The following is a 144179-nucleotide window of genomic DNA, read 5'->3' as shown; positions in this document are numbered from 1 at the left end:
ATTCCTGTTAGGACCACCCCCCTGACGTTCACGTTCTCTCTCCTCAGTCCCCCTGGTTTGGTTTTCCTCACAGCGCACAAACTGTCGTAGTCCTCCTGTCACTGGAGCTCCCCCTGGGGACTAGAACTTTCTGGAACCCTCCCTCAGTATTTATATCTCTCCCAGTCCCCTGTCACTGTAAATTCGCCCCCCATGACCAACAGTTTCTAAAGCCCTAAGCTGATGTCAAGTCCTTTGCTCACACTCCTCCCTGCCATCTAATGGTCAACCCAAGGTACTGCATGTCCACTACACTTTCCTAGCTGTTTCCCCACTGTAGTAACTGACACCTGTCTAAACTGTGCAAACCTATCTTTCTCTATTTTGACACATTCGTCCGTCAGGTCACCTTCCCTACACTCCCCCTTCCTTTGTCTATTGTCATCCTCGACAATTCGTAATCCCTGCCTTCGTCATTCTGAAGCTTCACCTACACTGTTGTCGGACCAGCTGTTGGGCCAAACCCACTTCCTGCGGGGGCCGAACCATACTGGGAGCACCATGCTCTGAGCAGCCTACTGCTACTCAACAGCACGCACGCCACATGACAACATCTTTCAAATTGGGCTAGGTACACCCATATTCTCTCTATGGCGTGTACCTTCCCCTACTCTCCCCTTCTGTCACCTTCCACTAACCGGTACGCCATGATCGAGGCCTCACACCTACCAGATCATTGCCGGCGCCTGCCTTCCTTCTTCAGGGGTGTCCGTGGTGTCGGGGACCTGACCTAGGACGGCTGTCTTTCTCACGTCTTCCATCTGTTTTACCTTTCTTCCAGTTATATGTCATGGTCGGCGTCCCGGTCTCCCAGACCTTCTCCACACATAGACCCTTCTCGGATCTCACACTTCCCTTTGGTCCCTCAGACCTTCTCTTACCCGGACCTGTTGCATTTACTTGTGCATATTAACCCCTTCCTGACATCCGACGTACTATCCCGTCCACGGTACCCGGGCCCGTATGACCGTGGACGGGATAGTACGTCTACCGCGATCAGCGGCGCCCACGTGGTGAGCGCCGCTGATCGCGGCCGGGTGTCAGCTGATTATCACAGCTGACACCCGGCACTATGTGTCAGGGGCGGTCACGGACCGCCCCCGACACGTTAACCCCTTGCACACCGCGATCAAACATGATCGTGGTGTACCGGGAGTTAAAGGGAAGCATCGGCAGGGAGGGGGCTCCCTCCGTGCTTCCCTGAGCCCCCCACGGCAGCGCAATGTGCAGCGCTGCTGCGGGGGGCTCCTATCCTCCAGGCCCCCGAATCCAAGATGGCGACGGGGGCCTTCGGGGACCTGAGGAAGCTGGCTTCCTCAGTGCCTGCAAAGCGCAGGCAAGAGGAAGTCTTCTTCAATGCCTGTGACAGATCGCTGATCTGTCAGTGATCTGTGATGTGACAGATCAGCGATCTGTCACAGGACAGTGATGTCCCACCTGGGACTATGTAATAAAGTAAAAAAAAATTTAAAAAAAATGTAAAAATAAATTTAAAAAAATCGCCAAATAAATTAGAAAAAAAAAAAAAAATATTCCCTCAATAAATCCATTTTTTGGAAATAATAAAAAAAAAAACAATAAAAGTACACATATTAGGTATTGCCGCATCCATAATGACCCGCCCTATAAAACTGTCCCATTAGTTAACCCTTTTAGCGAACCCCTTAAAAAATAAAAATAAAAAACGAAGCAAAAAATAATGATTTATTATCATACCGCCAAACAAAAAGTGTAATAACGCGCGATCAAAAAGACGCATATAAATATCCATGGTACCGCTGAAAACGTCATCTTGTCCCGCAAAAAACGAGCCGCCACACAGCATCATCAGCGAAAAAATAAAAAAGTTATAGCTCACAGAATAAAGCGATGCAAAAATAATTATTTTTTATATAAAATAGTTTTCATTGCATAAAACCGACAAAAACATAAAAAAACGACCTAAATGAGGTATCGCTGTAACCGTACTGACCCGAAGAATAAAACCGCTTTATCAATTTTACCGCAAGCGGAACGGTGTAAACGCACCCCCCCAAAAGAAATTCATGAAACGCTGGTTTTTGTTCATTCTGCATCCCAAAAATAGGAATAAAAAGCGATCAAAAAATGTCACGTGCCCGAAAATGGTACCAATAAAAACGTCAACTCGTCCCGCAAAAAATAAGACCTCACATGACTCAGTGGGTCAAAATACGGAAAAATTATAGCTCTCAAAATGTGGTGATGCAAAAACTATTTTACAATAAAAAGCGTCTTTTAGCGTGTGACAGCTGCCAAACATAAAAACCGCCATAAATAGTAAGTCAAACCCCCCGTTATCACCCCCTTAGTTAGGGAAAAATAATAAAACTAAAAAAAAAGTATTTATCTCCATTTTCCCATTATTGGACAACAACTTTTGGGGTCCAATTTCTCCTGGTACCCTTGGGAAAATAAAAAAATGGTGACTAAAAGATCATGTTTGTGGAAAAAATACGAATTATTTATTTTCACGCCCGGGCATTATAAACTTCTGTGAAGCACTGGGGGGGTCAAAGTGCTCACCACACATCTAGATAAGTTCCTTAGGGGGTCTAGTTTCCAAAATGGTGTCATTTGTGGGGGGTTTCCACTGTTTTGGTACATCAGGAGTTTTCCAAACGCGACATGGTGTCCGATCTCAATTCCAGCCAAAAACGTCAAATGGCGCTGCTTCCCTTCCGAGCTCTGCCATGCGCCCAAATAGTAGTTTACCCCCACATGTGGGGTATCAGCGTACTCAGGACAAATTGCACAATAACTTTTACGGTCCTGTTACCCTTGGAAAAATAAGAATTGAGGGTGAAAAGATCATTTTTGTGGAAAAAATATGATTTTTTAATTGTATGGCTTTATGTTATAAACTTCTGTAAAGCCCTTGTGGGTTCAAAGTTCTCACCACATATCTAGATAAGTTCCTTGGGGGGTCTAGTTTCCAAAATGGGGTCACTTGTAGGGGGTTTCCACTGTTTAGGTACATCAGGGACTCTCCAAACGTGACATGGCGTCCGATCTGAATTCCAGCCAATTTTGCATTGAAAAAGTCAAATGGCGCTCCTTCCATTCTGAGCTCTGCCATGCGCCGAAACAGTCGTTCCCCCCCACAAATCAGGTATCAGCGTACTCAGGACAAATTGCACAATAACTTTTGCAGTCCAATTTCTCCTGTTACCCTTGGTAAAATAAAAAAAATTGAACCTGAAGTATTTTTTTTGTGAAAAAAAGTTAGATGTTCATTTCTTTTTAAATATTCAAAAAAATTCCTGTGACGCACCTAATGGGTTAATAAACTTCTTGAATGTGGTTTTGAGCACCTTAAGGGGTTCTGTTTTTTGAATGGTGTCACTTTTGGGTATTTTCTATCATATAGACCCCTCAAAGTGGTTTCAAATGTGATGTGGTCCTAAAAATAAAATGGTGTTGTAAAAATGAGAAATCGCTGGTCAACTTTTAACCCTTATAACTTCCTAACAAAAAAAAATTTTGGTTCCAAAATTGTGCTGATGTAAAGTAAACATGTGGGAAATGTTACTTATCAAGTTTTTTGTGTGCCGTATCTCTGTGATTTAAGGGCATAAAAATTCAAAGTTGGAAAATTGCGAAATTTTCAAAATTTTTGCCAAATTTCCATTTTTTTCACAAATAAACGCAAGTTATTTGAATGAAATTTTACCACTAACATGAAGTACAATATGTCACGAGAAAACAATGTCAGAATCACCGGGATCAATGGAAGCGTTCCAGAGTTATGACCTCATAAAGGTACAGTGGTCAGAATTGTAAAAACTGGCCCGGTCATGAACGTGCAAACCACCCTTGGGGGTGAAGGGGTTAAACAACAAAATAACTTTACAATATCACAAGTTCCTCATTTTTATATATTTTTTTCATTTTTCTTCGCTTTAAAACTCAACACACAACAGTATAACATCCCAAGCTCTCATCCCCCCTTCCTTGGACCTGGACACTCTCCCGCTTATTCGTACCCCCACTCTGTCAGGCAAACATTTTTTCACATTTTCCTTTTAAAAAGATAGAGGAGAGAAAGAGAGAGAAAAACAACATTACACATTAAACCAACAAAATTCTCTCTCTCCACGTCACTGTCCATAAGACCTGCACAACGGTGCGTCATACTCTTAACAGGTTTTTTTTTTTTTTTTTTCACTCTCAGTGGTCAGAGGTGAGGGCTCCACAGCCGTGGAACTCCTGGGGGAAACGAGAGTGTCCATGCCAGTCCTTTTCACGGGGGTCCGCTTTCCTCGGGCTCCGCCAGTACTGCCACCGCATAATACCCGCGGGGGCAGTATTCTTTATAATAGGAGACAAAGTCCCCTACTTCCAGGGCCCGGCCGTGGCGTATGGAGGCTACGTTTACGTACACCTTTTGGCCAGTCTGATCACGGATAAACCGTACCCCCTGTCCATGTTGGTGTACACCAGCCGTCCCCGGGATCTCTCCACCGCCATGCCAGCGTCCCCCTTTGAGTGAAGCAGGCTCGATACCTCCCGCTCCCGGACCTTCTTCTGTTTTATCACCTCCGCAACCCAAACGGAGGGTGTCGCGCCAGTCCCAGAGTCCGGTGGGCGGGACCTTGCCGAGAAAGGGCGTGGGTCAGAGGCGGCCGATGGTTTCTGCTGCCCAGCAGCCGCTGGGGCCGGGTGGCGGATAGGAGCAGCCGTGTTTCCGGAGGGCTGGTCCACAGGGCTTGTCAAACAGGCCGCAGCCGGTTCTAACGCTGGCATAACCGCGGCCGCAGGGTAGGCCACATCCAAACTTCCAGCAGAGCCGGAGTGACGGCCGGTTCTGGTGATGGAGCTTTTTCTTCTGCAAACGAGCACCGCCCTGGTGACTCCGGGCAGGATGGCTCAGGGACGGGGGCAGGGGCCTCGCTCAACTCCGCGTATACCATAGGGCCCTCTGCAGCCAGACCTTCCGGTACGCTGGAGACTGCGTGCTGTGGTAGAATGATAGGGGCCGCTTGTGAAGCCGCCGGCAGAGCCGAGGGAACTCTCATCTTCCCCGGCGCCGTGGCCTCCGTCACGTCACCACGCGGCTCCTCCCGCAGTCTCCGCTCTCCAACTCTGTGTTCAGCTGGCCTAGCCTCCAGGCTCAGGAGCTCCACGGGGAAGTTCTCCGCCGTTATCAATGGCGGCCGCTCCTTCTGGCTCCGCACGGGCTCCGCACCAGCCCCGCTTCTTGCCCAGGGACCCGATGATGACGTTTTCTGGCGCAGTTCATTCTCTCGCCGCCATTGCCACTCCAGCATCATCTCATACGGACCGGTGGGCAGCAATCAAATGGCACCAAACAGCCGCACCCCAGCTTTTCCTTGGTGTCACTCCCTCTGTGGGGTGGGACGTCAGCAGGCCTCTCTACCCACCTGTCGGGGTCCAATACATGGAAGCGTCGGTCTCTGGGCACAGACTGCTTCCCTTTGGGGTACGTTGGAGGGTGTCTCAGTCCATTCTGAACAACTGCAAACACCCGGACCTCTCCTCTGCGCTGAAGCAACACCGCCATACTGCACAGTACCTGGTATCGCCCCGGATCCTCTGCTGACCACGCAGATCCGTCACAGCGCTTCCAATCCATATTCCACAGGTCAGTTATTTGTAATCCACAGGTGTCTTTATTCCAAGCAGCACAGTCCAAGTTCCTTTCCATTATTTGAGGCAGGCCTGCCGCAGAAGATGGGGTATTAGTGACGGCGATCCTGCCGATTGCGCCAAATGTAGAGGTGCAGGCCGAGCTGGGGGGTGGTCCCTCATCATACCGCGCAGAGACGAACAGAGACAATTTAGAGGCCGTTTTCGGGTATAACAGGTCCAAGTTTATTCGCTCGCTGTCCGCCTGACAGCCTCACAGCACTCCGCAATTCCCTTCAAGGCTCAACGGTTACAATACTCCACAGAACACTGTACTCTCACCAGGGACGTGTATATACATCCCGTCCCTCCACTCTTGTTGACGCTTTTGACAGGTCCGTCACTGTGGCCGCCTTAGGCCTGTAAACCAACAGTAATTTCACTGGTCACAACGTCTTCCTTAAAACGGTATCCGTAACCTCTGTGCCTCATCAAAATAACTTCTGTGTCTCATCTATATTGCGGTATTCCTGTCAGGACCACCCCCTTGACGTTCTCTCTCCTCAGTCCCCATGGTTTGGTTTTCCTCACAGCGCACAAACTGTCGTCCTCCTGTCACTGGAGCTCCCCCTGGGGACTGGAACTCTCTGGAACCCTCCCTCAGTATTTATCTCTCCCGGTCCCCTGTCACTGTAACTCCGCCCCCCATGACCAACGGTTTCTAAAGCCCTAAGCTGATGTCAAGTCCTTTGCTCACACTCCTCCCTGCCATCTAATGGTCAACCCAAGGTACTGCACGTCTGTGGGGAGGAGGACCCCCATATAGTGATTGGGCCAGAACCAAGGGGACCGCCATCAGGGTTATTGAAGGAACCACATCAGGAGGATTACAAAGGGAGACATGCGACTGAAGTTGTCAGGGCAACAGGGGGCGGGGCTAGGGTAAAAGGAGCAGGGGGCGCGCTGCGGTGGCAGTTGGGAGAGAGCGAGAGAAAAGGCAGGAGGCAGGGTGACTTGCAGGGGCACCGAGAGGAGCCTGAGAGTAGAAAGCTGCCCTTTGACCAACGAGAGACGTGAGAGACTGTTACCAGAGACTGCTCCCCACCCCCATTCTGAGAGAATCATCCCCGCTGCCCCCCGCCTTGGTGGGAGAGGAAATTTAACTCAGGTTGTGGCCGTGAGTACACGTAACCAGGTCACAGAGGCCTGGACACTTCCCCCCCAGCCTTCCCCCATCACGCCGACCTGGCCGTCACCGGCCTGAAGATGCTCCACCTCGTCACAGGCGAGATAAAAGGCCCACTACCCCGGCTTTGGGAGAGACTCCTTGATAAAGGACGGCTACAGGTCATCTGGGGAACTGCGTCATCACCGCGCGCCACCATCATCGCTTTCTTCGGGGCCTGTCGCTTTCTTCAGGGCCTGTTGCGCCCCACCGGCATCGCTTTCTTCAGGGCCTGTTGCGCCCCAGCGGCATCGCTTTCTTCAGGGCCTCAGCGACCTCTATGCGGCCGTGCTCCCGAAACCAGCAGTCCCTGGAAGGCTAAGTGGCATTATAATCTTGTTAAGATTGTTGAGTCCCTGTGTGGACTGTTTGTTTTTGTCCTTAATTTATGTTTGTTCAGCCAAGCCCAGTGGCTACAGTTAGATAAAAGTTATTTCGCAAACCACCATCCGTCTAGTGTCTCGTCACTGCATCCTGCGAACCTGCTCAACCCTACACTTGGCGTAGTCGGCAGGATGCAGTCCCCGAGCACAGACAGTGGTGCCCCAGATCAGGGTAGAGTTGTAAACTCCACAAATGAGGAGGGTCCCCGTATCAGTATATCCTTGGGGGCCATGCTGAACAACCTACCTAGATTTTCCGGCTCCAATACTATCTTATGGAGCTGGACAGAGCGAATGCGGGGGCTCTTCCGGTTGCATCATATGACCCCTGATCTGGAGGCCGAGGTGGCACTGGATGGGGAGGCGCGGAGGTCTGTGATGATGAAACCTCCCGGGCACCGCAACACGTTTGAAAAAGTGTTACAGATAGTAGAACAGACCCATGTGGACCCTACCGATGTGGGGGAGTTAAGAACCCGTTTGTTTAGTCGGATGCAAGTAGAGGGGGAGACGATCAGAGTATATGAATGTTCTCCAAGAATTGCATATGGCTATAGAAAGGAAAGACGGAGTAGGGGTAGGACCTGTTGACATTACCCTACGTGATCTACTGGTGACTGGACTGCGAGATCCACTAATAAAGCAGGCATTACGGGAGCAGATCAGAATGAATCCTCAAATAGACTTTTCAGAAGTGGGAAGTCAGGCACGGGTACGAGAGCAAGAGCAAGGGATGGCGGTCCCCGTGGGGAAGGTCCGAGGTGTGGAGGCCTCCTCAAACGCAGGTGAGGAGCATCAGTGGGTGGAGCAGATGAAGAAAGAATTGAAGAATATTAAGGGCAAGTTGGCCGAAGTAAAGAGAAGAACCGAAACTGGGACTGGGCGACCTAGCTTTAATTCCGGCCCCTGGGGGCCACGTTCCCCGCGGGGGGGTCAGCCTATACCAGCTCGGTGTTATGAGTGTGGAGAACCAGGCCACTTCGCCCGTGAGTGTCCGCGGCGTGAGAGATACCCACCCCGGTGGCAATTAAACTAAAGGGCTCCGGGCTGGGGGGACGTCGCTCGGAGCCGAAAACCACAACTAGGGGTGGTGGAAGTCCCGAAGATTTGGTAGCAAAGTGTCCGGTAGTTTGGGCAGAAGTAGAGGGTCGGGCCATCCGGTGTCTGGTGGACACGGGGTCACAAGTAACCACTATGCCCGCAGCGTACTTTCAACAAAACTTTACGGAGGCAGCAAGGCCTCAGTGGGGGCCCATGATTAGACTAGTAGCCGCCAACCAACTGCCGGTCCCGGTTGCCGGGGTAGTGTGGGTGCAGGTGACGTTGTGCGGTAAACCCCTTGGCCGCAGAGGGGTGGTGCTGACTCAAGGAGAAGCTGATCAACGACACCCCGTCACTCTAGGCATGAATATTTTAAAAGTTTGGTAACCTGTTGCTTAATGATCCCACACAAAAGATACTGAAGCAGTGGGGTTCTCGCACAGCTCAGGGACAGGTATTCCAGCAGCTGGTGCGAGGTGCGTGGGTGCATCAGGACTGCCAGGAGGGTGAGGCTCTGGGCAAGGTCATCGCGTCAGCGGCACCCCTGCTTGTGCTACCTCCTGGACAGACAGTGGAGGCCCTGCCAATTCGGGCCCCGATACCTTTGGACGGCGTGGAGGTGCAGGTGGAGCCGTGTCACTCAGAGCACTTACCTCCTGGCATACTGGTGGCCCGTTCCCTCGCTACGGTGCAAAAAGGAACCGTCCTGGTACGCTGCGTTAACCTTGAAGACCGAGATACCATTCTGAAAGCACGGACTGTACTGGCCAACTACTAAAGCCTTTAGAAGAAGTGCTGCCCGCTCCAGCGGTTCAATTACGAGTACACCCCGAGGATCCTTGGGAGGTAACAATACGAACCTTACAGGCCCATGAAGTCTCGACACAAGAGAAGGGCCGAAATATTTTGGAGCAGATGCGGGCTGAGCTTTCTGGACTAACTGCAGCCCAACTTTCAAAAGTAAAAGCATTGCTGGGACAGTACCATGAAGTATTTGCTAGCCATGAGGACGACTTTGGATGTACCACCGCCATCACTCATGAGATCCCCACAGCAGGAGCGGCCCCTATCCAAGAACGATATCGACAGATTCCGCCACAACTCTATCAAGAGGTGAAAACTTTGCTGGCCCAAATGCTGCGAAAAGGGGTGATACGGGAAAGTCAAAGCCCCTGGGTGGCCCCAATCATGTTGGTCCAGAAGAAAGATGGTACACTACGATTCTGTGTGGATTATCGTAAATTGAATGCTTGCACTAATAAAGACTCATACCCACTGCCCCGCATAGAAGAATCCCTGTCTGCATTGGGCAAGGCAACATATTTTTCGACCCTGGACTTGGCCAGTTGGTACTGGCAGGTGCCCATGTCAGAAGAGGACAGAGCTAAGACGGCGTTCATAATGTCCATGGGACTGTTTGAGTTTAATCGGATGCCATTTGGGCTGGCCAACGCCCCCCGGGACCTTTCAGCGATTGATGGAGCGATGTCTAGGGGATCTCAATTTTGAGGCCACGTTGATCTACCTGGACGACATCATTGTCTATGCTGCCTGCTTCGAGGACCACCTGAAGCGGTTGGGACAGGTACTCAGCCGGCTGCAAAAGTACGGGTTGAAGGTGAAGCCTCAGAAATGCCACCTATTTCGCTCTCAGATTGAGTATCTGGGTCATGTCGTTTCGGCAGAGGGTGTGAGGCCATCCCGGGAGAAGATTGCTGCTATCCAGGAATGGCCTACCCCCGAGACGGTGAAAGACGTGCGGGCTTTTCTGGGGTTAGCTGGATATTACCGTGGTTTCGTAAAGAATTTTGCATGTCGAGCTCGAGCCCTGCATGACCTGCTGAAGGGGGCTCCCGCTGGGGCCAATGGGCGAAAAATCCAGTGGCAACACCCTCAGGAAGAGGCCTTCCGAAACCTCAAGGCTGCACTTTCGGATGCCCCAGTGTTGGCTTATGCGGATTTCTCTCAGCCGTTCATCCTGCACACTGACGGGAATCTTCACGGGCTGGGGGCTGTGTTACAAAAGAGGGGCCGAGAATGTTCATGCAGATGCCCTCTCCAGGATTCGACATACAACTCCCGGACAGAATCGAGACAAAGAATTAGGAGAGGAAATACCGTTCGCTCTTACCGCTGCCGTGCTCACCACTGTTGATTCAAAAGTATCTTCCTCAGAGGCCCACAGGGGCATCCTGGAACAATCTCGGGATAAGTGGATACAACAACAACAAGATGAAGAAGTTGGACTTCTCCGGATATGGGTCGCCGCTGGTCAATTACCCTCTGATACTCAACGGCAAACTTTGACCCAAGGCCTGTCGCTGATGCTGCGACAATGGGAGAGACTGATTATCCGAAAGGGACTACTGTACCGTAAAATCACTTTGCAAACAACCTCAACGACTGTGTGGCAGGTGGTTACGCCCGGAGCTCAACTACACGAACTGGCTCGAGAGGCTCACAAAAAGGGGCTCACTTTGGAGTCAAAAAGACTTTGCAATGGTTACAACAGAAAGTTTATCACCCACGCTTGTCGGCTGTTATGGACGAAGTTTGCCGTATCTGCCGCTTATGTGAATTGGCCAAACCGCCCGCTCAGAGAGCCGCAACACAGACTATTGTGACTTCAGCACCCCTTGAGCTTCTGACGGTGGATTACCTGACCATTGGCCCCGCATTCCAGGGATAGGAACACTGCCTCGTCATGGTGGATCATTTCACCAAGTTCGCTGTGGTCACCCCTACTCGAGACCAGACCGTGGAGTTGGCCGCCTCCGCAATTTGCAGAAATTTTATACAAGTGTACGGCTGTCCTCAGCGTATACATTCCGACCAGGGAGCATGTTTTTTGGGGAAAGTTATGGAGGAACTACCTCATCTTTATGGGATTGACAAATCCCGGACCACACCGTATCACCCTCAAGGGAATGGGGCTTGTGAACGATTTAATCGGACATTGATTCAGATGCTACGCACTCTGGAGAGTGACAAGAAAGCTCGTTGGCCTGAATATGTTTCTGAATTAGTATGGGTCTATAACAACTGGGTGCATCGAGTTACTGGCTATACCCCTTACTCCCTGCTGTTTGGACGAGAGGGTAAAGGGATCACGGAGGTAGAGTTGGACCCCGAAGAGCCTCGGCCCTGGACCGGAGTGTCTTCTTGGGTCCGAAATCATCGCCACAGGCTGCAAACTCTTCACCGAATTGTACATACCAAACTTCAAGACTGGGAACACCCAGGGAAGAATACAACTTCCCCTCCTCATCTCCAAAGCGGGGACCGTGTGCTTGTACTGGATCAGCGCCCCCAGAACAAACTGAAGTCACGTTGGGAAGAGAGTCCTTATCTGGTACTACGCCGTATCCATCCAGAAGGACCTGTGTATGAAATACGGCCCGAGCAGGATGAAACACTGCCCACCCGCATTGTGCATCGTAATATGTTACGCCTGTGTATTTCCACCGACCCGAAACAACTGGAACCCGTCCCGTTGACATCCGAACCGGAGTCCATATGCTGGGACTCGGACGACGAGGATTTCCCTCCAGACCCCAATGGCCCTCCACCCAATAATGAGCCAGTTGACACAATTAACCCACCTGCATCATGCAGCCCACCGACGTCCACCACCCCAGAAGATTCCACCCCAGTCGAACTTAGACGCTCCAAGCGGTCAACAGCCGGAAAACCCCCCGAACGGTATGAACAAGACCAGTTCGTATGGCAACGAATATTGACACCTTTACAGGCCAATCTCAATAGACTAACACCCTCGCCCGAGGACTGGCGAGCTTACAGGGTGGGGGAATGTGGGGAGGAGGACCCCCATATAGTGATTGGGCCAGAAACAAGGGGACCACCATCAGGGTTATTGAAGGAACCACATCAGGAGGATTACAAAGGGAGACATGCGACTGAAGTTGTCAGGGCAACAGGGGGGCGGGGCTAGGGTAAAAGGAGCAGGGGGCGCACTGTGGTGGCAGTTGGGAGAGAGCGAGAGAAAAGGCAGGAGGCAGGGTGACTTGCAGGGGCACTGAGAGGAGCCTGAGAGTAGAAAGCTGCGCTTTGACCGACAAGAGAGACGTGAGAGACTGTTACCAGAGACTGCTCCCCACCCCCGTTTTGAAAGAATCATCCCCGCTTCCCCCCGCCTTGGTGGGAAAGGAACTTTACCTCAGGTTGTGGCCATGAGTACACGTAACCAGGTCACAGAGGCCTGGACACTTCCCCCCAGTCTTCCCCCCCATCACGCCGACCTGGCCGTCACCGGCCTGAAGATACGCCACCTCGTCACAGGCGAGATAAAAGGCCCACTACCCTGGCTTTGGGAGAGACTCCTTGATAAAGGACGGCTACAGGTCATCTGGGGAACTGTGTCATCACCTCGCGCCACCATCATCGCTTTCTTCGGGGCCTGTCGCTTTCTTCAGGGCCTGTTGCGCCCCACCGGCATCGCTTTCTTCAGGGCCTGTTGTGCCCCACCGGCATCGCTTTCTTCAGGGCCTGTTACGCCCCAGCGGCATCGCTTTCTTCAGGGCCTGTTGCGCCCCACCGACATCGCTTTCTTCAGGGCCTGTTGAACCCCATTCCTTCCCGGAGTAGCGAGGCTTCAGGACAGCCACCTCAGTGACCTCTATGCGGCCGCGCTCACGAAACCAGCAGTCCCTGGAAGGCTAAGTGGCATTATAATCTTGTTAAGATTGTTGAGTCCCTGCGTGGACTGTTTGTTTTTGTCCTTAATTTATGTTTGTTCAGCCAAGCCCAGTGGCTACAGTTAGATAAAAGTTATTTCGCAAACCACCATCCGTCTAGTGTCTCGTCACTGCATCCTGCGAACCTGCTCAACCCTACACGTCCACTACACTTTCTCAGCTGTTTCCCCTCTGTAGTAACTGACACCTGTCTAAACTGTGCAAACCTATCTTTCTCTATTCTGACACGTCCATCCGTCCGTCAGGTCACCTTCCCTACACTATCTCTGTAGGTTTCCTGTTCCTATGGGCGGATCCCTCTCTCTCCAGTGGGTGCTGTCGTGGACTCATTAAATGAGCTTTACCGGTAAGTAATCCAGCTTTTTTGGTCCAAGGCCGCAGCCAGTTCATCAGACGACCCCCAAACTCTGCAGCCGCAGTCCACTCTGCAGACCGTGAAGCCTCATGAGATGGCCATGTTTCCCTTACTATGGGGCCGGACCTACAGTCATAGCCAAAAGTTTTGAGAATGACACAAATATTAATTTTTACAAAGTCTACTGCTTAATTTTTCTAATGGCAATTTGCATATACTCCAGAATGTTATAAAGAGTGATCAGCTTAACAGCAATTACTTGCAAAGTCAATATTTGCCTAGAAAATGAACTTTATCCCCCAAAGCACATTTCAACATCATTGCATCCCTGCCTTAAAAGGACCAGCTAACATCGTTTCAGTGATTGATCTCCAGCCCTGTCCTCATCAACACCCACACCTGTGTTAATGGAGCAATCTGTCATGATTAAGTAAGAATGACACCACTGGACACTTTAAAAGGAGGCTGGTGCTTGGCATCATTGTTTCTCTTCTGTTAACCATGGTTATCTCTAAAGAAACACGTGCAGTCATCATCGCTCTGCACAAAAATGGCCTAACAGGGAAGAGTATCGCAGCTAGAAAGATTGCACCTCAGTCAACAATCTATCGCATCTTCAAGAACTTCAAGGAGAGAGGTTCCCTTGTTGCCAAAAAGGCTCCAGGGCGCCCAAGAAAGACCAGCAAGCGCCAGGACCGTCTCTTAAAAGTGTTTCAGCTGCGGGATCGGGCTACCAGCAGTGCAGAGCTTGCCCAGGAATGGCAGCAGGCAGGTGTGAGTGCATCTGCACGCACTGTGAGGCGGAGACTCTTGGAGCAAGGCCTGGTCTCAAGGAGGGAAGCAAAGAAGCCACTTCTCTCCAGGAAAAACATCATGGACAGACTGATATTCTGCAAGAGGTACAGGGAGTGGACTGCTGAGGACTGGGGTAAAGTCATTTTCTCTGATGAATCCCCTTTTCGATTGTTTGGGACATCTGGAAAACGGCTTATTCGGAGAAGACCAGGTGAGCGCTACCACCAGTCTTGTCTCATGCCAACTGTCAAGCATCCTGAAACCATTCATGTGTGGGGTGGCTTCTCAGCCAAGGGAATGGGCTCTCTCTCAGTCTTGCCTAAAAACACAGCCATGAATAAAGAATGGTACCAGAATGTCCTCCAAGAGCAACTTCTCCCAATCGTCCAAGAGCAGTTTGGGGATCAACAATGCCTTTTTCAACATGATGGAGCACCTTGCCATAAAGCAAAGGTGATAACTAAATGGCTCAGGGAACAAAACATAGAGATTTTGGGACCATGGCCTGGAAACTCCCCAGATCTTAATCCCATTGAGAACTTGTGGTCAATCATCAAGAGACGGGTGGACAAACAAAAACCTTCAAATTCAGACAAAATAAAAGCATTGATTTTGCAAGAATGGACTGCTATCAGTCAGGATTTGATCCAGAAGTTGATTGAGAGCATGCCAGGGAGAATTGCTGAGGTCCTGAAGAAGAAGGGTCAACACTGCAAATATTGACTTGCTGCATTAACTCATTCTAACTGTCAATATAACCTTCTGTTACTCATAATATGATTGCAATTATATTTCTGTATGTGATAAAAACATCTAACAAACACACATAAAAACCAGAGGCCAGCAGATCATGTGAAAATACAATATTTGTGTCATTCTCAAAACTTTTGGCCATGACTGTACTTACCGCACACCAGGGATCATGGACCAGTCTACAGATATTACAAGACTGGAAGAGATCATGTCGCCTTACACTGAAGAGGATGTGTCCATGAAATGGGGATTCACCAAGACAACGACCCTAAACACACCAGTAAATGGTTCCAGTCCAACATAATTGAGGTTATGGAGCATCCGGCCCGATCCCCGGACCTTAATCTGATAGGACACTTGTGGGGCGACATTAAAAATGCCATTTCTGAGGAAAAGTCAACAAATGCCAAAAACTAGTGTGATTCCGTCCAAGCATCCTGGGCTGGAATAACAGGTGACAGCGGCCAGAAGTTGGAGACTCCATGACACATAGACGTGAAGAAGATCTAAAAAACTGTGGGTAACAACTAAACATCAGGTCAGTGATTCACAGGATAAATCCACAAAGAACACATAGTGTGAGTCTGTAAAGACAAATGCAGACGCTGCTGTTTATTAGGACGGACAATGGTCGGTATTTGTCATCTTCTGTGACGTCGTTATAAATCATCTACAGAACAGCGAGCGACGTTCCTGATGCTGGAAATCAGGACTAGGAGAGGGATTGGGTGATAACTCGCGTTCTCATCACACGGCTGCGATTCTGCTGTGGAATTTTCTGCTCAGATTTTGCTAAATCTGCAGGTAAAATGACCTGCGTTTTGCCTGCAGTTTTAGTGCAGTTTTTGTGCGGATTTCCCCTGCAGATTTCTATAATGGAGCAGGTGGAAAACTGCAGCAAAACCGCACAAAAGAAGTGACATGCTGCTTCTTTTATTCCACACCAAATCTGCGCGGAAAAATCTGCAGCATGTGCACAGCGTTTTTTGTATTACATAGCATTAAATGGTACTGTACATCTTGTGCAGTTCTGCAGGGCCAAATCTGCTGCAGAACTGCACAGAATCTGCACCGTGTGCACAGGGCCTGAGGAGTCTTTTAGGCCATCCAATGCGCTTCATGGAAGTTAAATGTGCAAATATCTGACACAAAGGGCACAATATCTGCTGCCACCTACTGGAAGTAGGAATCCTAACATGCGCCTTGTCACGTGGCTTGCCTAGCTACAGGGTGGGTAACGTGTGATCGGGCCCCCACTGAGCACAATGGCAGTGCCGGCTATGTAACTGGAGACTGTGTGTGAGTCCGCTGGGATAGTCACGTATGGGACTGGAGGAGATGTGGGACAGCGATATTCTATGCGAGATCCTCTAATTACAGACACTAGACACATGGAGGAGGTGGTGTAACGTCTCTGAGCCGACATCTTGGTCAGCGATAGCCTGTCCAGTCCTTCCCTCCGTTTCCTCAGGAGCTAACAATCTAAAGACCTCTATACACATTAGACTAAGTGGCGTTCCCACGGTCAGCCACCGGCAGTGATTTGGACGCAGTACATGTCCGCTCCGTCCAAAGCGCTGACGTCTTTTGAACGTATGTGTTCATTGAACCGTGCAGAATCACTGCGCCCTATACATTACACTGGTGATATACACTCACTGGCCACTTTATTAGGTACACCTGTCCAACTGTGTGTTAAGACTTAATTTCTAATCAGCCAATCACATGGCGGCAACTCAGTGCATTTAGGCATGTAGACATGGTCAAGACAATCTCCTGCAGTTCAAACCGAGCATCAGTATGGGGAAGAAAGGTGATTAGAGTGCCTTTGAACGTGGCATGATTGTTGGTGCCAGAAGGGCTGGTCTGAGTATTTCAGAAACTGCTGATCTACTGGGATTTTCACGCACAACCATCTCTAGGGTTTACAGAGAATGGTCCGAAAAAGAAAAAAAATCCAGTGAGCGGCAGTTCTGTGGCCGGAAATGCCTTGTTGATGCCAGAGGTCAGAGGAGAATGGGCAGACTGGTTCGAGCTGATAGAAAGGCAACAGTGACTCAAATTGCCACCCGTTACAACCAAGGTAGGCAGAAGAGCATCTCTGAACGCACAGTGCGTCGAACTTTGAGGCAGATGGGCTACAGCAGCAGAAGACCACACTGGGTACCACTCCTCTCAGCTAAGAACAGGAAACTGAGGCTACAATTTGCACAAGCTCATCGAAATTGGACAGTAGAAGATTGGAAAAACGTTGCCTGGTCTGATGAGTCTCGATTTCTGCTGCGACATTCGGATGGTAGGGTCAGAATTTGGCGTAAACAACATGAAAGCATGGATCCATCCAGCCTTGTATCAACGGTTCAGGCTGGTGGTGGTGGTGTCATGGTGTGGGGAATTTTTTCTTGGCACTCTTTGGGCCCCTTGGTACCAATTGAGCATCGTTGCAACGCCACAGCCTACCTGAGTATTGTTGCTGACCATGTCCATCCCTTTATGACCACAATGTACCCAACATCTGATGGCTACTTTCAGCAGGATAATGCGCCATGTCATAAAGCTCGAATCATCTCAGATTGGTTTCTTGAACATGACAATGAGTTCACTGTACTCAAATGGCCTCCTCAGTCACCAGATCTCAATCCAATAGAGCATCTTTGGGATGTGGTGGAACGGGAGATTCGCATCAGGGATGTGCAGCCGACAAATCTGCGCCAACTGTGTGATGCCATCATGTCAATATGGTCCAAAATCTCTGAGGAATGCTTCCAGCACCTTGTTGAATCTCTGCCACGAAGAATTGAGGCAGTTCTGAAGGCAAAAGGGGGTCCAACCCGTTACTAGCATGGTGTACCTAATAAAGTGGCCAGTGAGTGTATATCTCGTAGGGACTGAGCATCTGCACAAGATAAGTAGACATGCTATAGTCGGTAAAGACGCACCGCATGTCCGTCTACACAGGGAAGCCAGAGGCGTCACTGCACGCATAGTGGACATGGGATATCATGAAATCCCCTCCACTATGCTGTAACATCTGGACGCTGCGCATGTACGCAGCGTCCAACCTGCAGCGTTTACTGCCTGTGGGAACAGACCCTAATACCTCCTTAATCTACGAACAGTGATGGGTTCGGCTGTCACGGCTTGTCCGGGTGCCAGCTGATATAGCAGAGGGAGATATCGACTGATGACCAGTGCCAATAGTGTTCTCTGGGAGCTGAGCGGTCAGATGATGCCTGTGGCTTCCTCATAGCAGAATACGGGAGAGCTCGGCCAAGCCAGCTTTCCTGTGTATGGGAGTGTCTGCTAGTCACTCAACCGGACCATGGTTCCTACGTCAGTCGTCTATGGTTTGTGCTGGTCTAATTCTACAAGACGTGGCGTCACTGATTTAGGAAGCGTTTAGAAGAACTGGAGAACTGGGGAAAACACAAACTCCACACAGATGTTGGGTTTGATTGTGGTCCTTCAGGTAACCGGTGACCACTGCGCAGCGCTGCCTGCAATCAGATTGTTGGCGGTTTGGCTGAATGTTCTCGTTAACCATCCAGTCTGCCGTGTCCTGTGATACCGGCCTCTTGTGGACTCGTCTTTCTCCTTTTCACTAGGGCCATGTAGCATCTCCACGCTAGCTGCTTGTTTGTGTCTTGCACTTTCTTAAGAACAGTCATCATGTGGTCACTGGTGGGGAAAAACCACCAAAGAGTGTGAAGGAAGCCGTGCCGTCACCGCGTGTGGTCGATACGTCCTACGATTCCTTGCCAATGGAAGATAAGTGTTTGCCGTCAGTGAATAGAAAATGTTTATTGGTCATAATGCAGGACAAATCCTTGTGATCGGACAGATTCAGACCCCTGAAGTGATCAGCACCTGACAGTTATGCCTAAGACACAATGGCTCCTAACCACTGACAAGAAAGATCTTAAAGGGATCCCGTCACCTGGTTTATGCTGGTCAGACTTCGGCCCAGCAGGATGCATCAATCCTCAATGATTTAACAAAAAAAAAAGGCGGCGGAGCGCAAAATACTGAAACCTGACTGCTCCCAATCATGGCGGGAGGGATGAGGTATGGGGTGACCAATAAGCTGTAAGCTGCCATGATACCCTACCAGTATATGATCAGTGCCCCATACAAGCCTTGTCCGTGATCTACAGAATGTGTGTGTATAATGTCATGGGATAAATTTAAACTCTAGGAAGAGGAGAACTTACACTCAAACGCTTTAGAAGTAGAATTACACATGGAACATCTGGGATTAAATGGACCCGGTCAGGTTTCCCACACTCTGGGGCCACCAGCAGTTGTCTCCATAGGGCAGTACCCTGCCTAACTGTCCCTGTATTACATTGCACACAGATCTTTAGAAAAAGTATTTGTAAAATTTGTTTGGTATGTTGAGGGCTTTGCCCTTTCGATGGGGCGTTGAGGTCCCCAGGACGGTCGGCCCATTTAGATGTTATCACGCCCCTGTGGGGTGATAACTTACAAGCGCCGGTGTCATCGCCAGTGCTATACATACCTCACACATGCACGGCTTCTTTCCCTCACTGCATTGGTTCTTCTCAAAGGCGGGCTAGGCCGGGGGGCAGGGTGGTAAATGCCCCCCGGGGCCGGCACCTCAGCAGCTATTTAAGGCCACCCGACTGCTTGCTGCTTTAGTAGCAGTGCACCTCTATTTTGCAGCTCGGACGCTGACGCGTCCAATCAGGCAGCGGCTGATGAGGAGGATTCCCTGTTCCCTTCCTTGTAGCCAGGACATGTGCAGCATTTTGGTGCTAGCTCTGCCTCCTGTGCTGGCTCCACCTCCTGCTGTGCTGCCTTCAGGGCTTCTCCCCTCCTGCTGTGCTGCCTTCAAGGTTTCTCCCCTCCTGCTGTGCTGGCTCCACCTCCTGCTCTGCTGCCTTCAGGGCTTCTCCCCTCCTGCTGTGCTGCCTTCAAGGCTTCTCCCCTCCTGCTGTGCTGGCTCCACCTCCTGCTCTGCTGCCTTCAGGGCTTCTCCCCTCCTGCTGTGCTGCCTATATTAATTTTTGCCTCCAGCTGTGCTGCCTTCAGGTCTTCCCACCTCCTGCTCTGCTGCCTTCAGGGCTTCTCCCCTCCTGCTGTGCTGCTTTCAAGGCTTCTCCCCTCCTGCTGTGCTGGCTCCACCTCCTGCTCTGCTGCCTTCAGGGCTTCTCCCCTCCTGCTGTGCTGCCTATATTAATTTTTGCCTCCAGCTGTGCTGCCTTTAGAGCTTTTCTCCTCCTGCTGTGCTGCCTTCAGGGCTTCCCACCTCCTGCTCTGCTGCCTTCAGGGCTTCTCCCCTACTGTTGTGCTGCCTTCAGGACTTATCCCCTCCTGCTGTGCTGCCTTCAGGGCTTCTCCCCTCCTGCTGTGCTGCCTTTAGAGCTTTTCTCCTCCTGCTGTGCTGCCTTCAGGGCTTCCTGCCTCTGGCCGTGCTGCCTTCAGGGCTTCCCGCCTCCGGCCGTGCTGCTTTCAGGGCTTCCCGCCTCCTGCCGTGCTGCTTTCAGGGCTTCTCTCCTCCTGCTGCGCTGCCTTCAGGGCTTCTCACCTCCTGCTTTGCTACCTTCAGGGCTTCTTGCCTCCTGCTCTGCTACCTTCAGGGCTTCTCGCCTCCTGCTCTGCTACCTTCAGGGCTTCTCACTTCTGCCGTGCTGCCTTTAGAGCTTTTCTCCTCCTGCTGTGCTGCCTTCAGGGCTTCCCGCCTCCTGCCATGCTGCCTTCAGGGCTTCTCGCCTCCTGCCGTGCTACCTTCAGGGCTTCTCGCCTCCTGCCGTGCTGCCTTCAGGGCTTCCCGCCTCCTGCCGTGCTGCTTTCAGGGCTTCTCTCCTCCTGCTGCGCTGCCTTCAGGGCTTCTCACCTCCTGCTCTGCTACCTTCAGGGCTTCTTGCCTCCTGCTCTGCTACCTTCAGGGCTTCTCGCCTCCTGCTCTGCTACCTTCAGGGCTTCTCGCCTCCTGCTCTGCTACCTTCAGGGCTTCTCGCCTCCTGCTCTGCTACCTTCAGGGCTTCTCACTTCTGCCGTGCTGCCTTTAGAGCTTTTCTCCTCCTGCTGTGCTGCCTTCAGGGCTTCCCGCCTCCTGCCATGCTGCCTTCAGGGCTTCCCGCCTCCTGCCGTGCTGCTTTCAGGGCTTCTCACCTCCTGCTCTGCTACCTTCAGGGCTTCTCGCCTCCTGCTCTGCTACCTTTAGGGCTTCTCGCCTCCTGCTCTGCTACCTTCAGGGCTTCTCGCCTCCTGCTCTGCTACCTTCAGGGCTTCTCGCCTCCTGCTCTGCTACCTTCAGGGCTTCTCGCCTCCTGCCGTACTGCCTTTAGAGCTTTTCTCCTCTGCTGTGCTGCCTTCAGGGCATCCCACCTCCTGCCATGCTGCCTTCAGGGCTTCCCGCCTCCTGCCGTGCTGCTTTCAGGGCTTCTCTCCTCCTGCTGTGCTGCCTTCAGGGCTTCTCTCCTCCTGCTGTGCTGCCTTCAGGGCTTCTCTCCTCCTGCTGTGCTGCCTTCAGGGCTTCTCTCCTCCTGCTGTGCTGCCTTTCCGGCTGGGAAATGATGGTAAGATGCAAATAGCATCTAATAGTCTGTGTACAGTGAGGAAAGATGGTGTTACTGAGGTGTGACAGGTGTCAGTGTGCATTACTGTGTGCAGTGGGGAGGCTATAATAACATGTGTATTATGAGGTGATGGGTGTATATTACCCTGATGTTTTAACTCCTTTCTGCCAGATGACGTACTCTCCCGTCCATGTGCCCTGGGACTTAATTTCCATCGACGGAATAGTAAATCATATGCGATCAGCTGCGCTAACGGGGGGAGCGTGGCTCATCGCGGCTGGGTGTCAGCTGATTCTCCCAGCTGACACGTGGCACTAAGTGCCAGGGGCGGTCACAGACTGCCCCTGGCATTTTAACCCCCGAAACACTGCGATCAAACATGATCGGAGCAGGCAGAGAGGCTGTCAGCTGTGACAGCCCCTCTGCCATTGGATCGGAGACCCCGCGGCATGACACTGTGTCCTGGTTGCTGCCATGGAGACCCAATGTCGTCATGACAACATCCGGGTCTCCAGGCCAGAGAGACTTTGTGCAGTGATGGCCAGGAAGCCTCTGAGGTCAGCGTGCACAGAGTGCAGATCTGCGGCGATATAAGCGACCAGCCTGCACAACATCACTGTCCTATAGTGGGAAACAGGGTAAAAGTAAGAATGAAATCAATTTTTAAATAATTGTAAAAAAAAAAAATTATAAAAAAATCTACACAATAAAAGTGCACATTTAGTATCGCTGCGTCCGTGACGACCCGCCCTATAAAACTATCATACCGCCGAAGAAAAAGTAGAATAACGTGCGATCAAAAAGACGCATATAAATAACCATGGTACCGCTGAAAGCGTCATCTTGTTCCGCAAAAAACGAGCCGCCACACAGCGTCATCAGGGAAAAATAAAAAAGTTATAGCTCGCAGAATAGTGATTATTTTTTCTATAAAAGTTTATATTATATAAAAGCGCCAAAACATAAAAAACTACCGTATATACTCGAATATAAGCCGAGATTTTCAGCCCGTTTTTTTGGGCTGAAAGTCCCCCTCTCAGCTTATATTCGAGTCATATACACCGGGGGGTCGGAGGGGGAGGGGGGCGGGGGTGTCAGGTCATACTTACCCGTCCTGACGCTGTCGCTTGAGCCCCAGCTTCTCCGCGCTCTCTCTTCCTGCAATCAGCGGTCACGTGGTGCCGCTCATTAAAACTCATGAATATGCGCATATTAATGAACGGTATCACAAGACCGCTGAATGCAGGAAGAGAGAGCGCGGAGAAGCTGGGGACTCAAGCGACAGCGTCAGGACGGGTAAGTATAGCGATACTCACCTGTCCTGCGTCCATGGCTGCTTGCTGCTGTCTGTCATCGGTCAGTGACTTCAGACAGCAGAGGGCGCGGTGACGTGGTTAGTGCGCGCAGCGCCCCCTGCAGTCTGAACGTCACTGACTGATGACGAGCAGATAGCGGTGAGCAGCCATGGACGCAGGACAGGTGAGAATCTGACACCCAGCGACGGAGAGGTGAGTATGTCATTTTTTTTATTTTTACATGCAGCAGCAGCATATGGGGGAATAATCTAAGGAGCTTCTTATGGAGGCAGCATATGGGGGAACAATATGGAGCTTCTTATGGGGGCAGCATATGGGGGAACAATATGGAGCTTCTTATGGGGGCAGCATATGGGGGAACAATATGGAGCTTCTTATGGGGGCAGCATATGGGGGAACAATATGGAGCTTCTTATGGGGGCAGCATATGGGGGAACAATATGGAGCTTCTTATGGGGGCAGCATATGGGGGAACAATATGGAGCTTCTTATGGGGGCAGCATATGAGGGAACAATATGGAGCTTCTTATGGGGGCAGCATATGGGGGAACAATATGGAGCTTCTTATGGGGGCAGCATATGGGGGAACAATATGGAGCTTCTTATGGAGGCAGCATATGGGGGAACAATATGGAGCTTCTTATGGGGGCAGCATATGGGGGAACAATATGGAGCTTCTTATGGGGGCAGCATATGGGGGAACAATATGGAGCTTCTTATGGGGGCAGCATATGGGGGAACAATCAATGGAGCTTCTTATGGGGGCAGCATATGGGGGAATAATATGGAGCTTCTTATGGGGGCAGCATATGGGGGAATAATCTAAGGAGCTTCTTATGGAGGCAGCATATGAGGGAACAATATGGAGCTTCTTATGGGGGCAGCATATGGGGGAATAATATGGAGCTTCTTATGGGGGCAGCATATGGGGGAATAATATGGAGCTTCTTATGGGGGCAGCATATGGGGGAATAATATGGAGCTTCTTATGGGGGCAGCATATGGGGGAACAATATGGAGCTTCTTATGGGGGCAGCACATGGGGGAACAATATGGAGCTTCTTATGGGGGCAGCATATGGGGGAATAATATGGAGCTTCTTATGGGGGCAGCATATGGGGGAATAATATGGAGCTTCTTATGGGGGCAGCACATGGGGGAACAATATGGAGCTTCTTATGGGGGCAGCATATGGGGGAATAATATGGAGCTTCTTATGGGGGCAGCATATGGGGGAACAATATGGAGCTTCTTATGGGGGCAGCATATGGGGGAATAATATGGAGCTTCTTATGGGGGCAGCATATGGGGAATAATCTATGGAGCTTCTTATGGGGGCAGCATATGGGAGAACAATCTATGGAGCTTCTTATGGGGCAGCATATGGGGGAATAATCTATGGAGCTTCTTATGGGGGCAGTATATGGGGGGAACAATCTATGGAGCTTCTTCTGGGGACACCATATGGGGGAATAATCTCTGGAGCATTTCCCACCCTAGGCTTATACTCGAGTCAATAAGTTTTCCTAGTTTTTTGTGGCAAAATTAGGGGGGTCGGCTTATACTCGGGTCGGCTTATACTCAAGTATATACGGTATATACATGAGGTATCGCTGTAATCGTACTGACCCGAAGAATAAAAGCGCTTTATCAATTTTACCACATGCAGAACGGTGTACACGCACCCCCCCCAAAATAAATTCCTGAAACCCTGGTTTTTGTTCATTCTGCGTCACAAAAATCGGAATAAAAAGCGATCAAAAAATGTCACGTGCCCGAAAATGGTACCAGTAAAAACGTCAACTCGTCCCGCAAAAAATAAGACCTCACATGACTCGGTGGGTCAAAATACGGAAAAATTATAGCTCTCAATATGTGGTGATGCAAAAACTATTTTTACAATAAAAAGCGTCTTTTAGCGTGTGACAGCCGCCAAACATAAAAACCGCCATAAATAGTAAATCAAACCCCCCGTTATCACCCCCTTAGTTAGGGAAAAATAATAAAATGTATTTATTTCCATTTTCCCATTAGGGTTAGGGTTAGGGCTGAGATTAGGGTTGGGGTGTGTTGGGGTTCGGGTTGGAGTTAGAATTGGGGGTTTCCACTGTTTGGGCACATCAGGGGCTCTCCAAATGCAACTTGGCGTCTGATCTCAATTCCAGCCAATTCTGTATTAAAAAGTCAAACGTCGCTCCTTCCCTTCCAAGCCCTGCCATGCGCCCAAACAGTGGTTTACCCCCACATATGGGGTATCAGTGTACTCAGGACAAATTGTACAACAACTTTTAGGGTCCAATTTCTTCTGTTACCTTTGGGTAAATTAAAAATTGGGGGCGAAAAGATCAATTTTGTGAAAAAAATGATTTTTTTATTTTTACGGATCTACATTATAAACTTCTGTGAAGCCCTTGGGGGTTCAAAGTGCTCACCACACATCTAGATAAGTTCCTTAGGGAATCTAGTTTCCAAAATGGGGTCACTTGTGGGGGGTTTCGACTGTTTAGGTACATCATGGGCTCTGCAAATGCGACATGGCGTCCGATCTCAATTCCAGCCAACTTTGCATTGAAAAAGTCAAACGGTGCTCCTTCCCTTCCGACCTCTGCCGTGCACCCAAACAGTGGTTTACCTGCATATATGGGGTATCGGCGTGCTCAAGACAAATTGTACAACAACTTTTGGGGTCCAATTTCTCCTGTTACCCTTGGTAAAATGAAACAAATTGGATCTGAAGTAAATTTTTTGAGAAAAAAAGTTAAATGTTCATTTTGTTTTTTTAAACATTCCAAAAATTCCTGTGAAGCACCTGAAGGGTTAATGGACATCTTGAATAACCTTATAACTTCCTAACAAAAAAAATTTTGGTTCCAAAATGGTGCTGCTGTAAAGTAAACATGTGGGAAATGTTACTTATTAACTATTTCTCTGTTTCAACCTCTTACCTACATTGGACGTACTATTCCGTCCATGTGACCTGGGACCGAAGTCCCCAGGATGGGATAGTACGTCCAGCGTGATCAGCGGCGCTCACGGGGGGAGCGACGCTGATCGTGGCCGGGTGTCAGCTGATTATCACAGCTGACACCCGGCACAATGTGTCAGGGGCGGTCACAAACCGCCCCCGGCAAATTAAGCCCTGGCACACTGCGATCAAATATGATCGCAGTGTACCGGGGGCATAGGAGAGAAGTGCGCAGGGAGGCGGCTCTCTCCGTGCGTCCCTGCGTCCCCCGTAGGGACGCGATGTGCTGCGTCGCTCTGAGAGTCCTCCTCCCTGCAGGCCCCTGGATCCAATATGGCCATGGGGGCCTGCAGGGAGGCGGCTTCCACAGTGCCTGCTGATCTGTCACAGCGCTGTGTGATGTGTCAGATCGGCGATCTGACACCTTATAGTGATGTCCCCCCCTGGGACAATATAATAAAGTAAAAAAAAAGTGTAAAAATAATTTCTAAAAAATCCCCAAATAAATAAATTAAAAAAAAAAAAAATCCCCAATTATTTTTTTTTTGTAAATAATAAAAAAAAAATAAAAATGAACATATCTAGTATCGCCGCGTCCGTAACGACCCGCCCTATACTACTGTCCCATTAGTTAACCACCTTAACAAACCCCTTAAAAAATAAAAATAAAAACGAAGCAAAAAACAATGCTTTATCATCATACTGCCGAACAAAAAGTGCAATAACGCGCAATCAAAAAGACGCATATAAATATCCATGGTACCGCTGAAAACGTCATCTTGTCCCGCAAAAAACGAGCTGTCACACAGCATCATCAGCGAAAAAATAAAAAAGTTATAGCTCGCTGAATAAAGCGATGCAAAAATAATCATTTTTTATATAAAATAGTTTTCATTGCATAAAACCAACAAAACATAAAAAACGACCTAAATGAGGTATTGCTGTAACCGTACTGACCCGAAGAATAAAACCGCTTTATCAATTTTACCGCACGCAGAACGGTGTAAACGCACCCCCCAAAAGAAATTCATGAAACCCTGGTTTTTGTTCATTCTGCGTCACAAAAATTGGAATAAAAAGTGATCAAAAAATGTCACGTGCCCAAAAATGGTACTAATAAAAACGTCAACTCGTCCCGCAAAAAATAAGACCTCACATGACTCGGTGGGTCAAAATACGGAAAAATTATAGCTCTCAATATGTGGTGATGCAAAAACTATTTTTACAATAAAAAGCGTCTTTTAGCGTGCGACAGCCGCCAAACATAAAAACCGCCATAAATAGTAAATCAAACCCCCCGTTATCACCCCCTTAGTTAGGGAAAAATAATAAAATGTATTTATTTCCATTTTCCCATTAGGGTTAGGGTTAGGGCTGAGATTAGGGTTGGGGTGTGTTGGGGTTCGGGTTGGAGTTAGAATTGGGGGTTTCCACTGTTTGGGCACATCAGGGGCTCTCCAAATGCAACATGGCGTCTGATCTCAATTCCAGCCAATTCTGTATTAAAAAGTCAAACGTCGCTCCTTCCCTTCCAAGCCCTGCCATGCGCCCAAACAGTGGTTTACCCCCACATATGGGGTATCAGTGTACTCAGGACAAATTGTACAACAACTTTTAGGGTCCAATTTCTTCTGTTACCTTTGGGTAAATTAAAAATTGGGGGCGAAAAGATCAATTTTGTGAAAAAAATGATTTTTTTATTTTTACGGATCTACATTATAAACTTCTGTGAAGCCCTTGGGGGTTCAAAGTGCTCACCACACATCTAGATAAGTTCCTTAGGGAATCTAGTTTCCAAAATGGGGTCACTTGTGGGGGGTTTCGACTGTTTAGGTACATCATGGGCTCTGCAAATGCGACATGGCGTCCGATCTCAATTCCAGCCAACTTTGCATTGAAAAAGTCAAACGGTGCTCCTTCCCTTCCGACCTCTGCCGTGCACCCAAACAGTGGTTTACCTGCATATATGGGGTATCGGCGTGCTCAAGACAAATTGTACAACAACTTTTGGGGTCCAATTTCTCCTGTTACCCTTGGTAAAATGAAACAAATTGGATCTGAAGTAAATTTTTTGAGAAAAAAAGTTAAATGTTCATTTTGTTTTTTTAAACATTCCAAAAATTCCTGTGAAGCACCTGAAGGGTTAATGGACATCTTGAATAACCTTATAACTTCCTAACAAAAAAAATTTTGGTTCCAAAATGGTGCTGCTGTAAAGTAAACATGTGGGAAATGTTACTTATTAACTATTTCTCTGTTTCAACCTCTTACCTACATTGGACGTACTATTCCGTCCATGTGACCTGGGACCGAAGTCCCCAGGATGGGATAGTACGTCCAGCGTGATCAGCGGCGCTCACGGGGGGAGCGACGCTGATCGTGGCCGGGTGTCAGCTGATTATCACAGCTGACACCCGGCACAATGTGTCAGGGGCGGTCACAAACCGCCCCCGGCAAATTAAGCCCTGGCACACTGCGATCAAATATGATCGCAGTGTACCGGGGGCATAGGAGAGAAGTGCGCAGGGAGGCGGCTCTCTCCGTGCGTCCCTGCGTCCCCCGTAGGGACGCGATGTGCTGCGTCGCTCTGAGAGTCCTCCTCCCTGCAGGCCCCTGGATCCAATATGGCCATGGGGGCCTGCAGGGAGGCGGCTTCCACAGTGCCTGCTGATCTGTCACAGCGCTGTGTGATGTGTCAGATCGGCGATCTGACACCTTATAGTGATGTCCCCCCCTGGGACAATATAATAAAGTAAAAAAAAAGTGTAAAAATAATTTCTAAAAAATCCCCAAATAAATAAATTAAAAAAAAAAAAAATCCCCAATTATTTTTTTTTTGTAAATAATAAAAAAAAAATAAAAATGAACATATCTAGTATCGCCGCGTCCGTAACGACCCGCCCTATACTACTGTCCCATTAGTTAACCACCTTAACAAACCCCTTAAAAAATAAAAATAAAAACGAAGCAAAAAACAATGCTTTATCATCATACTGCCGAACAAAAAGTGCAATAACGCGCAATCAAAAAGACGCATATAAATATCCATGGTACCACTGAAAACGTCATCTTGTCCCGCAAAAAACGAGCTGTCACACAGCATCATCAGCGAAAAAATAAAAAAGTTATAGCTCGCTGAATAAAGCGATGCAAAAATAATCATTTTTTATATAAAATAGTTTTCATTGCATAAAACCAACAAAACATAAAAAAAGACATAAATGAGGTATTGCTGTAACCGTACTGACCCGAAGAATAAAACCGCTTTATCAATTTTACCGCACGCAGAACGGTGTAAACGCACCCCCCAAAAGAAATTCATGAAACCCTGGTTTTTGTTCATTCTGCGTCACAAAAATTGGAATAAAAAGTGATCAAAAAATGTCATGTGCCCAAAAATGGTACTAATAAAAACGTCAACTCGTCCCGCAAAAAATAAGACCTCACATGACTCGGTGGGTCAAAATACGGAAAAATTATAGCTCTCAATATGTGGTGATGCAAAAACTATTTTTACAATAAAAATCGTCTTTTAGTGTGTGACAGCCGCCAAACATAAAAACCGCCATAAATAGTAAATCAAACCCCCCGTCATCACCCCCTTAGTTAGGGAAAAATAATAAAATAAAAAAAATGTATTTATTTCCATTTTCCCATTAGGGTAAGGCTGTGTGCACATGATGCGGATTCTGCTGCAGATTTTTCTGCGCAGATTTGGCTAAATCCGCAGGTCAAATGACCTGCGTTTTACATGCGGATTTAGTGCGGATTAACCTGCAGTTTTCCCCTTCGTTTTGACACCTGGTAATGGAGCAGGTGTCAAACCGCTGCGGATTCCGCACAAAGAAGTGACATGTTGCAGATTTAAAACTGCCTCAAATCCGCGCGGAAAAATCTGCAGCATGTGCACTGCGTTTTTCATTTGCCATTGAATATAAGGGTGTGTGCACACGCTGCGGATTCTGCGCGGTTTTGTACAGTACCATTATAATCAATGGAAAATGAAATCCGCAGTGCACACGGTGCAGAACTTTCTGCGCGGATTTGCTGCGGTTTCAGATCCGCAGCATGTCAATTCTTTATGCGGATTCCACTGCGGTTTGGCACCTGCTCCATGACAGGTGTCAAACCACAAGGGAAACCCGCAGGCTAAACCGCAGAAAATCTGCAGATAAACCACAAATCTGCATGGAAAATTCGGCAGCACAATCTGCAGCGTATGCACACACCCTCAAGATACTGTGCAACACAGCAGAAACTGCTGTGGATCCACAGGGCCAAATCCGCTGCGGATCCGCAGCAGAATCTGCAACGTGTCCACACACCCTTAGGGCTAGGGTTAGGGCTGAGATTAGGGTTGGGGTGTGTTGGGGTTCGGGTTGGAGTTAGAATTGGGGGTTTCCACTGTTTGGGCACATCAGGGGCTCTCCAAATGCAACATGGCGTCTGATCTCAATTCCAGCCAATTCTGCATTCAAAAAGTCAAACAGCGCTGCTTCCCTTCCGAGCTCTGACATGCGCCCAAACAGTGTTTTACCCCCACATATGGGGTATCAGCCTACTCAGGACAAATTGCAAAACAAATTTTGGGGTCCAATTTCTCCTGTTACCCTTAGGAAAATAAAAAATTGGGGGCAAAAATATCATTTTTGTGGATAAAAATGAATTTTTATGGCTCTACATTATAAACCTCTGTGAAGCACTTGGGGGTTCAAAGTGCTCACCACACATCTAGATAAGTTCCTTAGGGGGTCTATTTTCCAAAATGGGGTCATTTGTGGGGGTTTCCACTGTTTAGGTACATTAGGGGCTCTCCGAAGGCAACATGACACCTGCAGACCATTCCATCAAAGTCTGCATTCCAAAACGTCACTACTTCCCTTCTGAGCCCCGACATGTGCCCATACAGTAGTTTTCTCCCACATATGGGGTGTCAGCGTACTCAGGACAAATTGGACAACAACTTTTGGGGTCCAATTTCTCCTGTTACCCTTGGGAAAATAAAAAAATTGGTGACTAAAAGATTATGTTTGTGGAAAAAATTATTTTTTTATTTTCACGCCCGGGCGTTATAAACTTCTGTGAAGCACTTGGGGGCTCAAAGTACTCACCGCACATCTAGATAAGGTCCTTGGGGGGTCTAGTTTCCAAAATGGTGTCATTTGTGGGGGGTTTCCACTGTTTTGGTACATCAGGGGCTTTCCGATCTCAACTCCAGCCAAAAAAGACAATTGGCGCTGCTTCCCTTCCGAGCTCTGCCATGCGCCCAAATAGTGGTTTACCCCCACATGTGGGGTATCAGCGTACTCAGGACAAATTACACAATAACTTTTAGGGTCCTGTTACCCTTGGGAAAATAAAAAATTGGGGGTGAAAAAAACATTTTTGTGGAAAAAATATGATTTTTTAATTGTACGGCTGTATGTTATAAACTTCTGAGAAGCCCCTGGGGGTTCAAAGTTCTCACCACATATCTAGATAAGTTCCTTGGGGGGTTTAGTTTCCAAAATGAGGTCACTTGTGGGGGGTTTCCACTGTTTAGGTACATCAGGGGATCTCCAAACCTGACATGGCGTCCGATCTGAATTCCAGCAAATTTTGCATTGAAAAAGTCAAACGGCGCTCCTTCCCTTCTGAGCTCTGCCATGCTCCGAAACAGTGGTTCCCCCCCACGTATCAGGTATCAGTGTACTCAGGACAAACTGCACAATAACTTTTGCAGTCCAATTTCTCCTGTTACCCTTGGTAAAATAAAAAAAAAAATTGGACCTGAAGTAATTTTTTTGTGAAAAAAGTTAAATGTTCATTTTTTTTTTTTATTCTGCAGTGGCCACTGTGGGATAAATGTGCAGGTTTCAATCACCAGATCCCCGTCGATCAGTGATCTTTTTTTTTTTTTTAAATATTGTGTGCACAAAGCAGAAAAGGAGCTTGGTTAACGGGGTATTTCGAAAATCAAAACGTATGACCAGTCAAAACTGTTCCTTATATTTTGAATTGATCGACAGTGCACATGCTTAACCCCAGCGCCATTGAAACGGGGGACACTGGACTCCTGAACTTCTGATTACGGGACACCAGCGACGACCGGATATCTAGGAGTGATTCCCAGTTTGTTGTGACTCACACAACTATAGCAGCGGAGTCTAACTGGGGATTTCATTGCGGTTTCTTAATAGACAATACACCCTATGTGCGCTTCCTATTTTTGTTCATTTTTTTTTTTTAAACATTCCAAAAATCCCTGTGAAGCACCTGAAGGGTTAATAATCTTCTTGAATGTGGTGTTGAGCACCTTGAGGGGTGCAGTTTTTAGAATGGTGTCACTTTTGGGTATTTTCTATCATATAGACTCCTCAAAGTGACTTCAAATGTGATGTGGTCCCTAAAAAAAATGGTGTAAAAATGAGAAATCGCTGGTCAACTTTTAAGCCTTACAACTTCCTAACAAAAAAAAAATTTTGGTTCCCAAATTGTGCTGATGTAAAGTAAACATGTGGGAAATGTTACTTATTACGTTTTTTGTGTGTCATATCTGTGATTTAAGGGCATAAAAATTCAAAGTTGGAAAATTGTGAAATTTTCAAAATTTTCGCCAAATTTCCATTTTTTTCACAAATAAACACAAGTTATATGAATGAAATTTTACCACTAACATGAAGGACAATATAAATAAATAATTAAAATTTGCACTTAATAATGAAAATAATGAACCCCTTTAGCTTCTAGTGAACTAAAAAATACACACAAATGAATTGGATTGCTCCAAGTTAAGTAGTTATTACCTTAGGTGTAATCTGAGTGGATGTCTGGACTCCAGAGAACCAGTAAAGAGCGCTGTATATCTTGATGTGAAGTCAGATTGAATGATATTTGCCAGATAAATGTGGGTTAATACCACGGCTCTTCAGAAGTGCTGTCCCGGCCGGTGACAGACACTCCACGTGCCCCTCTTCCAGCTGCGCGCCAGCGTGCAGTGTGCACAATGTGAAGCAGTGGTGTGAGATGAGCCAACAGGAGATTTGGAAAAAACACGGTTTCCTTCATGGATCGATGGCCTATGGAGGATCGAAGATGACGTCCTGGAGGACATGGAAGGATGGCCTATGGAGGATCGAGGATGACATCCTGGAGGACATGGATGGATGGCCTATGGAGGATCGAAGATGACGTCCTGGAGGACATGGAAGGATGGCCCATGGAGGATTGAGGATGACGTCCTGGAGGACATGGAAGGATGGCCCATGGAGGATTGAGGATGACGTCCTGAAGGACATGGATGGATGGCCTATGGAGGATCGAAGATGATATCCTGGAGGACATGGAAGGATGGCCTATGGAGGATCGAGGATGACGTCCTGGAGGACATGGATGGATGGCCTATGGAGGATCGAGGATGACGTCCCGGAGGACATGGAAGGATGGCCTATGGAGAATCGAGGATGACGTCCTGGAGGACATGGAAGGATGGCCAATGGAGGATTGAAGATGACGTCCTGGAGGACATGGATGGCTGGCCTATGGAGGATCGGCTGCCGGCTGAGCTGGACACACGTGTTACTGCTGAGGGATTTGTCGTCTGGATTTCAGGAACTCTCTTATGGATTGTTGGTCCAGGACACATGGAGGTCTGTTGTGATATTTGTCGTCCAGGAGTGTCGCTTGGTACAGGGAAAGTGGGTCTACCGGCCCCGGGAGGGATCTTGTGGACTGGGAGCATTGTATGTCAGCCATCGATTGGAGTTGTGGTAAAACCATGGTTGTCTTTTTTACCTGCTTATTACGTGTGGGCCCCTTTTTTTTTTTTTTTTTGCAATTTTTGCCCTTATTATTTTACTGTTGGCAGCATAATACATATATATTTCTGCCACTAATTATTATATTTATTTACTTCCATTGTGTATAAATGTGGTTGTTGCCATAATCCCCCACTTTTTGCTAGTCCCTTGTGTATTGGGCCCTTTTTTTCCTGAGTACTTGCTCGCACCTGTACCTTCTTTTTATGTCTGTTAATTAAGAAAATTTGTTTTTTACCGTAATTTGGGTTTTAAACTGTTTTTCTCTGTTTATGTAAGGAATAATACAGAGTTGCATCGTTAACCTGCAGAGGTGATTATTACAGCCACAACCGCAGATGCGCACAAGAGTGAACAAAAATAATTGGACATATATTTCAGCTCTGTAATGGCTGCGGGGGCAATTCCCTTGTTAATCCATCATTAACCCCTTTCCGACATGGGGCGTAATAGTACGCTGATGTCAGACACCCTCCCTTTGATGTGGGCTCTGGCGTCCATCCAGGCAGGCGCCCACCACCGGGGCTTCCCGGAGACCGGCCAGCCCTCATGCAGCCCATTCCTCCTCTATGTGCAGCAGGCAGCACTCTACTGTATGGTCTGATCTGTCAGCCCCTATCCTGACCACTTACCCCTCAAGAAAGGCAGCAATGTCGTAACTAGCCGGGACTGACTACCTCCGACAACAAGTGATCTCATGGGCCCACCCATAGCTCTACATATACCATAGCGGTGACTGATGAAGGGCCATTATCAGGACCGACATGTTTCTGCTACTACTTTGTGGATACCAGTAAGGCTGTGTGCCCACGTTGCGTTTTTTAAGCGTTTCCGTGGTGATTTTAAACTCGCGATTCTGCTGCGGAAACGCTTAAAAAAAAGCATCCCATACATTAAAATGGAAAACGCATATGTTGTGCTAATGTTGCGATTTTTTACCGCTGCGGTATCGCTAAGCGGTAAAAATCGCAGCATGTTCATTAATTTGCGGAATCGCATGCAATTCCGCCTACATAGAGTTGTAGTGAAACGCTTGAAAATCGCAAATGTAACAAACATTTGCGGTTTTTCAAGCGTCTCAAACGGCACACTACAGGAAGTGACATCGGCCCATCCCATAATCCAGGAAGACAAGAAAAAAATCCCATAATTCCTGTCTTCCTGGATCATGGCTGCCGGCATGGAGTGGTACCGCAGGATGGACCTGGATGTGGGCCTCCTCATCAGTGTGGTAAGAGTCGGTGTGTGGTGTATATGTGATGTCTGTGCTGTCTGGCATACAGTTGTGGCCAAAAGTATTGACACCCCTGCAATTCTGTCAGATAATACTCAGTTTCTTCCTGAAAATGATTGCAAACACAAATTCTTTGGTTTTATTATTTTCATTTAATTTGTCTTAAATGAAAAAACACAAAAGAGAATGAAGCAAAAAGCAAAACATTGATCATGTCACACAAAACTCCAAAAATGGGCCCGACAAAAGTATTGGCACCCTCAGCCTAATACTTGGTTGCACAACCTTTAGCCAAAATAACTGCGACCAACCGCTTCCGGTAACCATCAATGAGTTTCTTACAATGCTCTGCTGGAATTTTAGACCATTCTTCTTTGGCAAATTGCTCCAGGTCCCTGATATTAGAAGGGTGCCTTCTCCAAACTGCCATTTTTAGATCTCTCCACAGGTGTTCTATGGGATTCAGGTCTGGACTCATTGCTGGCCACCTTAGAAGTCTCCAGTGCTTTCTCTCAAACCATTTTCTAGTGCTTTTTGAAGTGTGTTTTGGGTCATTGTCCTGCTGGAAGACCCATGACCTCTGAGGGAGACCCAGCTTTCTCACACTGGGCCCTACATTATGCTGCAAAATTTGTTGGTAGTCTTCAGACTTCATAATGCCATGCACACGGTCAAGCAGTCCAGTGCCAGAGGCAGCAAAGCAACCCCAAAACATCAGGGAACCTCCGCCATGTTTGACTGTAGGGACCGTCTTTTTTTTCTTTGAATGCCTCTTTTTTTCTCCTGTAAACTCTATGTTGATGCCTTTGCCCAAAAAGCTCTACTTTTGTCTCATCTGACCAGAGAACATTCTTCCAAAACGGTTTAGGCTTTTTCAGGTAAGTTTTGGCAAACTCCAGCCTGGCTTTTTTATGTCTCGGGGTAAGAAGTGGGGTCTTCCTGGGTCTCCTACCATACAGTCCCTTTTCATTCAGACGCCGACGGATAGTGCGGGTTGACACTGTTGTACCCTCGGACTGCAGGGCAGCTTGAACTTGTTTGGATGTTAGTCGAGGTTCTTTATCCAACATCCGCACAATCTTGCGTTGAAATCTCTTGTCAATTTTTCTTTTCCGTCCACATCTCGGGAGGTTAGCCACAGTGCCATGGGCTTTACACTTCTTGGTGACACTGCGCACGGTAGACACAGGAACATTCAGGTCTTTGGAGATGGACTTGTAGCCTTGAGATTGTTCATGCTTCCTCACAATTTGGTTTCTCAAGTCCTCAGACAGTTCTTTGGTCTTCTTTCTTTTCTCCGTGCTCAATGTGGTACACACAAGGACACAGGACAGAGGTTGAGTCAACTTTAATCCATGTCAGCTGGCTGCAAGTGTGATTTAGTTATTGCCAACACCTGTTAGGTGCCACAGGTAAGTTACAGGTGCTGCTAATTACACAAATTAGAGAAGCATCACATGATTTTTCGAACAGTGCCAATACTTTTGTCCACCCTCTTTTTTATGTTTGGTGTGGAATTATATCCAATTTGGCTTTAGGACAATTCTTTTTGTGTTTTTTCATTTAAGACAAATTAAATGAAGATAATAATAACAAAGAATTTGTGTTTGCAATCATTTTCAGGAAGAAACTGACAGAATTGCAGGGGTGTCAATACTTTTGGCCACAACTGTAGGCCTATAGGACTACTCCTCCCATCGGCCTATGTCTGTTCCCCTACACATGAGTGGCAGCAGGCTCAGCACGAAGGGAGCAGTGTTTCCCATCGAGCTGTTCCTTCTGTAAATAAAAAAAAACACTTTTTTTCTTTTTTTTGTGGGGTGTGAGAGGATATGGCCCACGCAATCACTGACGTGACACCACACTCCCAAACCTGAGAGGCCCCTTTCATCTACACAAGCTAAACAGAGCGCTGCCCGCCTGGTAGGACTGCCACCAGGTTCTCATTAGATATAAGCCCGATCCGTTAACAGGATTATATTGAGCCAGAAACCAGCCACGGTAGCAGGGAAAGGTAAACCAATAAACGGGTGTATGGATTCATTGATCGAGCTAAAAAAGCAGCTCAAGGTTACATTAAGTGCACACTAGACAATACGCTATATTGGTCAGATACAGATAGTGGTAGGAGAAAAGATATAAGCAGCATATATACCTGATAATGAAAGTCCTGGTTTTGGGGAAGGGGCTGCCACATGGGAGGCTTGTGGACCCCTCTGTGCCTTGTTTTCCTCACACAATGTCTTCGAGACCTCCCCCAGAGAAAGCAATAGGCCATGCTTTACACAAGCATTTAACCCCTCTAGCTTACTATCCTCCTGCCCTCTGGGCTGAAGCTAAACCCCCTTCACTTGCCTCAGGTTTGGGAGTATTTAGCTGCCAAACACGAGTTATAGTTCACTAATAGACGGTCCTAGGAAGGCAGTTTTGGCACCACTGGATCCGATCAAGCTGCTGTTAGGCATTAAGACAAACAGCTTTGCTATCTGGATTCTACTGGCTATTCTATGTATCTACATACCACTGGGTGCTAGAAAGGGTCAAGACCCAGCTAGGTGTTTGCCATGTCCTGGGGATCACGGAAATAGACAATGTACAGATAGAACATATACTTTCTCTATAACTTCCTTTGGAATCATAGCGGACTCAACAAAGCAGTTTAGACTGCATGCTGTCCAGATGGCAAGCAAGCCTCTTGTGCTGCTCTGAGCTGACTCGATGTGTAAGATATGTCACTCATAGCCTTTGAGGCTTGACCCCCTGCTGAGCCAGCTGCACCCTGAAGGGAGTCTAGGTGTTCTTTACAGCTGGGGACCTGCATAGAATACCGGCGTAAAACATTCCCAAAAGAGACTAAAGTTGCACATATCAATAAAAATGTTGAATTTTACTACACAATTTATACAAAATACAAAATTATTTTTCTGACAAAATGAGTCTATATCCAAGGTGTATACTGTTGTATACTGACTTCTGCATTAGCTGTTAAAGTGTGTCTTTTATATATTAGCATTTGATTAATAGATGGGGGTAAAACCCTCTGTGCCTGTATACATTTATGTCTTTTCACTCTCTGGTCCAACTATCATACTATGGGGTCAATGCTCCATTTGATTTGCTAAGACACATTCTCGATTAGTTTAATCACATGGGGGCTTTTCCATTGACTTCACGCATGCGCATTAGTGACCTGTCGCGCCGCTACCGTCCTCCTCACGGTTTCGCTGTGTGTACGCAGTCATGGCAACATCCACTGCACTGACGCACACCGCTTTCCGGGATGACCGGTAGTGACGTGACGGGACCAATGAGAGCTTCTGCACATGCGCGACTTTTTAAAGATGGCGCGCGCCATCTTCATTTGTTCATCCCCCTATATAAGGATGCAGGTGGCTTTGTAATAGCACCCACACAGCCCCCCGAAGCCCAGCAGGGCGAAACGCGTCAGGCAGCAGAGAGGCTTTCTAGGACCCCACATGGGTAAGGTCACGCATTACATGGCACTATTAGTGGCACTTTAGCGACCCTCTGGTTATGGACGATAGGAGGGCAGCACTATGCAATGGAAATGCAGTCATAGAATAACTAATATCTTCACCTTCCACCTTGACTGCGGTGGGAGTTACTCCGGGGTTTTCAGAGCCCCACTTGGGAACTAATAGTCACTGAATCCCTGAGTAGCCCCCAAGATGAATCGGAAGGAGGGTGGTTTTAATAAGATGCCTTGACAAATGCCTGCTTCCACTTACACTCCTTATATTTCAATCATTGTGACAAACCATTTCTTTAGGGGAGTACCATGTTTTTGTCTTATTTATATTTGAAATGCCTTTTTGATGTGTCTTCACCTTGGATATAGACTCATTTTGTCAGAAAAATATTTTTGTATTTTGTATAAATTGTGTAATAAAATTCAACATTTTTATTGATATGTGTGACTTTAATTAGTCTCTATTGGGAATTTTTTCCTCCGGTATTCTATGTAGGTCTCTATGATATCTGGAGTTGCCCATTAATTTTGATGTTTTGAAAATATAATTATAGCAGGTATGATTTTATCTGTTCTATTATGTGCTCTTTATAGCTGCACACTGTAGGGGGAGTTATAATCCCATGCCACATAGCATACAAACTATTGGCATTAAATTATATCTCCAATATTCTTCACACCTCCCCCTTAGAGGGTTAGGGGTGCAGCACTTTCCGGGGTTCCTCCGTGGACCAGTCCACATCCTCCCCTTGTCAAAATAACCCATCAACATTACTGTCCTCACGGCCCTTCTTGTGGCAAATGACAAAGTGATACTGATGGAGCACACAGCTCCAGTGTAGCAACCTCTGATTTGTCCCGAATACGGTGTGTAACCAGTTGAGGCGGTTGTGGCCGTTTCCACTGTGAATTGGAATCCTCACAACTATGGCTGCAGACTGTGCAGGGCCCACACAATTACCAGACATTCATTTTCCATTGTGGATGGGCCACCTCCCTCAGCAGGAGTTTCCGACTCAGATACACAACGGGGTGTTCTTGGCCCGTACAGTCAACCTGGCAGAGCACAAAGGCCAAAGTCACTGGCGTCGGTCTGTACTACAAATGGCCATGTAAACATGGTCATTTGTAGAACTGGGAAGCTGGAAAGGGTGGTCTCCAGCGCCTGGAAGGCCATCTCACAGTTGTCTTATCAACTGTGAAAGGATGCTTCTTCTTTATGAGGTCTGTCAGAGGCTTCGCCAAGCTACTATAGTGAGGGACGAACCTCCTCTAGTACCTGGCAGTGCCCTGGAAGCATATCGCCTGTTTTTTGGTCCAGCAGGTGGGCCTAGATGTCCAGCCATTGGAATCTCGTGTGCAATACGCAACAACTCCACCTTGAACGGGATAGGGTAGGGTACCACCGTCAGTCCCTGGGCCACACCTTGCTGGACATTTACCAGGTACAGCAGTCTTTGGTACCAGACCACTTTCCCAGGCTCTGGCTTTAGAGCCCCCTCGCCTATCCGGTGTCCCAGGATGTGGACCTCGCTCATATTCAGATGGCACTTTTCCTGCTTAATTGTCAAGCCTGCCCGGCAGATCCACCCGAGTACCTGTGCCAGCTGCTCTAGCTGATCCTCCCAGGTGAGACTGAAAATGGCAATGTCATCCAGGTACGCAGCAGTGTACCCTTCAAGTCCTTTGAGCAACATGTTAACCATCCACTGAAAAGTGGCAGGGGCATTCTTCATGCTGAATAGCATAACTGTGGACTCGTGCAGTCCGAATGGGTTGATAAAGGCAGAGAGTTCTGACAAAATGCCTGGCTCAGATCCATGATGGTCAGGAATTTGGCTCCAACCAACTGATCAAATTGGTCATTGATGCACAGCCTTGGGTACGCATCAGTGACCGAGACAGCATTGAGGCCCTTGTAGTCCACACAGAACAGAGTTATCCGGTCTTTCTTTGGGAGGAATACTACAAGCGAGGCCCAAGCACTGCTGGATGGTTGGATGACCCCCAGCTTCAGCATCTTGCCAATGTCCTGGTGCATGTGCTGCTGTACCTCCAGAGAGACCAGACATGGTGAACACCGGAGTGGTAGGTGATCCTCAGTGTCCACGTGATGGACGGCCGACTCGGTCTTTCCAGGCTTGTTGTTAAACAAACACCAGAAGGGATAAAGGGTTGCCCACAGATGAGACCGTTGGTCAGACAAGAGTTGGTTGCAACCATCCACAATGGTCCCAATCTACCTAGCCTTGGCAAGCATATCCAGGAGGGTCTTTGCCTCTCTCTCTTCTGAAAGGTTGCTTATGGGGACAGCGCAGGCCTACCTCCTTTCCCCGGCATGGTCCAGGATGACCAGGTACATTACATTATTGAGCTGCTGGTGCACAAGATACAGACCCTCCCAGGTCTCCTGAAGCTTGCCCTGGGATACATGGATCAGTACCCACACCTTTTGACCCACCTGAGTAGGTCCTCTCACAAGCATTCTGGTCGTACTATTACTTTTGGTCGGCCCGTGTTCAAGTCATATTATCATGCATCAATGGTGCCAAGGCCTGCATCTTGTTACGGAAGCACACAACATACTCAATGACTGAAAATCCAAGGGTGGCCGAGTGTGGCCAAGTCTCTTTCCTAACCCTCTTTCACCGGAGCTAGAGACCCCCCCGAACACATCACTCGTACAGGAACTCAAAAGGGTGAGGACCCTGTTCAGGCCTGTGTTACCTCCCATTAGACAAACAGCAGGTGTGGGAGGTACCACTTCCAGCCGTGCCTGTAGGAATCAACCAACATCTAAAGTATCTGCTTCATGGTGTCATTGAACAGTTCACACAAGCCATTAGTCTGTGGGTGGTACGGACTAGTCACCAGATGTTGCACCTGTATGTGCTTACAGAGAGACTCCATTAGCTGTGACATGAACTGGGTCCCCCGATTGGTAAGCATTTCCAGGGGAAAACCCACTTGGCAAGAAATCTCCAGGAGGGCGGTGGTTACCTTGTCGGGCCAAAAGGACAAGGCTAGTTTCTGGGTGGCATGGTCTTCCACAGTCAGTACGTAGCGTTTCCAGGAAATGCTGGGAATGGCTATTAGTCCAACCAAATCCACAGCCGCCCTCCTGAAAGTCTCTTCAATAATGGGCAGTTACCAGTGGGACACTGTCCCGCCTTCCCCACCCTCTGATTGGTATCGCACCAATAGCAGTAGGCAACCACATCTGCCCCCTTCTTTGGCCAATAGAAATGCTGGGCTAGCCTGATCTTTGTCTTAGTGATCCCTAGCTGTCCAGCCATCAGAATCTCATGTGCAATCTTGATTTGCAACTTGGGTACCACCATCTGTCCCTGGACCACACCTGGCAGCAGTCCTTGGTCCCAGACCACCCACTCGAGGTCGGAGCCTGAGGGAGGCTGTGCCGCCTGCTCCTTAAGAGCTGTTGTCGATTTCCAGCGCTTCCTGAAACCCAACTGGACGTGGCTAGAATAGACAAGACCACATCCTCTGTCAGTTCCCCGGGATCCGTCTCCTGGCCTCCATCTGCCCTGGCAGCCACTTGGTTGAAAGGGGGGAATCAGTCAGACCCCCAGCGTTACAACTATGCATGGGAGCAGCCATGGCAACAATGGGTAGTGCTTGCTTCTCCTCGGTTTCCAAACAAGTCACGGGTCCAGACTGACTAACCTGGCACTGACATCCTGGTTGTGGAGGAACCCTGCAATGGAGGCCTTACCTGGGAGCCCCATCTCTCCTGAGAGAGCCCTACCTCTCTTGGGCAGCCCTGCCCTCAATTGCATGATCCCCATCTGCAACTGTCTGTGACAACCTCATTGGACAACTGGTTCCAGCATACTGGCTGACCACACTCTAAGGCATTATTACAGCTTGTTTGATACCCCCCACCCCATCGAGGGGAGAGGGACACCGTACATCACCCACTCCCACCAGAAGGCATGTTAATCACACTGACATCAACAGGGGTGGACATTACGTTGTCACGAGGATCAGTGGCCACATACTGGGACACTAGCTGCCCCAAAACACCTGTGGGAATATTCGAGGTTACCGCCACCTCCCGCCCTCCCCTCCCTGTGCCCCAGTCCAAATACACCTTCGCGACGGGCAGCGCCGGCTTGATGCCTTCAATTCCGGAGACAAGGGTTTTCCTGGCTACCAAGTCCTGTGGTGACAGCAGCTCAGGCCACACAAGGGGTCATTTTAGCGCTGGTGTCCTATAGTCATATGGCCATGGGCTGAAGGTTATCAAGGGACCTCCCACCACTCCAACCCACACACAAAACAGTGGACAGTGTCTGGGATGGGCCCTTCTGACGCTAGGGACACATGCCTTTATAGTATCCCAGCTGTTTGCAGAGATGACAGTCAGAGTTCCCCCGACATGGAGAGAGAAGTATGGGAAGATGCTTCCTTGGGCTTGGGGGCAGTGAAGGCAGAAACCACGTTAGTTTTACTTCCTCTCCAGCCGGCAGGTTTCTTGGCTTCTGGAGTCCTGTTGTTGGAGTACTCGTTGGCAAGTGTCGCTGTTGCAGAGCCCCCTTTTGGCTTCTGGTCACGGACATACTGCTGGAGGTCCTCCGGTTAATTCCAAAAAAACTGCTCAGTCGCAATGGGCTCCTTCAGCTGTTGGACGGTCGTAAGCTCCAATCCCGTGATCCATTGATCGACTGCTCTCAGTAGGGCGCGCATGTGATAATAATAATACATTTTATTTCTATAGCGCTGACATATTCCGCAGCACTTTACATTTCAGAGGGGATTTGTACAGACAATATACATTACAGCATAACAATAATCACATAGATCATAACAGATACCAAGAGGAATGAGGGCCCTGCTCACAAGCTTACAATCTATGAGGAAAAAAGGGGAGACACGAAAGGTGGGTGGTAACAGTTGCCCTGATTGTATGGACCAGCCATAATGTTAAGTGTGCAACAGTACGGATGCAGAGGGCTAATGGATGCATAAAGCATGTGGGAACATGATGCGGGGAACCTGGTTATGGTAAAAAACTTTTAGCTGTGCCACACAGGGATAGATGAGGTTAATGTGTTGAGGCGATAGGCCAGTCTGAATAAATGCGTTTTCAGGGCACGCTTAAAATTGTGGGGATTGGGGACTAATCGTATTGACCTGGGAAGTGCATTCCAAAGAATTGGCGCAGCACGTGTATAGTCTTGAAGACGGGAGTGGGAGGTTCCGATTATTGAGGATGCTAACCTCAGGTCATCAGCAGAACGGAGGGCGCGGGTAGGATGGTATACTGAAACAAGGGAGATGTAGGGTGGTGCTGAGCCATGGAGTGTTTTGTGGGTGAGGGTAATAAGTTTGTACTGGATTCTGGAGTGGATGGGTAGCCAGTGTAATGACTGGCACAAGGTAGAGGCATCGGTGTAACGATTGATGAGGAATATGATCCTGGCTGCAGCATTCAAGACAGATTGGAGGGGGGAGAGTTTGGTAAGAGGGAGACCGGTTAGAAGGGAGTTACAATAGTCGAGACGAGATTGAATAAGAGAAACAGTCAGAGATTTTGCAGAGTCAAAAGTAAGAAAAGGTCGAATTCTAGAAATGTTTTTGAGGTGCAGATAACAAGAGCGAGCCAGTGATCGGATGTGGGGGGCAAAGGAAAGCTCGGAATCAAGTATGACCCCAAGACAGCGGGCATGTTGCTGGGGAGTAATAGTAGAACCACACACGGAAATGGCAATGTCTGGTATAGGTACATTAGTAGCGGGAGGAAACACAAGGAGTTCAGACTTTGACAGGTTCAGTTTCAGATATAGTGAGGACATGATGTTAGACACAGCGTTTAGACAACTGCCGGTGTTTTCTAGAAAGGCTGACGTGATGTCAGGAGAAGAAGCGTATAATTGGGTGTCGTCAGCATAGAGATGGTACTGGAAACCAAATCTTCTGATTGTTTGACAAATAGGGGCAGTGTACAAAGAGAAGAGGAGGGGGCCTAGAACCGATCCTTGAGGGACCCCAACAGTAAGGGGAAGGTGAGAGGAGGAACCGGCGAAAGATACAGTAAAGGAGCGGTCAGAGAGATAGGAGAACCAGGAGAGAACGGTGTCCTTGAGGCCAATGGAACGGAGCATAGTGAGGAGGAGCTGATGATCCACAGTGTCGAATGCTGCAGAGAGATCCAAGAGAATAAGCATGGAGTAAGGACCATTTGATTTAGCTGTTAGTAGATCATTAGAGACTTTAGTGAGGGCAGTTTCAGTAGAATGTAAAGAGCGGAAACAGGATTGGAGAGGGTCGAGAAGAGAGTTATCAAAGAGATAGCGGGTAAGATGGGAGTGGACCAGGCGTTCCAGGAGTTTAGAGATGAAGGGAAGATTAGAGATAGGTCTATAGTTAGCGGCACAGTTTTGGTCGAGGGATTTTTTTTTAAGTAGTGGATGTATGATGGCATGCTTAAATGAGGAGGGAAAGATACCAGAAGAGAGAGAGGTTAAATATTTTAGTTAGGTGAGGGGTGACAGCAGGGGAAAGGGTCTGGAGTAGATGTGACAGAAATGGGTACCTGGTGCAAGTGGTTGGGCGAGAAGATGCAAGGAGCCTGCTTACTTCTTCTGTGACTGGTTCAAAATCAGAGAGTGAGCTAGATGCAGTGGGGGAGGCAGGACAGTGCATGGTATGAGGTGACTGGGAGATAATTTCCTGTCGGATCTGGTCAATCTTTTCTTTGAAGTAATTGGCCAGATCGTCAGCTCGAAGCTCCGTGGTTGGGGCCTACACTCTTGGGTTGAGTAGAGAATGAAAAGTGTCAAAGACGTTTCGGGTTATTGGACAGTGAGGTGATGAGGGTGGTGAAATAGGTTTGTTTGGAGAGGTGAAGGGCAGTGTTGTATGTTCGAAGCATAAACTTATAATGGATGAAATCTTCGGGTAGGTTGGATTTTCTCCACAGACGTTCAGCGCACCTGGAGCACCGCTGCAGGAAACGTGTTTGCAGGGTGTGCCAGGGTTGTCACCGTCTGTGTTGTGGTGTTCTATTTATAGGGGGTGCAAATTCATCCAGGGCAGTTTGAAGTGTTTCATTGTAATGCTTCAATGCAGAATCAGGACATGAGAGGGAGGAGATAGGGGCCAGTGAAGACAGCAAGTTCTTCATAAGTTTCTGGGTGTTAATGGCCTGTATGTTTCTATAAGTATGGACAGTGGGGGTGACCTGAGCAGCCTGGCAGTTCTTGATAGAGAATGAAAGAAGGTTGTGGTCAGAGAGCGGGAGAGGGGAGTTTACAAAATCATCCACTGCACAAAGCCGAGAGAAGACCAAGTCGAGGGAGTTCCCATCTTCATGTGTTGGAGAATTAGTAAGCTGCAAAAGGCCAAACGAGGTTAGAGATAAAAGGTGAGTAGCAGATGGGGAGAGGGGAAGAGCAATGGGGATGTTGAAATCGCCCAAGATGAGGGTAGGGATGTCACAGGAGAGAAAATGTAGAAGCCAAGTGGCAAAATGATCCAGGAACTGATGGGGAGGGGCCGGGAGGACGATACACCACCGCCACTCGCATGGAGAAGGGGGTGTAGAGTCTGACGGCATGGACCTCAAAAGAAGGAAAGACAAGTGAGGGTACTTGAGGGATAACCTGAAAGGTACATTTTGATGATAGGAGCAGACCAACGCCTCCACCTGCTCTATTGTCTGATCTTGGGGTATGAGAGAAGTGTAGCCCCCCATATGAAAGAGCAGCAGCAGCGGTAGTGTCTGACTGCTGGATCCAGGTTTCAGTAAGAGCCAGGAGGTTAAGAGAATTAGAAAGGAAGAAGTCATGAGTGAAGGAGTTTGTTACACACTGAGCGAGAATTCCAAAGGGCACAATTAAGAGAGACAGGAGGCATGCAGGGAATATTAATAAGATTAGAGGGGTTTCTGAGTGTAGCAGTTGGGGGGCTTGACTTCCTATAACATGAGGGATTTTTTTTTTTTTTTTTTTTGCTCCTGGGCTGGTGGGAGGAAAATGTCGTTTTTGGTGAGCAGGTTGATGTGGCGGAGGACAAAATAGTGCTATGGCTCCGCTACATCGACGACGTATTTGTTATTTGGAGAGGTAATGAGAACAGTTTTAGAACCTTTGTGAAAGATCTTAATATAAATGATATTGGTCTTAGCTTCACGTGTGAGGCTAGTGCGAATAGACTACCCTTTCTGGACATAGTCATTAAGAGGGGAGAAAATGGCCGTATAATAACTGAAACATACAGGAAACCTACCTCTACGAACTCCCTTTTAAGATGGGAATCCAGTCACCCAGTCCCCTTGAAAAAAGGTATTCCTAAAGGCCAGTACCTACGCATGAAAAGGAATTGTACTGATCAGAGAGACTTTAAGAGACAAGCAGATGACCTTAGATCCCGTTTTCATGAACGAGGATACCCAGATGACATTCTTAAAGGGGCTTATAAATCTACGGTAGAGAAGGAAAGAAAAGAACTACTTACACCTAAACAGCAAACCAATGAAGACAATATCATAAGGTTCATCACCACCTTTTCCAATGGGGCAAATGAGCTAAGAGCCATTTTGAACCGACATTGGCCAATACTATGTATGGACAAAGATCTTGGAGGCTTGATCTCGGACAATCCACAAATTACATTTAGGAGAGGCCGCTCCTTGAGGGATAGGTTGGTCCGCAGCCATTATACCCAGAAAACCTCATACAGCCCAACATGGCTAGGTACACAGCCGAAAGGCTGTTACAGATGTGGTAGCTGTAAATATTGTAACTCTATTCAACAGAGTAAAGAATTTCAGAGCAATGTCACAGGAAAGATCTACCCTATTGGTCAATTCATTAACTGCAGATCAATAGGAGTGGTATATAGAATCACCTGTAGCTGTGGCCTTGAATACATTGGCAAGACCAAGAGGGAGTTGAGGGTGAGGGTAGGTGAACACCATAGAGATATAATTCTTAAACGAGATACACCAGTAGCCACCCATGTCAACCAAAGACATAAGGGTGACGTGAAGGCGGTCAGTTTCATGGGCATAGAAAAGGTCCCCCAAAATCCAAGAGGAGGTGATTGGGATAAACGCATACTCCAAAGAGAAACATATTGGATTTTCTCATTACAATCTGTATATCCCAAAGGACTGAATGAGACACTTTCCTTTTCTTCCTTCTTGTAGGGAGTTTTGATAGGGCTTTCTAGTTCAGGGAGAGCCGACGACGAGTGGGGGCGCCATTTGCGCAGGAATTTAGGGTGCCAACCTCCGCGTGAGGTAGGGAACAGCTAGTTAGGGACATATAGGGCCAGATCTAGTGGGCACCCTTTCTATAATTCCTACAGATACATGGAGGTTGGTGGTATCCCCTTTGTATGCATGCAACGAAAATAATTGAATAATTTCCACATTATACATAATTTGTAGTTGGTATCCTGACTCTTCTTTTTTTCTGTTTCTTTTCCTATGATGGGGTGTAAAGAATTTGTGGTTATTCACAAGATAATCCCTGACAATGTCCATAATATGGGTGTTGGCGTTCTGTACTGATTCATAACGCCTATGCAATCATAAAATAATAATTCGGATCCCGTATAAATAATGATAAGGGGACGCATTTAACATTTATGATTGAGTAAATGAAGCCGCACTATTAGATTGTTGCAACAAAATAAAGTGAGTGGCTCCTAATGATACGTGATGGTCAGGTGACTGCTTAGACCAATCACGCAATATTTTGATATGCAGACCGACAGGCCCGGTTACGCCCAGGAAGTGGGGCAAGGTATGGTCGGTTCTTGTCTCAACATGACGCGCGGCGCCTGTTTAGGAAAACCCAGGAAGTGGGGCAAGTTGCCTGAGCAGATGCCGGCGTCATGCGCAAACCGGAAGTACTGAACGGGGCAACCGGAAACGGCAATAAGCCGCGGTATGCCGCGAATTATAAAAGGCAGCTATTTCACAACGGGCGTGCTATGCGCCAGAAGAAGATGTCATAATACCCCTGATGAGTCAGACATTGATGAAACGCGTTGGGTGACTATTCTGGAGATCGGGTCACGATCTTGAGGTTTTCAGATGGACCTTACCTGATCATCCGTTCGTTATAGAAGCGTTTAAAGATAAGTACAGCGGTCTCAGTTTCCATAGTGGTATTATAAATGGATACAATTTGCTGATGAGGTGATTTTATGCCTATGCATTTGACGGATGCTGTACATTTGTTGTGCTATTTGTATACGGGCTGGATACATGTCTTTTAAGTAATAATTCTGATGACATAAAGGCCGGTTGGCACAGAATCACGCATATATAAGGCCCATATGGTCGGAGAGTCCAGTTTTTAAAATACCTGGACAAGAAATACGATTATGTTAAGGGCTATATGGTACCTCATAAAGTACAAAACGGTTTGTTTTTAATAGAGCACTGCACAATTGCACTTTAGCACATGTTTGTTTAGATTTGATGTAGGTTTTTAAAGAATCATTAAAGGTTATGTTTTATTGTTTATGATATACCAATTTGCTACCTCTAAATATCTGACATTGGTTTGAGACACCCCCGCTATATAATTTGTATTGGTTGGACATGGCAGGATTCCTTGTTACAGGAATAGACACCAATCAGTGGATTAATGAAGCGAAAGACGTATTTTCAGATGGTACCTTTACACAAAAAAAGTATATACCCTCTTTCAGTGCTGCTTTTAAAGAGTTGACCAAGGTTTATAAAGAACAAGTTACTTCATGGTGGGAGGTACAGAGCTTGGAAAGTTATATAAAAGCAGGAATAGTTCCCCGCCATCTTAGAATATCAATTAACTTTGGTTATAGATATAAGAATACAACACTTTTGGCCAAATTAAAGAAGCAACTGATAGTTCATTGAAACTTATGAAAATACTTCTTGAGGAGGAGAAGTGTATGTTAAATAATAATAACGAACGTCTGAGAGATCAGATAGAGGTCACGAAGAAATTTTCTGCAGAGGCCGAGTTTACGGTGAAAGAATCTAGTCTACAAAACATTATAGAAAAATTTCAATATCATCTTAAAGAAAGGAAACATAAATATTTCATTCGGGATTTACAAGAATTCAGGGATAATAAAGCATATTCAGTATATTACGGAAAAACTAATAGACCGCAGGAGACAGATATATCATCTTCAGAGGCTGAGTTTTCTGATTCAGAAACGAGATACAAACCCGGAAGAGGGAGAGTAAGGGGAAGGGGGGGTCTACGTGCGGGGAGAGGATCAGGTCGAGGTTCCCCACAGAGGGATCATTTTTTAGACACAAGCTACCCATTAAGAAACAGGTTCAACGGCAGGAACCCCGTATAGACAATCATATAATTAACCTTTCCTCGAAATCCCTCAGTAAAGAACAGATGGCGGTTCTTAGTAAGGGGATGTCTTTTGTCCCAACATCGGATCTTGAATGTTTTGAAACGATTAAGGATTTACAGCTCTTCATCCGTAAACTTAAGTGGAAAAAACATTATATAAATATGGATAAAAAAAGCTGCACTGAATTGGGTATAGAGGGAGACCTACTTAATGATGTGAGATTTTTGTTCAATTTGGGGGATATGAATCCCAATGATTTGGGTGAGGGACCATTCACACAATTAAAAAATAAGAGTAAACAAATGCCACCTATAAGTATTGATATAGGGGCCCTTGATATATTTGCCAACTTGGTATCTAGAGATATCAAGGAATTGGATAATGGGAAAAAAAGACGATTCCATAACCTTACCAAGTCTGAGATGGATGGGCTTCTGGAGCTGGAGAGAGACAATACTATAATAGTGAAACCCGCAGATAAAGGGGGGAATATAGTATTGATGGATGTAGCACAATATAAAACTATGTGCTACTCATTATTAGATAGATCTATGGGGTATGAAAGAATGGAACATAACCCCACAAACACTTTTTTGAATGATCTTAAGAAGTTGGTGAATGGGGCCCTTCAGGCAAAACTCATTGATAAAAATGAGAAAGATTTTTTGATTCCACAACACCCGACGGTGGCAACATTCTATGCTCTGCCTAAAATTCATAAAGGCCTTTCGCCCTTGAAAGGCCGACCGATTATATCGGGTATAGGAAGTCTAACCCAAAATCTGGGTATATATGTAGACAAAATTTTAAGACCATTTGTTACATCACTTAGTTCCTATACAAGGGATACCACTGACCTTTTATTGAAACTCGACCACATCGAATTGGACACCGATATGATATTGGGTTCAATAGATGTAGAAGCCTTGTACTCATCCATTCCCCATGATAAAGGTCTAATGGCTGCGGACTATTTCCTAAAGACAAGGGGCGTCCAATGTACGAGACATAACTTGTTTGTTATGCAAGCCTTGGAATTCTGTCTCACGAAAAATTTTTTTCTTTTTGATGGCAGGTTCTTCCATCAGCTCAGGGGCACTGCGATGGGCAATCCCTGTGCGCCATCGTACGCAAATTTGCTCCTGGGCTGGTGGGAGGAAAATGTCGTTTTTGGTGAGCAGGTTGATGTGGCGGAGGACAAAATAGTGCTATGGCTCCGCTACATCGACGACGTATTTGTTATTTGGAGAGGTAATGAGAACAGTTTTAGAACCTTTGTGAAAGATCTTAATATAAATGATATTGGTCTTAGCTTCACGTGTGAGGCTAGTGCGAATAGACTACCCTTTCTGGACATAGTCATTAAGAGGGGAGAAAATGGCCGTATAATAACTGAAACATACAGGAAACCTACCTCTACGAACTCCCTTTTAAGATGGGAATCCAGTCACCCAGTCCCCTTGAAAAAAGGTATTCCTAAAGGCCAGTACCTACGCATGAAAAGGAATTGTACTGATCAGAGAGACTTTAAGAGACAAGCAGATGACCTTAGATCCCGTTTTCATGAACGAGGATACCCAGATGACATTCTTAAAGGGGCTTATAAATCTACGGTAGAGAAGGAAAGAAAAGAACTACTTATACCTAAACAGCAAACCAATGAAGACAATATCATAAGGTTCATCACCACCTTTTCCAATGGGGCAAATGAGCTAAGAGCCATTTTGAACCGACATTGGCCAATACTATGTATGGACAAAGATCTTGGAGGCTTGATCTCGGACAATCCACAAATTACATTTAGGAGAGGCCGCTCCTTGAGGGATAGGTTGGTCCGCAGCCATTATACCCAGAAAACCTCATACAGCCCAACATGGCTAGGTACACAGCCGAAAGGCTGTTACAGATGTGGTAGCTGTAAATATTGTAACTCTATTCAACAGAGTAAAGAATTTCAGAGCAATGTCACAGGAAAGATCTACCGTATTGGTCAATTCATTAACTGCAGATCAATAGGAGTGGTATATAAAATCACCTGTAGCTGTGGCCTTGAATACATTGGCAAGACCAAGAGGGAGTTGAGGGTGAGGGTAGGTGAACACCATAGAGATATAATTCTTAAACGAGATACACCGGTAGCCACCCATGTCAACCAAAGACATAAGGGTGACGTGAAGGCGGTCAGTTTCATGGGCATAGAAAAGGTCCCCCAAAATCCAAGAGGAGGTGATTGGGATAAACGCATACTCCAAAGAGAAACATATTGGATTTTCTCATTACAATCTGTATATCCCAAAGGACTGAATGAGACACTTTCCTTTTCTTCCTTCTTGTAGGGAGTTTTGATAGGGCTTTCTAGTTCAGGGAGAGCCGACGACGAGTGGGGGCGCCATTTGCGCAGGAATTTAGGGTGCCAACCTCCGCGTGAGGTAGGGAACAGCTAGTTAGGGACATATAGGGCCAGATCTAGTGGGCACCCTTTCTATAATTCCTACAGATACATGGAGGTTGGTGGTATCCCCTTTGTATGCATGCAACGAAAATAATTGAATAATTTCCACATTATACATAATTTGTAGTTGGTATCCTGACTCTTCTTCTTTTTTTCTGTTTCTTTTCCTATGATGGGGTGTAAAGAATTTGTGGTTATTCACAAGATAATCCCTGACAATGTCCATAATATGGGTGTTGGCGTTCTGTACTGATTCATAACGCCTATGCAATCATAAAATAATAATTCGGATCCCGTATAAATAATGATAAGGGGACGCATTTAACATTTATGATTGAGTAAATGAAGCCGCACTATTAGATTGTTGCAACAAAATAAAGTGAGTGGCTCCTAATGATACGTGATGGTCAGGTGACTGCTTAGACCAATCACGCAATATTTTGATATGCAGACCGACAGGCCCGGTTACGCCCAGGAAGTGGGGCAAGGTATGGTCGGTTCTTGTCTCAACATGACGCGCGGCGCCTGTTTAGGAAAACCCAGGAAGTGGGGCAAGTTGCCTGAGCAGATGCCGGCGTCATGCGCAAACCGGAAGTACTGAACGGGGCAACCGGAAACGGCAATAAGCCGCGGTATGCCGCGAATTATAAAAGGCAGCTATTTCACAACGGGCGTGCTATGCGCCAGAAGAAGATGTCATAATACCCCTGATGAGTCAGACATTGATGAAACGCGTTGGGTGACTATTCTGGAGATCGGGTCACGATCTTGAGGTTTTCAGATGGACCTTACCTGATCATCCGTTCGTTATAGAAGCGTTTAAAGATAAGTACAGCGGTCTCAGTTTCCATAGTGGTATTATAAATGGATACAATTTGCTGATGAGGTGATTTTATGCCTATGCATTTGACGGATGCTGTACATTTGTTGTGCTATTTGTATACGGGCTGGATACATGTCTTTTAAGTAATAATTCTGATGACATAAAGGCCGGTTGGCACAGAATCACGCATATATAAGGCCCATATGGTCGGAGAGTCCAGTTTTTAAAATACCTGGACAAGAAATACGATTATGTTAAGGGCTATATGGTACCTCATAAAGTACAAAACGGTTTGTTTTTAATAGAGCACTGCACAATTGCACTTTAGCACATGTTTGTTTAGATTTGATGTAGGTTTTTAAAGAATCATTAAAGGTTATGTTTTATTGTTTATGATATACCAATTTGCTACCTCTATAACATGAGGGACCAGGGTTGGGAGCAATGTCTCCTGCGACTAGGAGAAGGATAGAAAGAGTGAGCAGATGGTTAAGTGATTTGTGGGAGCGTCTCTGATGTTGAATGGTGGGACTGAATGGATCTGTGCAATTTAGCAAAGCGAAAAGAGCGTGAGTGCTATACATAGGAGAGGAAAGAAGTGAGGGGCCAATATGGATGGAGTGTAGAGAGTTAATGCCAGGGCGGTGAATGTGTATAAATGCAGCAGCCAGGATATAAATTATACAAATGCATATGGTAAATATTTGGGGTTGCCCAAATGTACAGGGAAGAGATTTATTTATGTCTTACCTGTCTCCTGCCCTGTCTAACTGCCATGTTATAACTGCCAGCGTACTTAGATACATGTACTTTGATTACATGTACATAAATGCCACCCCTGCATAAATGCTTTCCCCAGGCTAGCTCTGAATTTATAGAAGGCCACTTCTAAGATCTTCCTTTTTTTTTTCCTCTCTCCTTACTCGTTAGCAATCAATCAAACTAAGTTAGGACAGCAGGACACAATAAATGTATTTAGCAGATAAACAAGTGTCCAGGCCTACATGGATCATGAACCACTTTGAAAAGTTACTTGACCTCAATAGCATAAGGGGACAAGCAGGGTGAGTTGAAATAAGTATATACCATTATATATGCTGCAAAGATGAATGATAGAGGTTGAACACATGCAGGATTCAGTGAAGTTGCTTGAAAGAGTTAAGTACCATAATATATGCTGCAAATGAATGATAGAGGTTGATCGGCCCACCTGTCTGCAGGACCCTGCTGCATGCTCTGGCGCTTCTTCCGGTACATCTCTGCTTGACCAGAGCCTGCTTTTTGTCCTCATAGCTCAGGGTGGTCTCGCTGGGCAGGTACCCAAAGATTTCCAGAACCCTACCTTGGCAAGGGGTTAAGAACTGGACTCATTGGTCCTCAGGCAGATGGACACTTGATGGCAAGTTTTTTTCAAATGCTATCAATACCAAGTCCCCTCCTTTGTCCAGCAGGGGGAAGTCCTCCGCCTGTAGCTTTGGGACCTGGATCCCAGACTTGTGACTGGCTGGGGTCTGCAGCTGAAGCACGTGTTACTAGTGCTTGCACTCCCGCTGCCTCGCGACATTCTGCTGCTAGGAGGGTCTCGTTGGAGGCCTTGTCTCCTTCCTCGAGTCTGGTCAGGGCAGCTTGCAGGAGTGTACCCGACCCTGTCTGACTAGAGGAACGGCCAGGTGGTGAGTGATCCACTGCAGGACTGACCGCCAGTAACTGGCTCCTAGGGGAGCCTGGGCTGGACTCGCTATGATTGAGCAACATAGTCTTTCACTTCCTCCCCACCGTCTGTAGCATTGTGCATCTCTGGCTCGGCCCCTGGCCAACCTTGCATTGTTTGGTCACTGACACAGACTTGATGCACCCACACCTTACAGAATTTGTACTAGGACTATCTAAAGGCCCCGTCACACATAACGATGTCCCAGCGATACCACCAACGATCCGACATGATGGGATCGTTGGGACATTAGGCTGATTGCTGGTGAGCTGTCACAAGACAGCCCTTCCAGCAATCAGGACCAGCGACGCTGGTTTCTAATGTAAACATTGGGTATCCAGGAGCCGCGCGGCTCCTGGATACCCGCTGTTTACCTTAGAAACCGGCGTACACGTTGGTTTCCAAGGTAAATATTGGGTATCTAAGAGCCGCGCGACTCCTGGATACCCGCTGTTTACATTAGAAACCAGCGTCCGGCATCGCTGATCTCTCGCTGCCACATGCAGCGATGCATGCTGGCCAGTGGGAGACCAGCGATTGAAAAACGGCCCAGGCCGATCGAGCACGATCAGCGATAACCGGCAGGGGGCCGGGTCACTGATCCCATCACACACAGCGATCTCACTGTGGCGTCACAAAATCAGCGATCTCACTAGCGAGATCGCTGTGTGACGGGGCCTTAATCCTGAGCTGTTAAGACCTCAGAGGGAAAAAGCTGCTGCTGGTAGTCTTTAGGGTCTGGGAGTATGTGCCCCACACTCACAATTATCTTGACCCCATTGCGCTGCCACCACTTTGAAGGATGATACACGAGAGATCACGCAGAATCCCACTGCTACCACCATTTGTGAAGGATGACACCGGAGAGATCACTCAGAAACCTACCAATGTCACCACATGTGACGAACCCGCATCTTACCACCTGCCTGATGTCATTATGTCAGACCGATCATGTAATGCGGTCTCCCCACTATCACCAGCGTGACGCTCCGAACCCTCACGCAAGGTCAGCTTGGTACAGTTTTACACAGACAACCTCCCATCTACACAGGCCCAAGGAGTGAGAGGATGTTCCTCATTGGACAACTGGAGTGAGACCAGTTCCTCATTAGATACAAGCCCAGTCTGTTAATGAGATTATATCGGGTCAGAAACCAGCCACGGCAGCTTAAACCGAGAAACGGACGTGTGGATTCATGGAGCGAGATAAATGAGCGACCCAAGGTTAAATTATATTTTTAAATCGCCTTAAACACACACTAGACAAACTATATATACGATGGGTAGACTTATACAATGGTCAGATATGCAAATACAGACAGTGGGAGGATAAAAGATAGTTAGGTCCATATATATTTGGACAGAGACCGCATTTTTCTAATTTTGGTTCTAGACATTACCACAATGAATTTTAACAAAACAATTCAGATACAGTTGAAGTTCAGACTTTCAGCTTTCATTGGAGGGTCTCCACATTAACATTGGATGAAGGGTTTAGGAGTTTCAGCTCCTTAACATGTGCCACCCTGTTTTTAAAGGGACCAAAAGTAATTGGACAATGGACTCCAAGGCTATTTCATGGACAGGTGTGGGTAATCCCTTCGTTATGTCATTCTCAATTAAGCAGATAAAAGGCCTGGAGTTGATCTGAGGTGTGGTGCTTGCATTTGGAAGGTTTTGCTGTGAAGGAAACATGTGGTCAAAGGAGCTCTCCATGCAGGTGAAACAAGCCATCCTTAAGCTGCAAAAACAGAAAAAACCCATCCGAGAAATTGCTACAACATTAGGAGTGGCAAAATCTACAGTTTGGTACATCCTGAGAAAGAAGGAAAGCACTGGTGAACTCATCAATGCAAAAAGACCTGGGCGCCCATGGAAGACAATAGTGGTGGATGATCGCAGAATAATCTCCATGGTGAAGAGAAACCCCTTCACAACAGCCAACCAAGTGAACAACACTCTCCAGGAGGTAGGCTTATCAATATCCAAATCTACCATAAAGCAAATTTATGGACTTCCATGCACTGCTTGACAAAATACAGGATTCCAATTATGGTGAAAGATTAATCATTTATTCCCAACGTGTTTCGAAGTAAGAACTACTTCCTCAGGGGATGACAGGGGATATCATGACTGTGGAGACCTGTGTCTTGTCCTAAGCAGTGCCTTCACCCCCCCTTCCCACCAATCCCGTAAAGAATACACAGTCAGACCTAGATGGGTTGAACAGGTCGGTCACAGTTTATTAATTATCTAAGCAAAGAAGGGCAATTACATTTCGCAACAGGAGGCTCATGGCTGAGATCCTGTCCGCGATTGACAGATTTGGCCAATGAGCGGTCACGAACCTTTGCCCTCCTCTACTTCTTCCGCCACGGAGGATCCTGTGTATGACCTACACAGGACTCTAACCCCCACCCATCAACATCAGGGCCTGTTCAACTCCATCTTGCAAACCGGACAAAAATATATGGAGGCCAATGTCCGTAAGGTGAACGTCGTCCGATCTTAATAATCCCGTGTTGCTTCCTTCCAGCTGGTGATGACGAACCACAATACCACATTTTTCCCCTCACAAATTTGGCCATCCGCGCATTGAACTTTTTTCTTACTCGCTCTATGGCTTTTTCATCTCTTGCACCCCGCCAGACGGCTCGTGGCATCATTTGTGACCACACCAATACCATATTCGTGAATAAACAGGTAAAACATTCGATGTCTGTTGTCATCCATTTGTAAAGATCAGCGATTTTACACTTGCCAAGATCATTGCCCCCAACGTGTTAACACCATTATCACCGGGCGCTTCACCCTCCTGGAGATGACAACCATCTCTTGGAACACATGTTGCTATTGGAGGCCTCTTATTCCTCTCCAGTTGACTTCTAGACCCGGGAAGCCCAGACTCTTTCCACCAGGCCGTAGCTCGGCCCTCTTTGCTGCCCAATAGACATATGAATGTCCCAAAACCCAAACTTCCACTTCTGTAAGAGATAAAATGTGTTATTTCAACAAATCAGGTCTTATGTATCTAGCAAAGCATGCCGAATTCCATCGGCCCATTCTCTGCACCTCGGCCTCCGATACTCCCTGCCCTAGCTGCTTCTGTGGCTGCCCCGATTTGGAAAGAATGCGTCCCTTATTTCTTTGGATTAGCGCCGGATTTTTCTAAGCATAACGTGAAAATTGCCTGAAATTAATATTTGCTAAGAGGGGACCCATCTGTATGAGAGAAAAAATCTGCTTTGTGCAGAGTGTCGCTGCATAGGACTATGTCCTCGTTAATTAAACCGCCTTCTGATGCGCTATTTCATCAAGGTAACAATTCGCTAATGTGCAGTGCACCGAAAAAGGCGATGGCAAAGGCTGCTGATATGAGGACCACCTCGTACTGCGATTTGCAGACTGATGGGGCTCTTAAAATAATGTCATGCAATAAACTCAGTAAAATGGGGCGGCAACATTCTTGGCTTGGTTGAAGCCCTTTCCACCCTTTGATGGCTTGCTTGATGAAAGAGTTTTGTTACATCGGCCCACCCCAATAGTTGAAAGAACGCTAATCCCGATAATTTCCATTGCGCCGCCGTACCCGACGCGCCTTCCATTAGCTGAACCAAAAATTCCGTCGTCACTTTACTTCTTGCTCGTTCGCATTTGTCTGCTGGCCTACCCTGAATTAATGAGCACCATTCTTCCCAAGCCTTACCATAGACCTGCCAGGTAGCCGGTGAAATTGAGGCGCAGATTAAGGGCATCAGTGATTGGCCACTGTGTCCCATAGGGATGGCGGACACTGAATGCCCGAAGGTTACGCCTTGGGAAGCTGGATTCTGAAGGCCTGCCAATCGGAAGATAAAAGTGGGTCAATGAGATTATCATCTATCTCCGCCACTACTGTGGCTCGGCCCCAGATATTGTTTTCCAAGCATAGCAGTGCTAACCGGCATAAAAGATCAAGTATGGGCAAAGATGCAGATGACATATGGTTCAAGCTCTTAGCGGTTGTCATATTTTTTGTTTGAAAGCGAATGTTCGAGTTTCTCAACTGCTTGGCCCATATCTCAACAGATGCAACTATTGAGAAAATTTCCAACAGGCTGGATGGTGCCCCCAGCTTGTTGTGGTCCATAACTCTGGCCAGTTGCTTTTTCACCATTGGTCATTGTAGATTGATGCAAAACCGTGTTTTTTCCTCCATCCTATTGCGAGCCCTACGTCTTTGCTTGACGTTTCGTTAGCCATGACACGTGTGATTGCAGGAAAGTTTTCCACACAACCAAGTCTGCTTTTAAAGAGCGAGTGAGCTTAATTCCATGGCCAGGCTGGGAAAAGCCCTTTGTTGGTAAAGATAATCTGCGAGAGAATGCTCCACCGACCGGCATTACGCGGCAGGCGAATGTCAGTAGGCCCAGCAAGGCCTGCATCTGCTGGAGGGTGACTTTAAGACCATCGCATTGGTGTCTATTTCGATGCCCAAGAAAGGCAGTACATTACATGGTTCGACTGTTTTTTCAGGTGATAACGGGACACCGAAATGACGTGCTATAAATTTAAATTTGGCTAGTAGGAAGGAGCAGAGTTTAGAATTTTTGGGACCGACGAACAAAAAATCGTTGCGGTAGTGAATCAGATAATTGCTGCCTGTCTCATAACGGACTACCCAATCTAGGAACGTACGGAGTAACTCGAAATAGTGACACGAAATGGAGCATCCCATCGGCAGATACATATCAAAATAATAGTACTGGTCCACCTTGCATACTAATAGGTGGTAACATCCAAGATGTACTCGTAAAAGGCGGAATGCTGAGTCGATGTCTGATTTTGCTAGCAGGGCGCCGGGCCCGGACTAATTCTACAGCCCTGTCAAAAGACGCATATGTTACCTAGCTAAAGATTTCTGGACCTAAGTGCATAGAGCTGCTCCCTTTTCTAGGCATAATAATCATCACCTGAGAATCGTAAAGTGCCCATAGACTTGGGTGACCGGTAACAATGAGCAGCGGCCTGGATTCTGTATATTATCATTTATATCGGTGTAGCCTATACTCAAGATCTGCTGGAGAAGCAGCTTCACGTCAGCTGAGGATTAGAAGCCAGTGTCTCTTGATGGGATATTAAGAACTCGACCATTTTCTCCAAAAATTATCATTTCTTTAAAGGGAATCTGTCACCCTATTTTTCGCCTGCCAGCACAGACATCAGGGGCTTCTCTACAGCATTCTGTAATGCATTCTGTAATGCTGTAGATAAGCCCCCGATGTTCCCTAAAAGATAAGAAAAAAAAGAGTTAAGGCCCCGTCACACACAGTGATCTCGCTAGCGAGATCGCTGTATGTGACGGGGATCAACGACCGGCCACCCTGCCGGATATCGCTGATCGTGCAGCATCGGCCTGGGCCGTTTTTCGATCGCTGGTCTCGCGCTAGCCAGCACGCATCGCTGCGTGTGGCAGCGAGAGACCAGAGATCAGGGATGCTGGTTTCTAATGTAAACATCGGGTATCCAGGCTCTTAGATACCCGACATTTACATTAGAAACCAGCGTCCAGCGTCGGTGATCCTGATCGCTGGGGCTGTCTGCGCCAGCTCACCACCGATCAGCCTAACGATGTCCCAGCGATCCCATCATGTCGGATCGTTGGTGGGATCACTGGGACATCGTTATGTGTAATGGGGGGTTTATATTATACTCACCGGGGCGGCGATCCGGCGCCTCCCTTCTTCTAACGGTGACGTCTTCTTCTTTGCTGCCTGTCGTGGCTCCTGCGCAGGCGCACTATCCTGTTGAGGGCAGAGCAGAATACTGCAGTGCGCAGGCGCCAGACCTCTCCCGGCACCTGCGCAGTGCAGGACTCTGCTCTGCCCTCAATAGGATAGTGCGCCTGCGCCGGAGCCACGGCAGGCAGCAAAGAAGAAGACGTCACCGTTAGAAGGGAGGCGCCGGACCGTGACACCCATTGGACCAAAACCGGACCTGGGACCTCCCCTGGGTGAGTATAATCCAACTATTTTTTCTTCTCTTTCAGGGTACATCGGGGGCTTATCTGCAGCATTACAGAATGCATTACAGAATGCTGGAGAGAAGCCCCTGATGTCAGTGCCGGCAGCTGATAGGAAAAAAAATAGGGTGACAGATTCCCTTTAAGTCACAGATTGGATTTTGCAGCAGGATTAGAAATGCTTTTCAATCACTCTGAGGTTGGAATGGGCTTTACCAGACGTTGTCCAGCTGACCCGTCACCAGCACGAGTATGAGAAGTGTCTGGAGGTCTCTCCCACACAGCATGGACACCAGAGGGTCCATGTACAGCCCCCCGAGCCGGGGCAGCCAACCAATACACAGACCCTCCCCAGCGAGCGACTAACACATCGCACACAAACCAGATGCGCACTAACCATATATGTAACTGCCATAGTGTATCATGTATATAGTGCTAGGGACATACATCATATATACAGCCATCACATTGTACACAGTGTATATAGCCACTGTAGTGCAGAGGACATACATCATATACAGTGCACAGAATATACATTATATATACAGCCATCACATTGTACACAGTGTATATAGCCACTGTAGTGCAGAGGACATACATCATATACAGTGCACAGAATATACATTATATATACAGCCATCATAGCGCACAGGATATACATTATATATACAGCCATCATAGCGCACAGAATATACATTATCTATACAGCCATCATAGCGCACAGGATATACATTATATATACAGCCATCATAGCGCACAGGATATACATTATATATACAGCCATCATAGCGCACAGGATATACATTATATATACAGCCATCATAGTGCACAGGATATACATTATATATACAGCCATCATAGTGCACAGGATATACATCATACATAGTGCTCCTTAGTGCAGAGGATATACATCATATATACAGCCAACATAGTTCCAGGGATATACATCATATATACAGCTGCCATAGTGCACAGGATACACAAGCAGCACTTCAGGAGCAGCCTGGGTAGTGAGGGATCACCTGCTTCCTCACCTCCAGCTGTGATCCTTTCCTCCGTCAGGACAGTGCGAGTAACAGAAAGGTTCAGTCTGAGAACAATGAGTCCCCTACATGAAGATGAACACTTCCAGCCACCATCACAAGCCCCTGTCTACTGTGGTCAACGCATTAGATCATGCCCAAAGGAGACAGAGCCACATGTTTTAAATAGAGTCTCTCCCCATCTAGGTAACGGGCCGGTAAAGCTTCTGCCTCATTTGAGTTTCTTTCATCGCAGGTCCCGCTTCACTAACCAGTGACCTTGCAGCACCATTTGGTTCATCTATAGTGTAGATCACACCACACAAGCCATGTGTGTACCCTTGTAGGCCACAGCCCCCAGTCTGCATCCCTCCACTTGTAAGTCACATCACAATAGTCAGTGATCCTCCTGTGCCTCGTGTCACCCCCTAGTGTAGATCACACTGTAAGAGCCACATCTCTACTCTTGTAGGTAACCCAACACTGGTCCACTTCTCGTGTGGGTGACACCACATCTGGTCAGTGACACTCCTGTGCCATTTGTGTACCCCCTTGTGTAGGTCACACCCTACCACACTGGTCTACGTCTGGTCAGTGACCCTCTTGTGCAGGTCTCACCCTACCGCACCGGTCCACATCTGGTCACTCACTCTCCTATGCTATCGGTGTCCCCTCTTGCGTAGGTCACACCCCTCACACCGGTCCATATCTGGTCAGTGACCCGTCTTGTGCCATCTGTGTCCCCTCTTGTGTAGGTCCCACCCCACAACAGTCCACATCTAGTCATTGACTCTTATGCTATCGGTGTCCCCCCTTGCCTAGGTCACACCCCACCACACCGGTCCACATCTGGTCAGTGACCCTTCTTGTGCAGGTCTCACCCCACTAGTCCGAGTCTCTCACCGTATAGTTCAGACTATGTCAATTATGTCCTCCTCAGAAAGGTCACAGTAGGGCAATTGTGTCCCTTCTCATGTAGGACACACCACTACACCACACTGGTCTGTATCCCTACTCCCGCAGGACACTCGTGAATTGTCTTCCCCGATTTGGGCTTCATAAATGGTTACAAGTCTTGTACAACTTGCGCCTCTATGTTTTCGGTTCTTCCTCATAGAGTCAGAGCCTTACATGTGGCTACGTGTTATAATCTAATCTTCAAATCTCGAGTGAGGTTACAGACGTTTTGGATGAAATTTTTGGAGATGCCCTGCTGTATGGGCAGCTCTCTTCCAGTGTGATAGGTCATGGGGCGACAGGATGGAGCACTCGACAGCTGGAGTGCAGCCTCTCCCCAGTGTGAATCCTCTGGTGACGTACAAGGTTGTGCTTCTTGTAGAAGCTTCCACCGCACACCGAGCATGTAAAAGGCCTCTGCCCGCTGTGGATGTTCTTATGCCGCTCCAGGTTGGGCTTCTGGGTAAAGCTATCGCCACACACATTGCACCGAAATGGGCGCTTGCCAGTGTGAATCTTCTGGTGCCGACTCAGGTATTTTCTACTATTGAAGCCTTTCCCACAGTCTGTACATTTGAACGGCCGCTCGCCCGGGACAGCGCTGTGACTTTTCTTATGTGCCTGCAGGTGAGGCTGAGCTATGAAGTTTCTTCGGCACTGATCGCAGGAGAATGGCTTTTCTCCATTTCCACAGCCACCATTCTGATGGGCGCGCTGATGCATGAGGAGATGCGAACGGCAAGCAAACCCTTTCCCGCAGTCCGGACAGCTGTGTGGTCTCTCTGCAGAGTGAACCAGTTCCTGATGCCGCAGAAGAGCCTTCCGATGGGCAAACCTCAGATGACACTGGTCACAAGAGAATGGGGTTTCGCCCGTGTGTCTGCGCCTGTGGGTCACCAGGTGCTGTTTACGACTAAAGCTCTTATCACAATCAGAACATGCAAAAGGCCTTTCTCCTGTGTGGATCCGGCAGTGCGTGATCAGGTCAGCCTTGCGGTTAAAGCTTTTGCCACAAAGGTCACAGGAGAAGGGCCTCTCTCCCGTGTGCAGCCGCTGATGAGTCTGATAGTTTCCTTTATGGTTAAACCCGATCCCACAATATTCACAGGAGAACAGCTTCTCCCCGGTGTGGATGCGTTTGTGTCCTACTAGATGGTGGCGGTAGTGGAAACGCTTGCCACATATCTCGCAGGGGTATGGGCGATCTCCTCGATGTGTGCGCTGGTGGCTGGTCAAGTGCGACTTCCGAATGAAGCTACGGTGGCAATCTGAACAGGGGTAGGGCCGATCCACAGACGTGCGATCGTTCTGCTGAAGAACCAGGCCATTCAGGTCTAGCCTCGGGACATGGGTATCGAATGGGAGACCGGGAGCCACCTGAAAATCATTACCTAGCACAGAGAAGATGGAGATATGTTACTAGCTCACAAAAGCGTAGAAGAAACCAAACAGAGATGAGAAACTGAGGGCCAACAGCCTAAAGACATCAGCTGCAGATAAGCTTCTTGGGTTACAAGGACAGATTCCTAAAGACTGGGACTTGCAGAATAAACCAGACTAGAAGGTATTGGCTACAGCAAGTAGTGGACACCTGGGGTAGGAGGATACAGAGTATCTGAAGGTCAGCTGCCTAAATGGAAAACTTGGATGAGCAAAAGCTCTGCAGCAAGTACACAGTATTATATACTACTGCAGGAGGGGGGACAACGCACTACCAGATCAGTAAAGTGGGAGCACCACAGTACCAGATCAGTAAAGGGGGAGCAGCACACTACCAGATCAGTAAATGGGGAGCAGCACACTACCAGATCAGTAAAGTGGGAGCACCACACTACCAGATGAGTAAAGTGGGAGCACCACACTACCAGATCAGTAAAGGGGGATCACCACTCTACCAGATCAGTAAATGGGGAGCAGCACACTACCAGATCAGTAAAGGGGGAGCAGCACACTACCAGATCAGTAAAGGGGGAGCACCACTCTACCAGATCAGTAAATGGGGAGCACCACACTACCAGATCAGTAAAGGGGGAGCACCACACTACCAGATCAGTAAATCGGGAGCACCACTCTACCAGGTCAGTAAATGGGGAGCACCACACTACCAGATCAGTAAATGGGGAGCACCACACTACCAGATCAGTAAATAGGGAGTGGGGGGAGCTACTCTACATTCTGCAGTGGTAACTCACCAGTGGAGCTGTAGCCCTTCACGTCACGCTCCGTGGGGGGTAGGGGGTCCACATCTTCTTCCTTTATAACAATGTTCAACCTTGGCCTGCCTGAGTGAAAATTGGATATATAATCACTGGGCCAGCTACCCAAATTCCCTGTGCTAGTCATAACGCAACTAAAGTACCCCATCCACTAAGAAAAGACTCAGGAACCTCAGCACTGTCTCCAAATTCAGTGACTGCTGCCTCAATCACCCCTCCATGTGCGGGTCAGCATCAATCATCACCCTCATTCACCCAACTTACTCATGTCAACGGTGTCCATTTTTTTCTGACCCCTCTTGAGAGGGCGATTCCTGGCGGCGGCCGCCCCTCCTATCTCCAGCCATCAGTGCTGCAGCCCCTCACGCTAAACGTCATCCATCCCCGACACTCAATCCCATCTTCCAGCCATGGATGTCTCCAACTCATCTCGCCATCAGCCACCACCTCCTTTATCCTTTCCTCCAGCATATGACAGCTGCGTCACCCCTCTCACCATCACGTGACTTTGGGGGTCTCCCTCTTCGTTTCCACACTTTGCTTTTCTTTCCAGATTCCAGGTCGGGCCTATTAACTCTGCTACTTAGGAGACCTGAGATGAAAAAGAAAAATGATAATTACTTACCGGTAATTTGATTTTCCAGAGCCATGACAGCACCGCAGACATGAGAGAAGGTATCCGCCCCCAGGAAACAGGAAACCTGTAGCACAGACATAAGAAGGGCGCGGCACCTCTCTCCCCAGTTAGTTTCAGAGTATGCAAAGGTAACCGCCTTATTAGTTTACATGCATGTTATATAACAGTGTCACTAATATTTACCTACTTTTTCCATATATATATATATATATATATATATATATATATATCCACTTTTTTCACATTTAATTTGAGTGCTGCCTATTTTTTTTCCTTTTGTCATTTTGGCTGTTTGGACACCGCTGAATAGGTTTTGCACCTGCTGTATTATTTTGGTAGTGCTGCCCTTTTTTCTTGAGATAGATAGAGATATATATATCTCTATCACACACACATATACATACACATTTCCAGATATAACTTTAAATTTTCTAGTGCACCACACAACCATCACCAAGATAGGGCGGGAACGATGCGGTGCTGTCATGGCTCTGGAAAATCAAATTACCGGTAAGTAATTATCATTTTTTCCCTTCGCCATGACAGCACCGTAGACATGAGAGGATAGAATAGACTCCTAGGGTGGGAAACAGCAAACAACACTTTTCTCCCAAAGGCCAGATTAGAGGGCCCTAGGTCTAGCCTATAGTGTCGGAAGAAAGTGGATAGTGAGGACCATACTGCTGCCTTACAGATCTGCTCAACCGAAGTATTTGCCCTTTCAGCCCAGGACGTGGCTATGGCTCTCGTAGAGTGAGCCGTTACACCCAGTGGGGGAGTCAGATCCGAAGAAGAGTAAGCCAGTGCAATACCCATACGTAGCCAACGTGCAATCGTTGACTTTGAAGCTTTTTTACCCGTTTGTCCCCTGAAAGGAGACAAAAAGGACTGAAGACTGTCGCCATGATTTTGAGGCTTCTATATATTGAAGCACGCAACGTCTGACATTTAAGCAATGGAAGGTTTTCTCTCCCTGGGATTTGGGGTTTGGACAAAACGAGGGCAAAATTATCTCCTGCTCCATGTGGAATTTACCTTCGGTAGGAAGGCTGGATCAGTTTTTATGATCACGCTATCATCCAAAAAGGTGGTATATGGTGAACTTACAGATATTGCCTGCAGCTCTCAGACACAAGCTGAGGTTAGGGCCACCAGGAGCACTGTTTTTAGCGTCAGCGCCTTTATCAAGATGGAAGCAATAGGCTCAAATGGAGACGCTGTCAGTGCCCTTAATACTAAATTTAGATCCCAGGGAGCTACCTTAGATGTTAATTTTGTGGGCCTGGATGTAAAGGAAGCCCGAATGAATCTATAGACCCATGGGTGATCAGCCAGTTTTTGATCACACAATGCACCCAGGGCCGATACCTCCACTTTCAAGGTGCTTGTGGACAGTCCTTTTTCCAGTCCTTTCTGGAGGAACTCTAGGATTTCTTTTATTGGTATTTCCTGGGCTGTCCCAGTCAATTGTCGGCCCGTGAACTCCAAGAATTTTCCCAAATTTTTTGGTATTTGCGTGAAGTTACCTCCTTTCTGCTAGCGAGCAGGGTGGTTACTAACGGGACTGAGAACCCTTTTGCTAGAAGGAGTCCCCTCTCAAGTTCCACGCAGTGAGGTGCAGCCTGTGAACCCTGGGGTGTTCTACTGGGCCCTGGTATAGCAGATTCGGGGTATCTGGGAGGATCCATGGGTCCGAGACAGACATGCGTCTGAGCCATGTGAACCATGCCCTTTTCGGCCAGAAGGGCGCAATCAAGATTATTCGAGCTTTCTCTTGTCGGATCTTTTTCAAGACTACTGGAATCAATGGAAACGGGGGGAACGCATAGGCCAGACGAAATTTCCACCAGTGTAGTAGCGAGTCCACCCCCTATGGCAGCTCTCTTGGATTTAGGGAGTAGAACCTGTCCACTTTCCTATTTTCCCTGGTGGCAAACAGGTCTATTTCTGGTGTGCCCCAGGCAGCGCAGATTTCCCCAAATATTTTTTGACTTAGGGACCATTCTCCCTGGTGAAGTACATGATGGCTTAAATAATCGGCCAGATAATTGTCTGCCCCCTTTAAATGTGTACCCGATAAGGACAGAAGATTGTTTTCCGCCCATGCAAATAATTCCCTGGCCTCTGCCATAAGGGTTGCCGAGCTTCTACCCCCTTGTCTGTTTATATACGCTATGACCGTGTTGTTGTCGGATAATATGGTGACATGTCTCCCTTGTACTTCTCGCTTTACCAGGGGAAGGGCTCGCCTTACAGCCGCCAGTTTAGATTTGAGGATGCATTCTTCATTCCGGGTTCCCACTGGCCCTGTAGGGTTCGTTTCTCTATGTGTGCCCCCCAACCACTCGGACTTGCGTCCGTGGTCAATACCGAGTTTTAAGTAATCCAGGGCACTGATCTGGTTAAATTTTCGGTACTCAGCCACCATTTTAGCGACTCCTGCACTTGAGAGGAGAGAATGATCTCCCGGTTTAAATTGGAAGGACCCTTCTCCTGCTCGGATATGATTTGCCACTGTAGCTCTCTCGTATGGGCTTGTGCCCACCGGACCGCTGGGATTGTTGCTGTTAACGTGCCCAGGAGCGACATTGCCTCTCTTACTGATATGGCTCGACCGGATTGTATCCGTTGTATTTTTTGTTGGATAGCCCCAACTTTCCTTTCTGGAAGAATGCACTGCTGTTTTAATGAGTCCAATTGAATTCCAAGGAATTCTTGTGACTGCACTGGAGTTAATTTGGATTTTCTCAGATTGATCATCCAGCCTAACCTGGTTAATATTTCCAGGACCCTTGTAACTGCATCTTCGCAATTTTGCTTGTCGTTTGCTATGACCAGGAAATCGTCTAGATAGGGTACTAACAGGATATTCTCCCTTCTTATAAAGGACGCTACTTCCCCGATGATTTTTGTAAATATACGAGGGGCTACTGATACCCCGAAGGGTAGGCACTGGTACTATAGATGAGTGGGAATTTGAGCAATCTCTACTACCAGTCTCAGATATTGTTGGTGTTCCCCCCATATTGGGACATGGTAATAGGCGTCGGTAAGATCTATTACTGTCATGTAGCAACCTGGGTCGAGTAGTTTCACTGCTGACCCCAAGGTCTCCATTTTGAAATTCTCTGTTCTGATATATTGGTTCAGGGCTTTGAGATTGAATATTGTTCTTAGTGACCCATCTGGTTTTGGCGTGAGGAACAGAGTGCTGTAATACCCTTGATGAGACGGGACTTTTATAAGTACCTCTTTTTGAGTGAGGAGCTGGATCTCCTTTTCTAGCGTAGCCTGATTCTTTTTGGCTACCCGGGTCACTTTTAGTCTTTGGGGTGGAAGGCTTAGAAAACTTAGTCGTAGGCCCCCGGCTAACAGGTCGGTTACCCACTTTGAGGTGGGCAATGCTACCCACTGATGGACAAAGAACCGAAGCCTTCCCCAGACCGCCCTGGCGTCATTGCTTAGTATCGGGTCTCGGGTGGTTTTACTAAAGAGGAATCCTTTCTCTTTTCCCCTCCAGGGTCTGCCCCGCGTGGTTCTATTGTCTGGTCGCCCTCGGCTCCCTCTGTTCCCTGCTCCACGAAAGGACAAGCGAGCTTCAGTCCACTGACGCCTAGGGAAGGGGGTGGAAACCGTTTTTTCTTATCTGACGCCTTTTCTAAAATTTCGTCCAATGCTTTCCCAAACAAGCTTTAGTAACTTCCCAATGTCCTCAGATAGGAAATATGGACGACCCTCGTCCGAGGAGTCCAGGTCCGAGGCCCCTATCTCCCCTTGCTCTTCCTCAGACTCTATATCAGTAGTTATCTCTTTGGGAGGCAGTGGGGGCAGGGGTGAGGCAGGTGTTATATCATAGCTTTAATGGTTTGGAGCAGGGATGGTGACTCTTCGGCCACTGTCTTTTTAATGCATGAGCGACAGAGTCGCTTCTCATACGTTTTAGCTAGGGCCTTTTTACATAATGCACATTCCTTGTTCTTTTGTTTGGATGTGGCCTTTCCCTACAGAAGACACACAGTGGGGAAAAAAAGTATTTAGTCAGTCAGCAATAGTGCAAGTTCCACCACTTAAAAAGATGAGAGGCGTCTGTAATTTACATCATAGGTAGACCTCAACTATGGGAGACAAACTGAGAAAAAAAAATCCAGAAAATCACATTGTCTGTTTTTTTTTTCATTTTATTTGCATATTATGGTGGAAAATAAGTATTTGGTCAGAAACAAAATTTCATCTCAATACTTTGTGATATATCCTTTGTTGGCAATGACAGAGGTCAAACGTTTTCTGTAAGTCTTCACAAGGTTGCCACACACTGTTGTTGGTATGTTGGCCCATTCCTCCATGCAGATCTCCTCTAGAGCAGTGATGTTTTTGGCTTTTCGCTTGGCAACACGGACTTTCAACTCCCTCCAAAGGTTTTCTATAGGGTTGAGATCTGGAGACTGGCTAGGCCACTCCAGGACCTTGAAATGCTTCTTACGAAGCCACTCCTTCGTTGCCCTGGCGGTGTGCTTTGGATCATTGTCATGTTGAAAGACCCAGCCACGTTTCATCTTCAATGCCCTTGCTGATGGAAGGAGGTTTGCACTCAAAATCTCACGATACATGGCCCCATTCATTCTTTCATGTACCCGGATCAGTCGTCCTGGCCCCTTTGCAGAGAAACAGCCCCAAAGCATGATGTTTCCACCACCATGCTTTACAGTAGGTATGGTGTTTGATGGATGCAACTCAGTATTCTTTTTCCTCCAAACACGACAATTTGTGTTTCTACCAAACAGTTCCAGTTTGGTTTCATCAGACCATAGGACATTCTCCCAAAACTCCTCTGGATCATCCAAATGCTCTCTAGCAAACTTCAGACGGGCCCGGACATGTACAGGCTTAAGCAGTGGGACACGTCTGGCACTGCAGGATCTGAGTCCATGGTGGCGTAGTGTGTTACTTATGGTAGGCCTTGTTACATTGGTCCCAGCTCTCTGCAGTTCATTCACTAGGTCCCCCCGCGTGGTTCTGGGATTTTTGCTCACCGTTCTTGTGATCATTCTGACCCCACGGGGTGGGATTTTGCGTGGAGCACCAGATCGAGGGAGATTATCAGTGGTCTTGTATGTCTTCCATTTTCTAATTATTGCTCCCACAGTTGATTTCTTCACTCCAAGATGGTTGGCTATTGCAGATTCAGTCTTCCCTGCCTTGTGCAGGGCTACAATTTTGTTTCTGGTGTCCTTTGACAGCTCTTTGGTCTTCACCATAGTGGAGTTTGGAGTCAGACTGTTTGAGGGTGTGCACAGGTGTCTTTTTATACTGATAACAAGTTTAAACAGGTGCCATTACTACAGGTAATGAGTGGAGGAAAGAGGAGACTCTTAAAGAAGAAGTTACAGGTCTGTGAGAGCCAGAAATCTTGATTGCTTGTTTCTGACCAAATACTTATTTTCCACCATAATATGCAAATAAAATGAAAAAAAAACAGACAATGTGATTTTCTGGATTTTTTTTTCTCAGTTTGTCTCCCATAGTTGAGGTCTACTTATGATGTAAATTACAGACGCCTCTCATCTTTTTAAGTGGTGGAACTTGCACTATTGCTGACTGACTAAATACTTTTTTTCCCCACTGTATATAGGGCAATTGTTAATATATTGTGCTGCCTTACAAAGGCACTCACCCGGCCCCTTTCCTGGGTACCCCGGTAGCCGGTGGCTCTTCCTCCTGCGCGTTCCTCTCGCCTTCAGGATCCATCTGCGCTCCGCTGCTGATCTGGCTCTACAATCCGGAGCCTGTGTGCAGCCTCTCAGGGACCAGTGGCGCCTGCCTCGTCTTCCTTTTTATGGAGGAGCGGTGCGCGCTTCTGGGACTGCTCCCGCCCGGAAGTGCCCAGTACACCGCTCCCCCGGCGTGTGATGTCACTTCCGGTGCGACCCCGGAAGCCGTCGCCACTCAGTCGGCGCCAGTGTCGTGGTGGCCATGCCTCCCCCCGACCCTGCCTCCCACTGGAGCGGCCACCAGGGAGTCACACGAGGAGGACACCGCTCACAGCGTCCACCGAGCTGGGCTGACAGGCGCGCGCGACCACGCCCCGCTGCCATCCTCTCCCCGTGGACCTCGGCCTCCTGACCGGACATCATCAGAGGGGGATCCCTCCGGAGGTACAGCTCTGCCCCAAGCATCCGCCTGCAGGAAACAGGAAACCAAACTGGGGAGAGAGGTGCCGCCCCCTTCTTATGTCTCTGCCACAGGTTTCCTGTTTCCTGGGGGCGGATACCTTCTCTCATGTCTGCGGTGCTGTCATGGGGAAGGGAAAAATATGGTTTCTGGTTCAAAAGAAAATGAAGCAATTAACAGAAAACCCCAGAGAGGACTCACCCACGGAGGTCACCATCTCAAAGGTCTCCATCATGACCTCCCGATACAACTGCCGCTGCCGAGCGTCCAGCCGTTCCCACTCATCCTCTGTGAAGTAAATGGCAACCTCATCGAACGTCACCGGGATGACGGCCTGAACGACACAAGAGAGAACGATGTCACCCACTTGAAACGGAAACTTCCGCGTGATACCAACAACATACAATATAGAGTCCCCCCGTGTGATAGACATCACTAACACCAACACACAGAGCCCGTGTGATACCAACACCACAGACATGCAATACAGACGTCACTAACCCTACCGAGACCCACAGGGCAATGCAGACATACGTTACACAATACATACAGTGTATCACGTGTGTAATGCAGAAATACAGACCCCCCCAGCCCCCGTGTATCACCCATGGACCAGACCTTCCCCTGCGTAGTATCCCGCGTGCAATACATACGCTCCCCCACAAAAAACCCGCGTGTAATACAGACCCTCCCCCGCAAAAAACCCGCGTGTAATACAGACCCTCCCCCACAAAAAACCCACATGTAATACAGACCCTCCCCCATAAAAGATTCGTGTGTAATACATACGCTCCCCCCACAAAAAACCCACGTGTAATACAGACCCTCCCCCATAAAAGATTCATGTGTAATACATACGCTCCCCCACAAAAAACCCACGTGTAATACAGACCCTCCCCCATAAAAGATTCATGTGTAATACATACGCTCCCCCACAAAAAACCCACGTGTAATACAGACCCTCCCCCATAAAAGACCCGTGTGTAATACAGACCCTCCCCCATAAAAGACCCGTGTGTAATACAGACCCTACCCCACAAAAAACCCGTGTGTAATACAGACCCTCCCCCATAAAAGACCCACGTGTAATACAGACCCTACCCCACAAAAAACCCGTGTGTAATACAGACCCTCCCCCATAAAAGACCCACGTGTAATACAGACCCTCCCCCACAAAAAACCCACGTGTAATACAGACCCTCCCCCACAAAAGACCCGTGTGTAATACAGACCCTTCCCCACAAAAAATCCAGAACAGTTAATAATTTCAGAAAGAATAGAGGTACAGAGAGATACATAAAGTGCATGTACACTAATGCCAGAAGCCTCGCCAACAAGATGGAGGAATTGGAGTTAATGTTGTTGGAGCATAATGATGACATGGTGGAGATATCTGAGACATGGCCGGACGAGAGCCGTGACCGGGGGATAATTTACAGGGCTATAGTCTGTTCAGAAATGACCAAATAAGCGAGGGGGAGGGGGGTGTTTATATGTAAAATCATCCTTACAACCCATCCTTCATGATAATAAATATGAATCTAATGAGAATGTAGAGTCCCTGTGGGTAGAGATAAGGGGAGGGGGGGGGGGGAATAATAAATTACTGATAGGGGTTTGTTATAAGTCTCCAAAAATAATGGAAGCAACAGAGAATATCCTCATAAAGCAAATAGATGAAGCTGCGACTCAAGGAGAAGTAATTATCATGGGGGACTTCAACTACCCCGAAATACATTGGGGAACCGAAACCTGCAGTTCAGCAAAGGTAATAGGTGTCTGACAACTATGAGAGACAATCACCTTTCACCACTGGTCCAGGACCAACAAGAGGGGGGGCACTGCTAGACCTAATATTACCCCACAGGCCGGACCGCAGATCAGATATAAGGGTTGGGGGTCACTGGGGGGATAGTGGTCACAGGATAAGTTTTCATGTGTCCTGTAATAAGATGTGTAGTTGAGGGGTTACAACAGGGGTGGGCAACTAATTTTGCCATGGGGCCGCATTAGAAATTGGGATGGTGTCAGAGGGCCGGACTAATATAATTAACTCCGTTGTACCCAATACTATATATGTCTATAGTATACACATGCTATCTTCTCATAAACAAACAGTATGGTAAATAGTGTTGAGCATTCCGATACCGCAAGTATCGGGTATCGGCCGATATCAGCGGTATCGGAATTCCGATACTTAATTCCGATACTTTTTTCATATCGGATTCCGGGATCGGAATCGGAATAGGAAGTTCCCATCATGCTATGAGCCTGCTTGCTTTGATTAAGCCAATGGGAATCCTCCGAAGTGTGGGCACATCCTGTTAGGCATGTAGGCATGTTAACTATTGGCATGGCTGTGATTGGCTGCCGAAATGATGTCATGATGCACTATAAAAGCCACCGCAGCCGCCATTTCTGGTCACTCTGCTGTGAATTCAGTTAGGGACAGGCTGCTGTAGAAGACTGTGAGGGACAGTTAGAAATAGCGATTCTAAAAACAATATTGTGCTTTATCCAGGCTACATAAACCACCACTGTAGCTTGCTTTTCCCTAGCAGCGCTGTTTTCACAGCTGTCTGCAAGGGCTGTGTGAGTGCAGCTCACGCTGTGGAGTGGGTCCTGCAGCCACGTCAGGCTGTAGGCCACCCAGTGTGATCACTGCTGCCTCATACATCTTTTATTTTTTGAGCTGCATTTTTTAAATAATTTCAATCTAGTGTGCTTCCATCCGTATCCATATACGTTGGTTGCAAACACTAGTAGTAGACAGCGGAGCCTTTCTGCAGCCTTTCAGTGCTAGTGTCCACTTTGCTGCACTGTTCACGGCTGTCTGAGAGGTCTCTGACTGTGTGTGAGTGCAGCTCATGCTGAGTAGTGTGTCCTGCAGCTACGTCTGGCTGTAGGACGCTCAGCGTGCGTCACTGCCTCACACATATTTTTATTTGAGTGCAGCTCATTTTTTCTTCTATTAGTGTGCATCCATCCGTCTCCATCTACGGTGGTTGCAAACACTATATAGGAGTACACAGCGGAGCCTTTCTGCAGCCTGTCAGTGCCAGTGCCCACTTAGCTGCACTGTTGACGGCTGTCTGAGAGGTCTCTGACTGTGTGTGAGTGCAGCTCACGCTGAGTAGAGTGTCCTGCAGCTACGTCTGGTTGTAGGACGCTCAACGTGCGTCACTGCCTCACACATATTTGTCTCTGAGTGCAGCTCATTTTTTCTTCTCCTATTAGTGTGCATCCATCCGTATCCATCAACATTGGTTGGTTGCAAACACTATATAGGAGTAGATAGAGGAGCCTTTTTTTCTGGCTTGTGCCCTGCCGGCGCAGCCAGATTAGTATTACCCAATTTTTTTGGAGCCTCATCTTTTGCATTGTAGGTTACCTGCCTGCATTGTAATAGCTCCAAAAAGTTGGTGATACTATCAGTTTCAATTCTTTGTTCTCATACTTTGAGTTTGTTTCAAACAAAGAAACCACATAAAAAGTTCACCAAACACTACATTTTGAACTTGTGTAGGCCACATCAGCTCCTATTAAAGTCTAGTCCACACACACACACTTCATAAAATTAGTGTTTCTTGTACCTGTAACCAGCTGTTCAGGAATAAGCACACTAAGGCCCCCCTTTGTCCTTTTTTGCCTATCTTAAGCAGTCTTGCAAGATGAAGAAGGCAGGGAGTAAGGCGCGGGGGCGTGGGCGTGGGCGTGGAGTTTCAGCAGGGAGAGGACGTGGGGATTCTGCAGGGAGAGGACGTGGGGATTCTACAGGTAGAGGACGTGGGGATTCTGGGCCTGCTGCGGGCACCAGTGGATCAGCATCCCCCAGTTTTAGCAGGCAACAGTCCTTTATGCGCAGCTTTGTAGGACCTCAACGTACCCCACTGCTGCGGGAGGAACAAATTGAAGCCGTTGTCGGATGGATGGCAGCTAACGCATCGACTTCAATTACTTCCGCATCCTCTCAGGGTCAGAGCACCGAAGAGCAACCATCTGTCTCTTCACCACCTGCCAAAGTGCCCAGGCAGTCAGAGAGACATGGACAGGAGCCATCACAATCTCTACTTCTGTTCTCGGAATCTGTTGGCTTGGAAAGAGGGGGCCAGCCAAGCAGCATTCCTGAATGTGAAGAAGAGGGAGTATGCAGTGATGCGCAACTTCTTTGTCCCTCTGAATCTGAAGAGGCGAGTGGGCCAGTGCCTATGGTCAGCACACCTCAGTACGCATCAGATGATGACGAGACTCAGTTGCCACTTTCTGGTGCGTACGGTGCTGGCGAGACAACCCCGGAGAAGCAGCTGTTTGAAGAGGGGAGGGAAGATGATGAGGTCCTTGACCCATCATGGCGTGAGCAACAGGAAGGTGGTGGGAGCAGCTCGGAGGAAGAGATTCCCCTACCGGCCAAAACAGGAGGCAGAGGGAGGGGGAAGACTTGGTTGCCTGTACCCTCCACTTCGGCACCCGTTAGGAGCATTCCTCCTTCCAAAGGCAAACCGGGCGCTCACAAGAGTTGCAGTGCGTGGTCCTTTTTTGACACAGTTGCAGATGACATTTGCTTTGTCAAATGCAAGCTGTGTCATCAGAGAGTCAAAAGAGGGAGAAATGTCAGCAACCTCAATACCACAAATATGTGGAAACATGTGCGCACCAAGCACGAGTTGGAGTTGCATAGACACCCTCAAGACGTAGGCCAACGTACAGCACCACCTACCACCTCTTCAGTTCGTGTTGGGCCCTCTTCCTCCAGCTCACACACTGCTGGTTCGGCTTCCTCACAGGATCGCCAAGGAAGAACCTCTGCCACTGTTGTCCGGAGACCCTGTCAGATTCCACCCATAACAGCACGTTCCCATCCATCACAGCCATCGGTAGCACAGGCATGGGATAAAAGGCGCCCTTACTCGGCAAACCATCCCCGAGCACAGTCTCTGAATGCTGGCATTGCCAAACTTCTGGCAGTTGAAATGCTGTCATTCAGGCTGGTGGACACTGACACCTTCCGGGACTTAATGGCATTGGCAGTCCCCCAATACAACGTGCCCAGCCGCTTTTATTTCAGCAGGCGAGCCGTCCCTGCCCTGCAGAAACATGTTGAGGGCAAAATAAAACATGCGCTACTAAACGCCGTTAGTAGCAAGGTCCACCTGACCACCGATGCGTGGACCAGTAACCATGGACAGGGACGATACCTTTCCCTCACTGCCCACTGGGTCAATGTTGTGGAGCCGGGTACGGATCTGGAGAGTGGCGCTGTACGTGTTCTTCCAACGCCACGGATTGCAGGACTCCAGTCTGTACACATAGACTCCTCCTCCTACTCAAGTTCCTCAGAAACAGCAGAGCAGGAGCCTGTTACGACCGATATGAGCACAGCCGTGGCCAAACGTCAACAGGCTGTACTCAAATTAATTTCTTTGGGGAATCGAAGCCACACAGCGCAGGAGCTCTGGAATGCTATCAAGCTGGAGAGCGATGTGTGGTTTGGGCCAGCGAATCTCCAGCCGGGCTTGGTAGTGTGTGACAATGGCCGAAATCTGGTGGCAGCTCTTGGCCTAGGCAACCTCACACACATCCCATGTCTGGCACATGTTCTTAACTTGGTCGTGCAGAGCTTTCTGAGGGACTATCCGGATCTTGATGCACTGTTGCACAAGGTCCGCATAGAGTGCGCTCACTTGCGACGTTCCAGCACGGCAAGATCGCGCCTCGCTGCTCTGCAGCGACGATTTGGCCTTCCAGAACATCGCATCATATGTGACCTACCCACCCGGTGGAATTCAACGTTACATATGTTGGAGCGGTTGTGTGAGCAGCAGGCAGCAGTCATGGAGTACCAGCTGCATCAGGCGCAAACAAGTCGCACTGTGCGCCGTTCACACTTCAGCACCATTGAGTGGGCCTCTATGAAGGACATCTGCCTCGTTTTGCGTGCCTTCGATGAATCCACGCGGATGGCGAGTGCAGATGATGCACTAGTCAGCATGACTGTCCCCCTTATCTGCCTGCTTCAACAAACACTGCAAGCACTAAGGGATGAGGTTTCAGAAGAGGTGAAGGATGAGGAGTCCCAAATGCCATCTGCTTCTGGACAGTCTGCACTACGTGTTTCCTCACAAAGGCCTAGGCAGGGGACACTTTGTGAGGAGGATGAGGAGGAGTCGATGGAGGAGGAAGACATCTCTCCAGAGGAGGGAGGTACACAAACCTCTACTCAGTATGTACAGCGAGGGTGGGGTGATGCAGAGCAGGTCGAGGTCACGCCTCAAACAGGGGACAGCGGTTCTTTGGCAGTTGGGAGTCTGCAGCACATGGTTGATTTCATGCTGCAGTGCCTGAGAAACGACCGCCGCATCGCCCACATTCTCGTCTCGGCTGATTATTGGGTGTACACCCTCCTAGATCCTCGCTACCGGGACAGCGTACAAAGGCTCATACCAACGTTGAACCGGGAGCGTAAAATGCGGGAGTACGAAGAGTCACTGGTGCAGTCCATAATGTTTTCCATTCCACCCGACAGCATTGTTGCAAGTGCTTTACAAAGCAGCTCTGTGCGTCGAGGCAGTGGAGGAAACTCTGCACAAAGAGGGAGCAGAGGCAGTGCCGCAGCACAAGGCAAGACCACTATGGCCCAAATGTGGCAAAGTTTTGTGTGTCCACCACAATTGTCTACACCATCAGCGACGCCTCGAGTCAGCAGGAGGCAACGCTTCCGTCAGATGGTGTCAGACTACATGTCTTGCCCTGTCGCTGTACTCCCAGATGGCTCTTCCCCCTTCAAGTTTTGGGTCTCTAAGCTGGATACATGGCCAGAGCTTAGCCAGTATGCATTGGAGGTGCTGGCTTGCCCTGCTGCCAGTGTATTATCGGAACGTGTCTTTAGTGCCGCAGGTGGTGTACTAACAGACCGTCGCACGCGACTATCTTCCGATAATGTTGACCGGCTGACTTTTCTGAAAATGAACAAGGCCTGGATCTCCAAAGACTTTGCCATTCCTCTTACAGACTAAATTAGTGGTTGGCAACTGTATCCAGGTCTGCTGGTGTGTTCATTTTTCTACCACCTGAACTATAATCCCTGTGCTTCAACACAGCCAGTTGTCGCTCAGATGTGTCGTCTGCACAGAGAAACACACTAGCTCCTGTGTTACTGGGGTTCAGTAATGCCAGCTGATCCCCTGCTGTGTGGACGGCAGAGTCACCAGCTCCATCAACATTCAAACCACTACTGATTTTTAACCGTGCCCAACTTAGGTCTCTGGCTCCACTGTCTCTACTATTTCCCCTGACCTCCAACCCCGCCATCTACATCTCTGAAGTGGCGTCAGCACAATCTACACTTGTTCCTGTGTTCCTGTGGCTCAGTCCCATCAGTTTATCCCCTGATGTGTGTCCGGCAAGGTCTCCTGCTCTGTCCACATTCCCATAACCAGTAGTGGGAATGAGGACAGAGCTGGCGAACTTGCTGGACAAACATCAGGGGATCAACTGATGGGACTGAGCACCAGTAACACAGGAACAAGTGTAGATTGTGCTGACGCCACTTCAGAGATGTAGCTGGCGGGGTTGGAGGCCAGGGTAAATAGTAGAGACAGTGGAGCCAGAGGCCTAAGTGGAGCATGGTTAGAATCAGTAGTAGTCCACAACCTCCATAAAAACCGCTGCCCATTGGCCTCTGCATGCGGCATGCGTAATCCTGGGCACCAACAGCGTCAGTTGGTGTTCAGAAGTGTCGTCTCCACAGAGCCAAACACATTCGTTCAAGTGTTAGTGGGGTTCAGCACTGCCAGCTGTTCCCCTGCTGTGGAGATGGCAAGTCTCCTGCTGCCTTCACCTGCCAAAATCCAGTAGGCCCCAGCCTGCTCCTCGCCTAATCCTGGGCTCCAACAGCGTCAGTTGGTGTTCAGAAGTGTCGTCTCCACAGAACCAAACACATTCGTTCAAGTGTTAGTGGGGTTCAGCACTGCCAGCTGTTCCCCTGCTGTGGAGATGGCAAGTCTCCTGCTGCCTTCACCTGCCAAAATCCAGTAGGCCCCAGCCTGCTCCTCGCCTAATCCTGGGCACCAACAGCGTCAGTTGGTGTTCAGAAGTGTCGTCTCCACAGAGCCAAACACATTCGTTCAAGTGTTAGTGGGGTTCAGCACTGCCAGCTGTTCCCCTGCTGTGGAGATGGCAAGTCTCCTGCTGCCTTCACCTGCCAAAATCCAGTAGGCCCCAGCCTGCTCCTCGCCTAATCCTGGGCTCCAACAGCGTCAGTTGGTGTTCAGAAGTGTCGTCTCCACAGAACCAAACACATTCGTTCAAGTGTTAGTGGGGTTCAGCACTGCCAGCTGTTCCCCTGCTGTGGAGATGGCAAGTCTCCTGCTGCCTTCACCTGCCAAAATCCAGTAGGCCCCAGCCTGCTCCTCGCCTAATCCTGGGCTCCAACAGCGTCAGTTGGTGTTCAGAAGTGTCGTCTCCACAGAGCCAAACACATTCGTTCAAGTGTTAGTGGGGTTCAGCACTGCCAGCTGTTCCCCTGCTGTGGAGATGGCAAGTCTCCTGCTGCCTTCACCTGCCAAAATCCAGTAGGCCCCAGCCTGCTCCTCGCCTAATCCTGGGCTCCAACAGCGTCAGTTGGTGTTCAGAAGTGTCGTCTCCACAGAGCCAAACACGTTCGTTCAAGTGTTAGTGGGGTTCAGCACTGCCAGCTGTTCCCCTGCTGTGGAGATGGCAAGTCTCCTGCTGCATTCACCTGCCAAAATCCAGTAGGCCCCAGCCTGCTCCTCGCCTAATCCTGGGCTCCAACAGCGTCAGTTGGTGTTCAGAAGTGTCGTCTCCACAGAACCAAACACATTCGTTCAAGTGTTAGTGGGGTTCAGCACTGCCAGCTGTTCCCCTGCTGTGGAGATGGCAAGTCTCCTGCTGCCTTCACCTGCCAAAATCCAGTAGGCCCCAGCCTGCTCCTCGCCTAATCCTGGGCTCCAACAGCGTCAGTTGGTGTTCAGAAGTGTCGTCTCCACAGAGCCAAACACATTCGTTCAAGTGTTAGTGGGGTTCAGCACTGCCAGCTGTTCCCCTGCTGTGGAGATGGCAGTCTCTCCTGCTGTCTCCGCATTACAAAGACAGTAGGCCTCTGCCTACACCCTCCTATTTCCTGGGCTTCAACACAGCCAGTTGTAGTTCGGAAGTGCCGTCCACACGGAAAGAGATACTTGCTCCCGTGTCTCAGTGGGGTTCAGTAACGTCAGCTGATCCCCTGCTGTGTGGATGGCAGTCTCTCCTGCTGTAAACTCATTCAAAATACAGTAGGCCTCTGCCTACACCCTCCTATTTCCTGGGCTTCAACACAGCCAGTTGTAGTTCGGAAGTGCCGTCCACACGGAAAGAGATACTTGCTCCCGTGTCTCAGTGGGGTTCAGTAACGTCAGCTGATCCCCTGCTGTGTGGATGGCAGTCTCTCCTGCTGTAAACTCATTCAAAATACAGTAGGCCTCTGCCTACACCCTCCTATTTCCTGGGCTTCAACACAGCCAGTTGTAGTTCGGAAGTGCCGTCCACACGGAAAGAGATACTTGCTCCCGTGTCTCAGTGGGGTTCAGTAACGTCAGCTGATCCCCTGCTGTGTGGATGGCAGTCTCTCCTGCTGTAAACTCATTCAAAATACAGTAGGCCTCTGCCTACACCCTCCTATTTCCTGGGCTTCAACACAGCCAGTTGTAGTTCGGAAGTGCCGTCCACACGGAAAGAGACACTTGCTCCCGTGTCTCAGTGGGGTTCAGTAACGTCAGCTGATCCCCTGCTGTGTGGATGGCAGTCTCTCCTGCTGTAAACTCATTCAAAATACAGTAGGCCTCTGCCTACACCCTCCTATTTCCTGGGCTTCAACACAGCCAGTTGTAGTTCGGAAGTGCCGTCCACACGGAAAGAGATACTTGCTCCCGTGTCTCAGTGGGGTTCAGTAACGTCAGCTGATCCCCTGCTGTGTGGATGGCAGTCTCTCCTGCTGTAAACTCATTCAAAATACAGTAGGCCTCTGCCTACACCCTCCTATTTCCTGGGCTTCAACACAGCCAGTTGTAGTTCGGAAGTGCCGTCCACACGGAAAGAGATACTTGCTCCCGTGTCTCAGTGGGGTTCAGTAACGTCAGCTGATCCCCTGCTGTGTGGATGGCAGTCTCTCCTGCTGTAAACTCATTCAAAATACAGTAGGCCTCTGCCTACACCCTCCTATTTCCTGGGCTTCAACACAGCCAGTTGTAGTTCGGAAGTGCCGTCCACACGGAAAGAGACACTTGCTCCCGTGTCTCAGTGGGGTTCAGTAACGTCAGCTGATCCCCTGCTGTGTGGATGGCAGTCTCTCCTGCTGTCACCTCATTCAAAATTCAGTAGGCCTCTGCCTACACCCTCCTATTTCCTGGGCTTCAACACAGCCAGTTGTAGTTCGGAAGTGCCGTCCACACGGAAAGAGATACTTGCTCCCGTGTCTCAGTGGGGTTCAGTAACGTCAGCTGATCCCCTGCTGTGTGGATGGCAGTCTCTCCTGCTGTCACCTCATTCAAAATTCAGTAGGCCTCTGCCTACACCCTCCTATTTCCTGGGCTTCAACACAGCCAGTTGTAGTTCGGAAGTGCCGTCCACACGGAAAGAGATACTTGCTCCCGTGTCTCAGTGGGGTTCAGTAACGTCAGCTGATCCCCTGCTGTGTGGATGGCAGTCTCTCCTGCTGTAAACTCATTCAAAATACAGTAGGCCTCTGCCTACACCCTCCTATTTCCTGGGCTTCAACACAGCCAGTTGTAGTTCGGAAGTGCCGTCCACACGGAAAGAGACACTTGCTCCCGTGTCTCAGTGGGGTTCAGTAACGTCAGCTGATCCCCTGCTGTGTGGATGGCAGTCTCTCCTGCTGTAAACTCATTCAAAATACAGTAGGCCTCTGCCTACACCCTCCTATTTCCTGGGCTTCAACACAGCCAGTTGTAGTTCGGAAGTGCCGTCCACACGGAAAGAGACACTTGCTCCCGTGTCTCAGTGGGGTTCAGTAACGTCAGCTGATCCCCTGCTGTGTGGATGGCAGTCTCTCCTGCTGTAAACTCATTCAAAATACAGTAGGCCTCTGCCTACACCCTCCTATTTCCTGGGCTTCAACACAGCCAGTTGTAGTTCGGAAGTGCCGTCCACACGGAAAGAGACACTTGCTCCCGTGTCTCAGTGGGGTTCAGTAACGTCAGCTGATCCCCTGCTGTGTGGATGGCAGTCTCTCCTGCTGTAAACTCATTCAAAATACAGTAGGCCTCTGCCTACACCCTCCTATTTCCTGGGCTTCAACACAGCCAGTTGTAGTTCGGAAGTGCCGTCCACACGGAAAGAGATACTTGCTCCCGTGTCTCAGTGGGGTTCAGTAACGTCAGCTGATCCCCTGCTGTGTGGATGGCAGTCTCTCCTGCTGTCACCTCATTCAAAATTCAGTAGGCCTCTGCCTACACCCTCCTATTTCCTGGGCTTCAACACAGCCAGTTGTAGTTCGGAAGTGCCGTCCACACGGAAAGAGATACTTGCTCCCGTGTCTCAGTGGGGTTCAGTAACGTCAGCTGATCCCCTGCTGTGTGGATGGCAGTCTCTCCTGCTGTCACCTCATTCAAAATTCAGTAGGCCTCTGCCTACACCCTCCTATTTCCTGGGCTTCAACACAGCCAGTTGTAGTTCGGAAGTGCCGTCCACACGGAAAGAGATACTTGCTCCCGTGTCTCAGTGGGGTTCAGTAACGTCAGCTGATCCCCTGCTGTGTGGATGGCAGTCTCTCCTGCTGTAAACTCATTCAAAATACAGTAGGCCTCTGCCTACACCCTCCTATTTCCTGGGCTTCAACACAGCCAGTTGTAGTTCGGAAGTGCCGTCCACACGGAAAGAGACACTTGCTCCCGTGTCTCAGTGGGGTTCAGTAACGTCAGCTGATCCCCTGCTGTGTGGATGGCAGTCTCTCCTGCTGTAAACTCATTCAAAATACAGTAGGCCTCTGCCTACACCCTCCTATTTCCTGGGCTTCAACACAGCCAGTTGTAGTTCGGAAGTGCCGTCCACACGGAAAGAGATACTTGCTCCCGTGTCTCAGTGGGGTTCAGTAACGTCAGCTGATCCCCTGCTGTGTGGATGGCAGTCTCTCCTGCTGTCACCTCATTCAAAATTCAGTAGGCCTCTGCCTACACCCTCCTATTTCCTGGGCTTCAACACAGCCAGTTGTAGTTCGGAAGTGCCGTCCACACGGAAAGAGATACTTGCTCCCGTGTCTCAGTGGGGTTCAGTAACGTCAGCTGATCCCCTGCTGTGTGGATGGCAGTCTCTCCTGCTGTAAACTCATTCAAAATACAGTAGGCCTCTGCCTACACCCTCCTATTTCCTGGGCTTCAACACAGCCAGTTGTAGTTCGGAAGTGCCGTCCACACGGAAAGAGACACTTGCTCCCGTGTCTCAGTGGGGTTCAGTAACGTCAGCTGATCCCCTGCTGTGTGGATGGCAGTCTCTCCTGCTGTCACCTCATTCAAAATTCAGTAGGCCTCTGCCTACACCCTCCTATTTCCTGGGCTTCAACACAGCCAGTTGTAGTTCGGAAGTGCCGTCCACACGGAAAGAGATACTTGCTCCCGTGTCTCAGTGGGGTTCAGTAACGTCAGCTGATCCCCTGCTGTGTGGATGGCAGTCTCTCCTGCTGTCACCTCATTCAAAATTCAGTAGGCCTCTGCCTACACCCTCCTATTTCCTGGGCTTCAACACAGCCAGTTGTAGTTCGGAAGTGCCGTCCACACGGAAAGAGATACTTGCTCCCGTGTCTCAGTGGGGTTCAGTAACGTCAGCTGATCCCCTGCTGTGTGGATGGCAGTCTCTCCTGCTGTAAACTCATTCAAAATACAGTAGGCCTCTGCCTACACCCTCCTATTTCCTGGGCTTCAACACAGCCAGTTGTAGTTCGGAAGTGCCGTCCACACGGAAAGAGACACTTGCTCCCGTGTCTCAGTGGGGTTCAGTAACGTCAGCTGATCCCCTGCTGTGTGGATGGCAGTCTCTCCTGCTGTAAACTCATTCAAAATACAGTAGGCCTCTGCCTACACCCTCCTATTTCCTGGGCTTCAACACAGCCAGTTGTAGTTCGGAAGTGCCGTCCACACGGAAAGAGACACTTGCTCCCGTGTCTCAGTGGGGTTCAGTAACGTCAGCTGATCCCCTGCTGTGTGGATGGCAGTCTCTCCTGCTGTCACCTCATTCAAAATTCAGTAGGCCTCTGCCTACACCCTCCTATTTCCTGGGCTTCAACACAGCCAGTTGTAGTTCGGAAGTGCCGTCCACACGGAAAGAGATACTTGCTCCCGTGTCTCAGTGGGGTTCAGTAACGTCAGCTGATCCCCTGCTGTGTGGATGGCAGTCTCTCCTGCTGTAAACTCATTCAAAATACAGTAGGCCTCTGCCTACACCCTCCTATTTCCTGGGCTTCAACACAGCCAGTTGTAGTTCGGAAGTGCCGTCCACACGGAAAGAGACACTTGCTCCCGTGTCTCAGTGGGGTTCAGTAACGTCAGCTGATCCCCTGCTGTGTGGATGGCAGTCTCTCCTGCTGTCACCTCATTCAAAATTCAGTAGGCCTCTGCCTACACCCTCCTATTTCCTGGGCTTCAACACAGCCAGTTGTAGTTCGGAAGTGCCGTCCACACGGAAAGAGATACTTGCTCCCGTGTCTCAGTGGGGTTCAGTAACGTCAGCTGATCCCCTGCTTTGTGGATGGCAGTCTCTCCTGCTGTAAACTCATTCAAAATACAGTAGGCCTCTGCCTACACCCTCCTATTTCCTGGGCTTCAACACAGCCAGTTGTAGTTCGGAAGTGCCGTCCACACGGAAAGAGATACTTGCTCCCGTGTCTCAGTGGGGTTCAGTAATGTCAGCTGATCCCCTGCTGTGTGGATGGCAAAGTCTCCTGCTGCCTACACAGTCGTACCACTACTGATTTTTAACCGTGCTCCAATTAGGCCTGTGGCTCCACTGTCTCTCGTATTTCCCCTGTCCTCCAACCCTGCCAGTTACAGCTCCGAAGTGGCGTCTGCACAATCCACACTTGTTCCTGTGTTACAGGTGTTCAGTCCGATCAGTTAATCCCCTGATGTGTGTCCGGCAATGTCGCCTGCTCTGTCCACATTCCCATTATCGGAATGTGGACAGAGCAGGCGACATTGCCGGACACACATCAGGGGATTAACTGACCGGACTGAACACCTGTAACACAGGAACAAGTGTGGATTGTGCAGACGCCACTTCGGAGCTGTAACTGGCGGGGTTGGAGGACAGGGGAAATACGAAAATCAGTGAATCCACAGGCCTAAGTGGAGCTTGGTTCAAATTAGTAGTCTACAACCGATCTTAAAATTTCTTCAATGCAGCCTAAGCCTGCTCCGTGCTTGTCCCTGGGCTTCAACACAGCCAGTTGTTGCTCGGAAGTGCCGTCTTCACAGAGTAAAACACTAGCTCCTGTGTTTGTGGGGTTCAGTAACGTCAGCTGTTCCCCTGCTGTTTTGATGGCAATCTGTCCTGCTGCCTCCCAATTGACAGCACATCAGGCCTCAGCCTGCTAAGTGCTTGTCCTGGGCTCCAACATCGCCAGTTGCTGCTCATAACTGACTTTGGCACGGGTACTCCCTCCTGCCCAGCTTGGTTCCAGCCCTGCCTGCTGTTTCCGGGAAGTGTCAATGTCAGTTTGCCACCCCAAGTTGCCATGTCGTGTTGCGGTTGGGTTAGCCGAGGCTAGGGTGCCAGCAGTTTAGGTGCTTCCTATGTGGACTGCGGGTTCTGGTAAGAAAGGTTTGTTCCATAGTGCCAGTAGGACAAGCACCCCCTGTAGGACTGTGTGATTCGGTAACTGCGGCCAGCTTGCGGCATGCCAACTTTGCTTTTCAGGGGTAACTTCTGATACCCCTCCGGGTTCCAGCACCGTCAGCTGGTTCTCATCAGAGCCTTTGGCCTAGGTGCCTCCATCTCGGTATCCGAGTTCCAGCAACGTCTGCTGGTCCTTGGTAGTGCTTTGTAGCACAGGTACCTCCTGCTTAGTAACCGGGTTCCAGCACCGTCAGCTGGTCCTCGGTTGTGCCATTGGCTCTTATTCCTTCTGCTGCCCCTCCGGGTGCCAGCACTGTCAGCTGGTCCTCGCTATTTCCATTTGCTCTTGCAGCTTATGCTACCCCTCCGGGTTCCAGCACCGTCAGCTGGTTCTCGTCAGAGCCTTTGGCCTAGGTGCCTCCATCTCGGTATCCGAGTTCCGGCAACGTCTGCTGGTCCTTGGTAGTGCTTTGTAGCACAGGTACCTCCTGCTTAGTAACCGGGTTCCAGCACCGTCAGCTGGTCCTCGGTAGTGCCATTGGCTCTTGTTCCTTCTGCTGCCCCTCCGGGTGCCAGTACCGTCAGCTGGTTCAAGAGGACAAAGAACAGGAAGACAACCACCAAGATGCAGAACAACAAGAGAGAGAAGACAAAGAAGCATAAAAAAAACAAAGCAGAAGAACATTAAGCATAAGACTAATACTCTGAGCAAATGATATTATCTTATTTATAAGCAGAAGAAGACTAAGCAGTGTATGGGGGTGAGTCCGTTCCTCCTCGTGGTGCCCCTGGAAAAGGCCTGCTTCTGCAGGCCAAACTGAACGCGGACAAATCCTGTTGTAAATCTTTTGTGACAGGCAGAACGGAAGGTGTAAACTTCTAACTTTTCTAGATAACAACTACAGGAATGCCTGACACAAACAAGAATATGATGAAGAAGAATAGGAAGAAGATGAAGAAGCTGAATATGTAGAATAATAATTGTTGAATAAGAAGAATATGAAGAATGTAAGAAAAGGAAGAAGAAGAAGAAGAAGAAGAAGAAGAAGAAGAAGAAGAAGAAGAAGAAGAAGAAGAAGAAGAAGAAGAAGAAGAAGAAGAAGAAGAAGAAGAAGAAGAAGAATGTAAAAAAAGGAAGTAGAAGAAGAAGAAGAAGAAGAATGTAAAAAAAGGAATAAGAAGAAGAATGTAAAAAAAGGAAGTAGAAGAAGAAGAAGAAGAATGTAAAAAAAGGAAGTAGAAGAAGAAGAAGAAGAATGTAAAAAAAGGAAGTAGAAGAAGAAGACATACATGTCTGTCAAAATATAAATGAGGCTAACATAGTCAATATCTTTGTAACTCCTAACATCTTTAAAAAAAAAAGTTTAATTCCTGCTATTCCATTTGATTGGGCTAAACCTCTATGGCTTTAATGTCTCCTCCACCTCCCACAATACATTCTACATTATTCTTAGTTGTTTTTCTTCATGTAGAATTAACCTACAAGGAAAGAAAGGTTTTTTTTTAATTCCGATATTTTGGCCCCATTGACTTGCATTGGTTCCCGGTATCGGAATCGGCGATACCGATACTTTTTTTTAAGATCGGCCGATCCATTCCGATCCGATATTTTCAAGTATCGGCTGGTATCGCTCAACTCTAATGGTAAAGAATGCAAAGATTTACAATACAATGAATATATGGAGGACCACAAGCTAAGCCCACAGCGTCACCTTTGGCTCATTCCTTGTTACAAACTCTGCATTCTGCATCAATTGTTCTCTTTTTAGCCGACATATTTAAGGGCTGTAACCTTGCCTCATTCTTCCAATGGGAGTCTCAGAAGAACGTGGCCGCTGCAGGGGAGGAAGTGGTGTCTGTGTACCACTCCTGTACAGCTCAGAGGGGCTTTATTAGGCGCTGACCACCCTACCCAGAGTCCCAGACCCCGGCCTGACGGAAACCCCCAGTCCAGACCAAGTGTAAAGTCATTGATACTAGCCTTACGCTGCACCACAGTGTCACTGGTCTGCTTGCAGCAGTATAGATCACACCACGCCTCCACGCCGCACGTTCTAGCACAGAGTTGGAGGCGTGGTGTGATGTATACGGCTGCAAGCGGCATCTACGCAGCCCTCTCTGACCACGCCCCCTCCAGCCGCGACCAGTCAGCGCCGCAGGTCTGGTGTGTGGGCGGTGCGCTGGAGGCAATGTTTCTGTGCCGCTCTCAGGAGGTAGGGGTCCGCCCCGCTCACCGCCGTGTCTGCCGGGACTCCTCTGCTTTCTGCATGAATGATTCATGAGGAAAGCTGGATCTGGAGAAGTCCCGGACCTCTCCGCGGGCCGGTCAGAGGCAGTGGGCGGGCCCGCCCCTTGCCCAAGTCTGTGTTACAAGGACACTAAACTTCAGGAAGGCAAATTTCCAACGGATGAGAGATGATCTTGGTGCAATAACTGGGACGATATCCTGAGACATAAAAATACACAAAGACAATGGGAGACGTTTATTCTCCTCCTGAATAGGAGCTGTGCACAATATATACCGTATGGGAATAAACCTGCGAGAAATAGGAGGAGACCACTATGGCTAAATAGAGCTGTAAGCAATAAGGGACAGAAAGAAAGCAGAGAATTACAGCAAGTAAGGAGTAATGAGCGTCCAGCCGTTCCCACTCATCCTCTGTGAAGTAAATGGCAACCTCATCGAACGTCACCGGGATGACGGCCTGAACGACACAAGAGAGAACGATGTCACCCACTTGAAACGGAAACTTCCGCGTGATACCAACAACATACAATATAGAGTCCCCCCGTGTGATAGACATCACTAACACCAACACACAGAGCCCGTGTGATACCAACACCACAGACATGCAATACAGACGTCACTAACCCTACCGAGACCCACAGGGCAATGCAGACATACGTTACACAATACATACAGTGTATCACGTGTGTAATGCAGAAATACAGACCCCCCCAGCCCCCGTGTATCACCCATGGACCAGACCTTCCCCTGCGTAGTATCCCGCGTGCAATACATACGCTCCCCCACAAAAAACCCGCGTGTAATACAGACCCTCCCCCGCAAAAAACCCGCGTGTAATACAGACCCTCCCCCACAAAAAACCCACATGTAATACAGACCCTCCCCCATAAAAGATTCGTGTGTAATACATACGCTCCCCCCACAAAAAACCCACGTGTAATACAGACCCTCCCCCATAAAAGATTCATGTGTAATACATACGCTCCCCCACAAAAAACCCACGTGTAATACAGACCCTCCCCCATAAAAGATTCATGTGTAATACATACGCTCCCCCACAAAAAACCCACGTGTAATACAGACCCTCCCCCATAAAAGACCCGTGTGTAATACAGACCCTCCCCCATAAAAGACCCGTGTGTAATACAGACCCTACCCCACAAAAAACCCGTGTGTAATACAGACCCTCCCCCATAAAAGACCCACGTGTAATACAGACCCTACCCCACAAAAAACCCGTGTGTAATACAGACCCTCCCCCATAAAAGACCCACGTGTAATACAGACCCTCCCCCACAAAAAACCCACGTGTAATACAGACCCTCCCCCACAAAAGACCCGTGTGTAATACAGACCCTTCCCCACAAAAAATCCAGAACAGTTAATAATTTCAGAAAGAATAGAGGTACAGAGAGATACATAAAGTGCATGTACACTAATGCCAGAAGCCTCGCCAACAAGATGGAGGAATTGGAGTTAATGTTGTTGGAGCATAATGATGACATGGTGGAGATATCTGAGACATGGCCGGACGAGAGCCGTGACCGGGGGATAATTTACAGGGCTATAGTCTGTTCAGAAATGACCAAATAAGCGAGGGGGAGGGGGGTGTTTATATGTAAAATCATCCTTACAACCCATCCTTCATGATAATAAATATGAATCTAATGAGAATGTAGAGTCCCTGTGGGTAGAGATAAGGGGAGGGGGGGGGGGGAATAATAAATTACTGATAGGGGTTTGTTATAAGTCTCCAAAAATAATGGAAGCAACAGAGAATATCCTCATAAAGCAAATAGATGAAGCTGCGACTCAAGGAGAAGTAATTATCATGGGGGACTTCAACTACCCCGAAATACATTGGGGAACCGAAACCTGCAGTTCAGCAAAGGTAATAGGTGTCTGACAACTATGAGAGACAATCACCTTTCACCACTGGTCCAGGACCAACAAGAGGGGGGGCACTGCTAGACCTAATATTACCCCACAGGCCGGACCGCAGATCAGATATAAGGGTTGGGGGTCACTGGGGGGATAGTGGTCACAGGATAAGTTTTCATGTGTCCTGTAATAAGATGTGTAGTTGAGGGGTTACAACAGGGGTGGGCAACTAATTTTGCCATGGGGCCGCATTAGAAATTGGGATGGTGTCAGAGGGCCGGACTAATATAATTAACTCCGTTGTACCCAATACTATATATGTCTATAGTATACACATGCTATCTTCTCATAAACAAACAGTATGGTAAATAGTGTTGAGCATTCCGATACCGCAAGTATCGGGTATCGGCCGATATCAGCGGTATCGGAATTCCGATACTTAATTCCGATACTTTTTTCATATCGGATTCCGGGATCGGAATCGGAATAGGAAGTTCCCATCATGCTATGAGCCTGCTTGCTTTGATTAAGCCAATGGGAATCCTCCGAAGTGTGGGCACATCCTGTTAGGCATGTAGGCATGTTAACTATTGGCATGGCTGTGATTGGCTGCCGAAATGATGTCATGATGCACTATAAAAGCCACCGCAGCCGCCATTTCTGGTCACTCTGCTGTGAATTCAGTTAGGGACAGGCTGCTGTAGAAGACTGTGAGGGACAGTTAGAAATAGCGATTCTAAAAACAATATTGTGCTTTATCCAGGCTACATAAACCACCACTGTAGCTTGCTTTTCCCTAGCAGCGCTGTTTTCACAGCTGTCTGCAAGGGCTGTGTGAGTGCAGCTCACGCTGTGGAGTGGGTCCTGCAGCCACGTCAGGCTGTAGGCCACCCAGTGTGATCACTGCTGCCTCATACATCTTTTATTTTTTGAGCTGCATTTTTTAAATAATTTCAATCTAGTGTGCTTCCATCCGTATCCATATACGTTGGTTGCAAACACTAGTAGTAGACAGCGGAGCCTTTCTGCAGCCTTTCAGTGCTAGTGTCCACTTTGCTGCACTGTTCACGGCTGTCTGAGAGGTCTCTGACTGTGTGTGAGTGCAGCTCATGCTGAGTAGTGTGTCCTGCAGCTACGTCTGGCTGTAGGACGCTCAGCGTGCGTCACTGCCTCACACATATTTTTATTTGAGTGCAGCTCATTTTTTCTTCTATTAGTGTGCATCCATCCGTCTCCATCTACGGTGGTTGCAAACACTATATAGGAGTACACAGCGGAGCCTTTCTGCAGCCTGTCAGTGCCAGTGCCCACTTAGCTGCACTGTTGACGGCTGTCTGAGAGGTCTCTGACTGTGTGTGAGTGCAGCTCACGCTGAGTAGAGTGTCCTGCAGCTACGTCTGGTTGTAGGACGCTCAACGTGCGTCACTGCCTCACACATATTTGTCTCTGAGTGCAGCTCATTTTTTCTTCTCCTATTAGTGTGCATCCATCCGTATCCATCAACATTGGTTGGTTGCAAACACTATATAGGAGTAGATAGAGGAGCCTTTTTTTCTGGCTTGTGCCCTGCCGGCGCAGCCAGATTAGTATTACCCAATTTTTTTGGAGCCTCATCTTTTGCATTGTAGGTTACCTGCCTGCATTGTAATAGCTCCAAAAAGTTGGTGATACTATCAGTTTCAATTCTTTGTTCACATACTTTGAGTTTGTTTCAAACAAAGAAACCACATAAAAAGTTCACCAAACACTACATTTTGAACTTGTGTAGGCCACATCAGCTCCTATTAAAGTCTAGTCCACACACACACACTTCATAAAATTAGTGTTTCTTGTACCTGTAACCAGCTGTTCAGGAATAAGCACACTAAGGCCCCCCTTTGTCCTTTTTTGCCTATCTTAAGCAGTCTTGCAAGATGAAGAAGGCAGGGAGTAAGGCGCGGGGGCGTGGGCGTGGGCGTGGAGTTTCAGCAGGGAGAGGACGTGGGGATTCTGCAGGGAGAGGACGTGGGGATTCTACAGGTAGAGGACGTGGGGATTCTGGGCCTGCTGCGGGCACCAGTGGATCAGCATCCCCCAGTTTTAGCAGGCAACAGTCCTTTATGCGCAGCTTTGTAGGACCTCAACGTACCCCACTGCTGCGGGAGGAACAAATTGAAGCCGTTGTCGGATGGATGGCAGCTAACGCATCGACTTCAATTACTTCCGCATCCTCTCAGGGTCAGAGCACCGAAGAGCAACCATCTGTCTCTTCACCACCTGCCAAAGTGCCCAGGCAGTCAGAGAGACATGGACAGGAGCCATCACAATCTCTACTTCTGTTCTCGGAATCTGTTGGCTTGGAAAGAGGGGGCCAGCCAAGCAGCATTCCTGAATGTGAAGAAGAGGGAGTATGCAGTGATGCGCAACTTCTTTGTCCCTCTGAATCTGAAGAGGCGAGTGGGCCAGTGCCTATGGTCAGCACACCTCAGTACGCATCAGATGATGACGAGACTCAGTTGCCACTTTCTGGTGCGTACGGTGCTGGCGAGACAACCCCGGAGAAGCAGCTGTTTGAAGAGGGGAGGGAAGATGATGAGGTCCTTGACCCATCATGGCGTGAGCAACAGGAAGGTGGTGGGAGCAGCTCGGAGGAAGAGATTCCCCTACCGGCCAAAACAGGAGGCAGAGGGAGGGGGAAGACTTGGTTGCCTGTACCCTCCACTTCGGCACCCGTTAGGAGCATTCCTCCTTCCAAAGGCAAACCGGGCGCTCACAAGAGTTGCAGTGCGTGGTCCTTTTTTGACACAGTTGCAGATGACATTTGCTTTGTCAAATGCAAGCTGTGTCATCAGAGAGTCAAAAGAGGGAGAAATGTCAGCAACCTCAATACCACAAATATGTGGAAACATGTGCGCACCAAGCACGAGTTGGAGTTGCATAGACACCCTCAAGACGTAGGCCAACGTACAGCACCACCTACCACCTCTTCAGTTCGTGTTGGGCCCTCTTCCTCCAGCTCACACACTGCTGGTTCGGCTTCCTCACAGGATCGCCAAGGAAGAACCTCTGCCACTGTTGTCCGGAGACCCTGTCAGATTCCACCCATAACAGCACGTTCCCATCCATCACAGCCATCGGTAGCACAGGCATGGGATAAAAGGCGCCCTTACTCGGCAAACCATCCCCGAGCACAGTCTCTGAATGCTGGCATTGCCAAACTTCTGGCAGTTGAAATGCTGTCATTCAGGCTGGTGGACACTGACACCTTCCGGGACTTAATGGCATTGGCAGTCCCCCAATACAACGTGCCCAGCCGCTTTTATTTCAGCAGGCGAGCCGTCCCTGCCCTGCAGAAACATGTTGAGGGCAAAATAAAACATGCGCTACTAAACGCCGTTAGTAGCAAGGTCCACCTGACCACCGATGCGTGGACCAGTAACCATGGACAGGGACGATACCTTTCCCTCACTGCCCACTGGGTCAATGTTGTGGAGCCGGGTACGGATCTGGAGAGTGGCGCTGTACGTGTTCTTCCAACGCCACGGATTGCAGGACTCCAGTCTGTACACATAGACTCCTCCTCCTACTCAAGTTCCTCAGAAACAGCAGAGCAGGAGCCTGTTACGACCGATATGAGCACAGCCGTGGCCAAACGTCAACAGGCTGTACTCAAATTAATTTCTTTGGGGAATCGAAGCCACACAGCGCAGGAGCTCTGGAATGCTATCAAGCTGGAGAGCGATGTGTGGTTTGGGCCAGCGAATCTCCAGCCGGGCTTGGTAGTGTGTGACAATGGCCGAAATCTGGTGGCAGCTCTTGGCCTAGGCAACCTCACACACATCCCATGTCTGGCACATGTTCTTAACTTGGTCGTGCAGAGCTTTCTGAGGGACTATCCGGATCTTGATGCACTGTTGCACAAGGTCCGCATAGAGTGCGCTCACTTGCGACGTTCCAGCACGGCAAGATCGCGCCTCGCTGCTCTGCAGCGACGATTTGGCCTTCCAGAACATCGCATCATATGTGACCTACCCACCCGGTGGAATTCAACGTTACATATGTTGGAGCGGTTGTGTGAGCAGCAGGCAGCAGTCATGGAGTACCAGCTGCATCAGGCGCAAACAAGTCGCACTGTGCGCCGTTCACACTTCAGCACCATTGAGTGGGCCTCTATGAAGGACATCTGCCTCGTTTTGCGTGCCTTCGATGAATCCACGCGGATGGCGAGTGCAGATGATGCACTAGTCAGCATGACTGTCCCCCTTATCTGCCTGCTTCAACAAACACTGCAAGCACTAAGGGATGAGGTTTCAGAAGAGGTGAAGGATGAGGAGTCCCAAATGCCATCTGCTTCTGGACAGTCTGCACTACGTGTTTCCTCACAAAGGCCTAGGCAGGGGACACTTTGTGAGGAGGATGAGGAGGAGTCGATGGAGGAGGAAGACATCTCTCCAGAGGAGGGAGGTACACAAACCTCTACTCAGTATGTACAGCGAGGGTGGGGTGATGCAGAGCAGGTCGAGGTCACGCCTCAAACAGGGGACAGCGGTTCTTTGGCAGTTGGGAGTCTGCAGCACATGGTTGATTTCATGCTGCAGTGCCTGAGAAACGACCGCCGCATCGCCCACATTCTCGTCTCGGCTGATTATTGGGTGTACACCCTCCTAGATCCTCGCTACCGGGACAGCGTACAAAGGCTCATACCAACGTTGAACCGGGAGCGTAAAATGCGGGAGTACGAAGAGTCACTGGTGCAGTCCATAATGTTTTCCATTCCACCCGACAGCATTGTTGCAAGTGCTTTACAAAGCAGCTCTGTGCGTCGAGGCAGTGGAGGAAACTCTGCACAAAGAGGGAGCAGAGGCAGTGCCGCAGCACAAGGCAAGACCACTATGGCCCAAATGTGGCAAAGTTTTGTGTGTCCACCACAATTGTCTACACCATCAGCGACGCCTCGAGTCAGCAGGAGGCAACGCTTCCGTCAGATGGTGTCAGACTACATGTCTTGCCCTGTCGCTGTACTCCCAGATGGCTCTTCCCCCTTCAAGTTTTGGGTCTCTAAGCTGGATACATGGCCAGAGCTTAGCCAGTATGCATTGGAGGTGCTGGCTTGCCCTGCTGCCAGTGTATTATCGGAACGTGTCTTTAGTGCCGCAGGTGGTGTACTAACAGACCGTCGCACGCGACTATCTTCCGATAATGTTGACCGGCTGACTTTTCTGAAAATGAACAAGGCCTGGATCTCCAAAGACTTTGCCATTCCTCTTACAGACTAAATTAGTGGTTGGCAACTGTATCCAGGTCTGCTGGTGTGTTCATTTTTCTACCACCTGAACTATAATCCCTGTGCTTCAACACAGCCAGTTGTCGCTCAGATGTGTCGTCTGCACAGAGAAACACACTAGCTCCTGTGTTACTGGGGTTCAGTAATGCCAGCTGATCCCCTGCTGTGTGGACGGCAGAGTCACCAGCTCCATCAACATTCAAACCACTACTGATTTTTAACCGTGCCCAACTTAGGTCTCTGGCTCCACTGTCTCTACTATTTCCCCTGACCTCCAACCCCGCCATCTACATCTCTGAAGTGGCGTCAGCACAATCTACACTTGTTCCTGTGTTCCTGTGGCTCAGTCCCATCAGTTTATCCCCTGATGTGTGTCCGGCAAGGTCTCCTGCTCTGTCCACATTCCCATAACCAGTAGTGGGAATGAGGACAGAGCTGGCGAACTTGCTGGACAAACATCAGGGGATCAACTGATGGGACTGAGCACCAGTAACACAGGAACAAGTGTAGATTGTGCTGACGCCACTTCAGAGATGTAGCTGGCGGGGTTGGAGGCCAGGGTAAATAGTAGAGACAGTGGAGCCAGAGGCCTAAGTGGAGCATGGTTAGAATCAGTAGTAGTCCACAACCTCCATAAAAACCGCTGCCCATTGGCCTCTGCATGCGGCATGCGTAATCCTGGGCACCAACAGCGTCAGTTGGTGTTCAGAAGTGTCGTCTCCACAGAGCCAAACACATTCGTTCAAGTGTTAGTGGGGTTCAGCACTGCCAGCTGTTCCCCTGCTGTGGAGATGGCAAGTCTCCTGCTGCCTTCACCTGCCAAAATCCAGTAGGCCCCAGCCTGCTCCTCGCCTAATCCTGGGCTCCAACAGCGTCAGTTGGTGTTCAGAAGTGTCGTCTCCACAGAACCAAACACATTCGTTCAAGTGTTAGTGGGGTTCAGCACTGCCAGCTGTTCCCCTGCTGTGGAGATGGCAAGTCTCCTGCTGCCTTCACCTGCCAAAATCCAGTAGGCCCCAGCCTGCTCCTCGCCTAATCCTGGGCACCAACAGCGTCAGTTGGTGTTCAGAAGTGTCGTCTCCACAGAGCCAAACACATTCGTTCAAGTGTTAGTGGGGTTCAGCACTGCCAGCTGTTCCCCTGCTGTGGAGATGGCAAGTCTCCTGCTGCCTTCACCTGCCAAAATCCAGTAGGCCCCAGCCTGCTCCTCGCCTAATCCTGGGCTCCAACAGCGTCAGTTGGTGTTCAGAAGTGTCGTCTCCACAGAACCAAACACATTCGTTCAAGTGTTAGTGGGGTTCAGCACTGCCAGCTGTTCCCCTGCTGTGGAGATGGCAAGTCTCCTGCTGCCTTCACCTGCCAAAATCCAGTAGGCCCCAGCCTGCTCCTCGCCTAATCCTGGGCTCCAACAGCGTCAGTTGGTGTTCAGAAGTGTCGTCTCCACAGAGCCAAACACATTCGTTCAAGTGTTAGTGGGGTTCAGCACTGCCAGCTGTTCCCCTGCTGTGGAGATGGCAAGTCTCCTGCTGCCTTCACCTGCCAAAATCCAGTAGGCCCCAGCCTGCTCCTCGCCTAATCCTGGGCTCCAACAGCGTCAGTTGGTGTTCAGAAGTGTCGTCTCCACAGAGCCAAACACGTTCGTTCAAGTGTTAGTGGGGTTCAGCACTGCCAGCTGTTCCCCTGCTGTGGAGATGGCAAGTCTCCTGCTGCATTCACCTGCCAAAATCCAGTAGGCCCCAGCCTGCTCCTCGCCTAATCCTGGGCTCCAACAGCGTCAGTTGGTGTTCAGAAGTGTCGTCTCCACAGAACCAAACACATTCGTTCAAGTGTTAGTGGGGTTCAGCACTGCCAGCTGTTCCCCTGCTGTGGAGATGGCAAGTCTCCTGCTGCCTTCACCTGCCAAAATCCAGTAGGCCCCAGCCTGCTCCTCGCCTAATCCTGGGCTCCAACAGCGTCAGTTGGTGTTCAGAAGTGTCGTCTCCACAGAGCCAAACACATTCGTTCAAGTGTTAGTGGGGTTCAGCACTGCCAGCTGTTCCCCTGCTGTGGAGATGGCAGTCTCTCCTGCTGTCTCCGCATTACAAAGACAGTAGGCCTCTGCCTACACCCTCCTATTTCCTGGGCTTCAACACAGCCAGTTGTAGTTCGGAAGTGCCGTCCACACGGAAAGAGATACTTGCTCCCGTGTCTCAGTGGGGTTCAGTAACGTCAGCTGATCCCCTGCTGTGTGGATGGCAGTCTCTCCTGCTGTAAACTCATTCAAAATACAGTAGGCCTCTGCCTACACCCTCCTATTTCCTGGGCTTCAACACAGCCAGTTGTAGTTCGGAAGTGCCGTCCACACGGAAAGAGATACTTGCTCCCGTGTCTCAGTGGGGTTCAGTAACGTCAGCTGATCCCCTGCTGTGTGGATGGCAGTCTCTCCTGCTGTAAACTCATTCAAAATACAGTAGGCCTCTGCCTACACCCTCCTATTTCCTGGGCTTCAACACAGCCAGTTGTAGTTCGGAAGTGCCGTCCACACGGAAAGAGACACTTGCTCCCGTGTCTCAGTGGGGTTCAGTAACGTCAGCTGATCCCCTGCTGTGTGGATGGCAGTCTCTCCTGCTGTAAACTCATTCAAAATACAGTAGGCCTCTGCCTACACCCTCCTATTTCCTGGGCTTCAACACAGCCAGTTGTAGTTCGGAAGTGCCGTCCACACGGAAAGAGATACTTGCTCCCGTGTCTCAGTGGGGTTCAGTAACGTCAGCTGATCCCCTGCTGTGTGGATGGCAGTCTCTCCTGCTGTAAACTCATTCAAAATACAGTAGGCCTCTGCCTACACCCTCCTATTTCCTGGGCTTCAACACAGCCAGTTGTAGTTCGGAAGTGCCGTCCACACGGAAAGAGATACTTGCTCCCGTGTCTCAGTGGGGTTCAGTAACGTCAGCTGATCCCCTGCTGTGTGGATGGCAGTCTCTCCTGCTGTAAACTCATTCAAAATACAGTAGGCCTCTGCCTACACCCTCCTATTTCCTGGGCTTCAACACAGCCAGTTGTAGTTCGGAAGTGCCGTCCACACGGAAAGAGACACTTGCTCCCGTGTCTCAGTGGGGTTCAGTAACGTCAGCTGATCCCCTGCTGTGTGGATGGCAGTCTCTCCTGCTGTCACCTCATTCAAAATTCAGTAGGCCTCTGCCTACACCCTCCTATTTCCTGGGCTTCAACACAGCCAGTTGTAGTTCGGAAGTGCCGTCCACACGGAAAGAGATACTTGCTCCCGTGTCTCAGTGGGGTTCAGTAACGTCAGCTGATCCCCTGCTGTGTGGATGGCAGTCTCTCCTGCTGTCACCTCATTCAAAATTCAGTAGGCCTCTGCCTACACCCTCCTATTTCCTGGGCTTCAACACAGCCAGTTGTAGTTCGGAAGTGCCGTCCACACGGAAAGAGATACTTGCTCCCGTGTCTCAGTGGGGTTCAGTAACGTCAGCTGATCCCCTGCTGTGTGGATGGCAGTCTCTCCTGCTGTAAACTCATTCAAAATACAGTAGGCCTCTGCCTACACCCTCCTATTTCCTGGGCTTCAACACAGCCAGTTGTAGTTCGGAAGTGCCGTCCACACGGAAAGAGACACTTGCTCCCGTGTCTCAGTGGGGTTCAGTAACGTCAGCTGATCCCCTGCTGTGTGGATGGCAGTCTCTCCTGCTGTAAACTCATTCAAAATACAGTAGGCCTCTGCCTACACCCTCCTATTTCCTGGGCTTCAACACAGCCAGTTGTAGTTCGGAAGTGCCGTCCACACGGAAAGAGATACTTGCTCCCGTGTCTCAGTGGGGTTCAGTAACGTCAGCTGATCCCCTGCTGTGTGGATGGCAGTCTCTCCTGCTGTAAACTCATTCAAAATACAGTAGGCCTCTGCCTACACCCTCCTATTTCCTGGGCTTCAACACAGCCAGTTGTAGTTCGGAAGTGCCGTCCACACGGAAAGAGACACTTGCTCCCGTGTCTCAGTGGGGTTCAGTAACGTCAGCTGATCCCCTGCTGTGTGGATGGCAGTCTCTCCTGCTGTAAACTCATTCAAAATACAGTAGGCCTCTGCCTACACCCTCCTATTTCCTGGGCTTCAACACAGCCAGTTGTAGTTCGGAAGTGCCGTCCACACGGAAAGAGATACTTGCTCCCGTGTCTCAGTGGGGTTCAGTAACGTCAGCTGATCCCCTGCTGTGTGGATGGCAGTCTCTCCTGCTGTCACCTCATTCAAAATTCAGTAGGCCTCTGCCTACACCCTCCTATTTCCTGGGCTTCAACACAGCCAGTTGTAGTTCGGAAGTGCCGTCCACACGGAAAGAGATACTTGCTCCCGTGTCTCAGTGGGGTTCAGTAACGTCAGCTGATCCCCTGCTGTGTGGATGGCAGTCTCTCCTGCTGTAAACTCATTCAAAATACAGTAGGCCTCTGCCTACACCCTCCTATTTCCTGGGCTTCAACACAGCCAGTTGTAGTTCGGAAGTGCCGTCCACACGGAAAGAGACACTTGCTCCCGTGTCTCAGTGGGGTTCAGTAACGTCAGCTGATCCCCTGCTGTGTGGATGGCAGTCTCTCCTGCTGTCACCTCATTCAAAATTCAGTAGGCCTCTGCCTACACCCTCCTATTTCCTGGGCTTCAACACAGCCAGTTGTAGTTCGGAAGTGCCGTCCACACGGAAAGAGATACTTGCTCCCGTGTCTCAGTGGGGTTCAGTAACGTCAGCTGATCCCCTGCTGTGTGGATGGCAGTCTCTCCTGCTGTCACCTCATTCAAAATTCAGTAGGCCTCTGCCTACACCCTCCTATTTCCTGGGCTTCAACACAGCCAGTTGTAGTTCGGAAGTGCCGTCCACACGGAAAGAGATACTTGCTCCCGTGTCTCAGTGGGGTTCAGTAACGTCAGCTGATCCCCTGCTGTGTGGATGGCAGTCTCTCCTGCTGTAAACTCATTCAAAATACAGTAGGCCTCTGCCTACACCCTCCTATTTCCTGGGCTTCAACACAGCCAGTTGTAGTTCGGAAGTGCCGTCCACACGGAAAGAGACACTTGCTCCCGTGTCTCAGTGGGGTTCAGTAACGTCAGCTGATCCCCTGCTGTGTGGATGGCAGTCTCTCCTGCTGTAAACTCATTCAAAATACAGTAGGCCTCTGCCTACACCCTCCTATTTCCTGGGCTTCAACACAGCCAGTTGTAGTTCGGAAGTGCCGTCCACACGGAAAGAGACACTTGCTCCCGTGTCTCAGTGGGGTTCAGTAACGTCAGCTGATCCCCTGCTGTGTGGATGGCAGTCTCTCCTGCTGTCACCTCATTCAAAATTCAGTAGGCCTCTGCCTACACCCTCCTATTTCCTGGGCTTCAACACAGCCAGTTGTAGTTCGGAAGTGCCGTCCACACGGAAAGAGATACTTGCTCCCGTGTCTCAGTGGGGTTCAGTAACGTCAGCTGATCCCCTGCTGTGTGGATGGCAGTCTCTCCTGCTGTAAACTCATTCAAAATACAGTAGGCCTCTGCCTACACCCTCCTATTTCCTGGGCTTCAACACAGCCAGTTGTAGTTCGGAAGTGCCGTCCACACGGAAAGAGACACTTGCTCCCGTGTCTCAGTGGGGTTCAGTAACGTCAGCTGATCCCCTGCTGTGTGGATGGCAGTCTCTCCTGCTGTCACCTCATTCAAAATTCAGTAGGCCTCTGCCTACACCCTCCTATTTCCTGGGCTTCAACACAGCCAGTTGTAGTTCGGAAGTGCCGTCCACACGGAAAGAGATACTTGCTCCCGTGTCTCAGTGGGGTTCAGTAACGTCAGCTGATCCCCTGCTTTGTGGATGGCAGTCTCTCCTGCTGTAAACTCATTCAAAATACAGTAGGCCTCTGCCTACACCCTCCTATTTCCTGGGCTTCAACACAGCCAGTTGTAGTTCGGAAGTGCCGTCCACACGGAAAGAGATACTTGCTCCCGTGTCTCAGTGGGGTTCAGTAATGTCAGCTGATCCCCTGCTGTGTGGATGGCAAAGTCTCCTGCTGCCTACACAGTCGTACCACTACTGATTTTTAACCGTGCTCCAATTAGGCCTGTGGCTCCACTGTCTCTCGTATTTCCCCTGTCCTCCAACCCTGCCAGTTACAGCTCCGAAGTGGCGTCTGCACAATCCACACTTGTTCCTGTGTTACAGGTGTTCAGTCCGATCAGTTAATCCCCTGATGTGTGTCCGGCAATGTCGCCTGCTCTGTCCACATTCCCATTATCGGAATGTGGACAGAGCAGGCGACATTGCCGGACACACATCAGGGGATTAACTGACCGGACTGAACACCTGTAACACAGGAACAAGTGTGGATTGTGCAGACGCCACTTCGGAGCTGTAACTGGCGGGGTTGGAGGACAGGGGAAATACGAAAATCAGTGAATCCACAGGCCTAAGTGGAGCTTGGTTCAAATTAGTAGTCTACAACCGATCTTAAAATTTCTTCAATGCAGCCTAAGCCTGCTCCGTGCTTGTCCCTGGGCTTCAACACAGCCAGTTGTTGCTCGGAAGTGCCGTCTTCACAGAGTAAAACACTAGCTCCTGTGTTTGTGGGGTTCAGTAACGTCAGCTGTTCCCCTGCTGTTTTGATGGCAATCTGTCCTGCTGCCTCCCAATTGACAGCACATCAGGCCTCAGCCTGCTAAGTGCTTGTCCTGGGCTCCAACATCGCCAGTTGCTGCTCATAACTGACTTTGGCACGGGTACTCCCTCCTGCCCAGCTTGGTTCCAGCCCTGCCTGCTGTTTCCGGGAAGTGTCAATGTCAGTTTGCCACCCCAAGTTGCCATGTCGTGTTGCGGTTGGGTTAGCCGAGGCTAGGGTGCCAGCAGTTTAGGTGCTTCCTATGTGGACTGCGGGTTCTGGTAAGAAAGGTTTGTTCCATAGTGCCAGTAGGACAAGCACCCCCTGTAGGACTGTGTGATTCGGTAACTGCGGCCAGCTTGCGGCATGCCAACTTTGCTTTTCAGGGGTAACTTCTGATACCCCTCCGGGTTCCAGCACCGTCAGCTGGTTCTCATCAGAGCCTTTGGCCTAGGTGCCTCCATCTCGGTATCCGAGTTCCAGCAACGTCTGCTGGTCCTTGGTAGTGCTTTGTAGCACAGGTACCTCCTGCTTAGTAACCGGGTTCCAGCACCGTCAGCTGGTCCTCGGTTGTGCCATTGGCTCTTATTCCTTCTGCTGCCCCTCCGGGTGCCAGCACTGTCAGCTGGTCCTCGCTATTTCCATTTGCTCTTGCAGCTTATGCTACCCCTCCGGGTTCCAGCACCGTCAGCTGGTTCTCGTCAGAGCCTTTGGCCTAGGTGCCTCCATCTCGGTATCCGAGTTCCGGCAACGTCTGCTGGTCCTTGGTAGTGCTTTGTAGCACAGGTACCTCCTGCTTAGTAACCGGGTTCCAGCACCGTCAGCTGGTCCTCGGTAGTGCCATTGGCTCTTGTTCCTTCTGCTGCCCCTCCGGGTGCCAGTACCGTCAGCTGGTTCAAGAGGACAAAGAACAGGAAGACAACCACCAAGATGCAGAACAACAAGAGAGAGAAGACAAAGAAGCATAAAAAAAACAAAGCAGAAGAACATTAAGCATAAGACTAATACTCTGAGCAAATGATATTATCTTATTTATAAGCAGAAGAAGACTAAGCAGTGTATGGGGGTGAGTCCGTTCCTCCTCGTGGTGCCCCTGGAAAAGGCCTGCTTCTGCAGGCCAAACTGAACGCGGACAAATCCTGTTGTAAATCTTTTGTGACAGGCAGAACGGAAGGTGTAAACTTCTAACTTTTCTAGATAACAACTACAGGAATGCCTGACACAAACAAGAATATGATGAAGAAGAATAGGAAGAAGATGAAGAAGCTGAATATGTAGAATAATAATTGTTGAATAAGAAGAATATGAAGAATGTAAGAAAAGGAAGAAGAAGAAGAAGAAGAAGAAGAAGAAGAAGAAGAAGAAGAAGAAGAAGAAGAAGAAGAAGAAGAAGAAGAAGAAGAAGAAGAAGAAGAAGAATGTAAAAAAAGGAAGTAGAAGAAGAAGAAGAAGAAGAATGTAAAAAAAGGAATAAGAAGAAGAATGTAAAAAAAGGAAGTAGAAGAAGAAGAAGAAGAATGTAAAAAAAGGAAGTAGAAGAAGAAGAAGAAGAATGTAAAAAAAGGAAGTAGAAGAAGAAGACATACATGTCTGTCAAAATATAAATGAGGCTAACATAGTCAATATCTTTGTAACTCCTAACATCTTTAAAAAAAAAAGTTTAATTCCTGCTATTCCATTTGATTGGGCTAAACCTCTATGGCTTTAATGTCTCCTCCACCTCCCACAATACATTCTACATTATTCTTAGTTGTTTTTCTTCATGTAGAATTAACCTACAAGGAAAGAAAGGTTTTTTTTTAATTCCGATATTTTGGCCCCATTGACTTGCATTGGTTCCCGGTATCGGAATCGGCGATACCGATACTTTTTTTTAAGATCGGCCGATCCATTCCGATCCGATATTTTCAAGTATCGGCTGGTATCGCTCAACTCTAATGGTAAAGAATGCAAAGATTTACAATACAATGAATATATGGAGGACCACAAGCTAAGCCCACAGCGTCACCTTTGGCTCATTCCTTGTTACAAACTCTGCATTCTGCATCAATTGTTCTCTTTTTAGCCGACATATTTAAGGGCTGTAACCTTGCCTCATTCTTCCAATGGGAGTCTCAGAAGAACGTGGCCGCTGCAGGGGAGGAAGTGGTGTCTGTGTACCACTCCTGTACAGCTCAGAGGGGCTTTATTAGGCGCTGACCACCCTACCCAGAGTCCCAGACCCCGGCCTGACGGAAACCCCCAGTCCAGACCAAGTGTAAAGTCATTGATACTAGCCTTACGCTGCACCACAGTGTCACTGGTCTGCTTGCAGCAGTATAGATCACACCACGCCTCCACGCCGCACGTTCTAGCACAGAGTTGGAGGCGTGGTGTGATGTATACGGCTGCAAGCGGCATCTACGCAGCCCTCTCTGACCACGCCCCCTCCAGCCGCGACCAGTCAGCGCCGCAGGTCTGGTGTGTGGGCGGTGCGCTGGAGGCAATGTTTCTGTGCCGCTCTCAGGAGGTAGGGGTCCGCCCCGCTCACCGCCGTGTCTGCCGGGACTCCTCTGCTTTCTGCATGAATGATTCATGAGGAAAGCTGGATCTGGAGAAGTCCCGGACCTCTCCGCGGGCCGGTCAGAGGCAGTGGGCGGGCCCGCCCCTTGCCCAAGTCTGTGTTACAAGGACACTAAACTTCAGGAAGGCAAATTTCCAACGGATGAGAGATGATCTTGGTGCAATAACTGGGACGATATCCTGAGACATAAAAATACACAAAGACAATGGGAGACGTTTATTCTCCTCCTGAATAGGAGCTGTGCACAATATATACCGTATGGGAATAAACCTGCGAGAAATAGGAGGAGACCACTATGGCTAAATAGAGCTGTAAGCAATAAGGGACAGAAAGAAAGCAGAGAATTACAGCAAGTAAGGAGTGATGAGGCATTAACTACAGAAGATTACATACATTCTGTAAAAAGCAAATCAAGGCAGCAAAGATCGAGACAGAGAGACTCATTGCCAGAGAAAGTAAAAATAATCCCAAAATATTCTATACTACATAAATAGTAAGAAACTAAAAAATGATAGTGTTGGCCCCCTTAATAATAGTCTGGGTGAAATGGTGGATGAGGAAAAAGCCAATATGCTAAATGACTTTATCAACAGGATTTACACAGGAAAATCCCATGACGGATAACATGATCAGGGATAAAAATTCTCCGTTAAATGTCACCTGCTTAACCCAGAAGGAAGTAGGGCGGCGTCTAAAAATCACTAAAATTGACAAATCCCCGGGCCCGGATGGGATACACCCCAATATGGGGCCAATATTCAAAAAGGGGACAAAAACTGAACTTGGAAATTATAGGCAGTGAGCTTAACCTCGACTGTGAGTAAAATCCTGGAGGGTTTTCTAAGAGATACTCTACTGGAGTATCTGGAGAAGAAGAACCTCATGACCCAATATCAACATGGGTTTACTAGGGACCGTTCCTGCTAGACTAATCTGATAAGCTTTTATGAAGAGGTAAGTTCCGAACTGGACCAAGGGAATGCAGTGGACGTGGTGTACATGGACTTTTCAAAAGCTTTTGATACGGTGCCACACAAAAGGCTGATACATAAAATGAGAACAATGGGGATAGGGGAAAATATGTGTAGGTGGGTTAAGAGCTGGATCAGGGATAGGAAACAAAGGGTGGTTATTAATGGAGCACACTCGGACTGGGTCACGGTTAGCAGTGGGGTACCACAGGGGTCAGTATTAGGTATCGCAGGGCTCAGTATTGGCTACCGCAGGGGTCAGTTTTGGGCCCGCTTCTTTTTAACATTTATTAATCACCTTGTAGGGGGCATAGAGAGTAGAATTTCAATATTGGCAGATGACACTAAACTCTGCAGGGTAATCAATACAGAGGAGGACAATTTTATATTACAGGAGGATTTATGTAAACTAGAAGCTTGGGCTGATAAATGGCAAATGATCTGTAATGGGGATAAATGTAAGGTCATGCACTTGGGTAGAACGAACAAGTTGTATAATTATGTGCTTAATTGTAAAACACTGGGCAAAACTGTCACTGAAAAAGACCTGGGTGTATGGGTGGACGACAAACTCACATTTAGTGGCCAGTGTCAGGCAGCTGCTGCAAAGGCAAATAAAATAATGGGATGCATTAAAAGAGGCAGAGATGCTCCTGAGGAGAACATAATGTTACCTCTCTATAAGTCACTAGTGCGACCACACTTAGAATACTGTGTACAGTTCTGGTCTCCGGTGTATAAGAAAGACATAGCTGAACTGGAGCGGGTGCAGAGAAGAGCGACCAAGGATATTAGGGAACTGGGGGGTCTGCAATACCAAGACAGGTTATTACACTTGGGGTTATTCTTAGGGGTGATATTATTACAATGTGTAAATATATGCGGGGACAGTACAAAGACCTTTCTAATGATCTTTTTACTCTTAGACCTGTGCCGGGGACAAGGGGGCATCCTCTACGTCTGGAGGAAAGAAGGTTTAAGAACACTCACAGACGCGGATTCTTTACTGTAAGAGCAGTGAGACTATGGAACTCTCTGCCATATGATGTAATGAGTGATTCCCTACTAACATGTAAGAAGGGACTGGACGCCTTTCTTGGAAAGTATAATATTACAGGGTATATACACTAGTCTCCTTAATATTGCGTTGATCCAGGGAGCTAGTCTGGTTGCCGTATGTGGAGTCGGGAAGGAATTTTTTTCCCCAATGTGAAGCTTACTGTTTGCCACATGGGGTTTTTTTGCCTTCCTCTGGATCAACATGTTAGGGCAAGTTAGGATAGGATATGGGTTGAACTAGATGGACTTAAAGTCTCCCTTCAACCTTAATAACTATGTTACTGTTAATACATATCACTCCTGCAATACAGACACTCCCTTGTGAAATATTACTTGTGTAATAGAAACACTCCCCGTGTACTATCACACGTGTCATGCAGAAATTCCTTCCATGTAATATCACATGGGTAATATAACATAGCAAGGCTGATTTCACACTAGCGTTGGGCAGAGCAGCGGAGGGCTGCGTAGTTCCTCCGTTAAGCCTCACCCACTGCCGCACCTCTTCCATTCAGCTCCACCTACGTCGGCATGCGTCCTGAGTACCCTATCTTTAAAATTGGGTACACAGGCCATGCGAAAGTATGTGGATGCCTCCGCATGTGTCGTTTTGACGCTGCAGCGACCACAACAAAATGCAACATGTTACGTTCGACCAACCTTAAGCAAGGCCGAAAAAAGCCCTGTGTCCATCCAGTTCAGCCTATATTCCCGTCAGAATAAATCCCCAGATCTCCGTCCTTCTAAAGAACCTAATCACTGTAAGATACAATATTGTTACGCTCCAGAAAGACATCCAGGCCTCTCCTGAACCCCTCGACTGGGTTCGCCATCACCACCTCCTCAGGCAGGGAATTCCAGATTCTCACTGCCCTAACAGTAAAGAATCCTCTTCTATGTTGGTGGAGAAACCTTCTCCCCTCCAGACGCAGAGAATGCCCCCTTGTGACCGTCACCTTCCTTGGTGTAAACAGATCCTCGGAGAGATATTTGTATTGTCCCCTTATATACCTATACATGGTTATTAGATCGCCCCTCAGTCGTCTTTTTTCTAGAGTAAATAATCCTAATTTTACTAATCTCTCTGGGTATTGTAGTTCCCCCATCCCCTTTAGTAATTTTGTTGCCCTCCTTTGTACTCTCTCTAGTTCCATTATATCCTTCCTGAGCACCGGTGCCCAAAACTGTACACAGTCCTCCATGTATGGTGTAACCAGGGATTTGTATAGAGGCAGTATAATGCTCTCTGTTGTGAATTCTCTTGATCTGACTTCTGAGTCGGGGCTCCCTCTGGTGGTTACTGTGGGTAGTGGAGCTGGCCGGGTTGACAGAAGTCTGCCAACTGACGACAGTTGGAAATCAGGGGTTACTGACTGGGAGGATATAAGTGAGCAGACTTCCCTCGGTTGCTGCTGGTGATTGTTTCTTCCTGTGCATTTTGAGGTCTGCTGTCTCCTGCCTGATCCTGCATTTTTCAGTTAAGTTGTTCATTTGCTAATCGCTGGAATCTGATCTGGTTTTGCCTCTTTCTGCTTTGCTGTGAGGGTTCAGCTTGCTCCTTCTGGGGCTAGTTGTGTTGTTAGGATTAGGGGTCTGCAATCGCTGAGTTGCCAACCTTTCTGGTTTCCTGGTGGCCTAGCCTATTCCTGCCATCCTCCTCGGTGACCTATTCATAACAGCTCTCATAATGTGTATCCAGACCTCTTTTAATGCACCCCATGATCCTGTTTCCCTTGGCAGCCATTGCCTGGCACTGGCTGCTCCAGATAAGTTTATCATTAACTAGGATCTGCAAGTCCTTCTCCATGTCAGATTTACCCAGTGGTTTCCCGTTCAGTGTGTAATGGTGATATTGATTCCTTCTTCCCATGTGTATAACCTTACATTTATCATTGTTAAACCCCATCTGCCACCTTTCGGCCCAAGTTATTATTATTATGCATTTATATAGCGCCATTTATTCCATGGCACTTTACATGTCAAAAGGGGAATTATAGACAAGTGTAATATATACAAGAATAATAAACAAGTGTAAGACAAGGGACGCACAAGTACATAAAGGAGAGGGGACCCTGCCTGCGAGGGCTCACAGTCTACAGGGAGGGTGAGGATACAGTAGGAGAGGGTTGAGCAGGTCATGCAGTGGTTCAGTAGACTGAGGATCATTGCAGGCTGTAGGCTTGTTGGAACAGGTGGGTCTTCAGGTTCTTCTTGAAGGTTTCCGTTGATGGTGAGAGTCTGATGTGTTGCGGCAGAGAGTTCCAGAGTATGGGGGAAGCACGGGAGAAGTCTTGTATGCGGTTGTGGGAAGAGGAGATAAGGGGGGAGTAGAGAAGAAGATCTTGAGATAATCGAAGGTTGTGTGCGGGTAGGTACCTAGAAACAATGTCACAGATGTATGGAGGAGACAGGTTGTGGATGGCTTTGTATGTCATGGTTAGGGTTTCCAACTTATCCAGATCCATCTGTAGCAGAATACTATCCTCTCTTGTACTGACTGCTTTACGTCGTTTTGTATCATCTGAAAATACCGATATTTTACTGTGTAAACCTTCTACTAGATCGTTAATAAATATGTTGAAGAGAAGAAGTCCCAACACCGACCCCTGCGGTCCCCACTGGTCACAGCGACCCAGTTAGAGAATATACCATTTATAACCCCCCTCTGCTTTCTATCACTCAGCCAGTTACTTACCCATTTACACACATTTTCCCCCAGACCCAGCATTCTCATTCTGTGTACCAACCTCTTGTGTGGCACGGTATCAAACGCTTTGGAAAAATCAAGATCTACCACATCCAATAACTCACCTTGGTCCAGGCTATAGCTTACCTCTTCATAAAAGCGGATTAGATTGGTGTGACAGGAGCTATTCCTCATAAACCCATGCTGATATGGCGTTACACAGTTATTCTCAGTGAGATCATCCAGAATAACATCCCTCAGAAACCCTTCACATATCTCACCAACAATAGAGGTTAGACTTACTGGCCTATAATTTCCAGGTCACTTCTAGAGCCTTTTTGAATAATGGTACCACATTTGCTATGCGCCAGTCCTGTGGAACAGACCCCGTCGCTATAGAGTCCCTAAATATAAGAAATAATGGCTTGTCTATTACATTCCTTAGTTCTCTTAGCACTCGTGGGTGTATGCCATCCGGACCCGGAGATTCATCTATTGTAATCTTATTTAGCCGGTTTCGCCCCTCTTCTTTGGTTAGTTTGGTGACTGTTTTGATTGGGTCACCGAGGAGGAGAGCAGGCCCAGGCTAAGCCACAGAATACCAGAGAGGTTGGTAACTAAGCGGATGCAGACCCCTGATCCTATCCACACAACTAGCAGTAGCCGTGGAGCGTACCTAAAATGATTCTAGATGCCTCGACACAGCCGGAGAACTACATAAGCCTAAAGCAAGAAAGGGGAAATCTAAACTGCCCCGGAGCACACCCCAAAGCAATAGACAGCCCCCAAACATATGTCGGTGAGACAAGATGAAAACACAAACGCAGGCAGGAAAATAGGCTGAGCAAACGATGGGGCCCACACTGACTAGACAGGACAGGAAACACACCGTGTGCAATCACACAAAAAACCCTGCAAAAAGTCCAACACGTCTGATGCAAAAAAATACTAAAGTCACACGACTTCTCCCACTATATCAGCATTCTGGTATATTCTGAAAGCAAAAAGAGGCCAATCTAATAAGGGACAAAAACATACTGGCACAAGCAGTAACATAAGGATGGAGATTCAGCACAGCCCCAGCGGAAAAGCCAAACTTCACATGCCACAAATGCAAGCTTGTGTCCCTGTTGGAGGAAAAGTTGCAAAATCTCGAAGAGAGGTTAGCTACGTTGAAGATCATTAAGGAAGGTGAAGAGTTCTTGGACAGAGCAGAATTATCTCTTCATGTTACAGAAAGAGAAGAAATTCGAAGTGCACCTGAAGAAACAGAGGAATGGAGACATGTGACCCAGAGAAGCAGGAGGATCAGGAGGCAGTCAGCACCCATACTGCTCAGGAACCAGTACCAGGCTCTCACGCAGGAAAACGATGAAGAAATACATCAGGATAAGACTTTGCCGACAAACAGCAACCTTGTACGCCTTCAGAGTCCTCCTGGATGGAGAAAGAAAAATGTTGTGAAGAAGAAACGGAGAGTGGTGGTCATGGGGGATTCCCTGCTGAGAGGAACAGAGGCCGCTATCTGCAGACCGGATATAACCTCAAGAGAAATGTGCTGTCTTCCAGGTGCAAAAATTAAAGATGTGTCTAACAGGATATCAGGACTCTTCAGACCTACAGATGACTACCCATTCCTGCTACTACATGTGGGGACAAATGACACCGCAAGAAACGACCTGGAAATCATCTGCAGAGACTTTGAAGACTTAGGCAAGAAAGTGAAAGAACTGGGAGCGCAGGTGGTCTTCTCTTCCATCCTCCCAGTGGATGGCCATGGAACAAGGAGGTGGAATAAGATTCTGCAGGTGAACAACTGGCTACGTCGATGGTGCCGTCAGCAACGATTTGGATTTCTGGATCACGGAGTGAACTACTTATACGATGGACTACTTGCTAGAGATGGGGTGCACCTTACGAAGACTGGAAAGCATGTATTTGGAAGTCGCCTTGCTACACTTGTAAGGAGAGCTTTAAACTAGAACAACATGGGAAGGGAAGCAAAAGACCAGAAAAAGCCATACACCTGACAAATGCTATTGAGAACTCTGCTATTAGAAGTGGAAAGGAAGAACAGAGACAAAAGAATCTAATTAATAAAAATATTGGAGAAAGAGAAACCAATCACAAACTAAAATGTTTCTATACTAATGCACAAAGCATGGGCAACAAACAAGGAGAATTGGAACTACTAACACAGGAAAAGAAATATGATGTCATTGGAATCACTGAAACTTGGTGGGACAATACAGTCATGGCCAAAAGTTTAGAGAATGACACAAATATTATATTTTCACATGATCTGCTGCCTCTGGTTTTTATGTGTGTTTGTCAGATGTTTTTATCACATACAGAAATATAATTGCAATCATATTATGAGTAACAGAAGGTTATATTGACAGTTAGAATGAGTTAATGCAGCAAGTCAATATTTGCAGTGTTGACCCTTCTTCTTCAGGACCTCAGCAATTCTCCCTGGCATGTTCTCAATCAACTTCTGGATCAAATCCTGACTGATAGCAGTCCATTCTTGCAAAATCAATGCTTTTATTTTGTCTGAATTTGAAGGTTTTTGTTTGTCCACCCGTCTCTTGATGATTGACCACAAGTTCTCAATGGGATTAAGATCTGGGGAGTTTCCAGGCCATGGTCCCAAAATCTCTATGTTTTGTTCCCTGAGCCATTGAGTTATCACCTTTGCTTTATGGCACGGTGCTCCATCATGTTGAAAAAGGCATTGTTGATCGCCAAACTGCTCTTGGACGGTTGGGAGAAGTTGCTCTTGGAGGACATTCTGGTACCATTCTTTATTCATGGCTGTGTTTTTAGGCAAGACTGAGAGAGAGCCCATTCCCTTGGCTGAGAAGCCACCCCACACATGAATGGTTTCAGGATGCTTGACAGTTGGCATGAGACAAGACTGGTGGTAGCGCTCACCTGGTCTTCTCCGAATAAGCCGTTTTCCAGATGTCCCAAACAATCAAAAAGGGGATTCATCAGAGAAAATGACTTTACCCCAGTCCTCAGCAGTCCACTCCCTGTACCTCTTGCAGAATATCAGTCTGTCCATGATGTTTTTCCTGGAGAGAAGTGGCTTCTTTGCTTCCCTCCTTGAGACCAGGCCTTGCTCCAAGAGTCTCCGCCTCACAGTGCGTGCAGATGCACTCACACCCGCCTGCTGCCATTCCTGAGCAAGCTCTGCACTGCTGGTAGCCCGATCCCGCAGCCGAAACACTTTTAAGAGACGGTGCTGGCGCTTGCTGGTCTTTCTTGGACGCCCTGGAGCCTTTTTGGCAACAAGGGAACCTCTCTCCTTGAAGTTCTTGATGATGCGATAGATTGTTGACTGAGGTGCAATCTTTCTAGCTGCGATACTCTTCCCTGTTAGGCCATTTTTGTGCAGTGCAATGATGACTGCGCGTGTTTCTTTAGAGATAACCATGGTTAACAGAAGAGAAACAATGATGCCAAGCACCAGCCTCCTTTTAAAGTGTCCAGTGGTGTCATTCTTACTTAATCATGACAGATTGATCTCCAGCCCTGTCCTCATCAACACCCACACCTGTGTTAATGGAGCAATCACTGAAACGATGTTAGCTGGTCCTTTTAAGGCAGGGCTGCAATGATGCTGAAATGTGTTTTGGGGGATAAAGTTAATTTTCTAGGCAAATATTGACTTTGCAAGTAATTGCTGTTAAGCTGATCACTCTTTATAACATTCTGGAGGATATGCAAATTGCCATTAGAAAAAATGAAGCAGTAGACTTTGTAAAAATTAATATTTGTGTCATTCTCAAAACTTTTGGCCATGACTGTACACATGATTGGAATACAAGACTAGAAGGATACAACTTATCTGCAAGAAACAGACTTGATAAACGAGGAGTCGCATTGTATGTTAGAAACGCGTATATCTGCACAGAGATTGAAGCTTCAGAGACTGGGAGTTCTGTGGAAACTGTTTGGGTAAGAATACAAGGACAGAACAATGGAAAGAACACCATTGTAGGCATTTACTACAGGCCGCCTGTGCAAGCTGAAGATATGGATGAACTCTTTATGCATCAGATGGCCAAGTTCTCCAAAAAATATGACATAGTTGTCATGGGAGATTTCAACTATCCTGACATTTGTTGGGAATCTCTCTCAGGCAAAACTAACAGGTCAAGGAAATTCTTATCCTCTCTTGCTGACAACTTTATCTTCCAAAAGGTAGGGGAGAAAACAAGGGGAACTGCTACCTTGGATCTAATCCTTATAAACAGGGAGGAAATGGTTGAGGAGGTAAAAGTGGCTGGGACCCTAGGAGGCAGCGACCATGCTATTTTAGAATTTTGGATAACTAGAGGCGGAAGACCTGTGAAGACTCAGAAGTCAAGGTTAGATTTCAGAAAGGCAGATTTTAAGGGATTCAGAAAGAGAATTGGAGGGATCCAATGGCTGGATATCCTTAAAGACAAAAATGTCCAGGAAGGATGGGAAATCTTGAAAAATGAAATTCTCAAAGCGCAATTGTTAACAATTCCAAAAAGAGGGAAGAATAGGAAGCATTTAAGGAAACCAGGATGGATGAACACAGAACTTAAGCACATGCTAAAAAGGAAGAAAAAAATGTTTATGAAATGGAAAGAGGGAGGCATATCTAAAGAAGAATATAATGCTGTCTGCAGAACCTGCAGGGCACAAATCAGATTATCTAAAGCTGACAATGAATTGAGGCTTGCAAGAGATGTCAAAAGCAATAATAAAGGATTTTGGGGATATGTCAAAAGTAAAAGAAAAGTCAAAGATGCTATAGGATTTTTACAGGATGAAAATGATGAAATGGTAAGACAGGATGTTGAGAAGGCCGAACTTTTAAATTCCTATTTTGCATCTGTTTTCTCTCAGAAAGGAAATGTAACATCAACTGTTCTTCACTGTCCTATTAAGGGAATAGAAGAATCCAGGATATCTATAAACAGGAAGATAGTGAGGAAACACTTAGCTAACCTAAATGAATTCAAGTCTCCAGGTCCAGATGAATTAAACCCCAGAGTACTGAAGGAGATAGCAGAAGAAATTTTTGAACCCCTCTCCATAATCTTTGAAAATTCTTGGAGAACAGGAGAAGTCCAAGAAGACTGGAGAAGAGCAAATGTTGTTCCTATCTTCAAAAAGGGGAAGAAGATGGACCCAGGCAACTATAGGCCGGTGAGTCTGACTTCTATACCAGGTAAGATCTTTGAACAAATTATTAAACAACATGTATGTCAGTACCTGGATAAGAATGAAGTGATTAAACAGAGTCAGCATGGGTTTGTAAGACTAACTTAATTTCCTTCTATGACGGAATCACTGATTGGGTGGATCAAGGAAATGCTGTAGATATAGTATATCTTGACTTCAGCAAAGCATTTGACAAAGTATCTCATACAATCCTTATTGAAAAAATGACTAAGTATGGAATGGACAAGGCAACTGTTAGGTGGATTCATAACTGGCTTAGTGATCGGACCCAAAGAGTGGTCGTAAATGGCTGCACATCCAGTTGGAAGAATGACTCAAGTGGGGTACCACAGGGCTCTGTCCTGGGCCCTGTATTGTTCAACATCTTTATCAACGATTTAGATGAAGGAATTGAGGGTAAACTGATTAAATTTGCTGATGACACAAAGCTAGGAGGGATAGCTAATACTAGAGAAGAGAGAGGATTCAAAAAGATATAAATAAACTGGAGCAGTGGGCAGCAACTAACAGAATGGTTTTTAACAGGGAAAAATGCAAAGTACTACATCTGGGCACTAAAAATGAAAAAAGCATATATAGAATGGGAGGAATAGGGCTAAGCAACAGCACATGTGAAAAAGACTTGGGTATACTAATAGATCACAGACTGAATATGAGTCAACAGTGTGATGCAGCAGCAAAAAAGGCAAATGCAATTCTAGGATATATTAACAGAAGCATACAGTCTAGATCACGTGAAGTAATTATTTCCCTCTACTCCTCCTTGGTCAGACCTCATCTGGAATATTGTGTCCAGTTTTGGGCACCACATTTTAAAAAAGACATCAACATACTGGAGCAAGTTCAGAAAAGAGCTACCAGAATGGTGACCGGTCTGCAAACCCTGTCTTATGAGGAAAGGTTGCAGGATTTGGGAATGTTTAGTTTGCAAAAGAGAAGACTGAGAGGAGACTTAATAGCTGTCTACAAATATCTAAAGGGCTGTCACATTGTAGAAGGATCAACTTTATTCTCATTTGCACAAGGAAAGACTAGAAGCAATGGGATGAAACTGAATGGGAGGAGACACAGATTAGATATTAGAAAAAACTTTTTGACAGTTAGAGTGATCAATGAGTGGAACAGGCTGCCACGAGAAGTGGTGAGTTCTCCTTCAATGGAAGTCTTCAAACAGAGGATGGACAGACATCTGACTGGGATGATTTAGTGAATCCTGCTTTGAGCAGGGGGTTGGACCAGATGGCCCAGGAGGTCTCTTCCAACTCTACAATTCTATGATTCAGCCGGAGCTGGCTGACCCGCACAAAACTGAAATAGACAAAACCAGATCAAATGTGAACAGAATAGCAAAAGAACCACTTAGCTGAGCATGCAGGGACTGAGCCGGAAACTAAGACCTCAGGAGGCAGGAAAAATCACCAGCAGGGATAGATGGAGTCAGCGGTCTTAAATCCAGTCAGAGACTCCAGATCTCCAATCGTCTTCCTCATTATCAGGTGGCAAGCCTCTGTCAATCAGATCAGCTCCATTACCGCTAGTAACCACCAGAGGGAGCCCAGAAAGAGAACTCGCAACTCCTCTGTCAATCTGACCAGCTCCACTACCATCAGTAATCACCAGAGGGAAGGCAGAGAGAGAATTCACAACAGGTGACCCTTAATATCGGGTTTTCTTGGTCTCTCGGCATTTCACCTAGCATTTCATTTTCCACCGTGAATACCGGTGAGAAGAAGGTGTTTACTATCACAAGTGTAATACTGACGCCCCTTCCCCGTGTAAAACAGACGGTCCCCCAACCCCGTGTAATATACAGACGTCCCTCCCCCGTGTAATATACAGACGACCTTCCCCCGTGTAAAACAGACGGTCCCCCAACCCCGCATAATATACACACGCCCCTCCCCCGTGTACTATACAGACGCCCGTCCCCCCGTGTACTATACAGACGCCCCTCCCCCCGTGTAACACACAGACGCCCCTCCCCCCCGTGTAACACACAGACGCCCCTCCCCCCCGTGTAACACACAGACGCCCCTCCCCCCGTGTAACACAGACGCCCCTCCCCCCGTGTAACACACAGACGCCCCTCCCCCCCGTGTAACACACAGACGCCCCTCCCCCCGTGTAACACACAGACGCCCCTCCCCCCCGTGTACTATACAGACGCCCCTCCCCCCGTGTAACACACAGACGCCCCTCCCCCCCTGTAACACACAGACGCCCCTCCCCCCGTGTAACACACAGACGCCCCTCCCCCCCGTGTAACACACAGACGCCCCTCCCCCCCGTGTAACACACAGACGCCCCTCCCCCCCGTGTAACACACAGACGCCCCTCCCCCCCGTGTAACACACAGACGCCCCTCCCCCCCGTGTAACACACAGACGCCCCTCCCCCCCGTGTAACACACAGACGCCCCTCCCCCCCGTGTAACACACAGACGCCCCTCCCCCCGTGTAACATACAGACGCCCCTCCCCCCGTGTAACATACAGACGCCCCTCCCCCCGTGTAACATACAGACGCCCCTCCCCCCGTGTAATATACAGACGCCCCTCCCCCCGTGTAATATACAGACGCCCCTCCCCCCCGTGTAATATACAGACGCCCCTCCCCCCCGTGTAATATACAGACGCTCCTCCCCCCCGTGTAATATACAGACGCCCCTCCCCCCCGTGTAATATACAGACGCCCCTCCCCCCCGTGTAATATACAGACGCCCCTCCCCCCCGTGTAATATACAGACGCCCCTCCCCCCGTGTAATATACAGACGCCCCTCCCCCCGTGTAATATACAGACGCCCCTCCCCCCGTGTAATATACAGACGCCCCTCCCCCCCGTGTAATATACAGACGCCCCTCCCCCCCGTGTAATATACAGACGCCCCTCCCCCCCGTGTAATATACAGACGCCCCTCCCCCCGTGTAATATACAGACGCCCCTCCCCCCGTGTAATATACAGACGCCCCTCCCCCCCGTGTAATATACAGACGCCCCTCCCCCCCGTGTAATATACAGACGCCCCTCCCCCCGTGTAATATACAGACGCCCCTCCCCCGTGTAATATACAGACGCCCCTCCCCCGTGTAATATACAGACGCCCCTCCCCCGTGTAATATACAGACGCCCCTCCCCCGTGTAATATACAGACGCCCCTCCCCCGTGTAATATACAGACGCCCCTCCCCCGTGTAATATACAGACGCCCCTCCCCCGTGTAATATACAGACGCCCCTCCCCCCGTGTAATATACAGACGCCCCTCCCCCGTGTAATATACAGACGCCCCTCCCCCGTGTAATATACAGACGCCCCTCCCCCGTGTAATATACAGACGCCCCTCCCCCCGTGTAATATACAGACGCCCCTCCCCCCCGTGTAATATACAGACGCCCCTCCCCCCCGTGTAATATACAGACGCCCCTCCCCCCGTGTAATATACAGACGCCCCTCCCCCCCGTGTAATATACAGACGCCCCTCCCCCCCGTGTAATATACAGACGCTCCTCCCCCCCGTGTAATATACAGACGCCCCTCCCCCGTGTAATATACAGACGCCCCTCCCCCGTGTAATATACAGACGCCCCTCCCCCGTGTAATATACAGACGCCCCTCCCCCGTGTAATATACAGACGCCCCTCCCCCCCGTGTAATATACAGACGCCCCTCCCCCCGTGTAATATACAGACGCCCCTCCCCCGTGTAATATACAGACGCCCCTCCCCCCCGTGTAATATACAGACGCCCCTCCCCCGTGTAATATACAGACGCCCCTCCCCCGTGTAATATACAGACGCCCCTCCCCCGTGTAATATACAGACGCCCCTCCCCCGTGTAATATACAGACGCCCCTCCCCCGTGTAATATACAGACGCCCCTCCCCCGTGTAATATACAGACGCCCCTCCCCCGTGTCAGCCTCTTTACCCGCTCGGTCTCCCCCTCCCCGGTCTCCGCCGCTTCTCGCTCTCACGCTCCCGCAGTCTCATACAGGCGGCGGTGACAGAACCGCACAGACAGCCGCGGACAGCACCCAGGCCCCGCCGCTCACCTCCGCCCGCCCCCGGGCCGCCATCCTCATCCTCCTCCTGCTCAGCCCCGGAGTCACGGAGACGGCTCCGAGCAGGGACTGCTGCCGCAAGGCATGACGGGAAGAAAGGATCAGGCGGGACGACAAAGCTGTCAGGACACGCCCACATTACAGAGGATTGGACACACCAAGCCCCGCCTCTATTGCGCCCATGACACCTGCACAACAGAACACGCCCATAAAAAGTATCCCACGTGACTGAATCTTGTCACGTGATCCCTTTCATAGAATGCAAACCTCGTGACTCCTCAGTAGAGAACTCGCCCCTCCACTTTAGGTGTCCTCTGCGCAGGCGCGTGTACTGTGGATAAACGCCCTTACTAGTTCTTTATGATTGACACGCCTGCGTTGTTATAGCAACTGACTGCACAGCTCCTCCCCCTCCCTAAATCCATCCTCTCCTCACACCACACACAGGAAACACTGATATCCGGCTCCTCTCCTCACACCACACACAGGAGACGCTGATATCCGGCTCCTCTCCTCACACCACACACAGGAAACACTGATATCCGGCTCCTCTCCTCACACCACAACACAGGAGACGCTGATATCCGGCTCCTCTCCTCACACCACACACAGGAGACGCTGATATCCGGCTCCTCTCCTCACACCACAACACAGGAGACGCTGATATCCGGCTCCTCTCCTCACACCACACACAGGAGACGCTGATATCCGGCTCCTCTCCTCACAGCACACACAGGAGACGCTGATATCCGGCTCCTCTCCTCACACCACACAGGAGACACTGATATCCGGCTCCTCTCCTCACAGCACACACAGGAGACACTGATATCCGGCTCCTCTCCTCACAGCACACACAGGAGACACTGATATCCGGCTCCTCTCCTCACACCACAACACAGGAGACACTGATATCCGGCTCCTCTCCTCACAGCACACACAGGAGATACTGATATCCGGCTCCTCTCCTCACACCACACAGGAGACGCTGATATCCGGCTCCTCTCCTCACACCACACACAGGAGACGCTGATATCCGGCTCCTCTCCTCACACCACACACAGGAGACGCTGATATCCGGCTCCTCTCCACACACCACACACAGGAGACGCTGATATCCGGCTCCTCTCCTCACACCACACAGGAGACACTGATATCCGACTCCTCTCCTCACACCACACAGGAGACGCTGATATCCGGCTCCTCTCCTCACACCACACACAGGAGACACTGATATCCGGCTCCTCTCCTCACACCACACACAGGAGACGCTAATATCCGGCTCCTCTCCTCACACCACACAGGAGACACTGATATCCGACTCCTCTCCTCACACCACACAGGAGACACTGATATCCGGCTCCTCTCCTCACACCACACACAGGAGACACTGATATCCGGCTCCTCTCCTCACAGCACACACAGGAGACACTGATATCCGGCTCCTCTCCTCACAGCACACACAGGAGACACTGATATCCGGCTCCTCTCCTCACAGCACACACAGGAGACACTGATATCCGGCTCCTCTCCTCACACCACACACAGGAGACGCTGATATCCGGCTCCTCTCCTCACACCACACACAGGAGACGCTGATATCCGGATCCTCTCCTCACACCACACACAGGAGACGCTGATATCCGGCTCCTCTCCTCACACCACAACACAGGAGACACTGATATCCGGCTCCTCTCCTCACACCACACACAGGAGACGCTAATATCCGGCTCCTCTCCTCACACCACACACAGGAGACGCTGATATCCGGCTCCTCTCCTCACACCACACAGGAGACACTGATATCCGACTCCTCTCCTCACACCACACAGGAGACGCTGATATCCGTCTCCTCACACCACACACAGGAGACACTGATATCCGTCTCCTCTCCTCACACCACACACAGGAGACACTGATATCCGGCTCCTCTCCTCACACCACACACAGGAGACGCTGATATCCGGCTCCTCTCCTCACACCACACACAGGAGACGCTGATATCCGGCTCCTCTCCTCACACCACACAGGAGACACTGATATCCGACTCCTCTCCTCACACCACACAGGAGACGCTGATATCCGTCTCCTCTCCTCACACCACACACAGGAGACACTGATATCCGGCTCCTCTCCTCACAGCACACACAGGAGACACTGATATCCGGCTCCTCTCCTCACAGCACACACAGGAGACACTGATATCCGGCTCCTCTCCTCACACCACACACAGGAGACGCTGATATCCGGCTCCTCTCCTCACACCACACACAGGAGACACTGATATCCGGCTCCTCTCCTCACACCACACACAGGAGACGCTGATATCCGGCTCCTCTCCTCACACCACACACGAGATGCTGATATCCGGCTCCTCTCCTCACACCACACAGGAGACACTGATTGTGACGAACAGCCCACCGCCGTTCGTCTACTTACGGGCGACACTAACGGGGGTCCCGCTGCCACCAAAACGTGACGGACAGCGGACCCTGTGTCACCACTATGTCACAGTCCCACCACTGACACGGGTGTATCAGCGGACGGAGGGACGAGACACAATGCCGGCACACGGCTATCACAGGCGCAGTGGGGCTTATCTTAGTTATCCCACCACCGGCACCATGTGACCAAAAATATCCAGCAAGCTAATCTCGCTCTACAATTTGCCGCAGGGGGAGTTTAATTTGGATGCCCCACCACTGCTATCAATCTTCCAAGTTCTGCGGGGATTTATGTATATCCCACTTTCTCAGTTCCACTTTGGAACTTGCAGCTCTCCGGCTCCCCCCTTACCCTCAGGTCAGTCAGGGAACTGCACCTAGGATAATTGGTCGCCGGACGGGCTGCCTGTTGTGAACTGGCAATTAGGCTTCTGCAGTAAGGGAATTATCAGCTGGTGCCGCAGACCCTTAGGCTACTTTCACACATCAGGTTTTCGGCGTCAGGCGCGATCCGGCGTCGTGCCGGAACGCCGGATCCGGCAAATGTTTCGTAAAACCGGATGTGACGGATCCGGTTTTCTGCCGGATCCGTCTTTTTCTTGACAGACAAAACCGGATCCGTCTCATCCGGTTCATCCGTTTTTCTATCCGTTTTTCGACGGATTACGCCGGATCCGGTTTTTAAAATTGACCCTTGTGGCCTTCCGAACGGGATTGGCTACTGGAAAACTATATATAGCGTGTTCCTACAGCCCTTCTTTGACAGGTTGGAGAGGAGAAAGTGCAGGTTGGAGAGAAGAGCAAGTTACTGGCGAAGATGGATGTTGTCATTGGAAATATTTTGAAGAATTTGGCGGATTTTACAGCGGAGGCGAATCGTTTGAGGGTGATTGTTCTGGAGAAGGAGAGAGCGAGACAGCAGCGCATCAGGCATCGTAGACGACGTTTGTGGATCCACCCCATCACAGCCAAGAGAATGACGCGTGGGGTCTATTCTACACTCTGCATGGACCTTCGACGAAACCCGGATAAATTTTTTGGATATGTTAGGATGAAAATGGAGAATTTTGATTACTTGGTGGAGCGCATTGCACACCTCATAAGAAAAGCGGACACTAGGGATGGGCGAATCTACTCGTTAGGACTCGTTACTCTGCGAGTAGTAGGGGACTCGCAGGAGTCGGTACTCTGCGAGTTTCCAAGTGATTACTCGCACAGTAACGAGTCCAATGCAAATGAATGGCAATCCTAGTTTTTGCAGAGTTTCTTAGCGATTTTGTGTCAGCAGCTGGACACAAAATCGCTAAGAAACTAGGATTGCTTGTATTAAACTGTGAAAAAACTAGCTAGGAGTTCTCTCTCTCTGTTTTGCAGCGATTCCTGTGCTGGGGGATTCCTGTGCTGGGGAGGAGGAGAATGGGGATGCGAGTTTTGCAGCGATTCCTGTGCTGGAGGGGAGAGAGAGAGAGAACTCCTAGCTAGTTTTGTGTGTCCTAGCTGGACACAAAATCGCTAAGAAACTAGGATTGCTTGTATTAAACTGTGAAAAAACTAGCTAGGAGTTCGTTCTCTCTCTCTCTCTCTCTCTCCTCGCATCCCCATTCTCCTCCTCCCCAGCACAGGAATCGCTGCAAAACAGAGAGAGAGAACTCCTAGCTAGTTTTTTAACAGTTTAATACAAGCAATCCTAGTTTCTTAGCGATTTTGTGTCCAGCTGCTGACACAAAATCGCTAAGAAACTCTGCAAAAAAAAAAATCTGCATCCCCATTCTCCTCCTCCCCAGCACAGGAATCGCTGCAAAACTCGCATCCCCATTCACTAACATTGGACTCGATAGACTTGCAACGAATAGCGAGTTTCCAAGTCGGACTCGTTACAGCCTAGCGATTCCGAATATTTCAGGATTCGCCCATCCCTAGCGGACACCTATTGCCGCTTCTCTGTTTCACCCGCAGAGCGTCTGATGGTGACTTTAAGGTAAGCCACATTTATTGGATGTGCTCGCATCAGAGCACACTTTCACTGCAATCTTGTTGGTGGTAGTTTGTATCTCCAAGTGTTATAGGTCAGTTTTGGTATGTAATGCTGTGATTTAAAACTAATTTATTGTTTTTTAATTCCCCACAGATTTCTTGCAACTGGAGAATCCCTTTCGTCACTGCATTTCCAGTACAGACTCGGGATTTCCACCATATCTGGAATTGTGAAGTACACATGCCGTGCACTGTGGGACTCCTTAGCTGAAGAGTTTTTACCAGAGCCCACAACAGAGAGGTGGATTGAAATTGCTGACAAGTTTCAACAGATATGTCAGTTTCCAAACTGCTTGGGCGCTGTGGACGGGAAACATATCCGCATTGTAAAGCCAGCTGGATCGGGATCGGAATATTTCAATTACAAAAAATATTTTTCAATTGTCCTCATGGCCATCGCTGACGTGGAATACAAATTTATTGCGGTTGATATTGGGGCCTATGGCCGCTCCAATGACTCTCAAGTTTTCAAACTGTCTGCCATGGGGCGTAAACTGTATGGAAACACCTTGCAGTTCCCACCACCTAGACCGCTGCCGCAAACATCTGGTCCACCTATGCCATTTGTCTGTGTAGGGGATGAAGCCTTCCAGCTGTCAGAACACCTTTTGAAACCGTACTCTAGCAGAGGATTGACAAGACCAAAATGCATTTTTAATTACCGCCTCACAAGAGCAAGAAGAATGGTTGAATGTACCTTTGGTATTCTGACAGCCAAATGGCGGGTCCTATTGACTGCGATCAACCTCAAGACAGAAACTGTGGACGAGGTGATCAAAGCGTGCGTGGTACTCCACAATTTTGTTATCTGCAAGGAACCCATTTCCATTGAGGACACCTCTGAAGAAACCACCTTGCAAGATTACCATGACATTACCACTAGAAGTTCTGTGACGGTTTCAGTAATGAGGGACAATTTTGCACTATACTTTATGTCACCTCAAGGCAGAGTACACTGGCAGGATGACAGAGTGTGAAAGATTTGTGCCCAACCAAACTTGTGTACCTTCTGGACCAACAGTATATACCTTTGCCAACCAAAGTTGGCTATCTTGTCATGGTCTCTATTTTTAGCTTTAGGCCACAGGTGTGTACCTGGTTGTGTTTTATGCAAAGTATTTCACCTTTTAACAAAAGTTGTGTACATTGTTAGGAAATCACCAACAATAAACACAACTTTTTATTTGAAATACTTTGCTTCAAACACAACCAGGAACACAACTGTGGCAAAAAGCTAAAATTTACCCAGTTATATACCTAGTTTTGAATACCATTTCACCTTTTAAATACCCTGTATTTAACCTTTTTCGCCGCAGAAAGAAATGACAGACAACCAGTGTAAAATAATTTAACTTTTATTGAAAAATGTTTTTTTTAGTAAACTTTTTTTTAAATTTTAATAAACTTGTTTAATAAAACTTTGAAACTATAAAACTGAAACCATAAAACTGGTCATTTTTATTTAAATACACACATTATAAATCTGTGTAGTGTGTGGTGGAAATACTGCTGGAGGGGCTGCGCGACACTTCGACACTGGGAGTGTGGAGAGAGGACTGGGATCGTGGTGGGGAAGGAACAGTTAGAGGTGAAGGTGTGGAAAAAACTACAGAATGGGTGGACATGTGGGAAGCAGAAGAGGTGGTGGGTGGTGGAGTGGAGGGTTGGGCAGGGACTGTAGGAGCAGATGATGTTGATGGCAAGTTGTATGGGGAAGGAGTTTGGTACGGGGCAGGTTGCTGGAAGTGGGGAGATGTCTGGTACGGGGCAGGTTGCTGGAAGTGGGGAGATGTCTGGTACGGGGCAGGTTGCTGGTACTGGGGAGTTTGCAGGTACTGGGAGGTTGCTGGTGCTGGGGAGGTTGCTGGTGCTGGGGAGGTGGATGGTGCTGGGGAGGTGGATGGTATGTAATAGGAGGGGGAGGATGGAAAGTGGCTGGAGGTGGATGGCATGTAATAGGAGGGGGAGGATGGAAAGTGGCTGGAGGGGGTGTAGATGTAATAGGAGGGGGAGGATGGAAAGTGGCTGGAGGGGGTGTAGATGTAATAGGAGGGGGAGGATGGAAAGTGGCTGGAGGGGGTGCAGGTGGAGGAACTACTGTGGTGGGAGGAGGAGGTTGGGAGGTAACTTGCTGGAGAGCAGCGTGGCATGAATGCATTACATGCATCTGCTGGGCAGGAGAGAGCGTTTCCATGCGCTCCACAACAGACCTGAAAAAGGTGTGGTTTGGCGAAGATCTTGCTTCTGAATGCATGGTTTGCAGAAGTGTCTTCACCTCCAGAATGCTGGAGTTGATCTGCTGATAGCCTGCGGAGATTTGCTCTGACAAGACTTTTAGACAGTTCTGGAAAGATGCATTCAGATGCAAGAACTCTGGCGCATAAGTCTTTTCCTGACCCCTCTGCCGCTGCCGCCCAGTACCCGCAGGTGTACTAGAGGTGGCAGGGGCAGAAGGGTGGGGTAAAGGGAAAGCGATCTCCTCACCAGCAGCTTCATGTAATGTAGGCGGCCACGATGCTCCTGTGCTGGTGGATGGGACAGATGGGTCGAATGTGTGGGAAGGCTGGGAAGGTGCAGATGTACCGGGGCGGTCGAAGTGTCCCTCGGTGCCGGTCTCAGGGATCGCCTCAGAAGGGTCCAATCGTGCAGGCTCCCGAGTGCTGCTCACCGTGCTGTGGAATAAAGAGAAAAAAAAACAATTAAAATACTGACATGGTATGGCCCTGGCTGAAAAAAAAATTTACATCTAACATTTTTTTTCACATGTGGTGTGTAATATTTACCTTCTGGTGAGCATTGTCTCCCGGAGGAACGACAGGGCTTGTGCGTACTTGTACTTGCTCCTGCGTCCTCCAGATCCACTCGGGGCCCGCATCTCTTTATTGAACTCCTTCTTGAAACGATCCCTCACAGACCGCCACCGATTCAGAATTCTGTTCCCTGAAACGAGAAAGGAGTGGTTAGTATACAACATCAGTGTTTCACAAACTCCAGTCCTCATGGTCCCCAGGGGTCATGTTTTCAGGATTTCCATAGTAAATAGAAATCCTGAACACATGATCCGTGGGGACCACGAGGACTGGAGTTCGGGAAACACTGGTTTACATCAAGCAACCGGTACTGTATATACTTACGCTCTGTAATCTGGGCCCGAACATCGAGGTCCTCCCAGCGGCCCACAAGGAGCGAACAGATTTCCTCCCAGAGTCGTCGGGTAACGATAAGGTCAGCGTGGCGGCGGTCAGCCATATTCCAGAGCGGCTCCCTTTCTCTGACGAGATCGATGAGGTGGTCCACATCGAGTCCTCCATCCTCACCGTCAGAGTCGGGAGCACGCTGTGAAGGCTGTTAAAGAAAAAGACAAAAATAACATAATTAGCCTCCACAAAAGAAATGAAATAAAAAGTGCAAAAAAACAAAGCAAAAATATTTATACTTACACGCTGGTGACCGCCGCGTTACTGTCGCCGACGACCCTGGGAGGCACTGCGAGGACCTCTTGGCCGAGCACCAGATTGGGAAGACTAGAGAAGAAAACAAAAAATGTTATGTCTTTGGATGTAGGCATTTGTTTGCTGTGTGTGGTCTGCAGAACATTGTTTTCTATGTGTTGTGTGTAGTGTGATGTTGTGTTTCTGCGTTTGATGCAAAAAACTTACCAATTGTGAGCCCACTCCAAGTGTCTGTCCACCCCTTCCTTCTTCTTCTGGGAGCTCCTCTTCATCTTGTGATTCCTGTTTTGAAATAAAAGGCAATGAATAGACATATATTACAGAGAAGATGGATTTTGGAAATAAAAACTTACCGTCAAACGCTGACGATGCGAGGGAGGGCTCCCAGAAGATGATGTGCTGTCTTCCTGGTGGCCACACTCCATGCCTGTGGGTGGTGTTCCAGCTGCTGCCATTGCTGCTGCTGCTGCTGCTGCATCTCTTTGGCGGCTGTTGAATAAAGAGAAACAAAGGGCCAATGAATATCTTGATATTCAATAGCCCTAGTTTGGAGGAATGGGTGATTTGATAATTACCGTCTCTCATCTGCTGCTGGCCTCCCCTCCTCAGCATGTTCTATTTGCTGCTCCATTTGGGGTGGTGGTGGTGCTGATGGTGCTGCAGTGGTCTCCTGCCTTCTCCTGCTTCGCTTGGTTGCTTTCTTGGGTGGCATGTTGGGTGTGGCTGTGGGTCCCACTGTCTTGCTTTTATATATGTCTTGTGGGCAGAGCTACTGAGCATGCTCAGACCAAAAAACCGGATCCGGCGCATTGCGGCGCTCATAGGCTTTCATTGTGTGAAAAAGTCGGACGCGCCGGATCCGGCGTGTCCGGCTTTTTCGCCGGAGACAAAAAACGTTACAGTAGCCGTTTTTTCCAGACGCCGGATCGCGACACATTGCCGGATCCGGCGAAAACCGGATGAAATGCATGGCCATCCGGCGCGATCCGGCGCAAATGCAAGTCAATGGGGGGGAAACCGGATCCGGCATTGCATTTCGCCGGATCCGGTTTCTGTCAAAAGCGCCGGATCGCGCTTGACGCCGAAAACCTGATGTGTGAAAGAGGCCTTATTCAGCTATATAAGACCCTTCTAGACTGCCAGCAAGCCGCAATAGCCGTACACAACGCGCTGCCACCAGTCACGGTTACTTAATTCACAGTGTTAAATTAAGAGGGTCCTTGGCAAACCCCTTGAATTAGTAGCGATTATCTATCAAAGGCGTATAGTTCGAGTCTTAGAGCATAGAGACAGATCTAAATAATTATTTCATTTATTTTCCGAAAGAGGACAGTGATTACAGATAAAAGTTGCTATAAAATTGAGACATAAAATATGTACAGTACAGGTATAAAATAAAAGTGGAGAAAACAAAGAGAGTACACTCACAGTTCCATATTGTTCCTTAGGCAGACCATGCGGCTAAGGTGGGTGGAGGCGGAGCTGCACTTCTCCGCTCATCTGGGTCTTTCTAGCACGACGACTTGAGCTGTTCTGCCCTGGTTTTGTCCAGGAAATGCTTTATAGACTTGCTATGTGACATCACGGAGAGATGCATGCTGGGTTAATCCCACCTCTCCCTTTTGGATTTAGAATTACACTAGAAAACTTATACTAATCATAACTCCGTGGGGGCAGCCCGCACAGACACATATAGGGCATCATTGGTTGTGATTTGTTGAGTACAATAATTCAAGACCAAATATGCAGTAGTTCTGATACACCGTTTAGCTGGAACACATATCTCAGGTTCTGAAAGGATTACGCTTCGCCAGAACCACGGCAGCGACGCTGTGACCGCCTGGATTACAAAAATGTGATTTTCATATCTCTAGGGTATTTGGTTCTTATGGTATAGTCTCTCATAGTTTTATTCGTTTCAAACAAAGAAGTTTTTCCCGCTCTGAAGAGGAGAGAAGGAAACAAATGGTTGTAACAGCAGGGGGGTCTCCTATTACTAGTGCGAACACAGGCTGTAGAGGAGGGGGGGTGGCACTGCTCTGTGTGTGTGTGAAGGGAGGAGGGATGAAGCTGCAGATCTAGCAGCCTGGATTGTCATATCTGCCGGATCTTTCTGGAAAGTTACAACAGAAAACATATTTTGTGTACAAAACCCCATACCTCACAGACATTGTACATCACACCTCCCCCCTTAAGAGGGCGCTAAGGAGGCATTACCTCTCGGTAATCGGCCATGCGCACCTCAGCGGGTTCGCCTCGGCGGGACAACCCATCGGCATTGCCGTTTTCACTGCCCTTCCTGTGTTTTACAGTGAAGTCGTACTGTTGAAGGGCAAGGCTCCAGCGGAGCAACCTTCCATTGGTTCCGGACACTGTGTGCAACCAGCTCAGTCAGGTCAGTTACCACCGTGAAGGCGCGCCCGTACAGGTAGGGCTGCAAACGTTGCAGTGCCCACACCATGGCCAGACACTCCTTCTCGATGGTCGAGTATGCCATTTCCCTCGGCAAAAGTTTCCGGCTCAGGTACAACACGGGGTGTTCTTGGTCCCCCGAGTCGACCTGGCTAAGCACAGCACCGAGGCCAAACTCGCTGGCGTCGGTCTGTACCAGAAACGGGCGACTGCTGTCGACTGCTCTCAACACTGGAGAGTTGCACAGGGCTGCTTTCAAAGCTTGGAAAGCCGCCTCACAGTCATCTGTCCAGTTGACTGTTTGGGGTAGCCTCTGCTTGGTGAGGTCAGTCAAGGGTTTGGCAAGGGCGCTATAGTCCTGTACGAACCGCCTATAGTACCCTGCAGTGCCCAAGAAGGACTTCACCTGCTTCTTGGTCCTGGGGGTGGGCCAGGACACGATTGCGTCCACTTTTTCTGGCTCCGGACTCATGGAACCCCCGCCTACCCGGTGCCCCAGGTAGTGGACCTCGCGCATGCCTATCTGGCACTTCCCCGGCTTGATGGTCAGGCCTGCCTGGTGAAGACGCTTGAGCACCTCCTGGAGGTGCTGAAGGTGTTCCTCCCAGGTGGAACTGAAGACGGCAATATCGTCTAAGTACGCCACCGCGTACTCCTCCAGTCCCCGAAGCAGGTGGTTGACCATCCGCTGGAAAGTGGCAGGGGCATTCTTCATGCCGAAGGGCATGACCGTGGACTCGTACAGTCCAAAGGGGGTGATAAAGGCAGATTTCTCCTGCGCCTCCGGGCTCAGGGGAATCTGCCAGTATCCCCGACTCAAATCCATGATGGATATGTAGTTGGCGTTTGTCAACCGCTCGAGCAGATCCTCGATGCGCGGCATCGGGTGGGCATCAGAGGTTGTGATGGCGTTGAGCCCCCTGTAGTCTACGCAGAACCTGGTGGTTCGATCCTTTTTAGGCACGAGGACTACAGGTGAAGCCCACGCGCTTTTTGACCGTCGAATCACCCCCAGCCTTAACATCTCATCGATCTCTTGGCGCATGACTTGTTGCACCGTCTCAGAGATCCGATAGGGTGTTCGCCGTAATGGGGCGTGATTCCCGGTGTCCACCTCATGAACCGCTAACTCCGTCCTCCCCGGTTGGTTGGTGAACACGGGCCGGAAGAGTTTCAGGGTGGCCATCAACTGCAACCGCTGGGACACGGTGAGCGAACCACTTATCTCCATGTCCTCAATGGACCCATTGGCCTTGGCCTGGTCCAGCATGTCCAGGAGGGGATCTTCCTCCCCATCCTCTGGCAGATTGCAGACCGGTAGGATGCAAGCTTCACGTTCGTAGTGCGCCTTCAGCATGTTGACGTGAAAGGCCTTGCGCCTACCCCGAGCATGGTCAAGCGTGACCACGTAGGTGACCGGGTTGAGCTGTTGGTGGACGACGTATGGGTCTTCCCAGGCTGCCTGAAGCTTATCCGTTGGTACAGGGACCAGCACCCATACCTTTTGACCCACCTGGTAGGTCCGCTCCCGGGCGTTCTGGTCGTACCAGCGCTTCTGGTCAGCCTGAGCCTGCGTCATGTTGTCATGCACCAACTGCGTCAAGGTCTGCATCTTGTCACGGAAGCGCATGACATAATCCACGATGGACACTTCTGTGGGGTTTGGCTCATCTTCCCAGGATTCTCTTATCAACCCAAGGGGTCCCCGGACTCGCCTGCCATACAGGAGCTCGAAGGGGGAGAACCCGGTCGAGGCCTGCGGAACTTCTCTGTAAGCGAACAGCAGGTGTGGGAGGTACTGCTCCCAGTCGCACCCTTGGGTCTCAACCAGTATGCGGAGCATCTGTTTGAGGGTACCGTTGAAGCGTTCACACAAACCATTAGTCTGTGGGTGATACGGACTCGATACCAGCTGCGTCACCTGCATTTTCTCACAGAGAGCCTCCATTAGGCGAGACATGAATTGGGGCCCTTGATCGGTAAGCATCTCCCTGGGAAATCCTACTCTTGAAAAGATGGTCACCAGTGCGTCAGCCACCTTATCTGCCCTGGTTGAAGACAGAGCTACTGCCTCTGGGTACCGGGTAGCGTAGTCTACCACGGTGAGAATGTATCGCTTTCCGGAGCTGCTGGGGACGGACAGCGGTCCTACAATGTCCACCGCGATTCTCTGGAAAGGCTCCTCTATCACCGGCAAAGGAATAAGGGGAGCCTTAAGAGCAGGCCCCGCCTTACCCACTTTTTGACAGGTGGCGCAGGAGCGGCAGTAGTGTGTTACATCTGTCCCCATCTTGGGCCAATAGAAGTGTTGAGACAGCCGTGCCTTTGTTTTGCTGATCCCCAAGTGTCCAGCGAGTGGAATCTCATGGGCAATCCGCAACAACTCGGTTCTGAACTGATAGGGGACGACCAGCTGTCTTTCCCTCAACCACTCCTTTTTAGGATCTCCGGGTACTGTCTCCCGGTACAACCTTCCTCGTTCCCAGAACACCCTCTCCTTATCAGACTTGGAGGTGGGCATCTCGGCGAGACCTCTCAATTTCTCCAGGCTGGCATCTGAGTGCAGAGCAGCCTGGAACTCCATGCTGGAGGCTGCCAGAAGTGACGTCAGGGTCCCCTCTTTACTGGGACCCTCTGGAACCGGCTCTGGGTTCACCTCTGGTTCAGTCTCTCCTGTAGCAGCAGAGGGTCCAGAAGACAGTGCGTTACCTGCGATCTGGGCACTCTGACTGTGTGTGACAGCTGCTATGTATGCTGTCTCCCTGGGGATTTCTACAGACCCACCAGCCGGTGCTGGCTTGGGCTCTACCTCCCCATCCACCCCCAACACTTCAGGAGCAGTGCTACTTATGGGCCAGTTACCTTCCTCGGTGGCACTGGTCAGCTGCATGGCATTACCTTCCTCATGGTCCCCATGCACCTCCCCATTTCCTTGAGCACCGTTGCTTACTCCTGCCAGGGGTTCCTCAGCCGTCTCACTCCGCAGAGTGACGGGGCTGAGCACTTCGGTACCTGTGGACACATCTACCGCTTCAAAGAAAGGGTTAACGGGTTCCGTCGGCACAGATACATCAACATCATCATCATCCTTCCTAGGAGAAGAATGATTATCAGTTTGCTTTGGTACATTCACATCAGCATCAGCATCACACCTGGGGAAAGAATGGTTGTTAGTTGCATCAATACTCATCAAGGCATTAGCAGGTAACACATTCAGTTTCCCATCATCAACATCATCAGGGTTAACGTTACCCTTATTATCAGTTTGGGGAAGGGTGTCAGGGACGTAGTATGCAACCATCCTCCCCAAGTCAGTCCCCAATAAAACATCAGTGGGCAGGTTTTCAGACACTCCCACCTCCCTCAACCCGCTCCCAGCACCCCAATCGAGATAAACTCGTGCCACTGGCAAGGGACAACGGGTGCCTCCAATCCCGGTGACAGTCAGGGTTTTCCCCTCAACAAACTCTTCAGGGGCCGCCAGTCCAGGACGGATGAGGGTTCGTTCAGCCCCGGTGTCCTTGAGGCCTGTAGCAAGACGGGCCCCCACCTGAACAGGTTGAACGTTGTCGTCAGCCCTCCCAACCACACCTCCCACCAAAAGAACAGAGGCGTTGGGCCCGGGGGCCTTGGCTGGGGGGTTCTTCGGACTGTTCGGACAGGCGTAAAAGAAGTGACCAGGCCGCTGGCAGTGGTGACACAGGCGACTGTCAGTAGCCGGCCTGTTGTTGGCAACAGGGACAGGGCCTCCGGAGGGACGACTAGCTGGGGCATTGGGGTTGGTTGCTGGCTTACCCCCTTTCCAGCTGGTGGCGACTGGCCTCCGCGTCTCGGGCTTCCGGTTGGCCTCGTGGTTGTCGGCGATCTGCGCCGCTTTGTCCGCGTTCGTTGGTTCGCGGTCCAGGATGAACTGTCGGACCTCAGCTGGGCAGAGATGCAGGAACTGGTCTTTGATCATCAGGTCCCGTAGCTGCTCAAAGGTTTCAACGGACAGTCCATGGATCCACTGGTCAAAGTGGGTCCTGAGTCCTTGCACCACATCACTGTAGCTATCATGTGGGCCACGTTGGAGGTGCCGGAACTTCTTTCGGTATACCTCAGGTGTCAGCCGGTATTTGGCGATCAGCGCCTGCTTTATGGCGTCATAGTCGTCATCGGCTTCTGGCGGAAGAGAAGCAAATGCCTCCAGGGCTTTGCCTTTTAGCCCTGGGGTCAAGTACCTTGCCCATTGGTCTCTAGGCAGCTGGTACTGTCTGCAGGCTTTCTCAAAGGCTCGCAGGAACGTGTCCAAGTCCCCGTCTTTTTCCATCATGGGAAAATGCTCTAGCCGGGGTTTAGGAGTCTGGACGCTGCTGGGCTCACCGCTTCGGACTGTGGGGGCATGCCCCCCTTGTCGGAGCATCTCCAGCTCATGTGCCCTCTGAGCTTCTGCTTGGCGCTCAGCTCTCTCAGCCTCCCGCTCGGCTCGCTGCTCTGCTCTCTCTCGAGCTTGCTGGATCAGTGCCAGACGTCCATCACGGTCTTCGGCAGGGAGTGCGTCCAAGGCCACTTGCAGGTAGGGGTCCAGCGTGCTCTGGTTGAATGTGGGGCCCGCGCTCATGAGTGGAGCCTCTGCTGCAGCCCCATTGCCACTTGGGCCAACTTCTGCGCTCGCTGGATTCTGGTCGTTGTCCAGCTGCACTAGAGCCGCGATCATTTGAGCTCTGTTTTTGTTCGTGGCGTCAAGGCCTTGGTACGTGCATAACCCAGCAAGAACTTCCTTTGTCTGCTGGTTGTACCAAGGTTCTCCTTTTGCTGCCATGGTTGCCAAATAAAAGATAGAAAAAGAAAAACGAAGAAACGGGAGGGGGATACTTGCAAGTACACACTAATGTCTCAGGACTAGTAACCACTGAGTCTGTTCTCCAAAACCTATGATGCAGGATTCCCGCAGGAACCGTGCAGGTCTTTAGTGAGAGGAATGATTGCTCAAACCAAATCACTAATGCTCTAGGATGATCCCACCGCTCTGCCACCAATATGTGACGAACAGCCCACCGCCGTTCGTCTACTTACGGGCGACACTAACGGGGGTCCCGCTGCCACCAAAACGTGACGGACAGCGGACCCTGTGTCACCACTATGTCACAGTCCCACCACTGACACGGGTGTATCAGCGGACGGAGGGACGAGACACAATGCCGGCACACGGCTATCACAGGCGCAGTGGGGCTTATCTTAGTTATCCCAACACTGGCACCATGTGACCAAAAATATCCAGCAAGCTAATCTCGCTCTACAATTTGCCGCAGGGGGAGTTTAATTTGGATGCCCCACCACTGCTATCAATCTTCCAAGTACTGCGGGGATTTATGTATATCCCACTTTCTCAGTTCCACTTTGGAACTTGCAGCTCTCCGGCGCCCCCCTTACCCTCAGGTCAGTCAGGGAACTGCACCTAGGATAATTGGTCGCCGGACGGGCTGCCTGTTGTGAACCGGCAATTAGGCTTCTGCAGTAAGGGAATTATGAATGCTGGTGCCGCAGACCCTTATTCAGCTATATAAGACCCTTCTAGACTGCCAGCAAGCCGCAATAGCTGTACACAACGCGCTGCCACCAGTCACGGTTACTTAATTCACAGTGTTAAATTAAGAGGGTCCGTGGCAAACCCCTTGAATTAGTAGCGATTATCTATCAAAGGCGTATAGTTCGAGTCTTAGAGCATAGAGACAGATCTAAATAATTATTTCATTTATTTTCCGAAAGAGGACAGTGATTACAGATAAAAGTTGCTATAAAATTGAGACATAAAATATGTACAGTACAGGTATAAAATAAAAGTGGAGAAAACAAAGAGAGTACACTCACAGTTCCATATTGTTCCTTAGGCAGACCATGCGGCTAAGGTGGGTGGAGGCGGAGCTGCACTTCTCCGCTCATCTGGGTCTTTCTAGCACGACGACTTGAGCTGTTCTGCCCTGGTTTTGTCCAGGAAATGCTTTATAGACTTGCTATGTGACATCACGGAGAGATGCATGCTGGGTTAATCCCACCTCTCCCTTTTGGATTTAGAATTACACTAGAAAACTTATACTAATCATAACTCCGTGGGGGCAGCCCGCACAGACACATATAGGGCATCATTGGTTGTGATTTGTTGAGTACAATAATTCAAGACCAAATATGCAGTAGTTCTGATACACCGTTTAGCTGGAACACATATCTCAGGTTCTGAAAGGATTACGCTTCGCCAGAACCACGGCAGCGACGCTGTGACCGCCCGGATTACAAAAATGTGATTTTCATATCTCTAGGGTATTTGGTTCTTATGGTATAGTCTCTCATAGTTTTATTCATTTCAAACAAAGAAGTTTTTCCCGCTCTGAAGAGGAGAGAAGGAAACAAATGGTTGTAACAGCAGGGGGGTCTCCTATTACTAGTGCGAACACAGGCTGTAGAGGAGGGGGGGTGGCACTGCTCTGTGTGTGTGTGAAGGGAGGAGGGATGAAGCTGCAGAGCTAGCAGCCTGGATTGTCATATCTGCCGGATCTTTCTGGAAAGTTACAACAGAAAACATCATATTTTGTGGACAAAACCCCATACCTCACAGACATTGTACATCACACTGATATCCGACTCCTCTCCTCACACCACACACAGGAGACACTGATATCCGGCTCCTCTCCTCACACCACACACAGGAGACACTGATATCCGGCTCCTCTCCTCACACCACACACAGGAGACGCTGATATCCGGCTCCTCTCCTCACACCACACACAGGAGACACTGATATCCGACTCCTCTCCTCACACCACACACAGGAGATGCTGATATCCGTCTCCTCTCCTCACACCACACACAGGAGACACTGATATCCGGCTCCTCTCCTCACACCACACACAGGAGACACTGATATCCGGCTCCTCTCCTCACACCACACACAGGAGACGCTGATATCCGGCTCCTCTCCTCACACCACACAGGAGACACTGATATCCGACTCCTCTCCTCACACCACACAGGAGACACTTATATCTGACTCCTCTCCTCACACCACACAGGAGACGCTGATATCCGGCTCCTCTCCTCACACCACAACACAGGAGACGCTGATATCCGGCTCCTCTCCTCACAGCACACACAGGAGACACTGATATCCGGCTCCTCTCCTCACACCACACAGGAGACACTGATATCCGGCTCCTCTCCTCACACCACACAGGAGACACTGATATCCGGCTCCTCTCCTCACACCACACAGGAGACACTGATATCCGGCTCCTCTCCTCACACCACACACAGGAGAAACTGATATCCGGCTCCTCTCCTCACACCACACACAGGAGACACTGATATCCGGCTCCTCTCCTCACACCACACACAGGAGACACTGATATCCGGCTCCTCTCCTCACACCACACACAGGAGACGCTGATATCCGGCTCCTCTCCTCACACCACACACAGGAGACGCTGATATCCGGCTCCTCTCCTCACACCACACAGGAGACACTGATATCCGTCTCCTCTCCTCACACCACACACAGGAGACACTGATATCCGGCTCCTCTCCTCACACCACACACAGGAGACACTGATATCCGGCTCCTCTCCTCACACCACACACAGGAGACGCTGATATCCGGCTCCTCTCCACACACCACACACAGGAGACGCTGATATCCGGCTCCTCTCCTCACACCACACAGGAGACGCTGATATCCGACTCCTCTCCTCACACCACACAGGAGACGCTGATATCCGTCTCCTCTCCTCACACCACACACAGGAGACACTGATATCCATCTCCTCTCCTCACACCACACACAGGAGACACTGATATCCGGCTCCTCTCCTCACACCACACACAGGAGACACTGATATCCTGCTCCTCTCCTCACACCACACACAGGAGACACTGATATCCGGCTCCTCTCCTCACACCACACAGGAGACACTGATATCCGACTCCTCTCCTCACACCACACAGGAGACGCTGATATCCATCTCCTCTCCTCACACCACACACAGGAGACACTGATATCCGGCTCCTCTCCTCACACCACACACAGGAGACGCTGATATCCGGCTCCTCTCCTCACACCACACAGGAGACGCTGATATCCGGCTCCTCTCCTCACACCACACAGGAGACACTGATATCCGACTCCTCTCCTCACACCACACAGGAGACGCTGATATCCGGCTCCTCTCCTCACACCACAACACAGGAGACGCTGATATCCGGCTCCTCTCCTCACACCACACACAGGAGACACTGATATCCGGCTCCTCTCCTCACCCCACACAGGAGACACTGATATCCGGCTCCTCTCCTCACACCACACAGGAGACACTGATATCCGGCTCCTCTCCTCACACCACACAGGAGACACTGATATCCGGCTCCTCTCCTCACACCACACACAGGAGAAACTGATATCCGGCTCCTCTCCTCACACCACACACAGGAGAAACTGATATCCGGCTCCTCTCCTCACACCACAACACAGGAGACACTGATATCCGGCTCCTCTCCTCACACCACACACAGGAGACGCTGATATCCGTCTCCTCTCCTCACACCACACACAGGAGACACTGATATCCGGCTCCTCTCCTCACACCACACACAGGAGACACTGATATCCAGCTCCTCTCCTCACACCACACACAGGAGACGCTGATATCCGGCTCCTCTCCTCACACCACACACAGGAGACGCTGATATCCGGCTCCTCTCCTCACACCACACAGGAGACACTGATATCCGACTCCTCTCCTCACACCACACAGGAGACGCTGATATCCGTCTCCTCTCCTCACACCACACACAGGAGACACTGATATCCATCTCCTCTCCTCACACCACACACAGGAGACACTGATATCCGGCTCCTCTCCTCACACCACACACAGGAGACACTGATATCCTGCTCCTCTCCTCACACCACACACAGGAGACACTGATATCCGGCTCCTCTCCTCACACCACACAGGAGACACTGATATCCGACTCCTCTCCTCACACCACACAGGAGACGCTGATATCCATCTCCTCTCCTCACACCACACACAGGAGACACTGATATCCGGCTCCTCTCCTCACACCACACACAGGAGACGCTGATATCCGGCTCCTCTCCTCACACCACACAGGAGACGCTGATATCCGGCTCCTCTCCTCACACCACACAGGAGACACTGATATCCGACTCCACTCCTCACACCACACAGGAGACGCCGATATCCGGCTCCTCTCCTCACACCACAACACAGGAGACGCTGATATCCGGCTCCTCTCCTCACACCACACACAGGAGACACTGATATCCGGCTCCTCTCCTCACCCCACACAGGAGACACTGATATCCGGCTCCTCTCCTCACACCACACAGGAGACACTGATATCCGGCTCCTCTCCTCACACCACACAGGAGACACTGATATCCGGCTCCTCTCCTCACACCACACACAGGAGAAACTGATATCCGGCTCCTCTCCTCACACCACACACAGGAGACACTGATATCCGGCTCCTCTCCTCACTCCACACACAGGAGAAACTGATATCCGGCTCCTCTCCTCACACCACAACACAGGAGACACTGATATCCGGCTCCTCTCCTCACACCACACACAGGAGACGCTGATATCCGTCTCCTCTCCTCACACCACACACAGGAGATGCTGATATCCGGCTCTTCTCCTCACACCACACACAGGAGACGCTGAAATCCGGCTCCACTCCTCACACCACACACAGGAGACACTGATATCCAGCTCCTCTCCTCACACCACACACAGGAGACGCTGATATCCGGCTCCTCTCCTCACACCACACACAGGAGACGCTGATATCCGGCTCCACTCCTCACACCACACACAGGAGACACTGATATCCGGCTCCTCTCCTCACACCACACACAGGAGACACTGATATCTGGCTCCTCTCCTCACACCACACACAGGAGATACTGATATCCGGCTCCTCTCCTCACACCACACAGGAGACACTGATATCAGGCTCCTCTCCTCACACCACACAGGAGACACTGATATCCGGCTCCTCTCCTCACACCACAACAAAGGAGACACTGATATCCGGCTTCTCTCCTCACACCACACACAGGAGACACTGATATCTGGCTCCTCTCCTCACACCACACACAGGAGACACTGATATCCGGCTCCTCTCCTCACACCACACACAGGAGACACTGATATCTGGCTCCTCTCCTCACACCACACACAGGAGACACTGATATCCGGCTCCTCTCCTCACACCACACACAGGAGACACTGATATCCGGCTCCTCTCCTCACACCACACACAGGAGACACTGATATCCGGCTCCTCTCCTCACACCACAACACAGGAGACGCTGATATCCGGCTCCTCTCCTCACACCACAACACAGGAGACGCTGATATCCGGCTTCTCTCCTCACACCACACACAGGAGACGCTGATATCCAGCTCCTCTCCTCACACCACACAGGAGACGCTGATATCCGGCTCCTCTCCTCACACCACACACAGGAGACGCTGATATCCGGCTCCTCTCCTCACACCACAACACAGGAGACACTGATATCCGGCTCCCCTCCTCACACCACACACAGGAGACACTGATATCCGGCTTCTCTCCTCTCACCACACACAGGAGACGCTGATATCCGGCTCCTCTCCTCACACCACACAAAGGAGACACTGATATACGACTCCTCTCCTCACACCACACATAGGAGACGCTGATATCCGACTCCTCTCCTCACACCACACAGGAGACGCTGATATCCGGCTCCTCTCCTCACACCACACAGGAGACACTGATATCCGGCTCCTCTCCTCACACCACACACAGGAGACACTGATATCTGGCTCCTCTCCTCACACCACACACAGGAGACGCTGATATCCGGCTCCTCTCCTCACACCACACACAGGAGACGCTGATATCTGGCTCCTCTCCTCACACCACACACAGGAGACACTGATATCCGGCTCCTCTCCTCACACCACAACACAGGAGATGCTGATATCCGGCTCCTCTCCTCACACCACACACAGGAGACACTGATATCCGGCTCCCCTCCTCACACCACACACAGGAGACACTGATATCCGGCTCCTCTCCTCACACCACACACAGGAAACACTGATATCCGGCTCCTCTCCTCACACCACACAGGAGACACTGATATCCGGCTCCTCTCCTCACACCACACAGGAGACACTGATATCCGGCTCCTCTCCTCACACCACACAGGAGACACTGATATCCGGCTCCTCTCCTCACACCACACACAGGAGACACTGATATCCGGCTCCTCTCCTCACACCACACACAGGAGACACTGATATCCGGCTCCTCTCCTCACACCACACACAGGAGACACTGATATCCGACTCCTCTCCTCACACCACACATAGGAGACGCTGATATCCGACTCTTCTCCTCACACCACACAGGAGATGCTGATATCTGGCTCCCCTCCTCACAGCACACAGAAGACACTGATATCTGGTTCCTCTCCTCACACCACAACACAGGAGACGCTGATATCCGGCTCCTCTCCTCACACCACACACAGGAGACGCTGATATCCGGCTCCTCTCCTCACACCACACACAGGAGACGCTGATATCCGGCTCCTCTCCTCACACCACAACACAGGAGACGCTGATATCCGGCTCCTCTCCTCACACCACACACAGGAGATGCTGATATCCGGCTCCTCTCCTCACACCACAACACAGGAGAAGCTGATATCCGGCTCCTCTCCTCACACCACACACAGGAGACACTGATATCCGGCTCCTCTCCTCACACCACAACACAAGAGACGCTGATATCCGGCTTCTCTCCTCACACCACAACACAGGAGACACTGATATCCGGCTTCTCTCCTCACACCACAACACAGGAGACACTGATATACGGCTACTCTCCTCACACCACACACAGGAGACACTGATATCCGGCTCCTCTCCTCACACCACACACAGGAGACACTGATATCTGGCTCCTCTCCTCACACCACACACAGGAGACACAGATATCCGACTCCTCTCCTCACACCACACAGGAGATGCTGATATCTGGCTCCCCTCCTCACAGCACACAGAAGACACTGATATCTGGTTCCTCTCCTCACACCACAACACAGGAGACGCTGATATCCGGCTCCTCTCCTCACACCACACACAGGAGACGCTGATATCCGGCTCCTCTCCTCACACCACACACAGGAGACACTGATATCCGGCTCCTCTCCTCACACCACAACACAGAAGACGCTGATATCCGGCTCCTCTCCTCACACCACACACAGGAGACGCTGATATCCGGCTCCTCTCCTCACACCACAACACAGGAGAAGCTGATATCCGGCTCCTCTCCTCACACCACACACAGGAGACACTGATATCCGGCTCCTCTCCTCACACCACAACACAAGAGACGCTGATATCCGGCTTCTCTCCTCACACCACAACACAGGAGACACTGATATCCAGCTTCTCTCCTCACACCACACACAGGAGACACTGATATCCGGCTCCTCTCCTCACACCACAACACAAGAGACGCTGATATCCGTCTTCTCTCCTCACACCACAACACAGGAGACACTGATATCTGGCTTCTCTCCTCACACCACAACACAGGAGACACTGATATCCGGCTTCTCTCCTCACACCACACACAGGAGACACTGATATCCGGCTCCTCTCCTCACACCACAACACAAGAGACGCTGATATCCGGCTTCTCTCCTCACACCACAACACAGGAGACACTGATATCCGGCTTCTCTCCTCACACCACAACACAGGAGACACTGATATCCGGTTCTTCTCCTCACACCACACACAGGAGACACTGATATCCGGCTCCTCTCCTCACACCACACACAGGAGACACTGATATATGGCTCCTCTCCTCACACCACACACAGGAGACACTGATATCCGGCTCCTCTCCTCATACCACACACAGGAGATACTGATATCCGGCTCCTCTCCTCACACCACACAGGAGACACTGATATCCGGCTCCTCTCCTCACACCACACACAGGAGACGCTGATATCCGGCTCCTCTCCTCACACCACACACAGGAGACACTGATATCCGACTCCTCTCCTCACACCACACATAGGAGACGCTGATATCCGTCTCCTCTCCTCACACCACACAGGAGACGCTGATATCCGGTTCCCCTCCTCACACTACACAGGAGACGCTGATATCCGACTCCCCTCCTCACACCACACAGGAGACACTGATATCTGGCTCCTCTCCTCACACCACAACACAGGAGACGCTGATATCCGGCTCCTCTCCTCACACCACACACAGGAGACGCTGATATCCGGCTCCTCTCCTCACACCACACAGGAGACACTGATATCCGGCTCCTCTCCTCACACCACACAGGAGACACTGATATCCGGCTCCTCTTCTCACACCACACACAGGAGACACTGATATCCGGCTCCTCTCCTCACACCACACACAGGAGACACTGATATCTGGCTCCCCTCCTCACACCACAGAAGAGACACTGATATCCGGCTCCTCTCCTCACACCACACAGGAGACACTGATATCCGGCTCCTCTCCTCACACCACACACAGGAGACACTGATATCCGGCTCCTCTCCTCACACCACACACAGGAGATACTGATATCCGGCTCCTCTCCTCACACCACACAGGAGACACTGATATCCGGCTCCTCTCCTCACACCACACACAGGAGACACTGATATCCGGCTCCTCTCCTCACACCACACACAGGAGACACTGATATCCGGCTCCTCTCCTCACACCACACACAGGAGACACTGATATCCGGCTCCTCTCCTCACACCACACACAGGAGACACTGATATCTGGCTCCTCTCCTCACACCACAACACAGGAGACACTTATATCCGGCTCCTCTCCTCACACCACTCACAGGAGATACTGATATCCGGCTCCTCTCCTCACACCGCACAGGAGACACTGATATCCGGCTCCTCTCCTCACACCACACACAGGAGATACTGATATCCGGCTCCTCTCCTCACACCACACAGGAGACACTGATATCCGGCTCTTCTCCTCACACCACACGCAGGAGACACTGATATCCGGCTCCTCTCCTCACACCACACACAGGAGACACTGATATCCGGCTCCTCTTGTCGAGGTAGCGATTTAGGGAGGGCTAATTAACCCTTCACGGTTGAGCCAATGATGTCCAAATTATTGCAGTGTTGCTAGCAACTCAAATGACCACACGGAGACAGTGGTCCCTGTACGGGAGGATCGAGGCAGATCACTAAGCCTTTTATTTTAGTCACATCTTTTATAATCTTTTGCTTAATTATGCAAGGTTCTCAAGTACCAATAGCATCATTTCACTTTATAAGCCAATAATATTGCAAGAAAACCGGAAACTACATATATGTCCGTATCCAAATAGAAAGTAGTATAATGGCATATTCTTCAGAGTTTTATACTCCCGCCTCCCTTATCTTGCACCTGATGGGAACAGTCTGGTTTCATGACAGTTTGAACTTTTACCTAATTACAAAATTTATCTTACATCAACAAAAACGGAGAAACGAAACCTTCAGAGAATGGATAAAACGAAACTTCAGCTCTGATTTTAGTATTAACCCTTCACACTCTCCTCACACCACACACAGGAGACAATGATATCCGGCTCCTTTCCTCACACCACATGCAGGAGACACTGATATCCGGCTCCTCTCCTCACACCACACACAGGAGACACTGATATCCGGCTCCTCTCCTCACACCACACACAGGAGACACTGATATCCGGCTCCTCTCCTCACACCACACA

At 49.1% G+C, this 144179-nt stretch overlaps 1 protein-coding gene across 1 annotated transcript; it reads right to left on the bottom strand.

Moving 5' to 3' along the window:
- Positions 1-60982: 60982 nt before the first annotated feature.
- Positions 60983-119153, bottom strand: LOC141054855 (uncharacterized). Its single transcript, XM_073551728.1, has 5 exons — positions 118982-119153; positions 71785-71917; positions 65275-65370; positions 64755-64844; positions 60983-63953 (listed from the first exon to the last, which is right to left on the bottom strand). The coding sequence occupies exons 1-5, from the start codon at positions 119009-119011 to the stop codon at positions 62851-62853; spliced, it is 1452 nt and encodes a 483-aa protein (XP_073407829.1). The 5' UTR covers positions 119012-119153; the 3' UTR covers positions 60983-62850.
- Between the last annotated feature and the right edge of the window lie 25026 nt (positions 119154-144179).

Source organism: Dendrobates tinctorius, unplaced genomic scaffold, assembly GCF_039654945.1.
Source record: "Dendrobates tinctorius isolate UK_male_01 unplaced genomic scaffold, ASM3965494v1 ptg000179l, whole genome shotgun sequence".
NCBI classification, from domain to species: Eukaryota; Metazoa; Chordata; class Amphibia; order Anura; family Dendrobatidae; genus Dendrobates; species Dendrobates tinctorius.
This window is presented reverse-complemented; position numbering and strand designations above follow the sequence as displayed.

Coding starts and splice junctions, on each gene's coding strand:
- LOC141054855 (XM_073551728.1), bottom strand. CDS start 119,011: ATGAGGATGGCGGCCCGGGGGCGGGCGGAG. Junction 71,918..118,981: donor CGGCCCGGGGGCGGGCGGAG/GTGAGCGGCGGG, acceptor TGTGTCGTTCAG/GCCGTCATCCCGGTGACGTT. Junction 63,954..64,754: donor GAAGGGCTACAGCTCCACTG/GTGAGTTACCAC, acceptor TCTCTGTGCTAG/GTAATGATTTTCAGGTGGCT.